Source organism: Prunus dulcis, chromosome 1 (assembly GCF_902201215.1).
Source record: "Prunus dulcis chromosome 1, ALMONDv2, whole genome shotgun sequence".
Lineage (NCBI taxonomy): Eukaryota > Viridiplantae > Streptophyta > Magnoliopsida > Rosales > Rosaceae > Prunus > Prunus dulcis.
The window spans coordinates 19,710,828-19,845,266 of NC_047650.1; the positions used below are offsets into that span (position 1 = coordinate 19,710,828).

The 134,439-nt window shown below is 38.7% G+C and overlaps 16 protein-coding genes and 1 pseudogene across 18 annotated transcripts; 4 read left to right on the top strand and 13 right to left on the bottom strand.

Moving 5' to 3' along the window:
- Window positions 1–8,642: 8,642 nt before the first annotated feature.
- Window positions 8,643–13,921, top strand: LOC117626310 (respiratory burst oxidase homolog protein D). Its single transcript, XM_034357980.1, has 12 exons — window positions 8,643–9,851; window positions 9,962–10,124; window positions 10,250–10,298; window positions 10,423–10,536; window positions 10,649–11,077; window positions 11,164–11,550; window positions 11,668–11,763; window positions 11,864–11,979; window positions 12,087–12,189; window positions 12,286–12,359; window positions 12,445–13,016; window positions 13,301–13,921. Exons 1-12 carry the CDS (start codon window positions 9,149–9,151, stop codon window positions 13,408–13,410), a joined length of 2,916 nt encoding a protein of 971 aa, XP_034213871.1. The 5' UTR covers window positions 8,643–9,148; the 3' UTR covers window positions 13,411–13,921.
- Window positions 13,922–21,821: 7,900 nt separating this feature from the next.
- On the bottom strand, window positions 21,822–23,641 carry LOC117638160. Its single transcript, XM_034373280.1, has 2 exons — window positions 23,276–23,641; window positions 21,822–22,396 (listed from the first exon to the last, which is right to left on the bottom strand). The coding sequence occupies exons 1-2, from the start codon at window positions 23,578–23,580 to the stop codon at window positions 21,928–21,930; spliced, it is 774 nt and encodes a 257-aa protein (XP_034229171.1). The 5' UTR covers window positions 23,581–23,641; the 3' UTR covers window positions 21,822–21,927.
- An 11,131-nt stretch (window positions 23,642–34,772) lies between these two features.
- Window positions 34,773–35,982, top strand: LOC117613871. The gene has a single exon (XM_034342478.1). It carries the CDS (start codon window positions 34,996–34,998, stop codon window positions 35,794–35,796), a length of 801 nt encoding a protein of 266 aa, XP_034198369.1. The 5' UTR covers window positions 34,773–34,995; the 3' UTR covers window positions 35,797–35,982.
- A 2,627-nt stretch (window positions 35,983–38,609) lies between these two features.
- On the top strand, window positions 38,610–40,758 carry LOC117638785 (pentatricopeptide repeat-containing protein DOT4, chloroplastic-like). Its single transcript, XM_034373908.1, has one exon. The coding sequence runs from the start codon at window positions 38,766–38,768 to the stop codon at window positions 40,728–40,730; it is 1,965 nt and encodes a 654-aa protein (XP_034229799.1). The 5' UTR covers window positions 38,610–38,765; the 3' UTR covers window positions 40,731–40,758.
- A 76-nt stretch (window positions 40,759–40,834) lies between these two features.
- LOC117638794 lies at window positions 40,835–43,689 on the bottom strand (annotated as a pseudogene). The gene is made up of 6 exons (XR_004587308.1): window positions 43,446–43,689; window positions 43,261–43,330; window positions 41,827–42,956; window positions 41,657–41,727; window positions 41,369–41,485; window positions 40,835–41,256 (listed from the first exon to the last, which is right to left on the bottom strand). The product of XR_004587308.1 is annotated as a calnexin homolog (transcript).
- Window positions 43,690–44,805: 1,116 nt separating this feature from the next.
- LOC117638777 (DNA replication licensing factor MCM2) lies at window positions 44,806–50,424 on the bottom strand. Its single transcript, XM_034373895.1, is given in 17 exon segments — window positions 44,806–45,066; window positions 45,170–45,331; window positions 45,765–45,947; window positions 46,033–46,158; window positions 46,266–46,412; window positions 46,495–46,579; window positions 46,723–46,839; window positions 46,955–47,143; window positions 47,230–47,402; window positions 47,484–47,675; window positions 47,775–47,909; window positions 48,208–48,415; window positions 48,508–48,727; window positions 48,885–49,068; window positions 49,173–49,342; window positions 49,854–49,981; window positions 49,983–50,424. Coding segments are annotated over 17 exon segments (2,751 nt in total). The 5' UTR covers window positions 50,198–50,424; the 3' UTR covers window positions 44,806–44,949.
- An 820-nt stretch (window positions 50,425–51,244) lies between these two features.
- LOC117638801 lies at window positions 51,245–52,329 on the bottom strand. The gene has a single exon (XM_034373929.1). It carries the CDS (start codon window positions 52,115–52,117, stop codon window positions 51,527–51,529), a length of 591 nt encoding a protein of 196 aa, XP_034229820.1. The 5' UTR covers window positions 52,118–52,329; the 3' UTR covers window positions 51,245–51,526.
- A 4,952-nt stretch (window positions 52,330–57,281) lies between these two features.
- On the bottom strand, window positions 57,282–58,989 carry LOC117638806. The gene has a single exon (XM_034373942.1). It carries the CDS (start codon window positions 58,619–58,621, stop codon window positions 57,473–57,475), a length of 1,149 nt encoding a protein of 382 aa, XP_034229833.1. The 5' UTR covers window positions 58,622–58,989; the 3' UTR covers window positions 57,282–57,472.
- A 114-nt stretch (window positions 58,990–59,103) lies between these two features.
- On the bottom strand, window positions 59,104–60,982 carry LOC117638815 (probable 3-beta-hydroxysteroid-Delta(8),Delta(7)-isomerase). Its single transcript, XM_034373955.1, has 4 exons — window positions 60,734–60,982; window positions 59,932–60,078; window positions 59,719–59,827; window positions 59,104–59,557 (listed from the first exon to the last, which is right to left on the bottom strand). Exons 1-4 carry the CDS (start codon window positions 60,891–60,893, stop codon window positions 59,293–59,295), a joined length of 681 nt encoding a protein of 226 aa, XP_034229846.1. The 5' UTR covers window positions 60,894–60,982; the 3' UTR covers window positions 59,104–59,292.
- A 347-nt stretch (window positions 60,983–61,329) lies between these two features.
- LOC117638822 lies at window positions 61,330–62,592 on the bottom strand. Its single transcript, XM_034373968.1, has 4 exons — window positions 62,359–62,592; window positions 62,187–62,262; window positions 61,988–62,080; window positions 61,330–61,723 (listed from the first exon to the last, which is right to left on the bottom strand). Exons 1-4 carry the CDS (start codon window positions 62,475–62,477, stop codon window positions 61,661–61,663), a joined length of 351 nt encoding a protein of 116 aa, XP_034229859.1. The 5' UTR covers window positions 62,478–62,592; the 3' UTR covers window positions 61,330–61,660.
- Window positions 62,593–64,541: 1,949 nt separating this feature from the next.
- Window positions 64,542–68,253, top strand: LOC117615808 (probable protein S-acyltransferase 6). The gene is made up of 6 exons (XM_034344967.1): window positions 64,542–65,063; window positions 65,169–65,475; window positions 65,708–65,890; window positions 66,333–66,641; window positions 67,056–67,289; window positions 67,374–68,253. The coding sequence occupies exons 2-6, from the start codon at window positions 65,335–65,337 to the stop codon at window positions 67,824–67,826; spliced, it is 1,320 nt and encodes a 439-aa protein (XP_034200858.1). The 5' UTR covers window positions 64,542–65,063; window positions 65,169–65,334; the 3' UTR covers window positions 67,827–68,253.
- An 11,304-nt stretch (window positions 68,254–79,557) lies between these two features.
- LOC117616115 (potassium transporter 5-like) lies at window positions 79,558–83,794 on the bottom strand. Its single transcript, XM_034345329.1, has 9 exons — window positions 83,639–83,794; window positions 83,173–83,395; window positions 82,717–82,965; window positions 82,037–82,075; window positions 81,598–81,858; window positions 81,450–81,502; window positions 81,238–81,352; window positions 80,888–81,142; window positions 79,558–80,801 (listed from the first exon to the last, which is right to left on the bottom strand). The coding sequence occupies exons 1-9, from the start codon at window positions 83,792–83,794 to the stop codon at window positions 79,774–79,776; spliced, it is 2,379 nt and encodes a 792-aa protein (XP_034201220.1). The 3' UTR covers window positions 79,558–79,773.
- A 3,557-nt stretch (window positions 83,795–87,351) lies between these two features.
- Window positions 87,352–90,779, bottom strand: LOC117616116 (potassium transporter 5-like). The gene is made up of 8 exons (XM_034345330.1): window positions 90,596–90,779; window positions 90,246–90,468; window positions 89,826–90,074; window positions 89,706–89,744; window positions 89,317–89,577; window positions 89,186–89,238; window positions 88,875–88,989; window positions 87,352–88,653 (listed from the first exon to the last, which is right to left on the bottom strand). The coding sequence occupies exons 1-8, from the start codon at window positions 90,692–90,694 to the stop codon at window positions 87,524–87,526; spliced, it is 2,169 nt and encodes a 722-aa protein (XP_034201221.1). The 5' UTR covers window positions 90,695–90,779; the 3' UTR covers window positions 87,352–87,523.
- Window positions 90,780–112,276: 21,497 nt separating this feature from the next.
- Window positions 112,277–113,945, bottom strand: LOC117612611. The gene is made up of 4 exons (XM_034341293.1): window positions 113,743–113,945; window positions 113,470–113,603; window positions 112,902–113,189; window positions 112,277–112,678 (listed from the first exon to the last, which is right to left on the bottom strand). Exons 1-4 carry the CDS (start codon window positions 113,758–113,760, stop codon window positions 112,624–112,626), a joined length of 495 nt encoding a protein of 164 aa, XP_034197184.1. The 5' UTR covers window positions 113,761–113,945; the 3' UTR covers window positions 112,277–112,623.
- A 353-nt stretch (window positions 113,946–114,298) lies between these two features.
- On the bottom strand, window positions 114,299–119,104 carry LOC117614951 (U-box domain-containing protein 43-like). 2 transcript variants are annotated; one of them, XM_034343894.1, is made up of 4 exons: window positions 118,887–119,104; window positions 116,575–117,827; window positions 116,188–116,485; window positions 114,299–116,100 (listed from the first exon to the last, which is right to left on the bottom strand). In XM_034343894.1, exons 2-4 carry the CDS (start codon window positions 117,796–117,798, stop codon window positions 114,545–114,547), a joined length of 3,078 nt encoding a protein of 1,025 aa, XP_034199785.1. In that variant the 5' UTR covers window positions 117,799–117,827; window positions 118,887–119,104; the 3' UTR covers window positions 114,299–114,544. The 2 variants fall into 2 exon arrangements, with proteins under 2 accessions (XP_034199785.1, XP_034199784.1); XM_034343893.1 differs by having other exon boundaries at window positions 116,575–117,911.
- Window positions 119,105–127,220: 8,116 nt separating this feature from the next.
- LOC117637372 (ethylene-responsive transcription factor LEP-like) lies at window positions 127,221–128,279 on the bottom strand. Its single transcript, XM_034372251.1, has one exon. The coding sequence runs from the start codon at window positions 128,265–128,267 to the stop codon at window positions 127,221–127,223; it is 1,047 nt and encodes a 348-aa protein (XP_034228142.1). The 5' UTR covers window positions 128,268–128,279.
- A 4,502-nt stretch (window positions 128,280–132,781) lies between these two features.
- On the bottom strand, window positions 132,782–134,433 carry LOC117637381 (nudix hydrolase 12, mitochondrial-like). Its single transcript, XM_034372263.1, has 4 exons — window positions 134,157–134,433; window positions 133,986–134,069; window positions 133,456–133,605; window positions 132,782–133,227 (listed from the first exon to the last, which is right to left on the bottom strand). Exons 1-4 carry the CDS (start codon window positions 134,220–134,222, stop codon window positions 133,015–133,017), a joined length of 513 nt encoding a protein of 170 aa, XP_034228154.1. The 5' UTR covers window positions 134,223–134,433; the 3' UTR covers window positions 132,782–133,014.
- Window positions 134,434–134,439: the final 6 nt, after the last annotated feature.

The window sequence follows — 134,439 nt, forward strand, 5'->3', positions numbered from 1 at the left end:
CTTTGCGTGAAACTGGGAACTGCTTGCCTGTATCCAGGCAAAGAGTCGGCATCATTTTAGCCATAATTCGGTCGATAAAATTGGCCAATTGTGGAATTCAGATGTGGAAGCAACTAATTGTATTGCTTTATTTAAATCTCCCATCAAAGCCACCAATAGAAAGTAAATGGGTGAGGATTTTCATTATCAAAGATAAACTTTAAAAGTAAACGACGGTTTTAAGTCTTATCTCTTTTGATGATTTTGAATTTGAAATTTTAATTAGGATGCATATGTTAGAGTTTTAGAAAAATTAGGTTTTAGACATAATTAACTTTATTAATTAGTTTGTAAGATATTGGATATTTTGGTTTTAGTTTTAATACCTAGGAAAAAACTACTATTTTGGATTAGCACAAAGAGAGGCCCAGATTCGTTGGGCCAGGTAAAAAATAACAACTGATAAGACAATTCTACCCTTCTGATAAGACAATTCTACCCTTCTTGTACAATTCTACAATAACACATGTAGTAATTTTCGGGTTGTTGGATGTCCTTTTGGTAAAATTAGGTGGCTTTGGTTTTATATTAATTAAGCAAAATTAATTATCTTTCTTCCAAATTAGTTAAGTTTTTTATGGGTTAAAACTAAAGAGCCCTAGAGTTTTTTCGATCCTATGTGATCGTTAATAGAGGCCCACTAGATTGTCTGAATTTTTATATTTGATCGTTCTGTTATTGTAATAGCCTTTTATGGTTAGTTTGTATTAGCCCTTCATGATTAGTTTATATTAGTCTTTTGTAACTAATGACTTTTTTTACTGAATTATGAATACAATCTTAAAATTTTTCAACAACCAAAAAAAACATTTATCATTGCATTCAAAATTTTAGATTCAATTTCCTCCTCTATATTAATAAAATAAAATAACAAGTGCATAGGATGAAGCCCATATATTTGTAATGCACGTGCAGACCGCTGCTCAGAGCTTTTCCGTTACGGGATTGTGACACGTACTATACGTAATGCAGAGCCCCTAATCTACGGTGAAAACAGCCTCCCCATCCAGAACAGTTTTCTTGGTTTATTTATTTATTTATTAGTTTAGGATTACTTGGTTCACAAATTAGCAACTCAGCATTGGAAATGGACCCTGCGAGGTGCGTTGGTTAGAGTGAGAAAATTTCATATGGTGTGCTATGCGCATAGATGGATGTGTCACGTTTTAGATTTTGATAAGGGGCCAATTGAAAAGTGATGAATGGACCAACTATCCAAGCTAAAGTTAGATTTTATTTTTCAAAATTTATATGCGCGCGTAAATAATTGCACATAATTTTATAAGCATAAACAACTAATCGTAGCAGTGTTTCATTAATTTTAACCGACGAGGGACAAAACAAGAAGGATGGAAAAATGAGATGAGGGAGGGTAGGGTAGGGTAGGGTAGGATGGGATTGGATTGGATTGGAAGGTGCACATGAGGTCATGAATATGAACAACATCATGTGGATGGTCTAGCAACAGTTGTAACCTGAGCACATGACATGAATCCCCTCAATCTACATAATGTTGTGTTAATATTAAATAATAATGCAGACTTAGACTTGGTTTTGACAGAGAAAGGACGTGTTGCCTAATGCCTATGAGATAATGTCCTGCACTGCATCTTCAGTTGATTCCTGAAACAAAACTAGTATAGCCTTTTTTGGGGGGTCGTGTTCCAGCTCTAACCAATTCGAAACCTGTCCTCTTCCACTCCAGTTGTAATCTGTCAGATTTGGTTGATGCCCATATTGACTCCTCCATTCAAATTTAAACCTGCTTCTGCTTTTTGTGTTTTGTTTTGTCTACATCTTTTGTTGTCTTCTCTTCCAACTAGTGTGTCAAGTAGGCTTCCCCCCCTTCATTAATTTAGCCAACCCAACACCTTCTTGTAGGTAATGCACACCAAAATCTCAAGGCGGTAACCTTTTCAGTTTCTTTTTTCTGACGTTTTAAGTTCTTTTTTTTTTCGAGCATTTTCAATGCAATAGGCAAATCTTATTTATTTTGCCACATCAGTATTTTTCTTGCCTGAATGAAATAGATAAATGGATAAGCAATATATATATAGACTCTTCTCTTCTCAACAAGATAACGTTGCCTACTTCAAAATAAATAGGCATATAGCGCCCCACATATTTTTATTATTATAAAATACAACTTTCTTTCGTTTTTTGTGGTTATAAAATTTCTACCTACCAACTACTCCAAATAAATATAATAATAATATTGCATTGTCTAGTTCGTTGAAGTTTTCAGGTTTTTTTTACAAGAAATGAGTGAATAGGCAACATGCAGCATCAATCTGTAGATGCTCTAAGGATAGACTTAGAGATGAAGAACGGAAGAGAAATGTTAATAGGATGTGGATGGAAGAAATATTTCGAAGCCAAATATAATTTTAAGTTTCCTTTCATTTTCCTTATTTTCTATCTCTAACAAAGAAAGTTACCAAAGAAACCCATATATATTGATAGATGAGTTACATATGAGTTAGGAATATGCTATAGTGTCGGCAGTGTATATATATATATTATGTGAGCATAATGTTGACACAACTTCTTTGAGCTTAATATTATATAATAATCAATTTTGGCCAATGAAGTTTAATTCAGTAAAAAATGATCTTGATTTGTAAATAAGAGATTTCAAGTTCAAAGTCCTAAAGCATTTTAGTTGTGTGTGTATATGAGAAATCTTCCTCTCCTTTAGATTAGATCATTGCTTGTACTAAAAAAATAATAAACTACGAATATTACCATGCATGTTAAATGAAACATTTATGAGTCTCCTTCTTTTGTGCTTCAAAAATCCAATACTTAAAGCTTGAGTGAATCGTAAAGATTTCTCTCATCACAGGAAGGAAAAAGAGAGATATCAGAATCGCCATTCCTGTGTTGCTCCACTTGGGAAATCATACCCCAATATCATTTCCTTATTATGCATTGGACATTGCTCCGTAGTTCTTGCAAATTACCATTTCACACACATATGCAAAAATAATTCATTAAAAATCAAAGAAGAAGAAAGCACACATATCAAATTGTAAATTGACAAAATAATAAAAATTTATACTTTTAGGAAAGAAAACAAGTATTTTCCTTATCAATTTGATTTATATATGCATGTAAAGACTGAAGCTGAATTATACAACTCAAAGTTACAAGTCAGCTCTTAATTTCAAGTGTCAGCGACGCCTTGATAATTAAATCAAATTAATAATAATCTGAAACCCCTCGTAGATTTACAGTTTTTATATATTGAATGGAAGCCTGGGATCAAAAGAAGTTGCCTCGTTTGGAAACCACTGCTCAGCTCAGCATCTCTTCACAGATCCCCATGCATGTCCAAAGCAAATAACACCGGAACCAGATACTTGTTTGTTTTTGTAACACGTGGTCAGAATCAGTTGACTTCGTTAACTTATAATGTGCAAATTAATTAAGGCTTAAAACGTATATTAATTTGGTACCCAAAGGCTGAAAGCTGTATTCGATGATGCATCATCCAATCCAATCCAATCCAATCTATGTAATTATTATTCTGGAAAGTCTTCGCCCTCTCAACTCGATTGAATTTAGGACCCAACTTAGAGCCAAGACATGTGGCATTAATGATTATTTGACGTGTAATCTGGTTCCAGTCTCTCTGATTAGGCTATAAGCAAAATTAAGCATGCACAAACATGAAGATGAATCATATGATACGATTCCCCTAAATCAAAATGGGGTCACAATTACAAACAAATCATTCATTCATTCATTCATTATAAATTATATTAGCTTAGCTGTCCAAAATGGTTGGGAGGGAGGGGAGAGAGAGTCTCAATAATTCGAAAGAGCCAGCTTAATAATTATATTAGACCAACTTACATTACATGCTGCACGCTCCATGTTCACGTTTGGTGCCTGCTGCTCTCACAACATTGCCAACGACGCTTTAAATTCATAGGCGCCACCCGCAATTCCTATATCTTCTTGCCTCACTGCCATATCTTATTTATTATTTTGCTGCATGTAGTTATTTGGGTTTCAATTTCTATCTAAAAATATATATAAATTAACCCAAGTGCAAATTTGTGCATGTATTGTTCAATTGGTGATGATAATAACAAATCTAAAATAGTAACTATAAACGAGCAGCGGACATACAACGGAACTAACGAGGTCAGATACAAACCTAGCTACTAACTTTTTCATATAATCAACTTGGAATCTTCGGCGCAAGTACAATATATTGATGCATGGACTGAATTATTAGTATTAACCCTTTTTTTTTGGCTCATTCAATGTGGTAGTCCTAGTCATTTTTAGCAGTATTATTAGGAGATAACTACTTCTAACTAACTATTTCATGAACCTAAATTTGGTTTTAACTTTTAGCAGCCGTTACCCTATTAAGTAGACACGTGAAGAAGGTTAGCACATTTTTTGGTATTAAATAAATCAATTTGAACATTAAATTTTTTTTTGTTTTTTTGCTCCAAAGTTAAGAAGAAGAGGGGGAAAAACTCACATACACACGGGCACCATGAATTCTTAAACCCATGACCACTTAGGGACATACCAAATACATGTACCAATCCAACTAACACTCTGTTAGTATTGGAAAATACATGTTGAGTAAGCCCAAAATAAATGAATTTGAAAATATTGCAAAAACATAGATGAAACTCACATGGATTATGGGTCATCATTGAGCTGGCCCAGTATTAAAATATTAGGGTCGGATTGGAGATGGGCTGAGCTTGGCATCCAGGCTTGGCTTGGGCAGGGCCACCAAAAGAAAGTTAATAACACTTCGTATTGGGTGAAAATATATGCGATCAAATCCAATGGGCTTAGAACCCTTGGGCGGGCTTGATGCAGGCTTTTCAGACTGCAAAGGAAATGATAATCTCAATGTCAAATTTGTCACACTATATTTTGATTTTCCACGTGGTTAGAGCTTTTTCCTCTATTGTCAAACTCTTCTATATAAAAAAACAAAAAGACGGTCGTAGATTCGAAAATCTTACCCAATTCACCATTTAGATCAGTGACTTCATATTTTCACTTACTTCTTACCTATTTGATCATTTCATTTGAGAGATATTTGTTGAAATGTCACATGAACTTATACATTAGTTTCAATTTGTCACATGAAAAAAAAAAATTAAGTGAATTGTCACTTGAATTTTTCAAAATCCATGATTTGTCACATGAGTTTAACATCATCTAATTTTCCATTTATTTTCAAGGGTATTTTAGTCTTTTAATTTTCAAAGATATTTTTAAAATGGAAAAATTTATTATAAAAAAATAAAGCTTAAATGCAAAAATAGCTGGGGGTTAAATGTGAAAAGATATATAATTTTTATAATTTTCAAGGGTCTTTTCATAATTTTTTTATAATGAATTTTCTATTTTTAAAATACTCTTGAAAATAAAAAGACTAAAATACCCTTGAAAATAGTTGGAAAATTGGATGATGTTAAAGTCAGGTGACAAATCATGAATTTTGAAAAATTCAGGTGACATTTCACTTAATTTTTTTTTTCATGTGACAAATTGAAACTAAGGTATAAGTTCATATGACATTTCAATGAATATCCTTTAATTTAATGACATTCAAATTTATATGTCGTATTTTGTTAAAAGTCATCGTGACACACGAGATTTTTGATTAATAAAATGAATGAAACTTGGTTCTTTTCCAGCATTGGTTGCTGTATTTTCCAATGCACGAGAGTTGTAAAATGTAATTTATGAAATAAAATAAAGCAAATGTTTGATTTCCCATCCTTCACCTACCGATAATTTTCACATTTTCCCTTTCTAGAAAAACGCTCCCCGAACAACAATAGTATGATAGAGTAGAGTTAGGAAAGATACTGACTGAATACTGAGCATCTTCTGGATAATAATATGATTGATTAGATATGAAATTCGGATCTTCTTATGGTTTTGTCTTTTTCCAATCAGCTGACTTCCTTTTCCTTTGTGTTGTTGTGATTAAAGAAAGAGGATTAGATTTCTTCAATCAAATAAAGACAAGGTGAATATCACGCCATTATTGTTTTTTTTGTATAAACATGAACAAAAAAATAATAAGAATCGTGTACGTATGAAATTTAGTCAAAGTAAAAGTCGGTCCTTGTCTCCGTTAATTATTATTATTTTTGGTTGTTTAATTCAAAAATGACATATAATATCAGTGAATCCGCGTTCCACCTTCAAGCCGCGTCGCTCACTCCTGGACTCCTCCGCCCCACCCACTCAACCGATTCTCACTTCGCTCCATCTCATTCCAATGTATGTATGCATAACCCCGTGGTCTTTAATATAGTCCTCCTTAGTCAATTCAACGATCTTGACTGCATCCGCGCATCTCCATTTTTAGTTTTATTTTTTATACAAACGATATTAGAGGAAGGGAATTGAGACACAAAACTTTAGATTCAGGCAGTGACAGAGCCACCCTATTATATTATATATAACATATAGAATTTGTAATAAACAACTTATAATTGAAGTTAAAATTTCTTCTAAAACAAATTAAACATGACTCAATTAGAAATATTTAGCTCTAAATATGTAATTATTAAATACTTATGTGTTTTATATACTTGTATTTTCTACTTCAAACCCCCCTCCCCCAACTTTATAATTCTACCTTCGTCCCTAAATTCAGAGTAGTCATTTTAACCACTTGAGTTACAAGCCTCTTACATACATCTTCAATTTATATACATATGACGTATCCGGTATATATTTGTCAAAGAAGTCGAGTGGTAATTTTGGTATATATATTATTGATTTCGCGCAGTTAGGATAGGAGCAAAGACTCTTTGTGCTAAACATTATTGTTGATTGGTAATCGTATTGTTATTGGCGGCAATTGTCAACAACAAGAACAAAAGTAAACAGAGCACCAATCGATCAGTTGCCGTTTTCTTTATTCAGGTGACACATTGGAGTAACAATAATTAAAATGATGATTAAAGTGTCAAAACCATATAGAATTAAAGATCAATTAAAATTAGGGTTGAGAAATTAGACCGCTCAACAAATTACAAGCATGCCGGAGTAGACTTGGAATGACTTAATCTCCATGGTGTGTACGCAGTATTGAGTTAATTATTGTTGTTCCTAAATCAGCGCAAGCAAACTATGTAGGGTATTTATGGACGTCGACCACTTGGCGTCATATTTATATATGCATGCTTTCCTTGTATGCTACGTACATTTAAGAGAAGAAGGAAGCGACTGAATTTATCATTCAAAGAATAATTACTGTTAGGGTTTCAATAGTCAAAAGTCATTCCTTCCGATGCTTTCTAAGAAATGGTCTAGTAAATGCCGGTGCTGCCGTATGTTCTACTACTTTTTGCCAATGCATTCTTACCTAGTCACATTATTTCTTAGGATGATTCGGGACTCTTTCTTCTTTCTTCTTTCTTTTGTTTTTATTTTTGTTTTTGCGAGGAGCTTTTATTTAAGTCAATTCTTCAAATTACGTATACGTCAACCAATTTCTGGTAGACCCAAAAGATAATCTAACTTTTAACACATTCCTTGGTCGCCAATTTAGAGTTATTTTTTCGCGAGCCCTGGTGCGAAGCTCGGTAGTAGTCTGACTTCGAGAAGAAAACGGTCGGAAAGCACTCAGCTAAAAGCATGACAGCAAAATGATTATCATTAATCATTTGAGTCTTCCTCCATTGACCGACCAAAATTTCATATGAAAGGCGGAACATGTGAAATTGGGTGCAATCACGTAAACAAAATATGGTATCTAGGCACTAGCGTTACTCGGGAAAAAAAAAAACTATAGCAAACGTCATTTGTTATCGAAATTCATATGTACACCTCAAAAAATGTCGACATGAATGATAAGTTTAGACGGCATGTACACAAAGATGTGACATATAGCCGTAGTACCTCGTAATGTCACTCTCCGGCATCCCACTCGATCTATTTTTGTTTGGTTCATCACCATTACCCCACCGGCCAACTCACCTACTCTATATATACGACAAAGCATCTGCACATTGAATCTGACTACCATACATCTGCAAATTATAAAATGAGGTTTATTTATTTATTTATTTTTGGGGTTAAAAGAGGTCGGCAAAAGACAAATTTATAATGTTTAATTTACTTCTCTACTTAGCAGTTTAGGATATCAACTTCTCTTTAACTTTGATATCGTTATTCTACTCCATTCAATCACTTATAATTTTGTTTAGGATAATACTTGGGTCCTCATGGGTCATGATCTTATCACCTTTATCTAAAATAATATCGTTACATGTGTCATATTTAAATGAAATATTTAGTTACTAGGCTAAGTCGAATGTTCAATAATTTTGATCCAATAAATTACACAACAAAAATTAAAGTAAAAATGAATTAAGACAAGAAAATGAAATTTACATCTTTATATTTTTATTCAGTTTATTGGAACAAAAATTACATTTATATTCTCGTAGGTTAAGTCTTAGGTGATTGAGTCAGTTGAGTTACAATTTACACTTTACCACTGAAGTTGCTTTGACTAAGGCTATATAATTTTGGAAGGTAAAAAAAGGGAAAATGAAAAAAAGGAGGCACTCAAATCCTTGGTTGCAGGAATGAGTTGACCGGCATTGGCATTGCTTTCCTACAACTTTATCATTTTTACTGAGTTTTCCTACCACTTTCTGCATCGCGTCTGCAGCTCTACACACAAATACCATTATCGTCATTAAAATAATAATAATAAGAAGAAGAACCCGCATCATCTGTATACGTATATCACACACACTCTCTCTCTCTGTCTTCTGTGTGTGTGAGTTTTGAGAGCCAGCAATCCCCGCCTTGCTGTCGCTAATTTGCTTGCCTGATTTTTCTTCGTTTTTCTCATGCTCTTGACTTTTCTCAGTTCAAAGTCGCCTTCGTATTACTGCATGCTCTCACCACCCACGAGCTCCTCTCTTATTTATACTTCCCAAACACCTTCCATTTTAAACCCAAAACTTCTCGCTTCAGCCAAAAACCAAAACAAAAATAATCTCGAATCCCAATCTCTTTCTCATTTCTGTTACTTTTGTTTGTTGTTAACGGATTTTTTGGATACCGGGGAGAATTGAATCAGATTTCAATGGGGAGTCGGCGTCACGAGGAAGGGCTGATGACCTCCTCGGAGAACAACTCGGACACCGAGTCGACTCAGTTGTCGACAGCCGCGAGAGCAAGCGGCTCAGCTGAAGTTGAAAGACGAGCTTTCAGCGGTCCGCTTGGTGAGCCTCACAATAGCTACGCTCCTTCGTCATTATCTTCCAAATCCACCAGAGCTTGGCGGCGGATTAAGAGCGCCAAGTTCGACAAGTCCGCCGTGGACAGCAACCGGACCCCCGGCACCGACCAAAACGAAGACGATGCTTACGTGGAGATCACTCTCGACATCCGAGACGACACCGTCGCCGTCCACAGCGTCCAGGCAGCTGGCGGAGCCAGCAAAGAAGACCCCGAGCTGGCTCTGCTGGCCAAGAAAACGCTTGAGGGGAAGAAATCGTCGTCGTTTCGGTCCTCGCTGCTTCGCAACACGTCGTCGCACATCAGGCAAGTCTCTCAGGAGCTGAAGCGCCTGGCTTCCTTCTCCAAGAGACCGTCTAACGCGAGGAGATTCGACCGCACCAAGTCCGCCACCGCCTACGCTTTAAAGAGCCTCAAGTTCATCACCGCCAAGACCTGCGGAGGGGCCTCCTCCTCCGCCGGATGGGTTGCCGTCGAAAAGCGCTTCGATGAACTTACTGTCAAATCCAACGGCCTCCTCCCTTCTTCCCTCTTCGGGGAATGCATAGGTCCGTCCATACATCCACAAGTGTTTGATGTTTTTTTTCACTAAAATTAAGTAGGAACGGAAAGCTAAATTAGCTAAAGTTGTTTTTAATCGATTAATGTGTTCGATCAGGGATGAACAAAGAGTCGAAGGAGTTTGCAGGAGAGCTTTTCCGCGCGCTTGCTTGGAGGCGTAACATAAGTGGTGATGCCGTGAACAAGGCTCAGCTCCGGGAGTTCTGGGAGCAAATTTCTGATGAAAGCTTTGATTCGAGGCTCCAAACTTTCTTTGACATGTACTACACTAAATTTATTTTATTTTTATAATTACTTATCTATTTAATTCTCGCTTACTATATTTGTTAATTTTGTTAATTATTCTCATTAAATTAATTGGACTATAATCAATGTATGTGTGCAGGGTGGATAGAGACGCTGACGGTAGAATCACAGAGGAAGAAGTCCGAGAGGTAGGTGAACCGCCGGTTGTTGAGGACTGGCCGGTCAAATTTTTTTAGTTTCTTAATTTTTAAGGTGGCTTGCTAAACATTCATTTAATTAAAATATCTGTTTGAAATTAATTGTTTAATGCAGATCATTAGTCTGAGTGCTTCTGCAAACAAGCTCTCCAACATTCAAAAACAAGCCAAGGAATATACAGCTTTGATTATGGAAGAGCTAGACCCGGATGGTGCTGGCTACATCATGGTATGCTGGTGTTGTTGCAACATGCATGAAACTCGGAAACTCTGTATTTTAAATGTACAAATACTTTGTCCAATTTTCTTTCCTCGCCTTGACTCCATAAGTATTCAAACAGGTTGAAAACTTGGAAACTCTGTTGCTGCAAGCTCCAGTTGGCCAATCTGTCAGCGTAAACGAAAGCCGGGTTCTGAGCCAACTGCTGAGCCAGAAGCTGAAGCCCACACAGGAGAACAACCCAATCACACGATGGTATGAGAAGACCAAATACTTCTTGTTAGATAACTGGCAGAGAGTATGGGTTATGATGCTGTGGCTTGGCATAGTGTCCGGTCTCTTCGTCTACAAGTTTCTGCAGTACAAGAATAAGGCAGCATTTAAAGTGATGGGCTACTGTGTTTGCATTGCTAAAGGAGGAGCAGAGACGCTTAAATTCAACATGGCCTTAATTTTACTACCCGTCTGCCGAAACACCATCACTTGGCTCAGAAACAAAACCAAATTGGGCGTCGTTGTCCCTTTCGACGACAATTTAAACTTCCACAAGGTAACAGAAACGAAATGTCACTCTGATCATACTGAGAATTCAATTTGGTCCACAAAATTGAGTCTGAAAGTTAATTGATCATGCAGGTCATTGCAGCTGGAATTGCTGTCGGGGTTGGACTGCACGCGGGGGCGCATTTAACCTGCGATTTCCCACGACTAATTCATGCAACTGAAGAAGAGTACGAGCCTATGATACAGTACTTTGGTGAAGAGCAGCCTCCAAACTACTGGTGGTTTGTGAAGGGGGTGGAAGGGTGGACAGGCATTTCAATTGTGGTGTTGATGGCCATAGCTTTCACATTGGCCACTCCTTGGTTTAGGAGAAACAAACTGAACCTGCCAAAGCCCCTGAAGAAGCTCACAGGCTTCAATGCCTTCTGGTATTCACACCACCTGTTTGTCATTGTCTATGCTTTGCTCATCGTCCACGGCATTAAACTCTACCTCACCAAGGAATGGTATCATAAAACGGTCAGTTCCTAATTCATTTCCTGAATAATAAAAAAACCCCCAAAAATTTGATTTCTTTCCCATTTGGTATCTAAGCTGCATAATTGTGAGAGTGACTTTGCTTTTGTGTGGTGGCAGACATGGATGTACTTGGCAGTCCCAGTTGTCCTTTACGCTTGTGAAAGGTTGATCAGAGCTTTTCGATCAAGCATCAAGCCAGTCAAGATTCTCAAGGTGGATTAATTAAAACTTGCTTAAGTATAACTATTATCTCAAATTGTATCATCAAATTTCTAATTAGTTGTTTGACACATTGCTAAAATCATCATTGAAGGTTGCTGTTTATCCGGGAAATGTGCTTGCACTGCACATGTCGAAGCCTCAGGGTTTCAAATACAAGAGCGGGCAGTACATGTTTGTCAACTGTGCTGCGGTTTCTCCTTTTGAATGGTAGGCAGGCACATATTTATAATCTGGTTCACACAGTCTTCTTCTAATCATGCCCAATTAGACAAAACAAAACCACTCTAATTATTTCCTAATTATATGATCAACAGGCACCCGTTTTCCATTACCTCAGCACCTGGAGACGACTACCTGAGCGTCCACATTCGAACACTAGGTGATTGGACGCGTCAGCTCAAAACTGTTTTCTCCGAGGTTTGTTGTTCAACAATTCTCATTTCTTAATTAATTACATGAACTTGTTAATTTCAAAATTAATCTCAGTATTGTTTGTTTGCATTGGTTAATTAGGTGTGTCAGCCTCCAACTGGTGGGAAGAGTGGCCTACTCAGAGCTGATAACATGCAAGGAGGAAACAATCCTAGGTATGTTTTAATTAGATACACACGCATCTTTACAAATGTTTTTTTTTTCAAAGGTTGATCTTAATGTGATTAATTGGTGGAACAGCTTTCCCAAGATATTGATAGACGGTGCATACGGGGCACCAGCACAGGACTACAAGAAATACGACGTAGTACTGCTAGTGGGGCTTGGAATCGGGGCCACTCCCATGGTGAGCATTGTGAAGGACATCATCAACAACATGAAAATGAAGGGCAAGGAAGACGACGACTCGATATTAGAGTCTTCCCTAGAAATGGGCAGGGTCAGTGGCAACCCATCAACCCCTAACCATAGCAGCAGCGGCAAGAACAAGAGCAACAAAGGGTTCAAGACCAGAAAGGCCTATTATTATTGGGTGACGCGGGAGCAAGGCTCGTTTGAATGGTTCAAAGGGATCTTGAATGAGGTGGCGGACATGGACGAGAAGGGTGTCATTGAGATCCACAACTACTGCACCAGTGTGTATGAGGAAGGAGATGCCAGGTCAGCCCTCATTGCCATGCTTCAGTCTCTTCACCATGCCAAGAATGGTGTGGATGTGGTGTCCGGGACACGTGTCAAATCCCACTTTGCCAAGCCCAACTGGCGCCAAGTCTATAAGGATATTGCTCGCCACCATCCTGATAGCCGAGTGGGTGAGTACAAACTTCCTTCACCTCACCTCACCTACTTTAGTCCACCTTCTTTTGCCTACCACATTGTACTTTGAAAAATTGAAAAATTCATACATGTTCAGAATGCTAGAGTCGTGCTCGTGCGGGCGCTATTCCTGCGAATTCCACATTCGTGGACGACTGGTTCTAACATTTCACTTAATTAAAACCATAATGATCAAGTCATATTAATTGCATCATTCATCATAATCATGATGGAAATGATGATGGGATATGTGTTTACGTATATATGTGATTTTGTGCAGGCGTGTTTTATTGTGGAGCACCAGCACTAACAAAGGACTTGAAGGAATTGGCTTTGCACTTCTCCCACAAGACCACCACCAAGTTCGAATTTCATAAAGAGAACTTCTAATTATATAATAATTATAAACAAAATAGCATTCCTAATCTATGCAGACCAGCAGTGGTAGAAAGCCTCCTGTATATCCCTAAGTTTAGCTGATCTAATGCATATGTAAGAAGTGTAGATTAGAGAGTAGAGAAATTTTTAATTGGGAAATAAAAATAAGGTCGGTCGGTCTCCAATCCACCACATGGGGTGGTGGGTGTGCAATAATGCAATAATACCTACCACCACAGACAGCAGCAAGCAAGTACCATCTTTTGGTTTGGAGGAAAGTGGAGAAGAAGGGACCCGCCGCAAAAGGTGACCACCAATAATGGATATGGTCTTAATAGTATGGCAGCTGTGAGACATGAGATGATTTGATACATCACCACAGCAACCAATTGCATATACCAAAACTATTCCTTTTTTTTTTCCTTTTCTGGTTTCTTTTTCTTTGACTTTGTCCACATTATTAATTGGATGCCATTCTTTGAATTCTAAAAGAGTTGTTCTATTTGTTTCTGATGATGGAGAAGTTTTAATTAAGGCCATTATTTCTGTTTGAGCATTAATTCAGATTCCAAACATTGTTTACAAGTGGGCCGTATTGTTTCAAATTTTCTGATGATGCACATCAGAGCATCTCCTAATGATGCACATTATAGCATTTCCAACCGATATGTCAAGTTGCAATATGGACATGAACCTTACTATTATTTACTATTTTTTAAAATTTTATGCATCATATGAGCCTTATTTGTTTTTAAAATATAATAAAATAATATGATATTTGGTATTTCGAGTGGAGTTAAAATTTTTTTTTTTTTTCAGAGTCTCAAATTGCCACATAAGCCATCAAGTTCAAATTTAACATTTAACATTTTACATCTCTCTTGGAGATGCTCTTACACAACACGGATGCCACAAACCTTTTTTCTAAAATAGAAGCGGTTGTCTGAATTATTCTAAATTATCTAATTGATATAAAGTGGAATTCAAATTTGAGTGAAAAAGGATGGGTTCATCGTCTTGATCAGCTGGAATATGCTTAACGTCACAAACTTCACAAAATAGAATTTGGTCTCTGATTTGACTTTCTGGTGTTGAAGTTGAACAAATACTTGTCTATTCCATGGTCAATGATTCATGCATGATGCTTTTTCCTTTAGTCTTAAGTCTTAACCTACCCCGCCCAAGGCCCCATAGACAAACACTAACCTTCCTTTTTGACCATTTGTATATGCTTGTGTATGAGTCATGCGTAGAAATTGGTTCAAGAGTAATAATCATTCCTTCTTCAAAGTAAATTACTACCTTAATATGATAATACTTTCACCATTTTTATTTTATTTTGTGCAAAGAATAAGTACACACGTCACATCAACAAAAAGAGCACATTATCCTTTACTTTTATCATCATCTTGCTTCCATTAATTTCCAAATGGACCACAAATATTCAGAAAGGAGCATTTCTGAAAAATAATGTGCAAGTGGCAGAATATATCACGTTAAAAGGGGGCACTCTGGGTTTTGGAGGTATTCAATTCAACGTTGCCTTGGTTGGAAGTGGACAGTGTTGACAAAATCCGAAAGGGTTGTTAAGGTGGCCAAATCTTGAAATGAACAAGTGTGTCAATTTTGTGCAACGCAAATGGATTTTGTTTGAAATCCTTCAAATACCATTTTCAAATGGCAAAAGCTGGCTAGCATTTGGGTTTCCGACATGTGGTTGGTTGGTGGTGTTGTTAAAGATATGTACATTTCAAAAGGAAATATCATTATAATAAGATGTTGTTATGGGATAGATTAGAATTTTAAAATGAACCAGGTTGAATTTACCTTACAAAGAAATGAGACGGCACGAACGAATTTTATTGATAATGAGTCATATACCCCTCAAAAAAATTCAACGACCTTCGGTTCCTAAAGATTCATCCATTAAGGCATTGACCTTGACCCTCGTATAAACTCTGTTCACATTGTGCTTAATGATGATGGGTGTGAATAGAAACAATATTGCTTTGTGTGGAGATTAACAGTTGTAATCAATACCTTAATATGTATCTTATGCCAATCATGAGGTCATAACCTTAAAATAATCATGCATGATCATTTTCATCAACAGCAGCAAAGTCACATCAAGAATCGAGAAAAACAATGATCAATTGCACATTCTGCCCAAAAATAACAATGACCAACTATTCCCTAAATGTAAAGATAATGATGAATGCACATCAATGCATGATGTCATGTAATATATGTAACGGGTATAGTACATATAAAATACATATATATATATATATATATATATATATATATATATATATCACTATCGTTTTGAAGTACTGCTGGCCCTTTCTCTAATCTAAGTTATCCTCCTATCAATAAATCACTATCGTTTCCTCTCAAAAAATAAAAAAATAGATATATATATTTATTATTCAGCAAATCTATTAAAAACATACGGAAAATATTCAGGCATTATACGGGAAAATTAATTAATTAATTTAATTTTTTGTAATTGTAGTCCTTTTTTCAATATACCTCTGGATAGCACTAAAGACACTTCACAATGTGATTATGCTAAGGCTAAGAGCACTTTTACCCCAAAGTAGAGCTGGTCCATGGCAAGTGCGACCGCACAGGACCTCCAAAAATGAGGGGCTTCCAATTTTTTTTTTCTCTTTTTCTGCAAGCATTATATTATATATAAATAATGTTGCGTTACAATCTATATATATAAAGCAACAGACAGAGAATGGTGAAACATTTAAAATACCAAAAAATGTCATTGGTTAATTCAAATATTAAAAATTAAAATTATTAATTAAATGAGGATAATATGGTAAATTCACATTTTTTCATATTAAAAAAATTAAAATTAAGAAACAAAATCAGATAATAGGTCATACTTTTATGAAACATGTGCTTCACAAAGGTATAAGGTGGATTGTTGGTAATTGGCAATCCATTCCTTTCTGGACTGCTAATTAGGTCTTTCCTTTTCCTTTGTTAGATCTAATTCCTGTCTTCCTTAGAAATAATCTTAATTTAAATGCTAAAGTGTCTGACTTTATTCAAAATCAAGCTTGGAATTATGACAAGCTCTCTCAAGTTATTGATGATGATGTGATAGAAAAAATTCTGACCATTCTTTTGCCTTTTTATCCTCTTCAAGATAAGCTTATCTGGGGGCCTGCTCCTAATGGAAATTTTTCTAAAAAGTTTGCTTACAATTTACAACTGCAGGATGAACAGAGTCACCCAAAAGCCCCCCTTTTGAAGAAAATGTGGAGTTTAATCCTCCCCCCTAAAGTCAAACTTTTTTCATGGCTTCTCATTCGGAAAAGACTGCAAGTTAGAAGCCATCTTTACAAATTTTTACCTAATATCAATCGAGAATGCCCTCTGTGTAAGAATCATATGGAGACTATTAACCACTTGTTTTTTGAGTGTCAATTTGCAGTGACTATCTGGAGATGCGCGTATTTTTTCCCTAACTATGCTCATCAGAATTTTGATGGCATTGAGTGGCTGGCTTTGCTACCTCATACCAAGGTTGCCGATGGCCCAAATGTTCTTTCCAAAGCTCTTCTTTTATGCTGGCAGATCTGGGAAGCCAGGAACAACTGCATTTTTAAAGACATCAATCCTCATCCAGTTAGAGTACTAAATGTGGCTGGTCGCATTGGGCTAGATTACTGGAAAATTAACTCTTGCCTGCTCCAGAAATCTACTGGAAAGATTAACATCAAGTGGGAACCACCGCCGCTAGACTGGGTTAAAGTGAATTTTGATGGTTCGGTGCGTGGTAATCTGGCTGCAACTGGTTTTGTGATTCGTGACTGGAATGGTAATGTTCGTTTAGCTGGCACTAAAAACTCTGGTCAAGTTTCTATTACAGTCGCAGAGTGTTTGGCTCTTCGGGATGGCCTGGCTCATGCTATTCATAAGGGTTGGCGAAAGATCCTTGTGAAAGGTGACTCAAAGCTTATCATTGATTGTGTTAATAATCTGGTTTCGGTTCCTTGGAGCATAAGTCTCCTTGTGCAAGACATTCGGTTGCTCAGTTCTTATTGCGAAGAGATTTCTTTTAAGCACATTTCTCGGGAGGCCAACTTTACTGCAGATGCTGTTGCTAGCTTAGGCTACCGTCCCAGTTGTGGGATAGGGGTCTTCCGTTAAGCTGTTCTATTCCTTTCTATTTTGACTTGGTTGGGCCTGCGTGCCCCTGTAATTTTCGGTTGTAATTCTTTTTTCCTATAAAAAAAATAATTAATAAATAACTACTCGTACTATCTTTTTTTAATTCTTAAAAAAAAACCAATTCACACATGCTCCAAGAGGCTAGTTTTACAATTATATATATACAATTATTACTATTATTATAAGATTGCTTTACAATTCTCCAAGCACGTTTTTGTTCCCAACAACCTCTCTCTTTTCTCCTATTCTTTTTTATATTTTGGTTGAATCCATGTTCTCCTCTTTTTGATTAAAAAAACATTTTTCTCCTCTTCTACCTTCTACTAGTTCCAATTTTTTTACATGATCCTCATATCAACATTTTCATTTTCTTTCCATTTTTGCTTGGATTGGTGTGGTATATCTGACCATTTTTCTCCCCATTTTTGTCTGACTTGCTGTTGTTTCTCTGGCCATTTTTTTTCTTTCCATTTTTGCCTGACTTGGTGTGGCTTGGTATAACGTGTATTATGTTACAATATTGGAAAACATCATATGGAATTGAAAATAGATATAGAAGACAATTGAGTGGATGTGAGTATGTGAAATAGTCATTAATGATGGTTTTGGTTTAATTTATAAATTTTGAAATTTGAAAATTTTACGACAATTTTTTTTTAAAATTTAACGTATAGGGTTTCATTAGTTTTCTTTGCACAGGGCCTCCTAATTTATTGGACTGGCGGCAAGGGCAATGCAAGGTCTGTCAATATTCACGTGAATAGTGGTAGCCTTTGCATATTTTGTTTCCACCCTTATAGAGGGCAAGGGCAATTACTATTCACTTTAATTTATTTTCTATTTTTTATATTTAAACGATTAATTTTGATAAGATTTTCGATTGCCACGTGTCACTATTTATTATAAAATTTCAAATAACATTTCGGATAAAATTTTCAGATAAGATTTTTGGTTGCCACGTGTCCATATTTTGTTATAACATTCAGATCTCAAATTTCAAATAAGATTTTCAGTTTCCATGTGCCGATATTTATTATAAAATTCTAATCTCATATTTCAGATAAGATTTTCACCCTCTAAAGTTATGCCACGTGTCATCTCTATCTTCTAAATCCCTCTATAAAACTACATCCTCAACTCAGACCTCTCACACCATTTCCTCTCTATCCTTTCATTTCTCGAATTTTATAAAACATATTCTACTCTCAATGTCTAACCTGAGGAAGGTGTTGGAGAGGCAATAGCGAGAAGATGAAGAAATCAGGCGTAAACGTGTTGAAGAAGATAGTGAGTTGGATGAAGTTGTTTTAGCGGTGCGTATGCTCAATCAATCAAGGAAACACCACCATGGTCGTATCTTGAACGTGGACAGACATAGGTACTCTTGAGGTAAGAATCTCTTGGAAGATTACTTCGTTATATCCTATTTCTTATTTTCGAGAGAGATATAGAATGCAACCTCATTTAATATTAAAAAAAAATCATGCATGATGTTTGCAATTACGACACATACTTTGATCAGAAGTATGATGCTATTGGGGTTTTGGGTTTTCTTCAGGAGCAAAAACTTACAGCTACTTTACAGATGCTTGCGTATGGGGCATCTGCAGGCCAGGTGGATGAGATTGCTAGGATGAGGAAATCAACTATCCTAAAGTGCTTGGTCAGATTGTGTGATGCAATAGAAACTCTCTACACGAGGGATTACCTCCGCAAACGTAAGCTTAGAAACCTCCAAAGGCTTCTACAAAAAGCCGAGGCTCGAGGTTTCCCAGGCATAATTGGAAGCATCGACTGCATGCATTGGTAGTGGAAGAATTGCCCAACTGCTTGGCAAGGAGATTGTGGGAATAGGTAGGGCAAAAAAAGTATAATTCTGGAGGCCGTTGCATCTTTCGATACTTGGGTTTGGCATGCCTTTTTCGGAGTTGCAGGATCTCAAATCGATCTCAACGTGCTTGGTCAATCTCCGGTATTCAACGATGTCTTGAGAGGTCATTCCCCCCAGATCACGTATCAAATCACAATACGGTATACTTGAGTAGGTACTACCTAGCCAACAAAATTTATCCAAGGTAGACGACATTTGTCAAAACAATTCAGAATCCCCAATTGGAGAAGGAAAAAAGCTTTGCTGCCTTTCAAGAGGGTTATAGGAAAGATGTGAAAATGTGTTTTGGTATCCTGCAAGCTCGTTGATAAATTATTAGGGGTGCTGCTATTATGTTTGATGAAGAGGTGCTTCGGAGCATTATGATGACTTGCATCATCCTCCATAACATGATTGTGGAGGATAAGTATAATTATGATGCCTAAAGATGTTCGAACCCGATCCCATGAACAAGACATTGACAAGAATTTATGAATGGCCCGTGGGAGCAAATGAACAACTATTGGAGCACGAACCGTTGATTAGGGGCGGTTGATACAACAACCGTATGATTGACCGTTATATGGAAATGCAATCTTCTTATGTTCACAAGAGACATCAAGTTGACTTAATCGAGCACTTATGGGCGATGAAAGGCAATCATGGTGGATGAAGTCAAGTTTAATACTTTGTTTTTAATAATGGTTTGTTTTAAATTATGGTTTGTTTTGCTTGTGGTTTGTAATGAATTAAGGTTTGTTTTGATGTATGAAATGTTTTTAATAAATAGTTATATTATTTAATGCTTTCTTTATTCAATAAAAGAGAAACAATAGAACAAATTAATACATATGACAACTTTTTCAATACAACCTAATGATGTTGATCATTTAACCAATCTGTGTTGCTAGGTCCATCATTATGGAAAAGCTTTCTTCTCATAACATCCCTTCGTTTTAGCTTCAATAAGACTTTGTTTTAGGAGACATATTGCTCGTATCTATGGCCATGATTTTCATCTCTCTGTCCTCTATGTCTTGTTGTTATGCCTGCTGCCTTTCAATTGTATATGCTTCATATCGTGCCTTGTCAGCTTCTTCTTTTTTCAAGTCTCTTTCAATTCTCGGTGCGCCATTCTTAGCAATTTGCTCCAAATTTTTTGCACATTTAGTGTTTGAAGTGCTCCCCCTCTTGGCATTTGCCCCTTTTCTCCCAATAAGCCTCAGCTCACGTTGGATTGGTGAGTCTTAATCCATTGGGAAGACCAATGGTGAATCAATTGCCAGTGAATCGTTGAGCGGCGTCTCATTCAACATAACCGTCAGACCAGTGGAAATAATTTTGAATCTCGAACAATTCTTCACAATGTCTCAACATTGGTGATTGATGAACTTTTTTTGCCTTAGCCAATGGCACCGAATCACATTTGTGCTTGAACAATCTATTTTAAAAAAATTGAAAATGCAATAAAATATAAAACAAAATGGAAATGCATGAAAATATAAAATAAACAAATGTGACGTTAAATTGAATAAAACTGCATTTAGAAATATTTTATCTCGTCACCAAGATTTTGACCGCTTCGAATGTTCTCCCTTGCTTTTGCCAAAGCATTTCTCTATTTCCCTAACTCTTTATTCAAAATTTTCCACCTACTAGCCAAGGCCATTTCTGTACTAACCGAATCCGATCTTTCACAAAATTCTCCATGAATTTTTCTGCACATATGAGAGGACTTCATCTTATTGCCCGTTATCGGGCAATAACCAACTTTGACCCAACACTCACACAACAAAAAATCTTCCACTGTTATCCACGCGCCTCTGACTTTGATGGAAGAGGCCATTTGTATTTTTACACAAATGGAATTTAGTAGTAGAAAATTTTGTGTGGAAAGTGAAAAATATTAGAAGGAGATGAATTTGTATGAAGATTTGGTGTGGAAAGTGAATAATATTGGTAGGTATTTATAAAAAAAAATTCCATAATTTTTTGATATTTTTTGGCCAAAAAATGGACAGCCGTTGGATTTGATAAGAGTTTTGGATCCAAGGCTCCAGAAGACGCCACGTAGCTTGTAGCCGTTGGTTTCTGGCAGCTGTGCAAGCGCCAACGGTAAAAAAAAAAATTTGAAATTCTTGCACTGACGCCAGCCTGACATCAACAACCTGAAGGCAAGAAGACAGGTTAGATCTCCCCATGGGCTTGCCTAGGCTCATGGGTCCCATGCCTTGTCCGGGCTGGAACTTACACGCTAGAGTCTCCTTCCAGGCCTAGGGCCCCCTCCTGCCTGGGCTAGCCCTTGGCGGTGGACTTGCTCTAAGAAACACCTAAAAGGGAAACAATAAATAGCACATCATTCAACAACAACAAAGATTGTATATAACAAGGAGTCTCAACTGCAAAAATTCCATCAATTGGAGAAGACACCACCATTCTTTGGAGTTTTTGGGTTAACAAATCTATTATTGACCCTTTTTCGGGTCCTCCTTGTTAGAATCGGCAATGTTACTAGAATCATTAATATCCTCACTGGTAGGGGATTCAGTCACTAAATTTTCAGTAGAGTACTTCTTAATTCTCAAGGAAATAAGAATGCTAGAGCCAATTCCTAGTACAGGAAAAAGATATGACCAAATTTGAGATTTCTGAGAGCCAGATGCTGAAGAAACAGCAGCACCAGCCAAACTGCCAATCGATGTGTTCTGTAAAATCATAGGCATGCAGCCAATAACTGTTGGAAGCAGAAAATCCACAACAAACCGAACTCTTGTTGCAGCAAGGGCATAATTTATGATATAGGAGGGCATTGGCGAGAAGCGGGCAAGTAGAACAAATCTCCAACCATCTCGCTCAACTCCTCTGGAGAGGACAGCGAAGTACCTATTCCTCTGGACCCACTCCATTGCTGAACTTGAGCTCTTGAATATTAACCTGCAGAATCCACAACATTAAAGCATTCCTAAAAGCAATTATTGAACACGCACATGAACCGCAACCTAATCAACAGATCATTAATCACAACAAATTGGCACAGGGGCAATTGGAGTTGTCATATGAAGAATGTAAAACGTTGCAAGCAATGCTGCTCATAGGTTACTAGGTTAGTGTATCATATTATTTTGATCATATTATGAATGGTATTTGATACCGGTACTATGCATTCCGCATTACAGGTACCTAGGTTAATTCTTCGGCAGAAGCCCTCATACTCATCTAAATCAGAATTAAAAAAAACTTTTCTTTCACTCAAAAAGTTTAAATCACACTTCTAGTTCTATGCATATGTAGTCAATGACTCAACTAACAAGATAACAATCATAACTCTATCTAATCCTCTGACAGAGTCTTAGATTCACCTCTACTAGTTTCACAAAACCATACATTTCATACTTCATTCTTTCTCATGCTGTAACTCATCCACCCAAACATTCTCATTTCAGAAACAACCTCTATCACAAGGCATTAAACATATACCTGTATCAGTAAACTGTTTTTGACTATAGCTCTTTCATTTCAGGCATGAATTCATTAAAAAGGGAAAAGGGTAATTAAATTTTTTTGTGGTGGGGGTGATTACTGTGTAATTTTTCATTAAATTTCTCACCTTTCACCTGTTATAAAAAAACTTGAAAAAGCACAAAACTTTATCTCACAGTAATTGACAAATGATCCCTGTCCTGTGTCTCTTTGATACAAAATCCAAATTCTAACAGTTATACCTACACGTTTATATTAAAATGATTCTAATGGCCCCCAGATCTTGTCGAACTGTTGATAAGATAAGGGCAAGCATTGAATTTGAAGAAGTACCTGCCAATCCAAAAGGAGAGGGAAGCACCGAGCAGCTTGGCGGCAAAGACGCAGAGGACAGCCGGAAAGAAGCCGAAGAGAAGAGAAGCGGCGGCCTCGAAGAAAATGGCGTAGGGCAAGCAGAGAGCGAGAGTGAGGGTGTGGATCGCCACGTACAACGGGATGGCCCATACTCCCAGCCGATCAGACAATTCACCAAACACCTTCAGCAGAGCGTCCTTGTCCCATCCGTACAGCTTTGTCAATTCCCTTCCAATCCCAATTATCCCCACCACCAATCCTATCGTCCACCATCTCTTCCCCATTTCTCCTTCTTTCTGTGTCTCTTTTCTCTCTGTCTCTCTCACACTTCTGTTACACCATACGGGCTACGGCATTGAATACCCAGATAGATTTTCATGGGCCGGATCCATGTAATGGGCCCTGTATTTTATTCATGTGCCTATTTGTGTCATGAAGGATAATTAGTCATATTTGGCCCACTCACTATTCTTCTTCTTATTTTTGTTTGGTTCGTTCTGGTTGATTTTATAGCATGTTTGTAGCAGGTTAATTCAATTCTCAATTCCTTAATTTCTCCATAATGGGTGCTTTGGGCTCTAGCAATCATGAACAGTGATGAACGGCCCCTATGGCTTTTTTTTTGCCAGCCCAAAATAATATACCCTTCATATTGAAAAATATAAAGTCCCACATAAAAAAAGGGACTAAATAAATTACAACTTATAATAAGTGGTTCCATTTCTAATAATAATGAGGTCTTTTATGATAAAACTTGTCCTTATGGGCTGTAGCCCAGTGAGATTTTTGGTATAAAGCCAAATATGTATTATGCCTTCTTTCAAATATAGCCAAATATTTATTAACCTATTAACGTCCAAAAAAATCCAATTCTTTATGAAATTAGTTGCATGACAACAATAAAAATATATATTAAAATATGTACATTTTCAATTTTGTTGTTGAACATATTTTCATTTTGTTAATATATGATTTTTTGTTGCAATTGATATTGATTTGTTTTAAGTTAAAGCTTATTGGAAATTGTATGGGGTTTGTAGCTCAAATAGTAAAGACCATCTACCCTTGTCTAAGGTTCGATTTTCCCTCCCTCGATATCGCTTGTATCCAAATATATATATATTATTGGAAATTAGTCAATCGAACTATGAACTAGCATGGTTTATTATATAATTTATTGTTTACTTTTATTTCTACAAAGACTATAAAAATTCTAAGTACAAAAAAAAAAAATTGATCATTAGATTTTTAGCTAATAAATGTAGATAGTCCACCCATTGAAAAATTCCTAGCTCGTTCCGCCATTGAACACAACCCCACCCAAAAATCTAAGGGGAAGTGTATTCAATTAGAATTCTAGAGCATTTATATAAATAAATAAAAAATTATGTGCCAAATTTCATGGAACTCTACCCTCCATTTGGATGAGGAAAAATAACTTGGAATTTAGACAAAAGTTGGGAATTTAAAAGGAGAAATTGACAATTCCCTTGTTTAGCAACTTAAGCGTGGAATTTATTAACGCATGGAAAAAATTGTGGAAATTGGGGCATCAAATTCCCAAGTTTAATTTCCACCAAAATAGGTGTCATTTCACAATTTTCATAGTGTCATTTACAAAATTCGACATACATAAATCAAAACACCGAAATTTTCGATTGCCAGGAATTGAAATGATGGAAATCTAAATTCCGTCATTTTAGAGTTATATGTAATTTTCAATTCCTTCATCCAAACAAAGGGTTACATAATTTTTAGATTTTACATAGACTTGAGAAGAGTTCTATATAAAATTTGTATGGCTTTTATTCCAGACTTCTATAATTTTTTAAAATATTTCTTTAGACGAATGCTAACTTTGGCATCCTTACCCAGATGTTGTTTTTATTTCTTTGTTTTTATTTCCTTTCCCAATTTTAGTAAAAGTTCAAGAACTCCATGTGGATGAGATCAACGAGAGAGACAGAGGTAGCCCAGCATAAAAGAAGTCAACTCACTCGGTGACCTTGCCCCATTCAGCAACAAGATCTATTCTAGGGACTTGGAGAAAAGGTTGGGCGTAACAACAGGCCTATGTGTTCTGATCCAAAACTTACCAGAGAAGAAAGGAGATAGGTACAATGAAGGAAAATCATGGAAAAAGAAAACCCAATGAGGTAATGATCAAAGAAAAGATAGGGAGTGTACTTTCATAAATGGAGGAAACTGTTCGTTTTCTGCAAAGAGAAAAGCTAGGGCATATGCATAGAGAAAAACTAACGTATGATGAAATCTTTAGAGGGGATGTTGGATATATTATGATCTTTGTTATTTATACCTCTTATCTTAAAACCTACCAAAATTTATCACTCAATGAAATCCTTCCAAATATATGAAATTTTGAATACACCTAGATTTTATTGAACTTTTTTATTTTTATTTTATTTATTTATTTATTTTTTTTTTGAGAACCTCGACGGAACGAGGGAAACTTTATTCATAAAGTGAGGAATGACAACGGGGGGGACAATGTGCCTGACCCCGACTTAACACATCACACAATAGGGCGTCCTGAATAAGATCAGGGGGCACCTCAAACCAAATAAAGTTGTCCACATTATGCAAACCAAAACGAGCAAGTCGGTGTGCAACACCATTTGCTTCCCTAGGAGTAAATTGAAAAAGAGAGCTAGGAAACTGTTGCTGAAGATGCTTTACATCTTCAACAATGGTACCAATGTTAGAATAATCCTGTCCTGCTCGCTTAACTGCTGAAACCACCACAGCAGAGTCCCCTTCGAATATGGGAGATGCAGTCCCAAGTGAGAGAGCAAGAGCCACCCCTTCACGGGCTGCAAGAATTTCTGCATGTTCAGCCGACAGCACTTCCCCAACTGATTTTGCCCCTGCCGCCACAAAACCTCCATCCGCGTCTCTGGCAACAACCCCAACAGCCCCTCTACCCGAAGTAGGATCAAATGCTCCATCAAAGTTAAATTTGAGGCGGCCTGACGGTGGTGCTGCCCAACGCACTGGATCCCGCACCCGATCAGTTACTTTGGACGGAGTATCATTTGCCGTACTAAATTCATGCACATACTGTTGAGCAAAACCCACGACATCATGTGGAGATCGCTGGACTCCCTGCCACAACAGTGCATTTCGATTTCCCCATATAGCCCATAACAAAGTGATAATATGATCCCGTTGCGCTTTACTTGTACCCTCCAGCATTTCTCTCAGCCAGTCCTTCATTGTATGACAACGTACCTGATGAGCATGCCTTGTCAACAAAGAAATATTCCAAGTAGCCACTGCAAAAGGACACATAGCAAGAACATGCAGAGCACTTTCAGTGATATCACCACAAAACATGCACATGTCTTGCATATCAACCCCCTTCTTAATTAAGTTTGCCTTGGTAGGAAGAATATCATGGGCTACACGCCATGCAAAAATTTTAAGCTTTGTAGGTACATTGGCATTCCAAATATGTCTCCATAGCATACTAGTATCTGAATTGGATGAAGAAGACTCGTCCTCATCACCAGAAGTAACTCGCAAGGCCACTCTGTATGCACTCTTTACCGTGAATAGACCATGTTTATCATAATTCCATACAATCCGGTCTGGTGGTGCCCGAATACTCCAGGGGGATTCGGACAATGTCAACCACATCCACAGGTAAAAAAAGATTATTGAGTTTCTGGAGGTCCCATTGTGGAGAGCCCTCATTACAAATCAACTCACTCACCTTGGTATTCTCCATACCATCTAGGGGGGAAGTGATCACAGCAAAAGTGGCAGGCCTAGGCACCCATTTATCCCCCCAAATTCGTACTGATTTTCCATCACCTATTTGAAATCTTGATCCCATTTCCAACACTTTTCGAGCCGTCCATATACTCTTCCAAACACAAGATGGCCTTGACCCCAGCATAGCTTCCCAAAAGTTGGTCTGTGGAAAATATTTGGCTTTGAGAAGTCTGCTCGCCAATGAGTGGGGATTATGAACCAAACGCCAACCTTGCTTGGCTAGCATTGCCATATTAAAAGCCTGCAAACACCTAAAGCCCATACCACCTTCAGTCTTCGCTTTACATAATCTCTCCCAGCGCATCCAATGAATTTTCCTATTTTCCCCTTGTTGACCCCACCAAAAACGTGCCATCATTTGTTCTATCTCATGACATAACCCCTGAGGCAAAAGGAAACAGCTCATAACATATAAGGGAATAGATTGGGCAACTACCTTCAACAATACCTCTTTTCCTGCAATGCTCAAAGTCTGTTCACGCCAACCTTGTAATTTTTTCCAGACCCTTTCCTTTAGGTATCGAAAACAAAAGGTTTTATTTCTGCCTAACATCATTGGGAGGCCAAGGTACGTTGCATGAGAGTCAACCCGAGGAACCCCTAATACACTAGCCAAGCGGCTTTGGGTATCCATATGAATATTGGTACTAAAAGCCACACAACTTTTTTGACAATTTATCTGTTGCCCAGAAGCACGCTCATACACTTCAAAAATGTGCTTTAACACCCCACAATTATTATCAGTCGCCTTTGCAAACACAAAACTGTCATCTGCAAAAAATAAGTGGCTGACTGTAGGAGCTCCCCTACAAATAACGATCCCTTGCAGCTGCCCTTGGCGTTCTGCCTTTGATAGCAACGTGGTAAAACCTTCCGCACAAAGAAGAAACAAGTAAGGCGATAAAGGGTCACCTTGCCTTAATCCCCGTGTTGGGTATAAAATCCGAGTAGGTTCACCATTCACCAAGAATGAGTAGGATACAGTTGTCACACAATCCATAACCATCCTTACCCATGGAATAGGAAAACCCATAGCCAACATCATTTTCTCCAAGAACTCCCATTCCACACGATCATATGCTTTACTCATGTCCAATTTCAGGGCCAAACTCCCTTTCCGTCCTCGTCTCCATTGTTTCAAAAAATGAGCGATCTCAAAAGCCACTATAGAATTATCTATAATCAACCGTCCAGGGACAAAAGCACTCTGACTTTCTGAAATAACGCTCTGCATAACAAACTTCATACGATTCGCTAAAGTTTTTGCTCCAATACGATACAGAACATTACATAGACTTATGGGGCGCAACTGAGCCATGGTTCGTGGCTCCTTAACTTTTGGTATCAAAGTCACGAAAGTATGGTTTAGTTGTCGTAACATATCATTGGATTGTAAAAAGGCTCTAATAGCAGCCACTACATCATCACCTACAATTCTCCAATATTTTTGATAAAACAAAGGAGGGAGACCATCTGGACCAGGTGCTTTTGAAGGTTGCATTTGAAAAACTGCATCTTTAATCTCCTGATACGAGAAATCTGCTATTAGTACCTGTTGCATATCTGCCGTCACTTTAGGCTCCAAGGCAGAAAGAATTTCCTCCATCATACTTGGCCCACTGGAGCGGAACAAATCTCCAAAATAATCAGTTACAATGGATGTTATTCCTCGTCGAGACGTACGCCAGCAACCGTTGCTATCCTCCAACCCCTTGATAATATTTCTTCTTCGTCTATTAGTTGCCTTTTGGTGGAAATAGCTAGTATTTTTGTCCCCCGCCTTTAACCAATGTTCTCTAGATCTTTGACTCCAGTATAATTCATTCTTTGCCAACAGCTCATCAAGGGATTTTTGCACAACCCTTCGATCCTCTTCCACCCTTTCAGAGTAAGGGGCCTGAAATAAACTAGCCAATTTTGCACGCAGCACTCGAGTTTCCTCCTTGATATGTCCAAAGGTACTTTTACTCCATCTTTGGAGCACCCAAGTCATCTGCTTTATCTTTTTGTCCAAGCCCACCATAGGATCAAGATCACCCACAGACTCCCACACCTGTTTTATTGTTTTTTCACAATCCACATGAGTGGTCCACATTGCTTCAAAGTGAAAACGACGATATCGGCTTTTTTGGCACGTTGCATGCCTTATTCTCACTAAGATGGGGAGATGGTCTGAACGGCTTGGGTGTAAATGCTGAACGGAAAAACCCGGAAAGAGATTTTGCCAAGATGTTGTAGCCAACGCACGATCCAGCCGCACTCTAACGAAACCATCCCCAAAGCGGCGCTTCCAAGTAAACTTGTACCCATTAAAGCCCAAATCTCGGAAACCCAATTTATCCACAATGTTTCTAAAACCTTGCATCTGTCTGTTATTTCTTAAAGGACCACCTTCTTTTTCATCCGTGCTAAGAATTTCATTAAAATCTCCTACACACAACCAGGGCAGTTGATTATGGTGCCCTAATTGATCCAATAATATCCATGACTTCTCCCTATTATGCACCACTGGAAAGCCATAAAAAACAGTCAATCGCCATCGATCTCCACCTCCATTAGAACCAATTTGTACGTCTATAAAATGATCAGAAAAAGCACAAACATGGACATCCACCTCTTCCTTCCATAACAATGCCAAACCTCCCGAATAACCTCTACTACTCACACTTGTCACGCCCCTAAAACCAAGTTGTTTTGATAGTTTCGCCATGTGAGCACTATTACAACGAGTTTCACATAGAAAAACAATCTTGGGAACTTCTTCACGAATGATACTTTTCAACCCATTAACTGTCGAGGGGTTCCCAAGCCCCTGACAGTTCCAGCTTAGTAGATTCATGGCTTCCGGCGGGGCTGAAACGAGTCAGCCATCGCCGATCCCACAGAGCTTGAAGAAAGATCCGAAAAACATCTTCTTTTTTGAGCAGGTAAAACATCTCCAAACACCACTGCCTTGGGGTCCCTCTTCCTACCTCGACCTTCAGGTTGTGTGATCTTACCTCTCACACGGTTCGCACTCCGTCCCCGACCCTTAGCACCATTACTAGTCCTCCCATGCCGTCTTTCATTCCCTGCCTGTCTAGTGGCTTTAGACTGCATGACTTGCCTGATTATAGGACTCAACCCAAAAGGATCAGAATCTTGTTGGGTTCCAACTAAGCCCACATCCTTCCTCCCATCATGAGTTGAAATAAGCCCACTCCCTTCATTGGGCCAACCTTTACTCCCAATACCCCTATCATCAGCAAGTCCAAGGCCCCCATTTAACTCCACGTCATTGATAATTGGAAGCAAATCAGTACAATTCCAATTAGTCCCACAATCATGCTGCTCATTTAAAGCTAACGTTAGTTGCCTATTAGAATCCGCAATACACTCATGATTGGGCTCCCAATCAATCCCCAAATTAAGGCTGAGATTTAAATCCGGTAATACAGGGCGACTCAAATTTTCCATAACGTGCATGTTAGAATTACTAGCCATAATTGGAGCATTTAATGGCTGTAAACCTTCCCCAGTAAGATTCTCTTTGTCCAATCCAACTCCGCCGACATGACCGTCGTGAGCCACCTCTACGAACTCCTCCACCTCCTCTTCCATATCTATTGGTGCCTTCATAGACCATCCAGGAGGGTCAGAGATCCCAAATCGCCTTCCCAGGGGTCTACGATATTCAGGTCCAAGAATGTCTTCCTGAAACCATCGCCCATAGGGTTTTGCCACATCGTCTACTTGTTCTCCCTGAAACTTGTGGCATTGACTTTCAATATGATCAAAGCATCCACACAGGTAGCAAACGTGCGGGAGTTTTTCATATCGAAGGTCAACCCATTCTACCTTACCCTCTTGCAACTGAATCGGCAAACAACGCCTTAGTGGTTTGGTAATATCTAAGACAACTCGGATTCGCAAATAGCTTCCAAAACATTGGCCCCGCTTGCTTTGATCTGTGACCACATACTCCCCGATCTGTTGCCCGATCATCTTACCCATCTCTCGAGTCATGTAGATTAAAGGCAGACCTTTCACTTGAACCCAGAACTCTTGTTGGCATAACGGAATCCTCGTCGAGTGCACCAGGTCATCTGCTTCAGCAAGAACTAGCAGGAAATGATTAAATGTCCATGGACCTCCCCGTAATATTGTCGCCCTAGCCGCATTCGTCTTAAAAGAGAACACAAATAAATCTGCCTCCAAGTCTGCAATGTCCACCTCCGCCTTTGGCCGCCACAGCATATGCATGGTTCGTTTAAAGGCTTCTTTATTGATCGATTGTCTCGAAAGAACTTTACCCACTAGTAGGAATCTTGGTGTTTTCAACGTTCCTGCTTTGTCTGGCTCCACAACCAGTGCCTGTTGCTCCTCCTCAGTGAGAGAAAAGCGAGAAGCAAAGTTTTGCAGCATATTCTCCATGGTCGTGAAAAGGAGAGCCAACAGTGCTCATCCCCTATCCGCACACCACACTGCCTGTTGCAATCCTCGCCAACAGCAGTCTCGTATCATACAGGGGTACTACAATCACCACCGAGAAAGCCAGCCGTCCTCTCGGTCCGCCGCTCCCTGGTGTTTTTAACTCTCCTAAAGAAACCTAGAGACCCTAGGAAACTAGAGAGAGACTAGCAAAAACGAAAATTAATTATGTACAAGAACATTACTTATAATCCTAATTGAATACACCCATATTTGTATGGACTTTTTAAAAGTTAATACAAGTCTGAATTGAATACACTCATACCTGTAGAAACTCTTTTAAAGTTGGTATAAATCTAAATTGAATATACCCGAATTTTTAAAATTTTTTTTAACTCTCTAGAATCCTAATTGAATAAATCCCCCTAAAATATCATGAATTTAACCTTATTCTTCCTCCCCAAACCATGACATGAGTGACTCACACATTCTTGTATTTATTCCTTCTAGATCTGATAGTTATTCAAGGACACAATATACACATACTATAAAAATCAATACCACTGTAGTTGCAGCAAATAATTTTTTTTAATTAATTTGATGTCTACAAGACTTGAAGATGACGGAGATGGCGAAAAGATTGAACCTCATTAGAATTACTATAACTTGCCTAGAAAAGTATAAAGTATAAATTTTTTATAATAAATTATTATAAATATAGAAAAGATTAGAGTGTGTTTTAATACTCATTCTAAAGTTTGATTAACAATTTCTATGCTTTTCTCACAATTTGCGTTATTTTTTTCCTTCACGTACTTATCTTCCTTATTAAATTTGTACGTAAAGTAAACTTAACCAACCTAATTTTGAAATTATGAGTCCATGAATCACATGAAAACACTGTTTGGGGGTTTGGAACCGACAGATGTGGACTTAACCAATCGCCCACCTCCTGACCAGTCATTTTCATTTCAATACCTGAACACGTGCGTTTCTGTCCACGATCTTGGTCAAAGATGGAATGATCAAAATTGATATTTCAACACACGCTTGGTTTTGTTGTACTACGTACGTTCTACTGTTTTCTTTTCCAAATTTTTATTTCTTCTTAAAACATGAAAGAAAAAGAAACTAAGAACACCCCCAGTCAGTTTCTCGTCTCTTATCATTTCTAATGCTTTGTTTTTGTTGGGTACTCATTGTTTGACCAAAACTTGGTGGATATAATTGCTATAAGAAATGGAAGAAAAATGTTTCTTCTGTAGGGTCTGAGGCACTTAGGCTTTGCTGTATAATAATGTATCTGTATCTGTATCTGTATGGGGCATATTCTAGAAATGCAGATGGGCACTTAGGCTTTGCCAACTTTTCTTTGACTTACAAGTTTTTGGAGGTAATGCTGGGTCCAGGAGGCACCATCACAAATGAAAGGTGATCAAAATGACCTAAAAGATATTCAAAATCCGCATTCTGATTGATGATCAGATGTGACAGATAACCCACCAAAAGAAAAGAATCACTAAAAATTGTCCATGGCTTAATTCCACTGGAACTCAAACACTAGCAGTCAAACTCTCTCTATCTCTGCAAGGGCTTTCAGTTTGGAAATTAGTCAGCTATAGCCTAGGGTTGGAGGAAAATAATTACAAACTAACTTGGACGGGTTAGAAGATTCAATACCACTAGAAGAAAAAAAAAAGTCTTTTAACGATGCGCAATGTGCGTTGTTAAAGGGTTTCGAACATGTTTGTTTGTACTATATATGGAAAAACAAATTTTCAGCAGTTGATTGATGAGATAACTTTTTGTCTTTGGACTAGAAATATGCACGACGGGATCAAATTAAACAGAAAAGATTATTTTTATCTTCAAGCTTTCAGAGCTAAGTGCATGCCAAGTACCAACAAAGAGACACAAATCCTTGTCGTACGCAATCTTAATTCTGAGTTCTGATTTGTATATGAAGGGGCAGCTGAAACCGAAGGAATCAATGTGTTGGTTAAAGTGAAGCTTATAGGGAAACTAGTTTGAATACCAAGTTACACAAACACACCCGTGCACATATTTGTACTACCATTTGCTTGTTAATTACTACTGCGGGTACTTTTTTCGATTCATTGTCAGCTTCAGATTTTGTTTCTCATAAATCTGCTAAGAATTAAAAAAAATTACCAAAATAAAATGCTAGCTAGCTGACCTATATCGAAAATGATACCGTAGCGTTACTTCAAGCCATGACACATATAATCTTGTTACATGAAAGTTTTGTTTATGCAAGATGCTTAGCATTGCGATCATATTTAAAATTATGTAGTTTTAAAGTAGTTTATTGGAGTTGGGAATGGTGTGTGCGTCACGTACGGTATGGGTAGTGTTACTGTTACGCATATTGGGAAACGTAAATATGTTGTCACCCTTTCCTTTCCTTAGACCATGCAACACATAAAGGACCAAACGCACGCAAAAAAGAGATTTTCTTTTGTTTCTTTTCTACGCAACCAAATGAATCCCCCTTCAATTAATTACCCTTAATTATATACTCATTTTGTATTTGTATTTGCGTCTAGATAAGATCATAGGATAGATAAAGCCGGATGCCTCTGGACTCGGGACTCTGAACTCTGGACTCTGGACTGGATATGCATATTTGATGCTTTTGCTATCTCTCTCTCTCTCTCTCTCTCTCTCTCTCTCCATTATAATTTATGGTCTTTCTTCTGACCCATCTGTCTGACTGCAAATAAACTTGCTGTTCCCTCATGCATATCGTGTCAAATATATGCATAAAAGAAAAAGAAAAAGAAAAAGAAAAAGAAAAAGAAATAGTATAAAGCACATCCACAATTTGTGCATCTATCTCCAGCCAATTTACTATTACACCAATCTTTTTCTTTGTTTTGTTTTTCAAAGGGCATTTATGGGTTTCCCACAGTGAGTTTAAAAAGGGTTTTGGACCACACATCATAATTCATGAATGAAAGGCGGGATCTGAGATTTAAAATTCCAGCCTAGCTTTGGCCTCAATTGGCGTTCCAGAAGAAATTGCAGTCAAACCAACCCCAAACTGTCAAACTTTCAAAATTAATAAACAAAAAGTGGATGCAAACTACTATGTATGTGATGTGCCACAAAAGAAAGCAAAGCTTTACCCGGGTCTCTCGCCCCTCTCTCTCTCTCTCTCTCCTCTCTTCAGTCTTCAGTCTTCTACTCCTAAAAAATATATATTATTCTTTTACATTCGCCAAATGAGATATATATATATATATATATATATATATATAAACCCTAAGAAACCCACCTCAAATCTTGTTAGCTTGTAATCAATTCTCTCAACCCCACACCACCTGCACAAAAGACACAGCCCTTTTTGCTCTCCCCTCCCTCTCACTCAATAATTTAATCAAACACCTTATCATCAATCATCTTTCTGCCCTTCATATATATGCGGAAAGTTCACAGTCGATTATACCTCTCTTAATCTCACAAATTGACAAATGAGGTTGCGATTTTTCACTCTCCAGATGATCCCATGGTGTTTCCAGTTGATGGGCAACCACCATCTCTCTCGCGTGCAGCTTCGTCACACCGATCAACAGCGCCAGGTTGTGGGTACCATCAAGCTCGTCAAATCCGACGGCCTGGTTTTGATCTACCACAGCCCAATCTACGTCTCCGAGCTCATGATGGAGTTTCCGAAACACCTTGTGTGCCGGTCCGATTCGTTCTATATCGGACAGAAGATCCCGGCTCTCTCTGAAGATGACCAGCTTCAGCTCGGCCACAAGTACTTTCTGCTACCTCAACACTTGTTCCAGTCGGTGCTTTCTTTCGTGACCATTGCTTCGTTCAATACCAAAGACTCGTCAAAAACCGCGTTTCTAAGGAAGGCTGCGAATTGCGAGCCGTTTGATATTCAGAAAACGCCATCTGGGTGCTTGAGGATACGCGTTTCCGACGAGTTTATATCCCAGATGTTGGAGGAAGGGAAGCTCAACGAGGAAGCAGCGAATAACAAAGATGAGGCAAATAATTTTGCCAAAGCCAATAGCAGGGTTTGCACGACGGCACAGTTGCAGAAAGACTACACGCAGCTTGTTGGGTCGCGGCAATGGAAGCCGAGGCTTGAGCCCATCAGAGAGACGAGGGAGAAGAGCAGAAGGCTGTCTTCGTTTGGGATGAGAAGATCTTCCAATAAGAAATCTCAACCCAACTCATTAAAGGCGTCCCAGAACCAAAAGAGTTCTAGTACTGCTACTTCCAAAGCCAAGATCAAGATCAAACCATCAAGGAAATGATGATCCTTGCCGTGGATTGTTAATTAGTTAGGAGTTAAGTAGGAGGGTCCTCTCTTTAGATTTTGATTGATATGAAGTGAATATATGTTCTGCAGTTCATACTGATTTCTCACATCACACAGCTATGTAAATACATGACTGTTTTCTTGCTCTTTTTCAATACAAATTACTCTCTTTCTCATTGCACTTTTTGCCTAATGATCACCATCTTTTTTGCTAAAGCTATCAATATTATATTCTTGGGTTCTTCTGCCATGTTAATTAATTAATTCCCATTATCTATAATCATCCAGATTCCAAGTGCTTGATGCGAATCTGATTGTGTGCATGTAAAAAATTAACCTAACTAACAAGAGACTCGTAACTCAAGTGATTAACAGTGATTTTGTATCGCATGTTTTGTGTTCGAATCCCTCCTCCAATATCACCTGTATGTCGGAGAAATATAGCTGGTTTTCTGCAAATGTCCATAGTGGAATGTGGTGGTGTTATTGGTAGGTAGGGTAGAGAAGCCAGGTGGGTTTGGCATAGTTGGACTGTCTGGCCTAGATAGATGACGAACTGGCAGGGCCACTCATAACTTGCTGTGGATTGAGATTTGAGAGACGATGGGGGGAAATGGACAAAATAACAGTCAAAAGGGTCAGCTAGCTTTCAATCTACACATTTCTGCAAACTCCCATTATCTACAATTGCGTTACGTGAATGAGAATGAATTAATTTGCACACCAATCCTTGACTTGCACGTGTACTCTCATTCTCAGCTGACCCCACGAGTAGGCACCAGCAACAGCAGTTACCAGCTCAGCCCGTGCCAATACCCATCGTCCAATTCCAAGTATTAACAGAGCATGAAATTTTGGTCAAAGTTGGGCTGGTTCTTTCCTTAGATCCATTTCCTGTTGCTTTATATATCAAATCCCCAAGTGGACCCTACAGTCACTTTTGGCCTTTTTCTATCTACTCTTTCAAAATTTTTGACTGGCCGTGAATTTTTGTGTGTCTTTCTTTTCTTTGTTTTTCTAGAGCCCCGTGGGATTCCTGCGGCTATCAATTTAATGCCGGTTTACTTGGAAGACTGTATTGACGTTCAATGTTTTGAAACATGGTATTATATGCAGAGTACCTTGGTTAAAAGATTGTATAGGGTGGTATTGGGTTTTGCTAATTCAACATTTGAATCATGTTTTTAAATTCCATTTCATCTTCTAGTATGCTTGAACATTGGATCACGTTTAGCTAAGAAAATTTTCCCACCTTAGCGGCTAACATAAATGCTTCTAGGCGTTTAATCTACGGTATGAGCAAGTCTTGAGTGTGGCTATCTTATGTGACAACACAATCACACAAAATTAAGACTCTCTAAATTGAGGTTCACTTAGATCCGACCGTGTGTGAGCATTAGGCCAAAAGTCACTTTTGATCCCTGTAGTTTGGCACTTCAACCACTTTTGTCCTTGTAGTTTCAATTTCGTCACTTCTGACAATGTGGTTTCATATTTGGAGCAATTCAAGGACAATATAAATTTTTATGTCAATTTCTTTAACATAGCAACCACGTGCCCTCACATAGAGGGGCAATATTGTCAGACCAAAACCCTACGCTACAAGTTAGGACTAACAATAGACCGTGTCGTGTCGGCTTTAGTTGCTATTGCCTGGTGGTTCTAATTTTGTATTTATGCAGGATCGTTTATTCATGTCTTGCTTCCTCCTTTGGCCTTTCCAAGGCTTTTCTAATGAAGTATCTTTATATAAAATAAAAATAATAAAAAAACCAAGAATTTAGGATCTTTCTATTATGATTGTTAAATCTAATTGTTGTTTCACAATGAACATTTGAGTGTATTTTTTAGTCAAATCTGATTGCATTATACCCAAAACAAGGGTCTTACACTTGCAGCAAAAAAGGCATGTCTGACAACCAAGAAAGAATTCAAGGTCCGTTACAGTTATAGTAAAAGAAGAAAATTCACAAAAGCATTCGGAGTGGTGGTAGGTGTGAGGTAGAGAATGGTGGAGGGAGTTGAGAAAGGAGGAAGAGAAATTGATTATTTGGAAGATTGAATCTGTAGGGAGAGAGAAAGGGATGGTGGAGGTAGAGATTGGTTAGGTAGGTGCTGGGAATTTGGGATAGTGAAGGAGGGAGGATTTTGAGATTTTGATTGCCCATTTGGTGCCCTGAGGAAGAGGTAGAGACCAAGCTTTTAGTGTGGGGTTTTGGTCTAACAATATTGCCTTTTCATGTGAGAGGCACATGGTTGCTCCGTTAAAGAAATTAACATAAATTTCATATTGTCCTTGAATTGCTTCAAATATAAAACTACAAGGTCAAAAGTGAAGAAATTGAAACTACATGGTCAAAAATAGTTGAAGTGCCAAACTATAGGGACCAAAAATAGTTGAAGTGCCAAACTATACGCACCTGAGAGAGGCTTTTAAAAAAAAAATTAAAGTTTATTTTAGAATTAAAAAAGATAATGGGTAATTGTATTCCACAAAAATAGGATCAATTATCTAATTTTTCTTTTAATTTTAATTTTTTTAAATATAAAAAAGTGTGAATTTACCATATTATCCTCATTTGATTAATAATTTTAATTCTTAATATTTATATTAACCAATGACATTTTTTGATATTTCGAATGTTTCACTCTGTTTTTTGTTTTATGTGGGTCCAAGAGATCCGGACTGTATAGATAGATTATTACTTTTGGGTCAAAACTTTTTTTCGTTAATAGGTGAGCGCTTCTACCAAAGGTGTCGTTATTCCATTGAGAGAAGAATCCTGATAACGAGCACGACATGTCGTCGTTCTTCAACTAAACTTCAACTGCGCATCTCCAGAAAAAGAAACTTGTCCCTCGATAACATCGTAGTAATCAGTGTATATTCCCACCACCAACAACACCAGGGCTCTCCAAGTTCCCAACAGGCAATGCGGAATTGGGTTTGATTCAATCATCGCCATGGAAGTCCTTGCATCAGCTCAAATTCAGCGTTTGATCGTCATCGAGAAACCAATCGACACTGCCCAGTACAAGCATCCCCGGAATTCCAAGACCAGCACGAGGGTGGCTGTGACCCGCAAGCTGCTCGAAAAAATGCCCCACTCAGACACCTTTGCATGGAACAAGCTTATCCAAACCCATATCGCCAATGCCCATTTCGACAACGCCCTCTCCACATACCACCAAATGCTGCTCCGCGGTGTTCGTCCCGATAGACACACTCTCCCCCGGATCTTATCCGCCTCCCGCCTTTCCGTTGATCTTCCTCTCGGCAAACAGCTCCATGGCCACGCTCTCAAGCTGGGCTGCTCCGATGACCGTTACGTGGTTGCTGCTCTCATCGAACTGTACGGCCGTCTCCACAGCGTTGACGCCGCAAAAGGGCTCTTCGACAAGTCCCCTGTCAAGGACTCTGTTTCTTGGACTATGCTGGCTAGGTTGTACATCATGGAAGGTAAGCCCGGCATGGCGCTTCACGTTTTTGATGGAATGGTTGAATCTGGAGCTCAGATAGATCCTGTGGCGCTGGCAACAGCTGCTGGTGCCTGTGGCATGTTAAAATCGGTGATTGATGGGAAAAAGGTCCACCGGGTTGCCAAGGAACGTGGATTGGAGTTTGATGTGTTGGTGAGCAATACCCTCTTGAAAATGTACATGGATTGTGGCTGTTTTGATGATGCTCGGTCAGTTTTCGATCAAATGCCTTCGAAAGATGTCATTTCCTGGACAGGAATGATTCATGCCAATTTGAAAAGAGGAGGCTTCAATGAGGGTCTTAAATTGTTTAGGCAGATGATTGCGGATGGAGCGAAGCCGGATTCTCTCTCAGTATCTAGCGTTCTCCCAGCATGTGCAAGAATGTCTGCAAGTAAACAAGGAAAAGAAATTCACGGATACTTGATTCGAAATGGTATCCGTATGAATCTCACTGTCTTGAATGCTCTAATGGACATGTATGTCAAGTCAGGATTTATCGAATCTGCTTCGAAAATTTTTGCCGGGTTGAAGGACAAAGATGTTGTTTCATGGACCGTGATGATATTGGGCTACAGCTTACATGGACAAGGGCAGCTCGGAGTCAATTTATTCCGCCAAATGGAGGACTCAAGTATACAGATAGATGAAATCACGTATGCTGCTGTCCTTCGTGCTTGTGTTGCTGCGCTCATGGTTGAGGAAGGGAAGTTTTACTTCAACTGCATCAAGACGCCTGCAGTTGCACACTCTGTTTTGTTGGTAACTCTTCTATCTCGTTATGGGTTGTTTGATGACGCAAAGAACTTCATTGCTGACAAAAAGATTGAAGGAGATGCCGAGGTGCTGAGAGCATTGCTAGATGGCTGTAGGATTCACGAGCAATCGAAATTGGGCAAGCGGGTCATTGAGCAGCTCTGTGATTTGGAGCCTCTTAATGCTGATAATTATGTTTTGCTCTCCAACTGGTATGCTCACTATGCAAAATGGGACATGGTGGAGGAACTAAGAGGAACGATTATAGATATGGGTTTGAAAACTAAAAAAGCTTATACTTGGATGGAATTGAGAAACAAAGTTCATGTGTTTGGGACGGGGGATGTTTCTCACCCAAGATCACAGGGAATATACGGGGAGTTGCAGGGTTTGATGCTGAAAATGGAAGATGAAGGACATAGACGTGATTCGGATTTTAGCTTCCATGATGTGGATGAAGAGCGTGAGTGCATTCCAATTGGGCACAGTGAAATGTTGGCCATTTCTTTTGGTCTCATCAGCACACAAGCCGGATCGACGATACGCGTAACAAAGAATCTGCGGGTGTGCCGCAACTGCCATGATTCTGCAAAAATTATATCCCAGATGGTAGGACGAGAAATCATACTTAAGGACCCAAATTGTTTCCACCATTTTAAGGATGGCTATTGTTCATGTGGTGATTTTTGGTGATTTAGTTATATATATGTTGCTGTTATCACATGGGCTCTTAAAGGCTATATGGTCCCAAAACACGAATTTCATAATGACAAGTTGACAACCTATAGCAGAAATGAGACATCAGAAACACAAAGCATTCCATAACTTATAACGAAGACTGAGGGGGGGGGGGTAAATCGGGAGTACAACTGTCATATAGTGGAACAACATCTACCTCCAACAGAACACATTAGAAAAAGTAAAATAACGATCAGCACATGCGAGTATAGCGAATCCATACTCATGCAAGTGTTCTGATAAGAAGTAGAAAAGAAAATTCTCTGGAAACGTATTAGTAACAGATCCAGCCATTTAGGTTCTATCTCAAAATTTTGCAAACATAACAAGCACATGCTACTTAAGTTTCCCTTCTGGTAGGCCGCCTGCGGGGAGGAGCAGCAGCATCTTCCTTCTCACTCTCATCTTCCTTCTCCTCACTGCTTCCTTGAGTGTTGGAAGCCTCTGCAGCTGCAGGCCTAACTGTTTCAGGAACAGTGACCTGCAAAGTCCGGGACAAAAGAGTTTACAAGTGCAATCATGTAATTACTGCAATATCAGAAGTCACAACCATTACAGAAAAATGCAAACATATGCAGGGTGTAACAGCATACCTTGGGTTTTTTGCCACCAAAAAGGATTTTAAAGACAACTGTCAAAAGAACAACCACGATGGATACAATGATACCAATTGTAATATTCGGCTGTTTTTCTCCCTTCTCAATTAGGTCCTGCATGAACATCGCATAAACATGCTCAATTAAGCATAATCTACAAGCTCAATTGTAATAGCATACAATGTTAACATCATTTACAACCTCACTAGCAGAGAAATGACAAAAGCTGTTAGATGCGGCAATAGCTCTCAATTAAAAAAAAACGATGACAAGGCAAAGACTTACAATGATCTTGGGTTTGTACGCATCCAAGAAGGAACGTCTGCTATTTTGTAGAGAAGGTCAAATATTTTTTTCTGCAAGTATTAGTTTATAAAGTTTGTTAGTTAGATTACGAAGTACCAAAAGTCAATAGAAATGAAGGAAACTCAAATATAAAGTTAAAAGTTGATTACCTGGAAGCCTGAGAGTCCGTCTGAAAGACCAGCAGCTTCTTCCTCAGCCTTCTGTTTCTCTTTCTCATTTTCAAACTTCGGCTTCCATGTTGTTAGCCTATAAGATTCAGCAACCTTCTCATCATCAGCTATGAGAATATTGTCAAACAATATGCCATCCTGCATTGTCCAGATCTCAATGCCAATAGCAGTGATGGCCTCAAAGTCAGGCTTCTCAGTCTCAAAGTAGCTAGGGTTTGGAATTTCTTGAGGTTTCCAAATACCCTTGTAACTGGGGTTGTCAATAAGAGGAGGGCTCCATTTTCCTTTATAAGCAGGATTTATCTTCATTGGCTTCTTCCATTCTCCACAACCCGGTGCCAACGAACACTTGGGGTTATCCGTTTTTGTTGGTTCCCATACACCATCCTCTTCATCGTCCCAATCTTCTGGCTTTGTAGCTTCAGGGTCATCAATCTCTTCAGGCTCATCATCCAACCACCCTTCAGGTTTTACAGCATCCTCATCTTCGACTTCCATTGGTGCATCCTCATCCCAATCATCTGGCTTCACAGCATGTGGATCTGGAATCTTTGCCCGCTCATCCCAGTCCTCTGGCTTCTTATCATCTGGGTCAGGAATTGTCTTGGCCGGAATTAAGGCAGGCTCGAAATCATTAGCTGAAAGGAAATTTGCCTTCTTCTTCTCCTCCCCATCTATTAAAATTCTAACTTCATTGTTAGGTTTCAGTATTGCAGTGTAGACATGAGAGAGTTTGTCAGAGGGCACAGATGGAGGGTCCTTGAGATGGTGCTCAACATACTCTCCACTCTTGGGGTTCTTGTGCTTAAAGATGAAATGAACCTTGTTTGTGGAGCCACATTTGTCAGGTCCAAACATAATGGAGTAGGGAGAATCGTTGTCAAATTCCTCTGGTTTCCATCCAGCCTCCTGGGGCCGGAGGTATTTCAAGTAAGCACCGCCACACTCAAGCCCATTCTGGAACCTAACCTCAAACTGCAGGACAATGGTTCCATCCTTAAGGCTCACAGCCTTACCCAGGTCTTTCACTACAGCATACTTCCTCGCCTTCTCACTGACCAAAAGACCATAATCATCATGTCCCTCACTCTTGGACAGTTTCCAGACACCTAAATTATATAAACATATCAGTACACAAAATTCACTGCCAAAGCAACACATTCAGAGAGTTCTCAAGTGTGGCCTACATGCATGAGGAAGTTGCCGAAAATATACAGAAATTAATCACAGTAGCATCAATTGATATGAGTTCAAAATGACTTGAATTACAGTATGAACAAGTTTCTTGTTCACATCACAGAAAACCATTTAAACCATAAGAAAAAGTTTTGACTATTTATTTCTTCAACAACGTAAGATAGTTACATAATAAACAAAGCAAAACAAAAGACAGTAAATGGTGAAAGGGAATACCTTTGTACTCATCCTTGGAAGAAACGATCCAGCGACCTTCAAATGACACAGAAAATGGCTCGTAGAAGATCTGTCAATCATCAACTGTTTGTCAAAAGTCTTTAAGGATAAAGAAAAGGAGGTAGTGGATTTTGATAATTTTGATAAATTATGAATAATAATAATAAGGAAAGAGAATATGGTACCGCATCGGGTTCGTTTTCAGAAGAAGCTTGGATCTGAGAAGCAGAGCAACCAATCAGCAGCAGCAGCAGCAGCAGCTCAGTGATCTTACGCCTCCCTTCCATCAGGACCATCGGCTTAACCCTAAACCCGCCTTCGATTTTGCATAAACCACTACAAATGCAACAGTCGATTTGAAAGGGGCTTGTTTTTCTATGAAACAGACAAAAGAATAATATATACTAGAAGTGGAAGATAGGAGAGAGATGGATAGGTGGCTGCACGGTCTCACCGTTAAATCAAGGTCGCCGGTGTATTGTAGTGTTGGGGTCATTTTAGACATTTTAAGGGGTTATAGTTTAGCTGATGGGAGCTTCTTTATACACCCATTAAATTACTAAACAAACCCAGCTTCCAAATTTTTAAGAACAAAGCCCCTCATTTCTTTTTGTTTTCACCTTTCCCTCTCCCTTCTCTGACCATGGTTGACAAGGGGATGAGGAGGAGGAGGAAGAGGAGGAGGAGGAGGGGGTGGGGTGGGACTGAACTTGAATTTTATAGTTGTTGTAATGTTTAGCAAATTCGAAGAGTAAAATGCGCATTATAAGAATTTCATAAAAAGATATTTAGTCATATATTCATTCTTAACACTAAAATTATAAATAAACCCTACACTATTTAATTTTTATAAATAAATCCAAAAAAAAATCCAAAAAATAACATATGGCCCTATTGAACTTAATTTTAATAATTAAATTACTTTGATGCCCTATAAAGTGTTTTGAAATTTTTTATGAGGTTTTGATATTGAGTTTGTTTTAAGAAATCAGTGACAGTTTTGTAATTTAAAAGAAGTTAAAAGCCTTTTTGTTATGTTGTAAATGAACTTCGGGTGTGTTTCTAAAATCCATTTCATATAAAGTTTTTTTTTTATAATTTGAGCTCCTATATTGAGTATAATAGTAAATCCCCTTTTATAAAATTGTTTTGAGCAAAAGAGAAAAAAAAAATGAAAAAGATTATTTGGGAACAAGAAAAAATAGTTGGGACTTAGAAGGGCTGAGTAATTGTTTTGAGTATAAATAAGTCATCCATGAATTCTATTTAAGAGGGGTTATTTTAAAAAGGCTTTTTATTTAAATTATGTTGAAAAAAAGGCTGCTTAAAATGGTTACTCACACTTTCTAACACTGTATTTTATATGCGTATATTAATCAATGCCATACGTTGTATGACATGAAGCAATATATGAAGATTCACCATAAGCTAGGTTATATGTGAGCAAAGTTCTGACAGACGAATTCTACCAAGCAAAGCATGTGCATCTTGGGTAGACAGGAATGCAGTACTAGGCAGAATGTTTGTAAGGAACATGAGACTAGGTAGCAGCATTCAAAGCAAATGGAAATTGTGAGATTTGTCCATAATCTATCTATAATTGCTAAATTATGTGGTTCATAGTTACTAATAGTCTCCGTCTAACATGAAAAACTCTTTCAACCAATTCAAAATCGATACTTTGTTGCATTATCTTGGAAGGTGATGCCTAATCAATCCCTGCTGTTCATCCAACACAAAGCCGGCTGATGAAAAAAGGGCACTCGTAAAGAAGGGTTTTAGATCAAAGATCTCATGCTCCTGTGCCTGCACAAGATAAATCCAATGCAAAAAGCTCGATGGTTAACTGCCTATTTTGTTTATGCAAGTAAAGTAAATTTCCAATATCAGCCGTTCATGATTGCATTACCATTCTCTGCAAATCTCCAACTCTGACATCAATATGGGTGAGCGCTGAACTAGAGCCAGAAACAATTTCTTCAAAGTGAATTGCGTCCTTCACAAGCTGACGCAGTAAATGGAGGAGCACATTGTTGTAATCCTTCTTGAAAGTCATGTACTTTCTGAAGCTCTGCAAATACAAAACAAATTCTTCAGGAATCGACCACTAAAGAGCTTCAAAGATTTTACCAACTAATCTTCTACACATTCTAATTCAAGCATGCATAAGAAAATTATCAGATTATAATGTTAGAGTAGGAACAAGATCAGGTATAGTTTAGTGATGCTTGATCATGAAAACGCACACACATAGTTCTAGTCTTCAAAAATTAAGGGCGTCCATATTCGGCCAAGACCTACAGCTACAGATGATTCTCATGAGAACTTATTTTCTTTAACTATAATGTAGAGTTCTATTGCTATGAGAAATAATAGCAAAAATCAGAACCATTCAATGTGGAAACTAGACTTGCCATTTTGTCACAATATTAGAAGCTTTGGAAGAATATCAGAACACCATAAGTAGGGGGGAAAAGTTAAGGGAAGATGTCACTCTTTGATACCTTTTGCAGAGCTTTCTGCACTCCAAATTTTTGGGTAGAGATAAACGAATCTAGTAATACACGAATTGCCATATCCACATCTTCTTGTATTACATGCTGTCTAAGGTGCATTCTTGCATGTGCTTCAGACATTCGAATCATTGATTCTATGTGCCTTACAGCTATGGGTACTCCTTGTCCATGCTAAACAAAAAATGAAAGAGTAAGTTTCCTATAAGACAACCCAAAACACAAACCTTCAAGTACAAAGACAAGAAGAGAAACTAACTGAAGATTCTCTCCGCAATTCAGCATAAACAAGTGTGAGCTTTTCCAGATCAGCGTCATGCAACCTTGGGAATACATTTAACTTGGCATACGTTAAGTATTTCTTTAGCATATCTTGAGAAAGTATCTGAAAGTTCAGGCAAAAAACTCTATGAGATTCAAAAAGAAAGAAACTCAATTCCAGACAAACCAGGAAGGTACAAGTGGATAAACTGGGTAGATATGAAGTATAACCTCTGGATCCACTGGGCTGTCGGAGGTATCTTCTTCAGAATTGCTTAAGGGCATATTATCCATGTTAGCTCCCTTAGCTTGCGACTTGAAATGGCTATCAACAACAAACTTTGCAAGCATTTCATCAGTGACGGGGTCAACCACATCCTGCATGTCATCAATTTCCTTCCCTGTGAGAATGAACGGAAACAAAATTGTGGAGAAGAAGACGAGTTTGTAGGATTCTAACCTTAACAACACAGAGGATGTCAAAACGAGAGACGATGGGATCTGTTAACTCGACATTTTGTGAAAATGTCTTAGAGGAATCATATCTGGAATACAGACATGCAGGTTAGATTTGTTCCTAGAAATACAAGTGAATGGCTCAATGGAGAATAGAAGATAGTGCCAGCTTTACAAATGCAACAAATTATGTCCAGTTGGCTACTCTTCGTCATTTATCCTCTTATCATACCTTCCACCAACAGGGTTTGCAGCTGCAATGACCGAGCAGCGTGCTTGGAGAGAAGTGACAATCCCAGCTTTTGATATGCTAATACTTTGTTGCTCCATTGCTTCATGAATACTCACCCTAATTGAGATGAAAATGTAAATGCTCAAATACTCAAAATAAGCTGGAAAGGGACGAGCGTGGTTGTCAGTTTTACATAATTGGAAGATTTACATATATACTAGCATTGTCATACCTATCCTGATCATTCATTTTGTCAAATTCATCAATAAGGCATATTCCCTTGTCAGCAAGAACAAGAGCTCCTCCTTCAAGGGTCCACTCCCTTGTAACAGGATCCTTGTGCACAGCAGCTGTGAGTCCCACAGCAGATGCTCCTTTACCAGTAGTATACACAGCTCTCTGCCCAGTCTTTTCAACATACCTTGTGGGGCAGAAATTGATAAAATTAATTAGATCTTTAGAGCCAAGAAATTGATTCACTTTTAAACTGATGGTAGTAGCTCTTACTTAAGAAACTGTGATTTTGCCGTGCCAGGATCACCTAGGAGAAGTACATTTATATCCCCTCGGAGTCGATGTTTTCCCTCAACATTTTTCTCTTGGCCTCCAAACATGGCAAGAGCTATTGCAGTCTTTATGTCCTCGTGGCCATAGATTGATGGTGCAATGGACTTGACAATCTGCGTTCATAGAACATATAGTTATTTCATGATAATACAAGAGATACTTAGTTGAGAAAGATACAAGGGTTTGGTAGCAACCCTTTCTCCTATTCTTGGGTCTTTAGACAACTTTTCGATCTCATCTTTATCTTCCTGGGTAAGTTTGTAAGCAGAAAAGAGGTCTTGCTTCTTTGTGATATAATTTGCTTCAACCACAGTGGCAAATACAGGAAACCCGTTCTTTGTATTCAAAGATAAGTCAAAATTATTTGAATAAATGCCAGTGACCTCCTGAAATAAATCAAACAGAACGGAAAACAGAATATTAGTAAGAATTCACTAAAACAAGTAACAAGAAAAAAATGAGGAAGACCAGGATGAGGATCCTACAATCTCTTCCCCTGGACGAGCACAATCAATTAGATCATTCAACAGTATCACTTCCTTGTATCTTGGAAGCCGACCTGCAGGCACAATTCCTGGGCTCTCTTGGAGTGTAAGCTTTTGATAGTTCCTGTATATGGTCTGAAGCAAGAAATAGATGGACACGTATGAGGTTCAATTTGTGTTTAACTTATATTCTTGTCTGAGAAAATGCATGGAAACCCAAAACAAAAAAAAGTAACTAATTTTACAGGGATACTGGACCCGAAACAAAAAACCTAACCTCTTACAGCTGTTTAGCATAATTGAGGTGCAGTATTAATTATAAGTTCCCATAACAGCCTCCACAACATTCAATGTTAATTCCCTTTCTTCTCTTCAGATTTTTCCAGCCAAAAAGAAAACTGAAGGCAAATGTATGTAAATTTGTAAAACTCACCTGCTCAATATTGACACTGAACGGTCCTTTTGATTGGCATTCAGGGCAAGAACCAACTTTAACTTCTGAATAAGAGTTCTGAAAGAATGGCCCCAAGATTGCCCCACATTTATTGCAATCGTACTTTACTTGTTGCAATTGGGGAAAGACCCCAGAGCGTCGGGTCACAACGCCTCCAATACGAATCATGGTATTCAAATGGATCTGCCTGCACACCATAAGAGCAGGATGACATTTACACCTCAAAGGAAAAAGGTAGCAAAGATGTAGCAAAAAAAGAAAAAAAAATCTCCACAATACCGAATGTTGCGAATCTGATCGTAAACAGGTAAGTTGGTTATCCTAACGTAGATCTTTTGATGGATACGTTTGTAATTGGGATGTAAACTAAACACCACATTCTTGGCAACATCTTCCATGACTTCCAGGACAGACTGGGGAGCATCAGCCAACCAAATGGCAATATTGGGATGAGTACCAATGAATTGCTTGTAATCAATCTCCAGACTACACTTATTGGCTACAAAATGCAACAGTGAGTTGATTCAAAATTCAAATTAAAGATCCAAGGCATTATGTAGCTTGCTGCTTGCACAACACATTGAGATAAAAAGTACAAATGGCCAATGTACAGTTAACAGAGCATAAGAGCCGGTTAAACAAAGCTAAGCCCTTACCTAATACCATCTCATTAATGAGGCGCACATATTCAATGTCAGAAGAACCCTTCTTCACAAAGGTGAGCAGAAATTCTTTGAACTTCTTGGCTATAAATCTTCGCACTTCATCTCTAGTAACCCACTCCCTGAGTGTTCCCTGAACACGATACATCTCAAACTCGGCTTCTTGGTCATCATCATCCTGCACATGAAATTCATTTAAAATGAGAAAAGCTTGAAGAAATTTACTCAAGAAATTCATGTAAAAGGTCATCCAAGTCAGAAGCATGATTTGTATAACTAAACCTCATAGCCATCATCATCAGTCTGGTCAGTCATTGGGACATCCTCTCTGGAGTTTCCACGCTGTGATCTTCCTGGTGAACTCTGCATTCCATCATTATCGTCGTAGCTTCTTGGAGGCCTGAAATCAGCCCTCGCCCTCTTTGAAGGCCTGTAGCTGTCATCATCAGTATCTGCAACCAAAATGCCAACAGAATCAACATTAAACTAACATAATCAACATCATCATCATACAATCTAATACAGCTATCTTTGGTTCCCAATTGTACGGAGACATTAAAGGCCCGTTCGGTAACATTTTAAGGGGTTGTTTTCATTTTCAGAGAACAAAAATGAGGCAGAAACATTCGGTGGCCCAAAAACAGAAAACACTGAGAATGTTTTCATAAAATGTTTATGAAAACAAGTTCATGTGTACTTGTAGAAAACAGAAAAAAGTTGTTTTCATTCTCATGGGAAACGTTTTCATAAACATAACTCACATATTATTATTTCAAATTGTACTACCAGACACTTTTCATTGTTTTTGTTTTCTGAAGATGTTTTCTAATTAATCTACCAGACGCATTTTCAGGTTCGTTTTCTTGTTTTCATTCTCTGAAAATATTCTAAGAAAACATTCTCCGAAAACGTTACCGAAGGGCCCTAAATTTTGACGGAAATAAAGTTTGGATGAGAGCTTACCTTGGTCATGGAGAAGATGAGGGAGCTTGCGAGTTGTTTGTACGCCATCGCGGGTATCGAGCTCAATTTCAGCGGCTCTGCGGTCGGCCATGATCTGATCCAAATCCCTCTCGTCCTCAACCGAGTCATTCGTGGAAGAGATCCTCTCCCTCCTCCTCTTCAAGGAGGACGTCTTCTTCGGGCTCATCCCTGACTATTTCCGGGTCGACGGCGGCCTCGTCGTCGTCGGACGATGATGAGAAGTTCTCGGATGTGCGGCTCGTGTGCGGCAGCTGATCCGTGTTGAACCCCACTGACGTCGGCGAGTCGGGCGTTGACGGCGGGTTCTCGGCATTTCCGGCCATTTCTTGAAATTAAATTTCTTTCGTCCTCTCAACTTCTCTGAACTTGTCCGTTTCTCTTTCTCTCTGCGGCTGAAAAACCGATTTAGGGCTACTCTACTTCAGGCTTCTAACTTTTGGCGGGAAATTTTCCCTCCATTTTGGCTCACGTGGGCTGCCTGCCACGTCCCCTGATCACTCAACTTCTTGGCACGCTGAGATTGTGATGATACCCAATTAAAGCCCACGAATTGTAGCCTCTATTGGGCGGAGTTTCATCTCTCGTCGTCGAGAAATTTGAGATCCACCAATTATAAACCCACGGATGATTAGACGACATGTCGTCTCGTCTATTATTGAGCCACTTTTTTTTTAATAAAAAAATTTATTACCGTTTCTGCTCCACCTCCAAAGATTAAAGGAAGATCCTTATGAGGCTTTCCAACACGTACTTTCAATTTCTTTTTGGACATCTGTAAACCGTCCAATCTCATAAAATTGTGCAAATTGTGCAAATTGTGCAAGTCATGTGCTATAGCGTAGGCCTTTAGAACTCCTCTTGTAAATAATAAAGCAACCCTTTCTAAATTAACCTAATTTAGGAGGAGGGCGGGTAACTGTTTTGATCAATGAAAATATTTTTGTTCACCATTTTAATTACTCTTTTTAATATTTGACATTTGTTCATAAGCATGACTATGATTAACTTTTTATTTTGATTTATGTAGCCATTGTTATACTTATGGACACGTGTTAAGATGTTGAGCATACACTTTGAGTTAAAGTGGTAAGCAAAAATGCTCCCCGTGATTAACTAACCTAACATGTATATACTATAAATATAATTAATTAATATGTAACAATGATCACCTCTTTAACATGCGTGGGTTCCCCTTTATAACACATATATATGATGCAACCCACCACCCTTGGCCATTAGTGCAAGAATCGACTTGTGATTGAGAAAGTAAAAAAAAGTTGTCTTAACAAATCGAACTACTAAGCACCAACTTGACATGCAGAAGGCTATTAGGCTTTGGAAAACAAGACACATATCTGGCTAGCAGATGATTGGAACTTGCAAGGTTACTCCAATATTTTATTCCATTTCGAAAGTATACATTACAAATAGCTTTACAGCCATTTTTGCATGTAAAAATTACAAAAGCCCTAAAGTTCTTTTCAGCCATGCTCAATATTCTCTGAAAAAGCCGGGCCAATAATGGATGCATGAGGCAACAAAACACACCACATACATACCTATTTATATAGGGGGTTTGATTCGATCCATCGATCCATTGATCCCTTCCCTAATGTAATTAACTAATGTAAACAAATCCACTTAAAAATTAATTAGAGGCTTCTCTCTAGCATTTCTTGATATCTCTTGAAGGAGAGAAGCTTTTGCAAGCGTATCTGTTTATGAAACCTGTTAATGAACAAATCCGCAACCTGATCAATCTCATCTTCCAGCTTGAAATCCTCCCCTTCCTCCTTGGAATTCCTCACGATATCAATCACCGACCCGCCATCCTTCACGTCGTCAAAGTTCTCGTCTTCGTCGAACATCGAGTGCCTCAGATCCGGGTACTTATTGTCTTCGTCCTCGTCCTCCTCGGCCATGGCATTGTAGCTCGAACAAGCACCAGCCGAACGCGAGTACTCGTTGGCGATGGTGTTGTAGAGAACGAGGGCCTTGCTTCTGTCCGATCCCTCGTCGTCCTCTTCATCGCTTTGTTTGTGGCGGTGGTCGTGGCCGAGGAGGCTGTGGATCTTGTGAGACACCGTGTCCATCAAAACCTTCTTGTTCTTCATCAAAGAGAACATTATGAGGCGGGCTTTCACCGCGCTGGTTTTGCTCTTGATGGCCAAGGACTTGGATTTGGCTATGGTGCTCAACAAGGTCATTATCTGTTTCAAGAAAACAGAAGCCTTGTTCTTCATGATTTTCTAGCTCGATTGAGTACGTACACTCACAAAACACAAAAACAAACCTTTGAATATTAATTAGAAGGAAATTAAGAAAGATATAGTATGACTAGTGGTTTTGTATGAGATTGAAGCTCAATTTGCATGAAGGAATTCAAGAGGCCTTGGTGGGTTTATATAGAAAGCAAAAGGCTTCTGCTTTCTGGTCATGGGGTGGGGCGAAAGTGAGTGAAAGCAAAGAAGAAAGTGGAAACAAATTAGAAACACAAGTTCATTATTATTCTTATGGAACCATCCTCGCCGTACATGACTAGTAGACAAACAGTGGGTACGATTGTCTTTGGAAACAAAAGCTTGGTGACGAGGGCTATTTATATTACTTTATATTAATTCATTAATGTTCGAAGACGATTATACCCCTGAGCTTAGCCCTGCTGGTGGGATAAAGTGACTGCGAGATCTCTCAAGTTGGGGGTAAATATTTCACTTTATTATGGTGCTAAGGAATTAAAGGTGTTGAAAAGGGCTTTGGACGGCGAAAGTTAAATTAAAGCCAGTGAAAAAAATGATATTTAATAGGCAAGAAAAAAGCAAACTATTCGTTGCCTCAAGCACTAAGTTTTGGAGTTCCTGCAGCAAAATGCAATGCTGAATGTGAATCATATTAATCATATAAATATGCATAGAATAGAAGAAAATATGTGCCTTTTACTGCTATGTACCCTGTTTGGAAATTTGCAAGCGATCCTAGGGAGATCGCATTTTATATACCAATTTGTTTACGATAAATTTTTGTATGGTGTACCATTTAATTACACGAGACATATAAAAATATTTTATTTTTATATTATATGTGTATTGGATAATATTTTTACATGTTTCATGTGTATTGGGTATTATATCAGCTAGTTGGAACATATAAAAATTACTTTATATGTACCACTTCTCTAATAGAGGTGGAACCCACAAATACAATGGGTCTCACTTCTATTAGAGCAGAAAATTTTTTATGAAACAGGAATAACATTGTTTTATTATCTCTGACCAATCACAGATTGCTACGTGAAAAAATTATCACACATAACATACTGTAATTGACTTAAAGTTAAAAAATAATATTATCTATATTTCATATAGGTGTAATAGAAGATGCCGTGTATAAGGTGGTATAAAATGTGGTCTCCTAACTTTTTCCATTTGCAAAATATGTCGTATATAAGATGCGTCATTTGCTTTTACAGATACGTACCATACTGTACGTCAGTGCATATGCATGCTTGTTTATTCTATATATTTTTGTTTGTTTTTGTTGTTCTAAATTGATACGCAATATATAATTTTAATTTATGCCTACAGTATTTGATGCTTAAGTGGATTCTTTTGTAGAGTCACTGTCGTCGTGCTGGTTTTCTTATTTGTAAACAAATACTTGACCAAAAAAAAAAAAACAAATAAATAAGTTTTGATAACTTGAGATATAATTTAACAAGAATTGATAGATTTGACAGCAGAACCAGTTTTGTCGCAGATTCTGACCTGTGGGGTTCTGGCGTGCTTGCATTATCCCTCTAAATTCTTCACCGTACGAAGTATATGTGGTCAAAATGGAAGTGGGAGATTTGTTAATGCCTATATAAATAAATCATTTTGTTATAGCCTTTGTTGACTGTCAAATTAGTGATTATGATATGAGTGATGGCGTTTTGAAAGTGAAGTCAATATTATTTAGACAACATGCAAACGCTATCTATTTTTTATTATCGTTTTTTAATTTTCTTCCTGTAAAATATACGAATAATATATATAACAAATATGGTCAGATTATTATATCTAGGCTTTTGGTTATATTGAAATCAATAACGAGAGTCTTTCGCATTGGATGACTTTCATGGGTAAGTTAAACATCATAGTCTCTCCTTTCACACACTCAAGTTATCTCATTATGCCCCCTTTGGTTCATGGGAAAGGAGGCTTGGAAATGAGAATTCAATTACTTTTTCATGTTTGGTAAGTCTAATTACGGGAAATGGTTGTCTGGCATATGAGAAAGTAGGGGGGAAAGTGAAACCCTCCTCTTAACTTGGGTTTTGTTTTTCCTCCTCATGGGAAAGTTTGGAAAAATGAGTCAACATTCAATGCACAATTTTCATGAATTTATAATTACAACGTATCATTAAATGCATTCTTTTTTTATTTGATTTAATATGGGTATAATTAGAAAATTATAAAAACTTTGTTTTCCATTCCTACTCAAAACAAACATGGGAAAGGAAACAAAGTGAAATTTTCGGTTACTTTCCTGACGTTACCAAACATGGGAAAGGAATCTTTCATTCTCATTCCTTGGGAAATGACATGGGAAATGATTTCCCATCAAATCCATTCCGTGAACCAAACGGAGCCTTAGTGTGTGTGAGAAAACAAGAAATTGAAATATTTTTATAGAGAAGGGAATTTGAAGGTGGAATATATACTTATGATCTTCTTGTAAATTGATGGCGTATATCACGTATATGGTTTGAACTCCTTTCTTTAGACTTGAAACTTGATTTGTATATATGGGTTATGTAAGTTGACCATGATAATGAGTTTGACTTTGTGTGTTGAAGTTTGAGTCATCTTCTCTATAAATTAAATTAATTTTAGAATAATTTAGACTATCACTTGTATCGAAAAAACAATAACAATTGAGATCTGACTAGTCATGCACATGAAATTTTATTTAAAATTTTCTATATTGAAAAGCATTGAGTAATGGCATTCTTGTGAATTTCTCTGGAGCTATCATTGTTTGTCTAAGAAATTATTGTGTGCCCTTTTGAGTCCTTTTCGGAAAGAACACTATTTGCCTCTTTACCTATAAGGAGATACTCCTCCTTTACGAGAATCAGTTTGACACATATGTAAAATAATTCATAAAAAACACACAAAGAAAATTCTTTTGCACACATATCATACTGCTATTTGATAAGAATGTAAAAATTCCAACTTACCTAATAAGGAGGGAATATTGTAAAAATATGGTAGAGGTAATATCCAACCCAGAGACAGCTTTCTTTCTATTATATGCCAAGGAATGGAAAACACCGAACCATGGAAGCTTTATAGTTGTCTTTGACAAAAGCAAACACCTTACTTTAATTCTTCTTTAAAATAACACACGTTGAAATTATTTGCTAACCCTAGATATTTCATAACTTTATGTTTAGGCACATGATGATGCATATAATTGAGATTAATTCTTGATAAATCTTTCTCCACAATCACTAACATATAGAACCCATCCTAATAGAAAAATAATGCAAAAGTGGGTTAGGCCAGCTAGTTGGCCAGTGAGCCAAACCCCTTACATCCCCTTACACCAAGTTTCAAATTCTTTGGTAATTTAGACAGGAGTGCTGCTATTTCCACATACCTGTCTTATTTCTCCACCCACCTTATTTTCAAAATTTTAAAGACAAATTTACCCATGTGTAAAATGACTTCTAAAGTCACGCAAGCCACTTGGACACTAATTTACTCTAAGTTAACATTGTTAATTCAAAATAAAAGTTTTAAAAAATTTAGAAAGAAAAAAAAAAAAAAAACTCAACAAACAACCACAAGACTGCCAACTCGACCCCACGACAACCAACCTCCCCTCCTCACCTCCAGCCATCTCTCTCCCAACTGGGCAACTTGAGAAGGAAATGGCGAGCAGACTACCCACGCGACCAATTGTGTATTAGATGACTATATTTCTAACAGATAAGCCATGCCATTCTTTTACCATTTGATGCACGCAGGTTGTGTTCTTCTAGCCTTGTGTGTCTAGTCAGTACATAGGCAGCCATCACACTAGGAGGTTGATTTATCATTGAGGCTTAGGCAAAATGTTGAACTACTAAAACAGAAACTCAAAGAGAACCCCAGGTACAAACCTTTTAAATCCTTGTTTATTTATTCGTGGGTTGATTGAAATAAAGAAAGGAGAAGAACGTTAGAATGGGATTTAGGTGGACTTAGTGGGTCATAACAAAGGTTTGACAGAGGGTTTGAAGCAGTTTCGAAGCTTTTGTTTAATACAACTGAGGAGGAGGCGGTGGCAGCTTGGCTGGCGGTGGAAGGTACGTGGTTCTTGTTAGGTTTGGTGGACTGTGTGGCGGGTGGCTGCCAAAACTTTTCATTTTCTAATTTTCTGTTTTCATTTATTTTTTAATTATTTGGACTCAACGGTGTTAAGTTAGGGTTAAAAGTGTTAAGTGAATGTCCAGGTGTCAAGGGTATTTTAGGAATAATAGTGAGTGGAAAGATAAGATTGTATTTTTTTAAATTTAAATAGTGAGTGTGAAGATAAGGTGGGTGGGAACATAAAACAGGAAGGTGGAAATAGCAACACTCTTTATACTATCACTTGTAAATTAAATTATATATATATAAAATTAACGCCATGAAAATTAGAGCGTGAAAATACCTTCCTATTGTTGGTAGGTGGTAAAGTTCATTAGCTGAGAATCTTTTCAAAAATAAACTGAATGGGGAGGCATGGTCAAAAGTCATAGGAGTTGATCAAACTTATAAGTTAATTGCCTTGCCTCTTGGTGACTTGGTCCAACAGCAATGACCGAAGAAATAAATAACAGCCAAGTCCTTCGTCGTGCATGCTCCATCAACTTCTTCTAGTCCACCCTGTGCAAGAAGAGTGAGAATTCGGACGCGTCTTGACTTTGCACTAATTTTGATTAATTTCTTTAAATTAATGTTAGTCTAGAAGGTTTAAGTAAAACCCAACTTTTTTTTTAAAAGTGAATTAATGTTAGTCTAGAAGGTTTAACTAAAACCCAACTTTTTAAAAAAAAAATGCACAAGTAAGCTAGATTCATAAATTAATAAAGCCATATACAAACTACGATGAAGGAACACAATACCATGAGTAAGATTGTCTAGGCGTGACTTGTGCGCGCATGGTGCAAGCTCAATGCACATACACGTCGAGAATGACACCCTTAAAACCGGTGATGCGCATGAAAAGCTAAATTCACTTTTCTTGAAGCTATGGTTTTGGTTATTTCCCTAAATTAAGTATGCTTAGCAACTAATTTAAACATATTAATTGAAAGGCTTCTTTTTGTTTTGCGGAAACCTCAAGGGACACTTGGGGAAGGCGGCTCTCTCAGTAGCCTTAGAAAGAAGAAGACGCTAAAATTACAGCCTGACAATACACTATTTAGAAAAAGGTACTTCAAATGATCCAAAAGGAGAGGCTGTCCAGTGCCTTCACAAGCTCAAAATAATTGAACAAGGAAATAAAGTGCTTGGATAAAAATAAATTAGCATTAGAAACTAGGTCTATGCTAAGCTAGCACCAAATCTCAGCTGCAGCTGCCATTGCTAGTCCCCAAGTCTGGAACTCGAAGGGCCACTTTTAGTCCCTGGACTATTAATCCTCCATCCATCATGGCCTTTGTTCTCCACCATCCCTAATTGTCCAAACCCAGCTGGGTTCCCACAGAAACTGTAATTACCATAATTTGCCAACTCTGCCGGATGCCAATATGACCCTGGAGACTGTAGAAACGGCAAGAGCTGGCATGGATGGCAATGCACATTTGGTGCAGGCACAGCTGCAGCAGGAAGAGTAAATGGCAGGGTTGATGGTAGACTCATAGGGTAAGATTCTGGTCTCCAATTGAAATTGAACTCTGGAGAAGGAACTGAGATTCTTGGCAGAGGAGAGGTAACTTCAGCTAGTGAAGGATAGGATATATCCCGGGACTGGTTTTGTGCTTGAACTTCTAAGGTGGGATAAAGAGATTGGACTGTATTATCAGCAGGATCAGGAACACTGGTAACTGATTCAGAAGAAGAACCAGTCTCCTGAGAATCATGAACTCCAATGTTGCTTTTGTTCTTCTTCTTCCTAATCACTTTGGAAGAAAAATTCAAGACCCCATTAGGCTTACCATCCCAAGTCCGAACCTGATAGCTCAGAAACCTGACTGCCTCATTGACCTCATCAAGCAAATCCGTGAAGGGCACCAGGACTTTTCCCAGGCTTTTCTTGCCAAAAAGGATGCCTTCACAGCGCATGTCGAATTTGACGTAAAGATGATCCAATTTGTCAACCAGAGACATGTCTTTGGTGTCGAAGTGCACCGTGTGGTTCCATTCTGGGTTGCCTTCGCCTTCTCTGTCAACCGGTGTTTTCTGCCGCTGCAGATGTTGTTGCTGTTCATCTTTCTTCATTTCGTCGTTGAAGATGGAGACCACGGCGTAGACCGACAGCTTCTTTAAGAAGTTGAAGGCTTTGAGATCCTTACAGGAGATGAGCTTCAGCTCTATAGAGCTGCAATCTGTCAGGTTCTTGATTTTCTCAGCTGTGGCCATCCTGAAAACATAAGACAGAGGAAAGAGAGACTCTGTTTTGGGTTTACAGCCACCAGGAATAATAATTTGTACGGAGCAAGAGCATTTGGAAGGTCGCAACAAATCGCATAAATAATTCAGAAACGTAAACTCCAAAAATGGGACAGGCGGCATACAGAAATTAGGTGTGAGTTTGCATCATTGACCATTTACCGTTGATTATACGATAACGACCACCAGCTTTGTATGTGAACACAAGGCTTTTTAGTGACACTAGTCTCTCGACTCTTTGCCCATTTCGACAACAAGAACACAAAGCTTTTAGTGACACTAGTTACAAAGCTTTTACCGTTGATTCGTAATGTCCATGAATAAAAAAAATGGTAAGGGTTGTTTACGGTCGGGTCCAATATTGACAAACAAGGAACGACCAACAACCAATGATATGAAGCTCCCAAAACAAGGTCACTTGCTAATGTCATTAGTAGTACGTGAAGATTTTAGAATGTATGGTCACACAGTCAAAATAAAACATGTGACTTTCAACCTTCCAAGTACCAATCAATCCCATGAACATTGGACAAGAAAACTTATAAATAGAAGGAATCTTCCCTTTCCAAATATACAAGAAACAGCAGAGAATCCATTCCATAAAATTAATCTCAGTGCAAGAAACCATTCATTGATAAGCATATTTGTCTTTACAGATTGAAATGCTTAGATGACTGTTTCATGATCCCATGAGTAAACAAACTAATCAGATTATATTACTATTATTGAAGAAATTATAACTAACAAAACTTGAAACTACAAGAATCTCAAAGCATAGGAATCTGAAGTCAACCTCAGCGGGTTTTGTTCTTTTTGTGGCCTTGAACTTGCACTGCTGCACAAATCTTTTTCCAACAGCGGATGGATATAAGCGTCGGTATTACAACCCAGGAGGCATTAGCAGCAACGTAGTATGCATAGTAGTAGAATGAACTTGCAGCAAAGTTGTCACCTTCCAAGTAGGATGTTATGAAGTATACTGCAGTTCCATAGAGCTGCCCCAACGAAATGGCAAACTGAAGTATGTAGCTATATGACTTGCCTTTAGCTATTGCATATCTGCCAAATCATCATAAAGATCATATTTAGGCACTGCAAAGGACAAGAGGACTGCACATACGGTCTGAACTCTGGTGAACCAGAGATTGGAATTCGAAAATCAAAACTTTACATTATGAATGCAAGCATAAACTTCATGATAACAAAATTCAAAGCCTTACACTGCAAGAAGGCAAGCTGGACCTTCTAAAACTGCAGTTAGTCCTTCAACAGCAACAACGCCTGCATCCCGAGCTGCATATCTTGAATCACCTTTGCTGTACTCTTTCCCTGCCAATTTTCATCTATGAGTATAATAACTATATACAGCCCACCCAATTTGCAACAAATGCTAATTGTATAGAGATGGAGGGAAAATGAGAAACAGAACTTACAAACTTCAGCAAGGTAACAAGCAGTCTTATCCTTGTAAAACTCGGGCGAGAAGGCAAAATAGCCTTCTAGTATCATGTGGGTGAGGCCCGTGAAGGCCCACCAACACATTAGCCATCTATCAATTTTTGATTTTTTTGGAGACCGCCCTGTTATATACATGGCAGGAAGTAAAAAATAAAACATTAGATTGTTAATTAGACCATTAGATTGATTTGAACAAAAACAAAACATCTGTAGCTACAGAGCATTAGATTGCCAATAACAAATACACGGCAACCATCAAAATAACTGATACAGAGCATTAGATTGTCAATAACAAATAAGAGTGTGGGTTTGTTTGTGCAGGCAAGGGACTTCAAAAATGAACCCATGAATCCAAAATGTGATTAGCAATGATATTGGGTCTTCCTAATGAGAGAATTGTATGTTTGGATGCTGAGAAAGTTAGAAAAGTAAATCTGGAATTTTACCCTGATTTCATTCCCTTGAATAATGATAATTGCAGTAGTTTATTTTTTATACAAGATAGAAACTTAGCTATGAATAACAAACTGTAACTAACATCTAACAATCAGCAATTACCACATTCGAAAACCAAGATGATGAATTCGCACGCAGACACAAAAATTGTATAAAGTTCGAAACTTTTTGGATCTCCGACTCTCTAGAGTCTCATCTGATGCTCTGCCTATGAGTCTATCGATGACCCACTTCAAGCATCAATTGCTTCAGTGAACTAAGAAATTCACAAAAGTAACTTGAAAAAATTGGATCTGATAAGAAAAGAAGTGAAGAGAGTACCGGAGAAGAGCCACGTAAGCAAAACGACGAGGACGGAAGAGAGGCCATAGACCCCAAGAATGGTGGACTGTGAGAGAAACCCAGGTACGAATCCAGGTAGCTTTAGATCTCTGGGTACGTATGGATGATTCTCATAAATCCCAGAGCCAGACCCCTCCATTTTCGCTCGCTCGTTCGTACACTCCGAAACAAGTCAAATCAAAGACTCCCAAAAACAGATACGATACGACGACTCCTCCCTTTCTTTCCATTTTAAACTTCTTTTGGATTGGATCTCAGATATTGTAATGGGCCAATTTGGAATAAGCCCATTATCACTCTATCTGAGTAGAGAATTCAACTCGAATATATTGTCTTGATCGACTGGTCTAACCCACATCTGCAATAACGATTTAGTTTAGTGATATTTAGTCTTCACTTTTTTCTGTCCAAGTTAACATGGTTGAGTTCTGTTGCACTCCCATTTTGCAAACATTCCCATTTTCATTGATTCAATTACCAAACTATCAAAATATGGGAAAAATGCAAATATCCAAACTAAAGAGTGTGAAAATTGTGACAGAGAAAAAACTAGTTTTCGCCTGAAAACACATGGATACATGTTACATGATGTGTATTATTCAACCACAGAATAATGCAAAGGGTTATCCAAAACAGATTACGATACATATACAACATTAGGAAGCTTATTTTGTGGTTTGTAGAGTTGGGGTTATATTTAATACTTAACCCTTCCTCCTAATTCCCAACTCAGAGGCAGACCTTGAGGCTTTGTCAAGAACATCAGAGAAGCGAGCAGCTCCGGTTGAAATGTAGTTACTGTTCATAATGGCAGTGCCCATGCGCCCGGCTGCCTGTTCGACAACATAAATTGCTGATCTTGTTTGTCCCATGAGCACTCTGCTTTCTCCGACAGCTTCAACTTCTCTAGATCTTCCTTGTTTTTTTTCTTAGCATATTAGCTTCTGGGATGACCCCTTGGCTTTTGGCCTGAATAGCACACACACAGATACTCATTATGCCATAATGCCATTGCTTTTAGGGCCAAAACAGTTGAAGCTTAAATATTTTGTCATGCAGTTGAAGCTTGGTTATTGCAATTCAAACAGATTTTGATGCCTTTGGGAGTGAAGTAATGCTATTTAGAGTGAAACTTTTTCCTTCAAATGTGAACAAAATGTTTCAATTTGATAGAGCTGCGTGCTCAATCATTGGAACTAATCATAGAATTACTTAATAGAGAGAGAGATGAACCTGGGTGTGATCAATGTCTCCATCTGAAACTATAGGAATTTTTGTAGCACATGCAGGTAATATGCAAATTGGTTGGCCTTCAAAGATAGCATTCTGCAAAGTGATCATTCCTTCCTTTCAGACACACTACTAAAGTAAAAGGCAATAAAAAAAAACAAACCACACATACATAGTTTGTTTTGTTTTTTTCTCGGCTTACATTAAGGAGAAGAGCAGTTTGAAAAGCATAAGGCTGGCCAAAAGTCACCAAAGCATATGGTAATTGATCTTCAACTCTGCGATCCAAAAAAAGAAAAAAGAAAAACATGAAATTAATCAATAGAAAATATGAAGATATAGTAAATATATGTAATAAGAGGTTGTTTAATTACCTCAAGAGCTGGATTTGACGAACAGTTCCACAATAAGAGAAGAAGGTGTTCAACTCTGCAAGAGTTGTTCTTGGAGAAAGGTTGAGAACCTGAACAGTCATCGAATCCCCTGCTCCCATTATTATTATGTTCACACTTCTAATTCATTGCGTTAAGTGACTGGCTGCTATTGCTATACAAACCCAGTGCCTACTATTTCATGAGCATCCAATCCAAACCTGATCATGAGTTTTGAAAAATCATACAACTTGGGAATAAAGTAAGGGAGAATCGAAGAAAGGGGTCCAAAAAATCTATATGGTATTAAATTTAGGGAGATTCATTATTATACCCAATATGAGGCCCAAATTATAATAATACTCCATATAAAATGGACATTAGAAACACACTCAAAGCCCATTTACAACATAACAAAAAAGTTTTTAACTTCTTATAAATACAAAACTGCCATCAATTTCTTAAAACAAGCTCAACCCCAAAATCTCATAAAAATACCCAAAACACTTAATACGGCATCAAAGTAATTTAATGATTAATATTAAATTCAATAAGGCCAGCTGTCATTTCTTGAATTTTTTTTGGATTTATTTATAAAAATTCAATTGTGTAGGGTTTATTTATAATATTAGTGCTACAAATGAGTATATCACTAAATATCTCAAAGGCAATCATTAATGGAAGTGGGATTGAGAACAAACATATCTTTTTTTTTTTTTTTTGGGACAAGTGATAGCTAAATTACAAGGGAGGAGATTTTTCACACACACAACTATGATGCCGTGAGAATTCGAACATGAGATCACTAGTCTGCAAGTCAAGCTCAAGACTCTTTTTTTATTGTTAGTTATTTTTATTTTTATTTTTATTTTTTATAATACTAATGATATTGAATGAGGAAGAATCGAATTTGAAACTTCGAATACAAAGATAAATGCTCATAACTACTTAAATTAAAAGCCCTTGCAATATAATAGGGTTAAGACAAGGAACTGTTAATAAACATTTTGCTTCTTGTTGTGGTCTCTAATTAAGGTCTTGCGTGAGCTTTGAGACCAAATAGAAAAAGGTGTTTCGGAGGCAAATATTCTTGAAGGCACGTCGGAAATTGCAAATGCGTCGCAGTCATGGAATTGCTTTTGACTATTTGTTTTCTTCTTTCTGTTTTCAGGCCTTGAGCCACATGCCTTACTCCTTTCTTTCGCTTTTCCCTTTCACATCATCCAAAGTTACATATTAGTCGATAAATTTATTAAATATATAAGCACTATTAAGGTAAATTAGATTAGACTTATCCAAAATTAGTATTCATCAGGCTATTCCCACACCCCAGACACGTGCGAAAATTTTCGGGCAATTGACAAAATAGAAAATGTTTTCCCATTTTTTTGTCACTTACATTTTTTTTGTTGAAAATTGTTTTCCCATTCATATTTTGCCCACTTACTCTCCATTGTATGTTATAGTAAAAAATATTAAAAAAATAAAAAAAATGTAAGTGGACAAAAGAGAAATAGGAAAATCAACATCCTTTCGTTTTTTGTAACTAATTTAATTTTGTGGTTTTTCTTTTTAGTTATTGAATCCAAATGGACCTTTAATATCGGAATGAAACGAGCACATCACATGAGTTTTCTTTCAGCTGGCAAATGGCTCAACTGGGTTCTTGTTGGAACACCCTAGACCCTAGCATTGAGTTAAGCATTCAACCATTTTTGTTTTCATGGTCAAGAGTTAAACCATTTCTCATTGGAACCGGCTCCAAAACATAATGAAAAGAAAAAGGTCACATTATTGACCCCCCCAAAAAAAAGGTCACATGACCCAAAAAAAGACCAAGAAACATTGATAGCTTTAGGAAAGTGGCTGCCGGCTTGCCGCTGCAATTTATAGGCTCAAAATGGATCCATTGGGCAGCCTTTTCTCTTTCAATTCAATACGTGAAATCAAATCATGGAATTAAAGAAAAAGATAAAGACAAAAACAAAGCAAAAACTAAAGGGAAATGCGGGGCCAAAATTTCAATGCATGGGGAGGCAGGCCAGCCAGGTCCCAACTAAAACACTTTAATTAGCGAGTTAATTGCAAATTAAATTTAATGAAACTTGGGGTTATTTGTTTCATGTTAGTTGGTGCCTGCCTCGTGGCAAAGCAGCAAAACAAAGCCAAAGCAAATCCTCCTAAACTAAGCTCATCTCTCTCTCTCTCTCTCTCTCACATATCAGCAGTCAGCTACAGCGTACAGCAAGAGAAAGCTCCGGCGAAGACCACGTTCCCCTTTGTTTCTCTCCTCCTCCTGTCCTCAGTCTAAGTGATATTATTAAAAAAAGAAACAAAATTTAATGTAAAAGGGTGCAAAAAATAAAATATTTGTATATTCGGAAAAATCGGCGATCCGAGTCGTTGGGAGGGAAATCGCCACGGGAGCAGAGCATTGTCCCTCTCGGACTTGCAATCACTACCCGCCTCTTCAAAGACCTCTTGGGTTTGGAGACACCGGAATTCCAAGTCTCGTGCCCCGATCCGTTTCAGTTTCGAAGAGAGCTTTAATGGCGTTTCAAATGCATTGAAGGGAAAATATATGAACGCCTTAAAAAACTGAACCCGAACCCTTCGTTCCCCCTTTTACGGCGACAGAGCTCCGGATTCGGTTCTCTTCTCCCCATTTCAACAAAACCCAGAAAACGAAAAACACACATGATTAAAAGGTGCGTTAAAGGTTTGATTTTTTATTCACCTCCTTCTTAAATTGGTATGAATTTGAGAATTTATTTGATTTATCTCTGCCATCATGTCATGTCTTCATTTTATAGATTGTAAATGTTGAGCTGAGTGTTCTTGATCCTGGTTGATGCCACGAGCATTGTCTTTACCGAGTTGGGACGTCGTTGAAGGTTGGGGTTGTGTGCGTTGCAGATCCTGCAGATGGTGGTGGCTCAGAATCAAATGTGTTGAGCTTCAGGAATTGTAGGGGGGGCCATGAGAAAAAACGACATGGTCAGAACGCAGGAAAGAATGTACACAACTGCTCTGCCTCCTCAGCATTCTGACTCCGACAGTCGAATTATCGACACCCCTGGCCCGTCCCTGCATCTCTATCAAGTTTGGAAAGGAAACAATGTAGGTCATGACGTCAATTGCTACTTACATTACATGTAAAAACAACAGAGAATGAATGCAAATCTGTATATTTATCAGTTGATTATGTTAAATGTCATATGTTGTAGATTGGGCTTTCTTTGGATTGAATTTTGTGCATATGGTTTTAGAATCCCACTTGGTGGAATTTTAAAAAAAGGTGTATGTGTCTCATGGCCTTAAAATGAACTCAGTTTTGCTTGATGTTTTGCAGAGATTTTGCTTCAATGGCAGAATTATATTGGGTCCAGATTCGAGGTCATTATTCCTTACCGTGTCCCTAATCGTTGTTCCAGTGATCCTGTTCTGCGCTTTTGTTTCTCAAAGACTAGTTGAGCAATTCCCACGCCATATTGGCAATCTTATTGTGGTTCTCTGTCCTCTGTTTGCAGTATATGTGAGTTCTTCCTCTTTATATGACTGGTTTTTCAATTTCCCTTTAACTCACCTACTAGGTGAAAATTGCCAAAGTTATATGTAATCACCTTACGCTTGGGGGAAAAATTGAGAGAAGGAGAAGAAACTTCTACTGATATACTAAGAACATGAAATTCTCTGTATCACTCTGCCAAGTAATTGCATAAGTTAACTATTATTTTAATGTTCGGAATCCAGAATGTCGCAATATAAGGTTTGAAACTCAGATGGAGCATAAGGACTTAAGAATTTTATTTCTGCTTTAAGGCAGAGAGAGACAAATGGTAGTTTTATTGGGTTGTAGCCCCAATATGGGATTTTCTGAAATAATAATATGTTGGACACATGTTGTTGATGTTTGCCGCACTGAACTTCTGTATACATTTGATAACTGAAGGTTTTTGGCTTATTGACTAGTGCAGGTTGTTATTCTTCTCTTGATTACATCTGCAAGAGATCCTGGCATTATTCCTCGTAGCCTGCATCCTCCAGAACCAGAAGATGACGGCTATGTCTCTAGTATCTCTTCTGATTGGCCAGGAAGTCAGAATGGACCTCCCGGTGTACCACCCACAAAAGATACTATGGTTAATGGCGTGATAGTCAAGATCAAATATTGTCAAACATGCATGCTATATCGTCCACCCAGATGCTCTCATTGCTCTATATGCAACAACTGTGTTGAGCGTTTTGATCACCATTGCCCATGGGTGGGGCAATGCATTGGGAAAGTATGCTTCATATCATTAAACCCGCATTTTAGCTTGAATTTACATAGTTTTTTCATATTTCTTTTGTAATGTGGTGTAAGGTAACCTTATAGCAGAAGAAGTTTCTCACAGAAATTTAATACATATATTTACATATTAAAATTTGAATTGTGATACATTGATCCACAAGAATGATGACAATGTTATCTCATTGCGCTATTATTCTATCAGACAAACTCTTAGTTCTGACATGTTGAGTTGAGTGTCTGTGTATCACTTCCTACTTGCACGCTGCATGCATCTAGGATTGTGGATTTTCAACCCTCACTTCATCCCTACAATCTATGGTTCTCTCCTCGTTTGAGTTGAAGGAGATAAGTTATATTAATTATAATCTTTTCATAATCTTTACACGGTTGAAATTATTTTTCACAGAGGAATTACAGATTCTTTTTCATGTTTGTGTCCTCCACGACCATGCTGTGCCTCTATGTCTTTGCCTTCTGCTGGGTAAACATAATGAAGATAATGGATGCTTACCATTGCAATCTCTGGAGAGCTTTATCAAGGTCACCTGTTTCAGGATTTCTAATTCTCTATACATTTGGAGCTGCTTGGTTTGTTGGAGGTCTCACTGGATTCCATCTCTATTTAATTTTCACCAATCAGGTTCCTTGCTCTTTACCTTTTGTTGCTTCTTGCTGTTCGCTCTCTATATATCTCTCTTAGAGTAAAATTTCATCTTGTGTGCAGACAACCTATGAGAATTTTCGGTATCGGTACAATGTGAAGATGAACCCGTACAATCGTGGGTGTTTTCGCAATGTTGGGGAAGTCTTCTTCTCTAAAATTCCGAGATCTAAACATAACTTCAGGGAAATGGTTAAGGGTGATTCGTCTTCTGTCTTTGCCAGTTCAATGTCATTACGCCATCCCATGAGCCCAGAGATTCCCAAAACAAGTTCTGACATAGAGATGGGAAAACGACAAGCTGTTGCTGCTGAAGATCTGGAGGATATACAGAGTCAGATTGATAGTGTTGGTGGATTGGAGAGGTGTGGAACCCAGCCAAGACATACGAACTGGGATCACAAAACCAACTGGGAGAGCTCACCTGATATACAAATGTTGGCTGCTGAGTTTGGAATGGAGCATGGTTCAACAGGTAGACAGAAAATTGAAGGGGCTAATGACCTTAAGACCTAAATTGTTGGTGAGCAATTGTATGTTCTGATCTTACAGCCAAGATGATAGCTGCTAACCTGGATAATTGAAATTGGTTATTGACATAGTGCTGAACTCCCCCACTGGCAAGATGTTGTCACACTCCAGTTCTTTGTGGATACTTGGGGCCAAGTGTAGTGCTAAAAAGCCCTCAGCAAACCAAGGTCCGCATCTGATTTAGTCCTTATTCTTGATCGAATCACGGAAGAGCCTGCTCATTGCTGTAAGAGTTCCGGTGGTGGCTTTGATTCATGTGAGCATTTGAGATCAATAGACGTATATGTGAGTTGTTGTACCTTTTAAGTTGAAAAAACTGAACAGACAACTAATTTTCGGTCCAGAAATTAGACTTGTATAAACAATGTCCTATGAAAATTTGTGTAATATATAGACAGTTTATTTCTTAACACACCGAGACACTGACTCTAGGGAGCAGAGAGGTAATAGAAGAACAAACTTGTAAACTAGTTTAAAATAGCTAAAAGGCCGCAAGTGGCAATGATGTAGGACGAAATATGGGTCAATTATGGTGTGAAAAATTAATTAAAATAAAGTGGCTCAAAGTTGGAAGGAAATTGTGTAAGAGGAAAATTTCAATTAAATGTCAATTATGGCGTTAGGAAAAGAAGTAAGGCTGGGATTTTCAGATCGATTAAGGAAGTTTGAAGCAAATATGATTATGTCAAGATTTGTATTTAATTTAATGTTTAATTTTATATTTTTAACAATAAGTTATCTATTAGGATATTATTTTCCTAATATGATTTTAGCTAGGATTTTTATTATTTTCTTGTGGGCTACGTTTATGGATATTCTATAACCTAGGGTTTCCTACGACATTAGGGTTTCTTTGTTTTCTATTTAAGCCAACTCATGACGTTGTATTTGTTAGTTTATTCATCTTATTTTCAATCAATATATTTGATGTTTACTCATTTTTTCTGGTAGATTCTAGTTTGTTGGTGGATTTTGATATTGTTACTTATAGGGTTATCATTCAATCTCCCTATCCCTTAAATCTCGCTACATCAGGCAAGCTGAAGGTGAATGCTGGTGGGGCCTTTCCCCTTGTTTGTTCTGCTGAAAATGCCAAAAGGTTTGTTGCTAGAGAGGGAGTTACGTGGGTGCTGGAGATGGCTTTTTGCAACCCATTTTTGAAGCCCCTGGTACCCTACAACTTCAAGTGATCCATGCAATTAATAGTGACAGTATTTTATGTCCCAAGTTTTCCACACGTTCATAATGGAGGCAAGGCTTGTTATGCTTTGTGCACTGTTGCCTCTTCTGTTTTTTGCAATCTATGAGAAGATTTCTGTAAATAAATTCCAACTTGTTAATGAAATACGTTTCCCCAAAAAAGAAAATTAAAAAGGAGGCCCCAACTTTATGAATCAACTACACTTAGAGGCCCATGCAGTTCAACTTAAACTCAGGTGTGAGGTTTTTTTTTTTTTAATGTTCCTTCCTCTGTCTCTACGAATTCATTCTTGGTCTTGCTAACCACTTTCTTTGCATGAACCCTTATGCTTTCTTGTTCTTGATCTTCATTAAAAGCTCATTGCCTTGGTAGGTGGGTTGAACCTATAAAACAACCCAACTACCAAAGCAATGAGCAAGCAAATTTAGATTGAAAGCACGCAAATCTAGAATGAAGTTCAAGAATAAAAAAAAAGGAATTCTGCAAAGAACCTGGTGGTGAGCAAGCAAATCTAGATTGAAAGCACGTAACACACAGTGACGCCATGTGTGATTAAGTTGTAGACACCAATGCCACTGATGAAGGTGAACCACAACAAGATGATCGGAGCAAAGGCAAAGCCCACTTTATCAGTCCCAAATTGTTGAACATCAAACAGAATCTCCAAGATTTGGAACGTGATAACGGGGTCTTCAGCTCTGTTCTTGTTATTTTTTTAGCAAATTTTATCAAGAGGAATATTCGCACGTAGATTCTTCGACCCTCAAACGTCTTTCTCTTTCTTCTCCCTTGGTTCCTGTAAAACAAATCTAGGTCAATGGACCACACCTAGGGGTCTTGGCCAAAAGCCTTCCAATGCCTAAGTTCGATTGGATCTTGAGAAAGATATGACAATAACTAAAGTGGACGGAGTTTTCTCTCACAGGGAGAGCCAGGTGGCCGGAGCCGTGTGGGAGAGAGGAGAGAGATAGAGAGAGTGGTAGAGAGAGAGAGAGTCTTGTGTAGGGTTTCAGAATTAGAGAAGAATTACCTTGAGTGTCTTATGTAGCCATGTATTTATAGTGCTCCTTGTATACTAGGGTTTGGGAGAATAATCCTTATTTGGTTATGATTACCCAAAAAAGATGATAGGAATTAATAAGAGAGATTTGCTGGAAATTGGTTCCTCGATTTAGGGAGATATTCACATCTTAAATCAAAGATAATTACCTAATTAAATAGGATTTAATTAGGGTAATTAGTTGACCTAAGGAATATTCTTTTTCTATGTGTCGTTTTCTTATTGGCTGGTGAAATATGTGTTCTCACAAATTCCCCTTAGCTTCTACATGGCTCTTGTGAGGCATGGAAGAGATGAGAAATATCCATCGGGCTTTCCAATTGCATCTGGGCTCCCTTCTTGGAGTTGGGCTCCTAATTGACCTAGGATGCCCAACCTTTATAAATACAAGGCTTCTCTTCGTTCCTCTTCACATTGCAAACTTGTTTCCTCTACTTTCTAGCTTGTGAGAGAGATATTGGAGGATTGTACTGCTTGTTGAGGAGAGGTGTTGTTGTGCACACCAAGGTATGTCAAACTTTTTTTTTTCTTTGATTTTTTTTAGCGGCAAGGACAGGCTGGCTTGACTAGCCAATTGTCGTCATGATGCAGCGGCTGGAGCTACGGCGGCAGTTATTGGCAATGGCTGCTACCGTGGCTTTTTTTTCCCCCCCTTCTACATTGCTGTAGCTGGAACAGAGAAGTGGCGAGGAACGTTGGCGCTGGTCTGGGCTGTTCTGCGGCTTGGGTTGGTGCTGGCAATTTTGGCCGTGCACATGTCTACTGCTGTCGGCAGCTGCCGATTGTGGTTGGTTGCTGACATTCCCTATTGAAGTTTGAGTCATCTGCACCAGTCAAGGGATGAAGGTCGAACTAAGAGGATTGCTCATCCATTTAGCCATCGAATCTATCTGTTGAGCCACAAGCAGTCAAGCGTGGGACTAATTCAGCCTTGTTGACTCCTTTGGAGGCGAGGATGGCTGCGGCTAAGAAGGTCAAAGAGTCATTTGCTCAGGCAAAAGGTCTTTCGGATGCGTGAACATCTCGTCCAAAGGTTGACAAGCCTAGCTCCCAATAGGATGCTCGTTAGGGAGCTTTGACCAACATGTCATCTACGTGAACCTCCATAGTCTTACCGATCTGCTCTTTGAAAATCTTGTTCACGAGCCTCTGGTATGTTGTTTGGTGCTCTTCAGCTCAAAGAGCTTGACTTTGTAGTAGTATGTGCCTTTTTCGATTATGAAAGAAGTCTTCGCTTTGTCATCTTCATGCATCATGATTTGATTATAGCCAAAGTATGCGTCCATGAAGCTAAGTCGCTGATTACCGGAAGTTGAATCTACAAGCTGATCAATTTTGGGTAATGAAAAGTTGTCCTTCGGGCATGCCTTGTTGTGGTCGGTATAATCGACGCAAACTCTCCACTTGCTTTGGTATTTCTTTGCCACCAAAATAACCTTGGCTAGCCACTATGAGTAGGCTCGCTCGGGAGAGAAGTTGCGTCTCTTCTGCTCTACTGGTCTACTTGTTGGGTTGACATGGAGCCTGTGACAGATGATCTGGGGGTCGATTCCTAGCATGTCAGATGGTGACCATGTGAACACGTCTTTGTTGTTTTGGAGGAATGTGGTAAGCTCCACATTTTCTTCTGGGTTTCGGTGTGAGCCGATCCGTGCTTTTCTCTCTAGCTTGTTAGGATTATGGGGTACTAACTTAACGTCCTCATCGGGCTTTCATCATTCTTTAGGAGAGACCTCCGAACAGATTCCCTTGTCTTGGTCCTAGTTCTTTAATTGCTATTAGGGAATGAGCATTGTAATACCTCGACTCCAAATTTAATCCCTTATTTAAATTATTTAAGGGAAATTACAAATTTACCCTTGGGATAGGGGTATTTTGGTCATTTTCTTACCTGAAAGGAGTTTGGGGCAGTGACTAGTATTTTTGGGAAGGTCGTACTGAGATGAGTCCGTAGACACGTAGTGGGCTCGATTTGGAGTTGAAACGAAGAAGTTACGAGCAAAACAAGTTCAGTGGCAAAATCGTAAATATTTTGAAATTGGATTTTTTTTATAAAAATCAGATTTTCTCTCTCTCTCTCTCTCTCTCTCTCTCTCTCTCTCTCTCTCTCTCCCTGCGCACAGAAAACAGCCCCCTGTTACTGTTCATCGCAGTGGTTTTTGGGCCACCACCGTCGCATCCGGCCATCGCTTGGGGTGGCACGGGTCCCAAAATAACCAGGCAACCTCCCTCTTCCCATCCCGACCAATCTCAGCCGCTGGAACCACCTGTTATCGCCAGAAAATGCAAAAATTCGGCCGGTTTTAACCTAAAATTCAAGGAGCTTGATCTCTCTCCTCCGGCCACCAATTCAGACGAGTAAGGTATAGATTTCTACATATTTTTCATGCTCTAGCTGATGGTTGGGTAGGATTGCATCTATTTTGGATGTAGGTAACTCGATTTTCGAATTGGATTTAGGTTGATTTTGGGATCGCGATTTCGGCTACTTTCGGTCAGTTTTTGGGGTTGTTGAGCCTATCCTTAACAACTAAAATGAGTTATTAAAAACAGCAACTTTAATTCTCGCAAGTGCACGAACCATTTATAGTATAGCTTATGTAAATACGAGGTCGATCCCACGGAGAATGGTAACTTGGTTCCAAGTCAAATTACTTAGAATGCTAGAAAAACATAAAACAAAGAAACTGACTAACTAGCTAAAGGCAAGGTCGAATTCAACAATGCCTCTTGCTAATTACTCAAGGTCTAGGACAGAATCCTAGCACCACACACGCACTCGAAATGGGGGGTTTTGTTGTTAAAATGAAAAGAAGAAAGTGAACTGAAAGTGCTCGAAATTAAACACTGGGCAGCAATCAACAAATTGTGAAACAATGATTGAGAGGTGTTAGAGCATTGGAATCCACCACTAGTTTTCCTATCCAAGTTATGAATGCATAGAAATTGACTCAAGCTTCATCAACAATAGATTATCGCATACAAGCCTATGGTATCTAGGTGCAGGATGCATGATTCTCCTAAGGCATGTGATTATGCATGGTATCTACACAACACGTGATCTCTAATATGCAACCTAAGCATGGTATCTACTTAGAATAAAGCATACAAGAGTCATTAAGCTCCTTGAGAATATGATAATCACACAAGTCCTAGAACATGGTATCTGTCCTAGTCAACCTATGGTTATTAACCCCTTGAATGATTCTTAGGTCATTCATATGTTGCTTGTGAAAGGAGAGTAGAATTGGTGAATCTAAACCCCTTCCCAACCTGTGCTAGATGCATAAAATCCTAGTTAGCTACTCCAAGAAAACACATCAAGCACATAACAAACTGGAGATTAACAACTTGATAATAAAAGCAAGGAAATCAATTAACTATAAAATCATCCATAACATTGAATATTCATGACTAGGGCTTCATCCTAAGCCCCAACTAAATGGATTAGCTAGACATAACTATGAATACAGAAAATAAGAAATACATAGATAGGGTAAAGAGAGGAGAAGAACTAGATGATGGCAGCAAGGAAGTTCCCAGGACAGCTCCAAGCTCCCTTGACAGCCCCAAGCTCTCTTCTCTCTTTGTGGTGAATCTGAATGTGTGTATGAGAGTAAATGATGATGTTCATGTGTGTGTCTGACCCTTCTCTTTTATAGAGTGAAATTTCGTCCTCCCCTCTACCTGATGAAACACACCTCTCTTAGCTGCTCCTAATTGCCTAAGCTGCCCAATAAATGCCAACTGCTCCAGCTGCCAAAAAAGTCAATTGCTCCAGCTGCCCAATAAATGCTTTGGTGAATTATTCTTGGTCTCTTTATGGCAATCTTGACTTTTGTTCATCTTTCTGACTTCCCAAACTGATTTGTCTCCCATGTGTGGCTGCTTTTATGTGTAGCACATGGCTCTAGGGATGTAGCCACATTAAATGTGATGGCAGCCAACTATGACTTTTCTGTGAACTTGGTTGAGACTTTGATGTTCTGAAGGCTCCAGCTTTATCCAATTGGGCTGAACTTTGGATATGTTATAATAGACACCCATTGAAACAACTTCTGTCAAGGATGTCTCCTCATCCGACCTGTGTACGTTGCTGAAATGAGGCCTGCAAGATGACCTACGAAACTGGACTGACAAGGAGTGTGGCTCAAATTGGTTTTGTCTTTAAGCTCATATTCCTCTTGTGCCACTCAGCCATTAACATGCATGAAGTGTATCAAATGTCATCCCCTTGTTGTCTTAACCTACAAAACACACAAACATAGGTAAGAGACTCAAAATAAAGAGAAGCTAAACAAAATTACTAAGCAAAGAAGGCATGCGAATGTGTGAAATTATGACCTTATCAGGGGTAAGTCCAAGAACAAAAGTGGCTCCAAATAGGGTGTTATACCTAGGGTAGGAGTTTGGAGCTATGGTTTTGAGATTTTCCGGCGATGCGTAATCGCTTTGGGCACCCAACGTTGCCGGCGTGTGGGGCGGCGCGTGGGCTAGGGTAGTGAAGTTGCACTTTACCTCAATGAGATCCTTAGGTTGTCACGAGTGCGTAGGATTTTGCGGATCTCAATTCGGACGTCGTTTGACTATTGAACGGACTTTCGCATATTGCGCGTTATCCTGGTTCGATAGGTTGGGACCGTTGGATGGTCTCGAATATAATATATGTTAATCTAGGTATTTATAGGATCGTGTAGGATTTCACGGATCGTGAATCGGAGCCACGAATGTTCCGATTTATTAATTTAAAGTTTATGTTTTATAATAACCGTCAGATCGTGCGATCGTGAGCGATCCGACCGTCCGATCTGGACCAAACTTGCAGGACGAGTGTCCTATACCTTGTAGAACCCATAGGAACTTTCGGATCAGAATTTGGAGGTCGTGGGCCCCGTGGGCCCATTTGACCAAGGTTAGGGTAGTTTGACCCTTGGTTGACCGTGAGTCTTCCGGAGTAGTCTCACCTTCTCAGGGGGATTATCGGGTGCTAGACTATTGTTGAGGTTTACACAATATTAGAATTAATATATATATATTTATATATGCTTGTAAAGGTGTAAAAAGAGTCTAGAATGTCAGTTTGAAGTGCTATACGCACTACCTTAGGCACCTCCCCGGATTTTGGTTACACTACAAGTACCACCCTGTGAAAGTTAGATCCCACGTGGCGTAAGTTATCTGGCGTGCGGACTGGCCCCATACGTGGCGTCGGTAGTACCGGCGTATGGGGAGAATACGGTGAGGTCGCACGTGGTGTAAGTTATCCGGCATGTCGACAGACCCCATATGTGGCGTTGGTTGTACCGGCATATGGGGAGATATTGTGATAGTATGTTGAGGTCGCACGTGGCGTAGGTTATTCTGCGTGTCGACAAACCCCATATGTGGCGTTGGTTATACTGGCGTATGGGGAGATATTATTGTATGATGTTGAGGTCTCGCGTGGCGTAGGTTATCCGGTGTTGAGAGAGACCCCATACGTGGCGTTGGTTGTACCGGGTATAGGGAGATATTGTGATAGTATGTTGAGGTCGCCTGTGGCGTAGGTTATCCGGCATGTCGGCAGACCCCATACGTGGCGTTGGTTGTACCGGCGTATGGGGAGATATTATTATATGATGTTGAGGTCTCGCGTAGCATAGGTTATCCGGCGTTGAGACAAACCCCATACGTGGCGTTGGTTGTACCGGCATATGGGGAGATATTGTGATAGTATGTTGAGGTCGCAAGTGGCGTAGGTTACCGGAGTGTCGACAGACCCCATACGTGGCGTTGGTTGTACAAGCTTATGAGGAGATATTATTATATGATGTTGAGGTCTCGCGTGGCGTAGGTTATCCGGCGTTGAGACAGACCCCATACGTGGCGTTGGTTGTACCAGCGTATGGGGAGATTATGTGATAATATGGTGAGGTCACACGTGGAGTAGGTTATCCGGCGTGTTGACAAACCCCATACATGACGTTGGTAGTACCGGCGTATGTGGAGATTATGTGAAATACAGAGAAATGAATAAAGGTATTGCCTATGTGTGGAATTGGGTTTTAAGGAAGAACTACGTGTGGCTTGATCCCTCAGTGAGGGTACGTAGGCAGCCTAAGGTTATTAAGTGCAGCCGCGGACATAGATGTGATTGTGTTAGGAGGTTAAAAGCTCGTATATTGGGATTGGAAAAGTTAAATGATGCATGTTGAAATTTAGTAGTCATAATTCATATTTGAATTTATCATTTGCCTTGTTTAAGGCATGAATTGATTTGTTAGCATGCTTGGTAGATGAGAATTATTGGAAGGCCGAAGACCGTTTATGTGAATTGCATGAAATTATATTGTGCATGCTGCAAGTTGTGGATATTAAATGTGTTTTTATGCAGGTTGAAATTTTGGGCAATGTCCAATTTATAGGGGAGACTCTGCCGAAATTTCGGCAGAAAGTCTCGGTCTTTAGTAAGTGGGCCCGGCATCGGGGTGATGTCTGGAATTCCACAGGATTCGTCTCGAGTTTCAGGAAATTCGGGGCGGGTCCTTTCAACCATTCCTTTTCCCTTCTGGTCTGCTCGACTGTCAGGAATAAGACATGATTCCTCCATTGCCTGTTCTGTCCAGCTTACCGGTATGAACTATACTTGCTTACTCTTCTTGAGCCCTTGAATTGAGCATCTTCTCGTCATTGCCTGATCGCTGTTGATATGCCAGACACCGCCCCCCGGGATTAAGTAGTAGATTTTCTGGTATATGATGGAAGTGATGTCGTTTATCTTGCCAAGCCATGGTCAGTTTAGGATGCCATTGTAAGGGAGACTTCATCAATGATCATGAAAGTTTGCGAGCTAATCATTGGGGAGAGTAGACGTCGAGGTCTATACGTCGAGGTCTATCGTGCTCCGGTAACTGAGGTCACATAATTGAAGCTAGATAACTATTGGCTGATTTGTTGATCTTGGTCTCCATGCCCATCTACTGGACAACCGATAGCTACAAGATGTTGGCAGCGCTACCCTCGTCTACATGTTGTCAGTCGATCATAGCCTACGCAATATGGATGCAGATGAAGAGGGCATCATTGTGTAGCAGATCAAGCCCTATAGGTCTTTCTTCTGGAAGCTGATCACATGATCGTCTTCTATTGCTGAGTAGCTGGTTAAGACTTGGGAGATCATAGTTGCCTGCCTAATCTTCCTTTTCTTTTCCTTGTTGGTCAGCCCGGACCTCTCCAAGTTAGCTAGGATTGTGTTAATTCTTATGACATTCTGGGGAGGCCCCTTGGCAGCATCGCAGTCCTTGATCTACTGGATAGCCTTCTTCACCACGAATTTTGTGCAATGGCCTTCTCTGACCAGCTCCTTGAGGTGCATTTTCCAAGCATAACACTCATTTGTATAATGCTTGTGTGCCCCATGGAAGGCGGAGTACTTTTTGGTATTCCACTTATTGGGATCTCCATTCATGGGTGACAGTCTCTTTAGCCTTGGCTTGTCATTTACTTGAGCCAGGATCTGATGTGGATCATGAGGCTGATCTCCCTAGGGGCCTAGCCACTCATGAATGCTTCTTTGCGGGCCTAGGCTCACATGGACATTGGATCGCAATCCCAAATTTTCGTGTACGTTGGTCCTTGCACCTAATCTTGCATGAAGGCTTTATCTACCTTGGATGGAGCTCGCAGATGCTTGTGACATGCTTTCTTGCTAGGCAAGACGCTCTTGTCCTTCTCCTCGCCTGCTGGTTCTTGCTCGACTTGTTTGTGTCCTCTCGAGCCGCCTGCCGTTGTGTTCGTCATTCCTTCTCTCTACATCTTGATATCCAGGGCCAAGGTCTCGAACTAAGTTGATCTGTCTAAGGGCAAAGAATTATGTGGAGCCTAATTGCACGCGAGCTAGGGTTTCATTGTAGGAATATGCAGGTGCATACGTCAAGTGCGGAGGCAAATGAGGGAATAAATGTAATTGTTCCACGACGGAGCCAAAGTTCGTGGTGACATCAAGTTGGCCGCGACTGGTGACTGGGCCATGCATCGCGGCGGCACTATGAAGGTGTATATTGGATTTTGTCGCGAAGTTGCGAGGGAGGTGGCTACTGGAGACGATTGCTAACCCTTGCGACAGCAAGGTGGTGCTGGCCGTAGGGCCGCGAGAAGGCCCGGTGGAAGATGGTGGCGTAGCACTCTCGACCACGAGGTCGAGAGGAGGAGTAGCGCTGGCTGGAATCGTGATGGAAGCCACGGTTGTGGTGTGTGGATCTATAACTTTGGTGGTGGATTGTGGCGGTTGGTTTGATGCAGCCCCGACGTGATGTCTTGGACCCGTCTTGTGCACTTGCTTCAAACCATAGTTGTTTGGAAGGCTTCGTTTGAGGGATGAATATGAGAAAATAGATTCCTTTGAGTCAAGAACACGCATCGAGTATAACTCGTGCTATCAATAAAAGCACCAAATATGTTTGAGCAAATTTTTGCACGGGGAATAGTCACACGTAGATTCTTCGATCCTCGAATGTCCTTCTCTTTCTTCTCCCTTGGTTCCTACAAAACAAATCTAGGTCAATGGACCACACCTGGGGGAATATTGGCTAAAGACCCTATGATGCCTAAATTAGTTCGATTGGATCTTGAGAAAGATACGACAATAGCTAAAGTGGACGGAGTTTTCTCTCACGGGGAGAGCCGGGTGGCCGGAGCTATGTTTGGTGGCTGGAGCTGTGTGGGAGAGAGGAGAGAGAGAGAGTGACGGCAAGAGAGAGAGAGAGAGAGAGAGAGAGGAGTTTGTGTAGGGTTTCAGAATTACATTATGAATTTGTGAAGGGTTTCAGGATTAGAGAAGAATTACCTTGAGTGTCTTGTTTAGCCATGTATTTATAGTGCTCATTGTATACTAGGGTTTGAGAGTATAATCCTTATTTGGTTAGGATTATTCCTTCCCAAAAAGATGATAGGAATTAATAAGAGGGATTTACTGGAAATTGGTTCCTTGATTTAGGGAGATATTCCCATATTAAATTAAAGATAATTTCCCTAATTAAATTAGGTAATTAGTTGGCCTAAAGAATATCCTTTTTTCACGTGTCGTCTTTTTATTGGCCGGTAAAATATGTGTTCCCACAATTATCATCTTGTGGTTCTTGTTCATCAGTGGCATTAGTCTTACAACTTAATCACACATGAAGTTCCTGTACACTGCTTTCAATCCAATATCGTTTGTACGTCTTTCATTACTTCTGTGCATTGCTGGAGTGTACTGTATATCTAATTTATCCAGTTTATATTTTTAACCATGTCTCTCTCTCCTTATGAATGTTCATCTAACTAGTCACACAAGCATCATGCTCAACTGCAAAACAGAAATTTACTTAGCATGATTCTACTTGGATATGGTGGCATTCAACAGGGTCTCTATACTGTAATTTGTTTGCAGTGCTGGACTTCTTTATACAATTTCATACTGAAGGCAAAGGCTCATCTTCATCAAGTGGAACAATTCACACGAAAGTATATACGTATATAAAATCAAATTGCTCACAACCACTTCCTAGCTAAGTTACAATGGCAGGCCTCTGCCTTGTATGAGATGAACACACATATATATTGCTTGTCAACTGGTGTTGGAGCCGCACACAAATTAGCACATTGAGAAGCACATTACACAAACCACTCCTTTTCTCACAAACACTGTCATCTCATATCTCGTACGTCATTCCAACTTTGAGAAGCCTAGTCCTTGGGATTGCCATGACTTGTTCCCCTTGCCTGAAGTTTTTCCTCAAGAAATCGTAGGCATAGTTGACAACAAACTTCTTGAACAATGACGAGTTCTGTGCGGCCAACACTTCTGTCTCTCCCAGCAGATAAACTATGCCGTCCTTCATAGCTCCTTGCACAAACTGAATTTCCTCCTCAGCTCCTTTGATGGGTGCAGAGACAATTCTGCTGGATGAGTTCACCGACCTCGCAGCATTGAACGACTGAATGGACCCCTTTGAGACACGAGGCGGGTTAACTTGTTGTGCTGATTCTTCACCATTGAATGACTCCCCATCTTTCCCTGCCTCCTCTGTTTTCTCTGTTGCTCCTCCATCAAGTACGAAGTGTTCGTGAACTTCGTGGCGGATGAATTCTTTCAAGTTCTCAACCAGTTGGCGCTCGAACTCTTCAGGTTCCTCAACTCTGTCATTGTAACCATACCTTGCTACACAGCGGAACATTCTGTACTCTCTTGGCTCCAACTGTCGAAACAGAAACCTCTCCTCCAATGCAACTTTGCTGAATGGGATAGGCTTGACGGAGACAATCACTATAACAGAGTGGATGGAGGGTACATTGTTGACGAAGTGAGAAAATATAGGGGGAATTCCCTGCACAAGCTCAGAATATAGAAGTCCAATGCCTGGCACCCTATTTATGTTGGGGTTACAGGCCAACTGTTTCATGTATTCTGTGGAAACCTTGTTGTTGAGCTCAAACATGTATTTTTGTTTGTGCACATAATGCCAAATCCCCATGATTGCCATAAGGACAGAAGCAAAGACCAGAGGAAGGAAACCACCTTGCGCGAATTTGTACAGCACGGCGGACGAATAAACCACCTCGATGGAGATGAACACCACAAAGAACAGACCAATCAACCATATGCTCGTCTTCCATATCACCAACATAATGAGAGTAAGCAAACATGTTGTGATGACCATAACACTGACCACAGCAATTCCTGCATCACAAACAGGTACACGTCATTTTGGAAATCTACAAATTTGTGCTGTAAAAATTCAAAATGCATTGTTTGTGCTTAATTACCATATGCATTGCCAATCTTTCCGGTGGTCTTGAATGCTGCAGTGACTATAACACAAGCAACCATAAGCAGGTAGTTGATCTCAGGTATGTACACCTGACCCTCATACTTGGCAGAGGTATGAACAACCTTAACTCTCGGGAAACAACCCAAACTTAGGGACTGGGAGATGATTGAAAATGCCCCAGATATCATAGCCTGACTGGCAATAATAGCAGCAGCTACGGCGATGACGAAAGTTGGCCAATACAAAGGGTCTGCACATTGCTTACCAATGAAGATAGTTATTAACTTAGTAAAATTGTTCAAGCAAAGTGGTAAAGTGCAATTACATTGAGAAGTGAAAACTCACCTGGTATTGAGTCATAGAATGTGTCCTCCACCTTCCCTGGGAACTTTCTGAGGAATGCTGCTTGCCCACTATATGCAGTTATTAATGCCGGAAATGTGATGCAAGAGAAACTGATCTGCAACACATTATGGTGCAACTTTTAAGAACCTTTTTTTTTGAGGAGACAACCAAAAACACAAAAAATATGCACAGGGTATTTGCTCTGCTCTTACTTGGATTGCTTTGACATTGAAGTGACCCAAATCAGCAAACATGGCCTCAGTCCCTGGTTAATTTAAGCCACTAGTTAAATCAACGTTCACAAGGATTAAAGGACATCAGATATGTTAAAACTACATATAACCGCGCGCCGTCACATACCAGTAATGCAGAGGAAAACTCCCCCAAGGGAAACCCATCCTTTTTTTCCTTTTCTTTTGAAGAAATCTATGATGTATTTTGGGTTGAAAGCACGCAATACACCAACGTCATGTTTGAACAAGTTGTAGAGACCAATGCCGCTGATGAGCAAGAACCACAGCAGAATAATAGGTGCAAAGGTGTAGCCCACTTTATCAGTCCCAAATCGTTGAGCAGCAAAGAGAACGATCAAGATTACTATGGAAATCCCCACAACAGCATCTGTATCAATTCTTAGGATCAGCCAATGTTAGAAAACCGCTAAAATGAATGTCTTTCTGATTTGCACATCCAAGTCTTCTCTGTTTTCTTCCCCTTTTGTTTTGGTCACAATATTTGGGGCAATACAAAACAAATTTTTTTTAAAAAAAAAAAAAAAAACATGTATATGTTACCTTACCTGTGCCTAAAGACTTAATCCCGCTCACTGCAGAAAGGACTGCACGCAATATGTATGTAGAATTTGTGTTAATATTCAACTCTTGCATGAAAATATATATTAGTATACAGAATATTTAAATAACAAGTTTTCAAATACACACCATGTGTGACACAAACCACCTTTTAAGTCCACCCACAATGTTCCAATAAAAATAAAAAGTCCACTCAGTCACCATGTTGTATTTTTTTTGTCAGACCTACAATGTAGTTTTATGATCTGAATCATTGTCAATTTTTTAGGCGGTTATCAAGATCATCCATAATCAAAATGAGTCAAATTGAAAATGAAGTATCATCTAATTGCAATCGAATAAATAAATGATACTTCATTTTCAATTTGACTAAAATGATTATGATGATAGACAAAAATGACCAATCAACTTCTGATTTTTATAATTATTTGCAAGGATGATCTTTTTACGAGAATTAAAAAATAGAAGTCTAGATTATGAAATCACATACTGGGGTGTGTTTGAAAATTCATCATAGGTAAATTACTTACTTTTTTGGTTGTTGGAGAAGATATTTTATTAGAACACCATAAAATTATACAGCGGAAAGATGCAAACATCCAAAACCAAACATGAAAGCCAGAATTGTGTGCCTTATTTTATTTGCCAATTGAAGTGTACTAATTACCTGAAATGCATGGAGTAAGAACCCCATCTCCAATGACCATGGAAGTTCCCATAATGGTCACAAGGAAAAGAACGTATTGGGCCATCTTACTATTCTCCAACTTCTTCTTGATGGTTTGGGCTCGTTTTAACTCGTTGGATGGTGTTTCCAGTTTGTAGTTGGATAGCTCCCTATCTTCTGGCTGGTTATTCGGAATTAAGCTCACCTTCGCATACCGACACATCAATGAATACAGTGCAAAAGTTCCCCCTACAAATTAATGTACACTTAATTAGTTTTTCGGGGTAATTAATGACAAATTAATTCATAAAGTTATTGGTTTATTTATAACAAGTAGTACTATGACGAGTCGGCCTCGACACATGTTAGTATATTTTTTGTTTAGTTGAACCTGAAAAAAAATGAAACATTAATTGTTACGTGAGTTGAGATCGAACATATGTTTATCGATCTTACCATCGCCGTTATCGTTGGCCCAGAGGACGATGAAGACATACTTGAGCATGGGCACGAGAGCTATGGTATAGATGATGAGAGACAATACCCCTAGAATGTCATCGACGTTGTCAATACCATCTGTGAAAGTGCTCGAAAACACATAGAGTGGAGACGTCCCTATGTCCCCATACACAATCCCTATGCTCTGAAAGGCCAAACTCAACGTTCTTTGCCAACTTACCTGAAACAAAAGTATTATTAGTTGCTGCTATATTTGTACCATCTTACCTGATCAAATACAGTGTCTTTAATAAATAATAGAAATTAAGCGAGATTAAATCTCGTGTTAATGAAATAATAGGTCATGGAAATGATTTTTTTCTTTTGACAATGAAATAATAGGTCATGGAAATGATTTTTTTCTTTTGACAGTGCGATATTCTAAACTACTCTAATGGACTATGAAATTGATAGTAGAACAGACCTGTGAGCCATGGCTCCGGGTCGTGGAAACTCTTCCAGCCTCTAAACTGAGAGAGTCCACGCGGCGCAACTTAGCCCATGACGCCTTTCTCTCCTTCAGGTGCTGGTTCGTTAACTCTGCCTCCCCTTCTCTCAGGCTCACCACTTTCTCTGCCATTTCTTCTTCTGGTACTTGTCTTAAAATTCAACACCATGCCTCATGTTTTTATAGGCGAAATCAAACACGCATTAGACTCTGAACAATTGTGACCTGTTAGTTTATTAATTTATTTTTCCATATCCATCTGCAAAAGAATATTCGTGTAGACGTGTCAGTTACTCGTATTGTTTATAAATGAACAATAATATTTAGAAATTTGACAGCCTTCCACGGTAGGGGGTTTGTCGTTGGGGTCACAAAGTCGCATGTTCTCTCGTATTCCTTCTGACATTAGTACATATTTATCTGCAATTTTCAAATATGAACCTTCGTGCGCTTTGTTTTAGTAAATTATGGATTAGATTTTTCGTCTTTTAGTGGAAATCAGTTTATGGTATGCCGTCAATGACTTAATCATAGGATTAAGATAATCAGACGAAGATTTATGGATAAACAATTTTGGTAAAAGACAAAGAAGTTTATGGATATATGCAATTTTGGTAAACATGCTGATTATATATAAGGACTATGAGACGGTACGGATCTAAAATTACCATAAAAATTCAAGACCCAATTGTTGTAGATGACAATTTGGGATCTAAAATGATCTTGAAAGCGAACTTCAAAAGTAAGAAATATTATTTTATCAAACATTATTGCAATGATTACCAATATTAAAACCCATATAATAATGGGTGAAAATGTAAACCAATAGCGTCTTGAAGTAAGACATCCACATGTTGACGAAAAAAAAGAAGTCAAAAGTCACTTTTGATCGTTATAGTTTGATACTTCAATTATTTTTGATCATATAGTTTCAATTCTGTCAATTTTGCTAGTGTGGTTTTGTATTTGTAGCAATTCAAGGATATATTAGTATTCTTGTCAATTTCTTTAACGATATAAGGGGTAATTTCGTCAACCCAAAATCCTTGAGCGTAAAAGCTTGTCTGAAATTCTTCCCATTTCATATTAGGGCTCGAAATTCAACCACTAATCCAAATTTTTGAAGAACCTTAAACCCAAATGACCAATTTCAAGCCCTAATATGAAATTATGGGAGTTTCAGATGAGCTTTTATACTCAAGGATTTTGAGTTGGCGAAATTTCCCCTTGCACCATCAAAGAAATTGACAGGAATACTAATTTTGTCATTGAATTGCTATAAATATAAAACTACATGGTCAAAATTGAAGGAATTGAAACTACAAACTCAAAAGTGGTTGAAATGCCAAGCTACAGGGACCAAAAGTGACTTTTAGCCTAAAAAAAAATACGGTTAATTTCAATTTAGTACTATGAATTTTTACCTTTAAGGCACGTTTATTCTTCAACTCTCAATTTTAATGATTATATATCCTAAACTTTTCAATTTTGTGCAATATGGTTCCCTCATTAACTTCATTGTCAAAATTTTAGTTAATTGCTTGCTTGATAAGTCTGGGTCCCATCAATTCACTTACTTTAATGTGAATTGAAAGGTATTTTGTTAAAAAATGATTTGGTATTAATGCATGTAATGTGTTCTTCATGGGTAGGAAGACACTAATTACCCAAAAATACTCTTCAACTAACATCGAAATAAGCGAATAGGTGAGACCCATGTCTGCTATGCAAGCAATTAATGGAAATTTTGATGTCAAAGTTAACACCGGAACCAAATTGTAAAAAAATAAAAAGCTTAAGGTATGTAATCGTTAAAATTGAGAATGTAAGAGCATACGTACTTTAAGGGTAAGAGTTCAGAGTAATAAATTAGAACTAACCCTAAAAAATATTGCGAACCAACAAAAAACCAGAGTTGAAAGAAATTTCAGTTCAGACCATGGAAGGCAACATTGTCCAAAGATTAAAAAACAAAAGAAAGAAGAAACTTATGGGACACAACGCCTTAAGCTTTGTTTGACCTAATTACATGTACAAGTAATTTTACATAGGGAGAGGGCGGTGCCACCCTGGCGAGGTTTTGCAATAATTGCCAATATTAAATACTTTATTAAAGGCGTCCCACAAATTCCAAAGAATGTGATTTGTTATCAAGTCAATTATGTTGTTTTAATTTTTATTAAATTTTTTAATTTTAATTTTAATACAAATAATATTAGAGGAGGAATATGAACCGACCTCGACCTCGACCTCGATCTCGACCTCCAGTACAAGAGTACACCCTGCAAGGTTGAAACTCTGGTTGTGAGGTATCAAAGTGATGGTAACATATATAAACATGACACTTCTTTTTTAAGTTATAAAAGAACAATCGCGGAATAAAAATAATAATTATTAACACAGCAGAAAAAAGAAAGGGAAATGAGCAAATAAATTTGGTTTTCAAATAGCAGCAGCCCAATCTAAAACAAAGGGTCAACTGGTGTAAAAACTCTCTGTCTTACGTTTACAAGCTTAGCTAGTTAGCTTTGCCGGGAAGCAAGCAACGAGCGTGCTAGTTAGCTTTATGAGTGCTTAATATATATATATATATATTTTATGCGGCAAAATTTTATTAGTTGGCCTTCAGGCTTGAATAAAAACAAATACATTTGACTTTGCTTCATGATTTTATGCTATTTTATGGTCATTATATTTGGCATCAATTTCAATCATAGCTATTCTTTTCTGCCCATAGGGGTCCAATAATTTAGTTGACTTCCAGAATTATATATAAATTTTTTGATATTTTAAACCAACAGCTCCGACTCACACTTATTTAAACGATGTCATTGCTTAATTTAATATACCATTAGATACTAGATTGTCCCTTTGATTTTGAATTATATATGAACTATATGTAGCTAACACATCCTGATGATGACTTATGTTCTTAAGTTTGATAAAGAACTAATTTTAATTATTACTTCAACTTTTGCTGCTTCAAATGTCAAATGACGGATAAATCAATACCATGTACTCATAAAAATCTTAGTTATCAGATCATGATGAGAAATTTAGCCTCAAATGTGAGCTCATCAGTTAGTTTTGCAAAGTAATCTGCTTCATATGCATGAAACTTTTGGCATACATTACAAAATTTTCATGATAATGTCAAATTTCAGTGAGACAGGTCAGCAACTTACTACTAGCAGTACATATATTGTCCCCAATTTAAGCACCTACAAAACTCAGTAGTTGTGGGGTTTTTATCACTCATCATGTATTATATTTATTTTGTCAAGTTTTCGATATGAGACTTTATATTCTTCAACAAAGAAGTGTGCAATTAATCAAACGTTTTAGTTCCAAATGTCAAAGTAGAACCTAGTAACTTTTTGTTTTTGTTTTGATAAAAGAGATATGGGGAAGAGGGCGAATCGAACCTAGGACCTCAAGTACATTGATAAATTCTCTTAACCACTTAAGCTAGAAGCCCCTTGCGAAGTGCCTAGTAATTTATTTGTGCCCTAAGGGCCTTCAGAAAGAGCACGTCACAATAAATTCGGTTTCAAAAAGGAAAAATCTAGTAGTTGTAGTCAATAAAACAACAAAATAAAAGTAAATAAAATGCTACTGCAAGCAAATACTGGAGAACTTGACATATGAATTTGAATAAATTTCATGGGTGAAGCAAAAAATGAGAGAACTGAAACATTTATTCCTTTTGAAAGAATAGGCTGCATCTATTAAGCTCAACTACATTAAAAAAAAAAAAAACAAAATCTATGGTTGAAAAACCCTAAATGCTTAATTTTATTGGGGCGAAAAGTAAAATATGGAGCTTAGTTCTAAGTATACTAAGTCGCCTGAGGACCTTCATTATATATCGTAGGTCATTCCAACCCTAACAAGCCTGGTCCTTGGGATCGCCATCACACTCTCAGACTGCCTAAAGTTTTTCCTCAGGAAATCGTAGATATAGTTGACAATAATCTTCTTGAACCAGGAAGATTTCTCTTCTGCCACCACCTGAGTCTCTCCCAGCAGATAAACAACACTTTTTTCCATTGCCTCTTGCACAAACTGAGTTTCCTCTTCGGCTTTCTGACGACCGCTTACACCTTGATCTTCAGAGGGCATCAAGTGTTGGTGGCAAATAAACTCTTTCAAATTCTCAACCAACTGTCTCTCGAACTCCGCAGGCTCCTCAACCCTGTCGTTGTAGCCGTACCGCGCCACGCAACGGAACATTCTGTAATCTTTTGGCTCCAGTTGCCGGAAAAGAAACCTCTCCTCCAGCAACACTTTGCTCACCGGAAGGGGCTTGATCGTCACGACAACCACAACGGAGTGGACGGAAGGTATGTTGGAAACAAAGTGAGAAAATATGGGAGGAATTCCTTGAACCAGCTCCGAGTACAAAAGCCCAATTCCTGGCACCCGGTTTATGTTAGGGTTAGAGGACAACTGCTTCATGTACTCGCTAGACACCTTGTTGTTGGCCTCGTAAGTGTAGCATTGTTTGTGCACGTAATGCCAAATCGCCATAATCATCATGAGCACAGCGGCAAAGCACAGAGGAAGGTAGCCACCTTCACTGAATTTGAATAAGACCGCAGATAAATAAACCCCTTCGATCGCAATGAAGATGATAAAGAAGATAGCAATCAAGATTATGCTTATCTTCCATATGACCAACATGATTAGGGTTAGCATGCAGGTTGTGATCACCATCACACTGACCACCGCAATTCCATAAGCGTTGCCAATTTTTTCTGTGGTCTTGAAGGCCGCAGTGATGATGACGCAGAAAATCATGAGGATGTAGTTGATCTCGGGGATGTAGACCTGGCCCTCGTTTTTAGCTGAGGTGTGAACAATCTTGACTCGAGGGAAACAACCCATGCTTAGGGACTGGGAGATGATTGAGAACGTCCCAGTTATCAAAGCTTGGCTGGCAATAATGGCGGCAAATACAGCCACCACAAACGTTGGCCAGTACATAGGGCCTGCATGCATGCATACGTACCGTTGAAGATCGATACTTAAGTACTAATTAATTAGTTTTCAACTACTTCATCTCAAGATAAAGTTATTTGTTCTGCATTTACTAATCACCTTGTTCACTTTCTTCCTAACTAATGTATGTGGATTTCATCTATATTAGCTAGAGAGGTGATCATTAAAAATAGTGTTGATCATATCATATAGAGAAGTCATGAGAACTCACTTGGTATTGACGCGTAAAAAGTGTCCGTCACCTTCTCTGGGTACTTGGTGAGATATGCTGCTTGCCCAAAGTATGCAAAGAGTATTGTGGGAAATGTGAAGCAAGTGAAACTGATCTGCGTGAAGACGTTAATTGTGGTGTTAACTGTTGATTAGGACTAGCATATAAATGCGTACGTTTTAGTTCTAGTTCTTGAAAGATCGAGTATGGCTGGTTAAAAAATTGAACGAATTAATGCACAAAACAAAAGAGTAAAGTTTGAAGAACATAAATTAATGCATGCCAGCATAATGAATTTACAATTTACTTACTTGGATTGCTCGAACACTGAAGTGACCCAGATCAGCAAACATGGCCTCGGTCCCTGGTTAATTTATGTCACTAGTTAATTAACGCAACCGGATAACACGTTAATTACATAATTAAAGAGTTAATTAGTTACCAGTAATGCAAAGAACTACTCCCCCAAGGGAAATCCATGCTTCTTTTCCATTTCTATGGAAGTAATGATAGATGTAGGCCGGATTGAAAGCACGTAACACCGTCACGTCATATGTGATTAAGTTGTACAGACCAATGCAACTGATGAAGACGAACCACAACAAGATGATAGGACCAAAGGTGAATCCCACTTTATCAGTCCCAAATTGTTGAACAGCGAACAGAAGCACCAAGATTACCACGGAAATCCCCACAACAGCATCTGAGATTAATAAACAAAAGTTAAGTAAACCAAGTAATTAAGATGATCTTATCTCTTTAATTGAGAAATAATTAACTTAAGTGTGGTGTATGTGACAAATTAAAACATGCATATATAAATATATGTACCTGTGCCTAATGACTTGATCCCGCTCACTGCAGAAAGGACTGCATGCAGCAAAAAGAACACACTTTTGTTAAATCCTGCAAGAAATTAGATTATTAATTACCTACTTACTAATTATTTACCTGAAATGCATGGAGTAAGAATCCCATCTCCAATCACCATGGAAGTTCCCATAATGGTGATAACGAAGAGGGCATATTTGGCAGATTTAGTACGCTCAAGCTTCTTCTTGATCGCTTGGGCCCTTTTCAACTCGTTGGATGGTAATTCAAGTTTGTAGTTGGATAGCTCTCTGTCTTCTGGCTGGGTATTTGGAATTAAGCTCACCTTCGCATACCGGCATATCAACGAATACAATGCAAATGTTCCCCCTACAAATTAATATACTTAGTAATTAGTTCGTCATCAGAGTACTTAATAATCATAATTTTCTTAAGAAAGTTAATAGACGATTTCGATCATTGAAACACACAACGCATGAATAATTGCCTAAAAGGATGGAGGAAATAATTGAATTAACTTAATTGAAAAATCTTACACACCTTCACCATTATCATTAGCCCACAAGACTACGAGTACGTACTTAACCAGGGGTACGAGCAATATGGTATAGATGATGAGAGAGAGCACCCCCAGAATGTCATCCTTGTGGTTAATACCCTTGGGGAAGGTGCTTGAGAAGACGTAGAGTGGAGACGTCCCAATATCCCCATACACCACTCCTACGCTTTGAATTGCTAAACTCATTGTTCTCTTCCAACTTAACTGAAAAACAAAAAAGAGAAAGAAAGAAAAAAAGGTGGATAAATTAAGCACAAGCGTACTATGAATTAATTTCAAGTCTCTATCAAAAGAAAAAAAAAAAAAGGTGATATATAGTTGGAATGAAGACCTTTGAGCCATGATCATGAGCCGTGGAAACTTTTCCAGCCTCCAAATTGAGTGAGTCCGTCCGACGCATCTTATCGCCGGTCTCCGCTTTCTCTCCCATTTCTTGTTTTTCTTTTCTCTTTAAGTTCTCTTGTTTTTCTTCTTCCGATCAACTCTAAGATGATCGTGTAAATCAGAAAAGAAAAGAAAAGAAAAGGCTCTAAGATGACTATCTTTTACATGTTGCAGTGAGTTTTATATGCAAAGACGTACATAAAACTCTGACTAGTTACGCGTGTAGTCTGTGTATGTACGTTTTTGTAGGCTCCCATTTCTTAGGATATGTTTCTTTTTCTCTTTCTTTTCGAGATAAATCAAAATTAAAATGACTGTAACTAATTAGTGACAAGCTTTTGTCATGGGGTGTAGTTGACTAACTTGGTAATTAGCTCCAACACTTGTCTAGCTTCAAATATTTGTGTTGTCAATAGAATGAATGACCCTTAATTTGTTAGAGCTGACGAAACTGTCTCCGGCCCCTCGTTTCCTGTCAACGTACCTAAGCTAGCCTAGGGAAAGCCATATATTTCGCGCGAGGTAATGACTTCCCCATAAGCCATTTGGTGATCACAGGTTTCAGTCGTAAAAATAGCCTATCTTAAAATAGCAGTATTCATGTACAACGAGGAGCGCTAACTACACTCGCTTCGTATGACACTTTCCATTGCTCCTTTGCTTTCCACGTGTAGGAGAAAATGTTTTTATTTTTTATTTTTAAATATATTTTTTGATAGGATGTGTAGGATGAAGTTGTGGAAAAAAAGAAGTTTAGGCTTAAATATAGCAGTGGTGCTAATTTTCTTACTTAGCATTTAACATAGTACTAGTCTTTTGTGGCCAGCTATTGACTTTTTTGGCTGAATTATGAATGCAATTTTAAATTTTCTAAAAAAACAATATTGATTCATTGTGTATTTGTGGTCGTGATTCTATTTAACAAGAAAGGACATTGCTTGCCCATGATCTTGAAGTTGATTAGAAGGATTTGAGCAATTTAGTTTGTTCACAGATCTAATCTCGTTGTCTCTACTGAGCAGATCTCCTCGGCTGTCCTGTCTGTGCAGCGTGTTAGTGGACTGAGCTTGCGAGGGATCCTTTGTGGCTTGTCGCCATGAGTTGACTCTTCCGGACCGAGCATGTGAGCGTTGCTGATCTCCTCAGGAGCCTAATCTCTCATGAATGCCTCGATCTACTTTGAGCAAGGCTCGCTGATGCATGTGACATACCAACTTGCTGAGCAGCACGCTCTAGTCCTTCTCGTTGCCTACTTGCTCTGGCTTGACTTGCTTGGGACCTCTTGAACTGCCTGCATGCGCTATTCCATCCTTTTCTCTTTACCATGGGATCCAGGGCTAAGGTCTTGGACCAAATTGATCTGCCTAATAAGCTATCCAATCAAGTTGTTTTGGTCGTCTACTATTTGAGTGAGTTGGTCCACTTGATTGCTTGGATCTAGATGAGAGAATTGGGTGGAGCCCAGTTGCACGCGGGCTAAGGTTTCGTTGGAGGTGTAGGGAGCAATCATCAAGCGCAGTGGCAAAGGAGGGAACATATGGAGTTGTTCTAAGATCGGGTTGTAATTGGAGGCGGCGCCAAGATGGCCACGAGTGGTGGCTGCATCGTGTACTGCAGCTTCGTCGTGGTGATTAGCCTCGGATCTGGCCGCACGGCCATGTGGCGACAAGGATGCGAAGGCCACGATCTCGATCATGGGACCTCGAGAAGTATGGTATGGCTCGTTGCGGATTGCATCGTCGCGACAACCTTGCTTTGAGTGCGCATGCTTCCAACCATAGTTGTTTGGAAGGCTCTGGTTGACTGATGAATAGAAGGAAACAGATTCCTTTGATTCAGGAGCACGCGTTGAGTATAACTTGTGCTCTCAATGAAAGCACCAAAATGTTTGAGCTAAATTCCACACGGGGAATATTCGCACGTTGTTAAGGCCCAAAAAAGTCCATGGTTGGGCCCAAATAAGTTTTCGGTCCAATACGATACTGTATTAAGAAAAGTCACATATCAGAGTACACGAAGGCTCGTCATATACAAGTCATAGTCCACGTGCCATGCTAGATAAATAATTTGTCATGCCAAGGACTAAAATAATATTATAAAATACAAGCCCATGCTAAACTAAGCACCGTGTCCCCCTTCAAAGACAATAAAATTGAAGCACGCCAACCGACATGCCAGGCCAAACAAGGAATTATTATTCTACACCCAATCATGACACAAGCTTAAGTGGGCCCCAAGCCACTCAAATACCCGGGGCTTGCTTGAGTGGGTTGTGTTATAGATGGTAATAAATTGTCATGAGGCCCATTGATGGGCCGAGAAATGGAAGTCCCGGGTTGCTTGGGAGCCTCGGGACTCAAGCCCATTTCATAGGCCTAAACACGTGGGTGAGCACAAGAGAGAAAAGAATAGCCCATCACTCCAAACAAAAATAGCCCAACCAAAATAGCCCAACACTTGATAAAGTTAACCCATTTATTTGATAGATTAACATTTTGTCTTAGAAGGCCCATACAATTAGGACAAAGAGGCAGCAAAACCCTAACATTTGGATAGAAAACAAAGCCACGGGTGAAGATTGAAAGGCCATGTATGTAGAGCTGCTGGGAGGGAAGGATCAAGTTTTCAAGCAAAACATCCAAGGGACCAAAAGATATTAGCACGCAGGGAGCCACCCTTCGAACCAGCATGTATACCAATTTCTTTCCTTCATCATATCTGACCATGAAATAGGGAAGGAAAGAGAGGAAATGGGATGGCTGACAATAGGAATTCTTCACTAGGGCAGCTGCAGGAAAGGGACCTTGAGCTCCCAAAATCCCTGATTTTGTGCAAAGGAGCATAGTAGATTTCACCAAAATATGATGATTGAAGGGATGATGGGAGAAAGGAAGGGAAAGACTTGGCAAAATGGGATAGAAGCCATTAGGGTTTCTTGGAAAAAGAATGGCTTCCAGCGGCTATAAATAGGGCCTCTTCTACCCAACAAGCATCAACCACATAAGAGAGCAAGCTTCCTTTCTTACTCCCAAAACTCAGCAATTTCGTGCTCAACCCATTCTTTTCCATTAGTTTTCCCTCTTGGCAAGCTATTCTAACACTTGACAGAGTCTCTGTCAAGCTGCCAGAAAAACACTCAAGCCACCATTTTCTCTCTTTTTCGTCCTCTCAGCAAAACCTCTGATAATCCTTTCCTTCTCTTCCTTAGAACCCCTATTTTTCATGGAAACTCACAGCTCTTTTCCTTTAAGGCTAAACTCATGACAATTTTGCTTCCATGCCACAAGCCTCTCATGCCAAGCTAAGATTCTACCTGTAAGCACTAAGAATTCATCTGTAAGCAGCGATTATTTTTTGTTGGTGAAGGTAACCAAGGTGTTTCCTAAGGCTTTACTATCCTTTCGAACCATTTTGGGGTCTGATCTTTGAACTCAGACACAGGGGATATTTTCTTCAGTTTGCTCATTATGGCAGCCCAGCCCATTTGTAGTTGCCAGAAGAAAAATGCCCCTACATACGTAGATTCTTTGACCCTTGAACTTCCTTTTCTTTCTTCTCCCTCGATCCTGAGAAAGAGACCGGGGTAAATAGACCACACTTGGGGAGTGTTGGCCAAAGGCCATCCGATGCCTAAGTTAGTTCGATTGGATGTTGAAAAATATTCGACAATAGCCTAAGTGGTAGGAATTTTCTCTACGGTACGAAAGAACTGGGTGGCTTGTCCTGTGTGTGGTGGTGGCTACATAGTTGACAAAGAGCACCATAAATACATGGCTACATCACATATGAGGAATTCTAATCTCAATCCTAAATCCTTATCTTTCTCTTTCTCTTTGTTTCTCTCTCTCTCTCTCTCTCTCTCTCTCTCTCTTCCTTTCTCCCTCCGTCTCTTTCGCTCCTTTGTTACAAGATGGGTGTTCCAATAATTCAAGAATTCTACAAGCTTCCTCCCTTCATAATCCAATCGGCAGAGAAGAGACAAGGCTCCTTCTCCAAAATAACCTCATTATAGCCCTGAATGTCTTGGAGCGAAATAGACTTCTCGTTAGGTTCAGAATCGGAATCCAAATGGGAGCCCATAAGCACTTCTACTGAACCACTTTTGCCTTCGGTGGTGATGTGAACTTGTTGGTGGTGTTGCGGTTGGTTTCTCGGAGGAGGAGGGGCTTGGGTTTTGTGACGATTGACTCGATTAGGAATTGATTGCTGGGTTGAAGATTAAGAATAGATTTTAAGAACAGAGAGTTTGCTTGGGCATTTTTTTAATTATATATTTTTTTGTTTGATTGACTGATTATTTATTTTACTTGAAATTACAAGTTTATGCTTACATCAACACTCCCTTCTAAATGGTTTACTGATTTCACACCTAGTAACTCTCTAAGAAGCAAAACCTTTCCCTTGGCAATGCCTTCGTGAAGATATCTGCAACTTGATCTTGACCTCTGCATTAGATCTACCACTCCTTCTTGAATTGCATCTCTGATGAAATGGAACTTTCTTCCTATGTGCATTGATCTTTGATGGAACACTAGATTCTTAGACATAGCTATAGCAAAAGTATTGTCACACATAATTGGCGTAGCTTCTAGTTGCTCCTCTCCAAAATCACCCAGCACAAATCTTAGCACTTACATATTCAGCCTCTGTAGTTGACAAAGTAACTGCTTTGTTTCACTGAGGCCCAAGAAAATACACCACTGCCAAATGAAAAAGCATGCTTAGATGTGCTTTTCATATCCTCCTCTGAACCACTCTAATCACTATCGCAAAATCCAATTAAGATAGCAGATTTTCCAAACACATATTCAATGCCAAAATCCAGAGTTCCTTTTACATACCTCAATACTCTTCTTGCAACGCCAAAATGCTTCTTTGAGGGACCATGCATAAAGCGGGCAAGCAAACTAGCTGAATACATGATGTCAGGCCTAGTTGCTGTTAGATACAATAAACTCCCAACTAGTTTCCTATAGGTCTCCTCATCTACAAGTTCACATTCATCTTCTCTTTTAAGTTTCTTAGTTGGAACCAGTGATGTGCTCACTAGTTTGTAGTCCTTCAAACCAAATCTGTCAAGCAAAGTCTTGGCATATTTCTATTGATGAATAAAGATTCTCCCTTCTTTCAAGATCACTCTCATTCCAAGAAAGTGATGCAACAAGCCAAGATCAATCATCTCATACTTGTTCATCATATCCTCATTGAACTCTTCTAGCATCTCACTGCTGCTTCCAGTGTACACAATGTCATCCACATATATTGACACAATGATTGTACCAATACTTTCTTTGGTCTTCACATATAGTGTAGCTTCACTTAAGCTTCTCTGAATTCCACACTTGAGTAGATAAGTATCAATTTCACCATAACAGGCCCTTGGTCCCTACTTCAAGCCATAGAGAGCTTTCTTTAACTTATAAACTTTTTCTTCTGCTCCCTTAACTTCAAATTCTTCAGGTTGCTCGATGTAGACTTCCTCCTTCAACACTTCATTTAGAAATGTTGATTTTACATCTAATTGGAAAAGTTTCCAATTTCTTTGAGCTACCACTGGAGCAAAGGTTTCGTTGAAATCTACTCTCGGCTTCTGTGTGTATCCCTTAGCTACAAGCCTTGCCTTGTGCTTTTGGATAGAACCATCAAGATTCAGCTTTGTCTTGAAGATCCATCTCACACCTATAACCGGTTTGTTACCAGGTCTTTCAACCATCTCCCATGTAGAATTCTTTTCGATCATTGTGATCTCTTTTTTCATAGCATGATTCCATGCCTCATCTCGAGTAGCTTCAGCAAAGTTTTTAGGTTCCACGATACCCACTTTGCATTGTGCAAAGATTTCATTTAAGCTCTTCCATTTCAAGGTTGTGTGATCATAAAGCTAAGATGTTTTAGCTTCACATGGATTTGGGCTTGGTGAAGCATATCTTCTTTCTTGGGTTGATGATCGGGCACTTGGTGATTCCAAAGTTTGATTAGGAGATTCAAACTCCTCCCCGCCAGTTTTTCCTGCCAAAAAACTCGAGAATCGCTGACGGATCGACTGGTTCAAACCGGAGATTTCTCATCGTCTAGCTGCCGTCTCCGCCGCCCAAACCCGGTGAATCAGGTGAGGTTTCTCATACATTTTCTGAGTTCTAGCTGACTATTGCATAGGTTTGGATCAATTTGTTGTCTAGGAATTGATTAGAAAACCTAGGTTTTTGGCCGAATTTCAAAGTAAAATTCCAGCCAGTTGCCGTCCGAATTGGACCTCCCCGTAGTTGAATGATGTGATCCTGATCTCGAGTAGAAGCTAGGGTAGGAAGGATGAGCTCGGGTGTGGAGTTTTTCCGTCACCGGAATTTACTCTACACACCCAGGCGCTGCTGGGGCGTGTGGCGGCGCTTGGGCAACGGTGGTGAAGTTGAACTTTGTCCCGATGAGATCCTCAGGTTGTCACGAGTGCATAGGATTTCGCTGATCTCAATTCGGACGTCATTTGACTATCGAACGGATTTTCGCATATTGTGCGTTATCCTGATTCGATAGGTTCCGACCGTTGGATCGTTTCCCAATTAAAATATGTTGTTCTAGGCACTCTTAGAAACGTGTAGGAGTCCACATATTGTGAATCGGAGCCCCGGATGTTCCGATTCCATAATTCAAAGTTTGGTGATTAGCGATAACCGTCCAATCGTGAGTGATTCCTAAACCTGTAACCGGACCTTAGGATACCTCGTTCAACGTACACATACTGGGAACTTGGAGATTTAAGTAATTAATTTGTGATTTCCGTTTCGAAGTAATTTTATATTAATTAAGGGTTCGTATCTCGAAATAGGTGCTCCGACTATACGTACTCAGTAGGCAGGACCCTCTCGTGGTCAGGTAGCGTGGGAATACTTGTGAGTGGACTTTGTTTTGGATCATACGCATGGTTTTATTGATGAAAGATTTATGCATAATGTTTTAAATGGTATATTGAATATATTATATTCATGTGTTGAATTTGATGGTTGTATAGCGCTTTGGCAATATATTGTGGGTTTGACATATTTGAGTATGGAGAGTATGTTTGTATGGATTTTGGGGAAGTTCTATCTATATATTGTTTTTAGGTGGGGTTCTTGGGTTGTTGAGGTGAGTTTGTGGAAGAACTTGAGTATGAGGGGTTGTTGAGAGAAGTTGTATGATTACACTATGTAAGTACCTTCCCCAGTTATTAGGCTTCCCACACGTGGCGTTGGATGTTCCGGCGTGTGAGACACTTTCCATACGCGGCGTTGGATGTTCCGGCGTGTGGGAAGAATAGGTTATTATCAGTCTGCGCGCGTAGGACTTAGTATTGGAGCTACACATGGCGTTGGATGTTTCGATGTGTGAGCTATGGAGTTTCGTCCCCTGGTTGGGCCGCTCATCCCTAGACACAGGATAGCACCTGAAAATCCTGTGGACTAGTCAAATGATCCCCCGGTTGGATTGTTTCCCCGGTACCTGGGTAGTGTGATGAGTATATTGTATAGTTATATATATATATATATAATTGTGAGAATGAAGAAATTAGAGTCTATACAGTGGGTTCGCAGTAGTAGCAAAATTGTGGGCATGAGGTTTATGGATGGAGTGATTTGTGGTTTTAAAGAATTTTAAACGAAATTTTTTTTTGAATATTTAATTATGAATTGTGAACCTGCATGTCTTGGGCATTACTTTTACTCGGTGGGGGTTACTATGTTGTTTTAAATGAAAATCTTGTTTTTGTCCACTCACATGTTTTCTGTTTTGCGCCCCCCAGCCAGTAGTCGCTCCAGGAAGGTTGCAAGCAGTGTTCGAAGACCGAATCATTTACATCAGTAGATTAGGCTTCGAGTAATTTCCTTTTACTCAACTGTTCTTGTAAACTAAATTCAGTAGATGCTCTATTATTGCCCATGGTAGATTTTACTTGTGAGGCCGGAGGCCATATAGTATGTTTTGTTGTATGATGAAAACATGTTACTGGTTGGGATTATTTTTTTTTTATGTATGTTACAGGTTGAAATTTTTGTTGGGTTTGCTCAATTTACAGGGGAGACTCTGCCAAAAATTTTGGTAAAGAGTCTCAGTTTTTAGTAAGTAGGCCCGGCATTGGGGTAATGTCAAAATAAAGATTGGGTCCGCTCTGGTTTCCGGGAAATTCCGGGGTGGGTCCTGTCAATTTGATACAAGTTCATGAATACGTAATACCTCGAAATATTTAAACTCAATTGTTTCAATAACATTTGGAAGAAGAAGAAAATTGTATTTCATACTGGAAGAACTTACCTTGATATTGGATGACAAACTGAAATTAGAAAGATAGAACCAAGTAGCAGTTGTTGTGAACATAAAAAGTGTATACAAAACTGTTCCTGTTATTTCCCAAAGGATGGGCAAGAGGAAGGGCTACCTTGCTTCGTTGTTTTGGTGGAGAGGAGGAGAACAACCTTAAAAGCCAGAGAAAAGAAAACACCAAGGGGTATCATGTTATCAGATATTTTATCACCGTGATAACGATTGATTTTTTTTTAACAAAAAAAAAAACACCAAAGGTTATTATGGCATGGTAATATTTGATAATCGTTAAACTCACATTGTTTTATTTGATAAAAAAAAAAAAATATTGAACACAAATCGTTATCACCGTGCCATAAAGTTACTTGAGAGATTGATTTTTTTTCAAACTTATTTGGACAAAATTTTTTTTTGGTCAAACATGTAATAACCCAAAACAAAATATCCTAAAATTAGTATTAATTTATTCTAGGAGAAAGACGATTTTGCTATCGCATTATTTAATAAGAAAAAAGTTGACTTTTTGATCGAGAAGGAATTTGGCAATTCCGCTTACGCCGTTGCGCAGAGCACGACGAAACTAGTCCGTAGACACGGAATATACTCGAATCGGAGTTGTAACGAAGAAAATACGGTCAAAATACCGCGAAGGGTAAAACGGTAATTTGAAAAAAAGTCAGATTTTTATCCCTTCCTTCTCTCTCCTCCCCTCAGTTTTCTCTCTCTTCCCTCTCTCTCCTCCCGTCGCGCCAGCCGTGCGCCCCTCCTCCTTCTGATCGAACTTGCCGCCACCACAGGCCACGGCGACCTTCGGCACCGGTTCCGTCGGCTTCGTCTCGCCGCCGCCGTCCTTTCCCGACCGGTCTCAGCCCCTGCACCGACCGGAGCTCACCGGAATCAAGCGCAAACCGACCGATTTTCACCCGATTTTCAAGCCTTCCGTTCTCCTTCGTTTCTCAACCAAATTGTTCGAGTAAGGTATGGATTCTCACCTATTTTTCGTGCTCTAGCTGATGTTTGGATGGGTTTTGATCGATTTTAGCTGTAGAACACTCGATTTTCGAATTGAAAATCGGCCGAACTTCGACCTCTGTGATCGGCCGTTTTCGGTCACGTTTTGGGGTATTTCCAAGAACAAAAGTGGCTCCAAATTGGGTGTTTTACCTAGGATAGGAGTTTGGAGTCTCGGTTTTGAATCTTTCTGGCGAGCCGTTATTGCTTTGGACACCCAAACTGCCGGCGCGTGTGGTGGCACGTGGGTGAGGGTAGTGAAGTGACTCTGTGTATTTTTTCTATCCTCGTGTTGTCACGAGCGCGTAGGATTTTGCGGATCTCAATTCGGAGTCCGTTTGAGGCCCGAACGGATTTTTCATAATATGCGATCCCCGGGTACAGTGTCGTCGAGCTGTTGGATCGCACTCAATTTCTGATATGTCGTTCTACGTGGTTTCAGGATCGTGTAGGATTCAACGGATTGCGAATCGGAGTCCCGGATACTCCGAAATCGCGAACCCTGGGGCTAGGGTTTGGATTTTAAGCGATAACGCGATTTTGGCTAATCCGACCGTCCAATTCGGGCCAAACTCGCAGGATGTGGGTCTTTCTCTGTGAGGAACCTCTAGAGAATCCCAGATTGGCCATCGGAGATCGTGGACCCCACGGGGTTCCAGATCGGCCGGTCTGGCAGTTTATCGCTTAGTAAAGCTTCGGGTCTTTTAAGGCCGTTCTAATTGTCTGAAAGCTAAAGTGGGCATAGGAGTGACTTGAAAATGAGTGCACGCATTTCTAGGAGCCGGGGGTCAGGGTGTTTAATTTAATTCTTTTATTGAGCAGTTTTATTAATTTAATCTTCATGGTTAATCAGGCACCAGAGGCCAGACTGAGCCACAGGAGGGACCTTCAAAAGGTCCAGCTAGCTCGGACCAGCAGTGAGTGGACTTTTCTTTTCTAAACGATTTTTATAATTAAATTTCATATTTGATCTTGAATAAGTATTATTGCATGTTTTCCGAGCATGAATTGTATCGTAAAATATCTTTATTTCTACGCTGCTTAGTTAAACATGCTAAAAAGTGATAAACAGCAGACTTTGAGATTTATATTACAGAAATAGCAGCTTAGCTCAGATTTATCAAATTACGGATAATTATCAGATGTTTTTAAAGTAGTTATTTTAAGACCACCATGTACCCGATTTCGGTGATTACCCTCAGTTGGACCGATGTCCGATGTCTACGGACATCCAGTCTATTTGCAGTTTCGTCAGTGCACTTGATGTTGCCTCCCGAGTTTCGGGGACGCTCGGACCGTGAGTGCCAGGATTTGCGGCTCGGCAGACTTGGTGTCCCGAGACCTGCCAGGATTTGCGGCTCGGCTGATTTTGTGTCCCCAAGACCTGCCAGGATTGCGGATCAGGCTGACTATGGTCCCCTGAATCCTGCCAGAGCGGCTCGAGTCGACTTTGTGTCATCGAGACCTGCCAGCGGATCAGGCTGACTATAGTCCTCTGAATCCTGCTAGTTTGCGGCTCGGATAGACTGTGTGTTGCCGAGACCTGCCAGGGGAGTTGACGGATTTACAGGGATACACCTAGGTGGTAGTTTTAAAAGAGTTTCAGTGTTTTTATGTAATTATTGCTTTCAGTCATTTTATACCAGTTTTCTCGATATTCGTGCATATGCTATATCTGCATAGATACGTAGACATATCTATGTTTTATATAAATGCCTTGTCTTTGAATACAGTCGAATTTTAGATTTACTTACCTAGTTATTTTTTTTATAACGGGGGTTATTATGTTTATAAATTGTTTCAAGAACGTTATTTTTGTCCACTCACACTTTCAAATTGTTTTTCGCCCCCAGGCAGTAGAAGTGCACAGGAATCCACCACGGGCCACTCCTAGCTCCCGCGCCACCCATCAAATGTAGGATTATTGTTGTAAATTACTTAAAGTCTTGTAAATTATTAGTAACTGCTCTGATATCTAGTTCTAGTGGGAAACCCGAACTATTGGTTGCGTTGTTAACTATTCTGGTAGTTGGTGTGAAGTTTATTTGCTTGTTTAACAGGTGGAAATTTTTGGGTTTGGACAAATTACAGGGGTTCGGCAGGAGTCTAAGGAAAGTTTTAATCGTAGTTGTAACAGGAAGGGTAAAAAGGTCATTTGTGCCCGACATTCGCCAGGTGTCGAACACGCACAGGATTCGGCTCGAATTCCAAAGTGGAATTGGGATCGGGTCCTGTCAAAACATGTTTTTGCAAAAACTACTTCACGAAAACTAAATCCACAAAAGGCATGAAAATGAGGAATTGTGCGCCCTTTCAGTCACACAAAAAACTTTTTCTTTTTCTTTTTGTCAGATACACAAAAAGCTTAATGCATCTTTTAGCTATGTTTTTTCATTTTGGGTTTAATTTTTGTGCTCAATTATTCTCATATAAAAGTGAATAACATGAATTAAATTATTTTCAACTACGAAATAAATTATATGAAATTTCAGTTTTCATGTTACTAACAGCATGATATGGCACGGGTAAATTTTATACTAATTAACCTATAAATTTTGCTACACAATTGAAAGAGAAATGAAACAACCGTAATATCAAACTCAATAAAAGTTACATTAATGTACAATATTGTACATGAACAAAATGCTACATCAAGGAAAATATAACTTCCATAAGCATGAAATTGAACAATAAATAAAAATACATCTTTCATAAGCATGAAACAATAAGAAACATAGAGCTGCATGGTCAAGAGTACGAGAAAGTGACTTAATTTTGTCTAAACCTTGTCGTCCAAGCTACTTAAAATTTCCACAATAATAGATCGATTCTTATTCAAAATTGAATGAGGTTTGTTGTGTGGCCCATTACTTATGTTGTAAGTGTGAGCATATGCATCATCAAAACAAACAATGGAGCTATTGCCGGGTTGTGCTTCATAAGTATGGTCAGCATCTTCTGAGACCAAATTGACTAGGTATGTACTAGTCCTCCCTGGATAAAACCAACTAGGCAACATCCGCTAATGAGTTTCAAGTGCCATATCTTGAATTGGTGGTAGAGCATTTGTACGACGTCTATCTGTAGGGGCTTTTTTCTTCCGGCTGGGCTGCCGTAAAGGGCAGATTGATGAAATTGTCCCCTTTGTCTGAGTTTGAAAATCAATCCCCAAAAGCGCTTCGAAAGGGCAATAGAGCCTTAGGAAGCATTCTGGTTACCTTCACCAACTAAAACAACAGCAACTTACAGATGATTTCTTGATGCTTATAGATAAATTTTCTAGCTTGGCATGAGAGACTTGTGGCATGGAAGCAAAATCAGCATGAGTTTAGCACCAAAGACGAAAATATGGCTTTCTAGGGAGAAATGGGAGTGTTAAGGTGAGGAAGAAGAGGTTTGCAAGCAGATTTGGCTGAGAAGAGAGAAAGAAAGAACCACGTTCTTCCGGCAGCTTGACAGAAATTCTGTCAGATGTGAAAATGGTCTGCCAAAAGAAGAAAATGGAGAAGAAGGGTGAATAGTGCATGAGATTGCTGGGTTTTTGCAGGCAAGAGAGGAAGCTTGCTCTCTAGGTGTGGGTTGTCTTTGGTTGGGTAGAAGATGTCCTTTTTATTGCGGCTGGAAGACATCTTTTTCCAAGAAACCCTAATGGTTTATATCTAATTTGGCCAAGCTTTTTCCTTCCTTTCTCCTCCCCTTCTTTGACTTATCTTATTCTAGCAAAATCTTCTCTGTTTATTTGCACAAAATCAGGAATTTTGGGAGCTCAAGGCCCCCTTTCCCGCAGCTGTTCCAATGGGAGACTTCCATTCCCAGCCATCTCCTTCCTTTCTTTCTTTCCTTTTTCCATGGCCAGGTCTGATGGGGGAAGGAATTGGGGTATGTATGCTAGTTCGAAGGGCGCTTATCTTCCTGGCAGCTTGCACGTTAATATCCCTTGGTTCTTCGGGTGTTTTGTGCTTTGAAATTGTTCTTTTCCATTTGCTGGAGCCTTCCATATGTGGACATCTTGCTCCCTACGTGGCTTCTGTTTTTTCAGCAAGGAGATGATGCTTTGGCTTCTTCTCTTTTCTAATTGTATGGGCCTTCTAAGATAATGGGTTGGTTTGTCAAAATAAGTGGGCTAACCTCAACAAGTGTTGGCCTATTTTTGTTGAGGTGTTGGGCTAATTTGGTTAAGCTAATAGGCTATTTCCTCCTTTGTGCTCATCCACATGTTGGGGCCTAAGAAATGGGCTTGAGTCTTAAGGCTCCCATCCATACCACAACCCACCCAAGCAAGCCCTGGGCATTTGAGTGGCTTGGGCCCACTTAAGCTTGTAGCGTGGCACGTGTGCAAGCGCATATGATGAACTTTCGCGTGCACAATCGAGTTTCTTCTTGGTAAGGTATATCATTGGGCTGAGAATTTATTTGGATAGAAACGTGGACTTTTTGGGCCTCAACACTATCATTACCGGTCGTTAGCCATTCATGTGTACGTATGTTTCCATCGGATGACCCCAAAATATTAACACGAGGGCTCATAGGTCGAGCACGATGGTTTGTTGAAGAAATCTGTGTTGAAATAGTTGAAGTGGTTGAGTTATGTGATGAGTCACTAGCAGCTGGGGATTGAGTTCCTATTCTAACAGGACGGGTATGACGATCTCCCATTTTGTGTGAAGGATAGAAAACTATGCCAGAACATAAACAGATTTATTTGAAATGGTAATGGTGTGCATGTGAACATTTTATATAGACAATATAAAAGCACAAATTTGGATTCATGCTTGTAATACAAATTGTTTAGGCACAAATGATACAAACGTGGCCTATATATTTTTACTTCTTGATCCTATGTGACATCTTATATCAGACATATGAGGGATGATTTATGGAAATATGAGTCAAAAAGACACAATGTTTCCCTATTCGTGCTCTATAGGCAACCTAAAAACACGGTTTCAGTATGTGTGCTCTATTAGGCAAGATAAACAGACACACTCACAAGAATCCAGTTCCGTGCTCTTTATAGGCCACAAAAATGTCAAATGTATCCAATACATAGATTGTTCCATGATGAAGCACCCTATTTTATATGGATAATGGCAAAGAACATTGTGGTTTAAAAAAATAAAATGGTAAACAATGGTTTGAAGTAGAATTTGATGTAATAGGGATGCTATATAAAAAAAAAATCTTCAAATATCTGACCACATAGTTACTATGTACTGGTTATGTGGTATACTTAGCCATATTTGAATTGGGCTGCAGGAACCAGTCTGGCTGCAAAAAAATTTACGGGCAAATGGAATTACACTTTTCAAGGTTCGTGAAGAAACGATCAAGTTACTTGGGAAAGCTGACATGTGGTTCTTCAGTCTTGAGCATCCCACATCGACAGAGGAAGCTCAAAGAGTGCTTGATTAGGCTGTTGACAAAAAGCTAAAATCTGGTGTGTTTCTGGGATGTTTGATTCATATATAAATTTTTCTATTTTGGAAATTCTTTTGATTGCCCTTTCAAATATTTTTGTGAATTCAAATTGTTTCTTACATGTCTCTTGAGCTTAAGTCTACTGCTGTCTTTGGAATTGCATGGATGCTGTTTCTAGTAGCATCTTAACATGTAGACAAATACAAATATACTGATGGGTAACGTAAGATGGCTGAGATGATATCAATGTGGATATAGGCTAGTAACTTCTATTTGAATAACATAAGATATGATTTTGTAATTTTTGTAATCTTCTCTTCTTTTTTCTGTGTGGAGAGCATTAATTAGGTTGCATTGCCAAGATCTGATTGTTTGGAGGTTTTCAATGCTTGGCATTGACATCTTTGTACATGCAATACTATCATTTTAGTATATGTATGTGGTTCTGCACACCCACGCTTTGAACTTTTCTTATGTTCTTCTTAGTTCTCCTATCTTTAACTAGGAATAACCAATTTCAATGTGGATTCTCAATTATTTACAAATCTAAGTTTTTAGAGTTTCTTACCGCTTCTTGCAGTATTCATGTTTTGATGTGAAACTCAATTTTGTTGTTGTTGAGGTATGTTTTTTGAAGTTAATGACAATTATGCAATTGTTTCATTAGTGGATATTCCTTTGTAACTGTCATTCAATGTTTGTTTTCATGAAGTTTTTGGTTTGTTGTTTTGTTAGTGCTATAGTAGATTGATCAGAAACTGTAGTGCAGTTTTCTGTTTCATAATTCAATTTTAGAATAATTATTCCAAGCCTATGGGAATGCTACAACTGCTCATCTACTTATATGTGTTTTGAACTTAGTTTTAGTACTTTGATCATTGCTTTGGCTTTTGGTTTTTTTTTTTTCACATTTGAGCATTTTTTTTTTCATAAACTGCACTGCAGTTTCAGTTTGTTGCAATTTTTTATCAGAAATTGCAATGTAGTTTCCTGTTACATATTTCCATTTTAGAATAATTTTTCCAAGTCTATGGGAATGTTACAATTGCTCATCTACTTGTATGTGTTTTGAACTTAGTTTTAGTACTTTGATCATGGCTTTGCCTTTTGGTTTCTTTTCACATTTGAGCATATTTTTTTTCTTTTCATAAATTGCACTGCAGTTTCCGTTTATTGCAGTTTTTTATTAGAAACTGCAATGCAGTTTCCTGTTCCATATTTCGATTTTAGAATAATTTTTTTTTCAAATCTATGAGAATGCTACAACTGCTCATCGACTTAAATGTGTTTTGAACTTAGTTTTAGTACTTTGATATGGCTTTGCCTTTTGGTTTCTTTGCAAATTTGAACAGATGTTTTTGATCATAAATTGCAAGGCAGTTTCCTGTTCCTTTTCCGTTTGTTGCATCCTGTTATAAGATTATATGAGAGAATAGATATATAACAAATCTTTTCTCAAATTAGGCTGACCACATCCTTGTTGTAATCAACAACCTCATCTTCTTCTCCAGCTTCTTTTTTTGCTTTTCCTTTGTTCGTTTTCTTCTTTTGTTTTGTGTTGGCCTTTTCTTTCTTTGGTTTGTTTGCCACAACAATTTTCTTGTGTAATTCTTCTTTTACCCTTTGATGGTTTTGTTACTGTTTTTGTTTTTGTGTTTGTTTGTAGTTTTTGTTATTGTTATTGTTTTACATTTTTTTTTGTTTTTGTTTATGTTATTAATATCTACATTATTTTTATTTTAAAATCTCATTTAAATATGAGAACTTTTGGTTTTTCTTGAAACTGCAGTGTATTATTCGATCTTCTTCTTCTATTGCAATATTCATGTTTTGATGTGAAACTCAGTTTTTTTATGTTGATCTATGTATATTCTTTCAAATTGTTATTTGAATTTTCTACTTAATTTTCAGTTTTTATAAGTTGATTTTTCAACTCTTTGATGTAGTTTCTATTTTCTACTTCGGCCCTTTTTTTATATCAGATTTGAGTTTGAGGTGCTGTTTGGTTAGAGATTTTTGTAGAATTTTCTAGTACTTTCATCATGGTTTTGCCTTTTAGTTCCTCACTTATTAGTAGGTGCATTTTTGCCCAGACTCTGCATTGCAGTTTCCGTTTTCGCTTTGTAGTTTTTGTTTCCGTTTCCGTTTCCGTTTGAGTACTTTCATTATGGTTTTGCATTTTGGTTCCTCACTCATTAATATGTTTATTTTTCCCCATACTCTGCAATGTAGTTTTTGTTTTTGTTTTTGTTTTTGTTACATTTGTAATTTTATTACATTTTTAGTTAGCAGTTTTTGCATGAATCTGTTGAAATAAAAAAAAAAAATTTAACCGATGATTGTTTATATAAATATTGTGTAATTGAATAAATATCACAAAACCAAGTTTGGTGTAGTGGTTTGTGAGTGAGGCTTCCTCCTTTGAGGGTCAACGTTCGAGTCCCTTTAATGACACAATATCTTCTACTTTTTTAGGGTGAATAAAGGACGATGGAGTTGGTCCCCAGTTGGCCGGAGATGGGTGGCTGTAGGTGGTGGTGGTTGGCCGGTGATGGGTGGCGGCGACTGTCGGCGTTCTTGGAAATTGGCCAGAAAGGGGTTGACAGGTGGTGGTTGGCAGGTGGTGGCTGTAGGTGGCGGTGGTTGGCCGGTGATGGGTGGCGGCAGTTGTTGGCGTTCGTGGCAGCTGGCCAGAAAGGGGTTGGCATGTGGTGGTTGGCTGGCGGAGGCGGTGGTGGCAGTTGGCCGGTGGTGGTGGCAACTAATCAAAAGGGAGATTGTCGAGGTGGACATGTGGCATAGTGTGCTTGCCTTTAAAGGAGTGGCATTGTGTGTAATTTTGATGTTTTAATTACATTATTGGAAAATTAGGTACTACTTTTTGGTTTTTGGCCTTATGCTAATTAGGTGAAATTGTATTCATATCTTCCAAATTAGTAAACTATATAGTGTCTTAAAATGAAAGCTCCCTTTTTTTTTTTTTATATATAACTTTTTTGCCATTTGGACAAAAAAAAATTTGGTCAAACATGTTTTCGCAAAAAACTACTTTACGAAAACTAAATCCACAAAGGCACAAAAATGAGGAATTGTGCCCTTTTAGTCACACAAAAAACTTCTTTTTTTGGTCAGAGACACAAAAAGCTTAAGGCATCCCTTTTTTTTTCTTTTTTTTTTTTGATGAAAAGGAATTTCATTCAATAACCAGATAACATAATACACGTAGAAGAAAACAAAAGGATGTGCAAGTTTGGGCCTCTGTAAAAAACCTTTAGCATAAAAAAACCCCCAAAAAAGGAGGAAAATCCGCCAAAGGAAAAAGAGCACCTCCCACTTGCCATCAAACATAAAGATCAGCCATTAGCTTCTAGATCTGCAGAAAGAAAAGGAGTTAGCCATAATGGCTCCTCCTCAATCCATGTGAAAAAATCAGCGTTCCGAGTGCCATATTGAGCTAGCTCATGGGCAACCTTGTTACCTTCTCGTCGTTGCCAATTACAGGAGAAAGATCTAAACCATCCCTGCATCTCCTTGATATCTTCCACTAGATTCCCTTCACCTTCAAAACACTCTTCATTAGAGTTGATTCTATCTACCACCCCCTACGCATCCATTTCTAGCACTATGTCACGAAAGTCAAGATCATATGCGAACTGAAGACCTTCCTTTGCAGCAATTAGTTCCATAGCTTGTGCACCTACCACTTGTCGAGAACAGGCAGCCATAAACTCTTTATTTCCATTGCGAATCATTGCTCCAACTCCCCGCATTAACCTAGCAAGTTTGGCTGCCCCATCAACATTAATTTTGTACTGACCATCCAATGGGGCATGCCAATTAACAGAACTCTGACTAGGCCCTTGCCTATTATGGGAGAATATAGGGGCAAGATTTACAGAGTAAAACTCCGTATGATAAGCCAAAGCTTTGTTAAACACTGATACACTCTCAAGACTTCGTCCTTGAAACAACAGATTGTTTCTGTCATTCCAAATATCCCAGCATAGAAAAGCAAAAAGATTCACCTCCTTTTTACTTGAGACCACAATCACAGCTTGCCAAAGTTCCTTGAAAGATGTAATTCTCCACTCATGTCGATTTGCACTCCAAGGTGATAAAGACCATATTGCTTTCACTTCACTACAAGCCCATATTGCATGAATAACTGACTCCACTTTCTTCCCACAACGTGGACATATTGGAGAATTCAAGATCTTCTTATGGTACAAATTTTGTCTGGTAGGCAAAAACCCCCATATACATCTCCATAGAAAGAATTTGATTTTATTAGGCACCTGCAAACTCCACAGTTTTTTCCATAACAATGTACCATCTTGTGTCGAGCACCCTTGCATGCCATTTTCCCTTTGCTTCTTCATGCATGCAACCATGCATATAACCACTTCTGACTGAGTATTTGCCGCTTTGATCATAATGCCAAATTAATTTATCCTCTCTATGATTTGAAGCTAGTGGAATTTGGAGGATAGCCTTCACTTCCTGTTCCCAAAAATTAGCTTTTAATAGCTCTTCATCCCATTGTCCAGCTGCATTAAACAACTCACATACTTTCATAGAAACATCAAATTAGCTTTAGCCATTCATGTGTACGTATCTTGAATGTGTACGTAGCTTTAATCATTTGTTGAAGAAATCTGTGTTGAAATAGTTGAAGTGGTTGAGTTATGTGATGAGTCACTAGCAGCTGGGGATTGAGTTCATATTCTAACAGGACATGTATGATGATCCCATTTTGTGTGAAGGATAGAAAACTATGCCAAAACATAAACAGATTTATTTGAAATATGGTAATGGTGTGCGTGTGAACATTTTATATAGACAATATAAAAGGCACAAATTTGGATTCATGCCTATAATACAAATTGTTTAGGCACGAATGATACAAACGTGGCATATATATTTTTACTTCTTGATCCTATGTGACGTCTTATATCAGACATATGAGGGATGATTTGGGAAAATATAAGTCAAAGAGACACAATGTTTCCCTATTCGTGCTCTATAGGCAACCTAAAAACACGATTTCAGTATGTGTGTTCTATTAGGCAAGATATACAGACACACTCACAAGATTCCAGTTTCGTGCTCTTTATAGGCCACAAAAATTTCAAATGTATCCAATACATTGATTGTTCCATGATGAAGCACCCTATTTTATATGGATAATGGCAAAGAACATTGTGGTTTAAAAAAACAAAATGGTAAACAATGGTTTGAGGTAGAATTTGATGTAATAAAAAAAACTAATTGCTTATATATTTTTTTAATAAAGTACTTCGTCATACGTGATTTATTTAAAACCAAAGACGAAGTACATGAAAATATCAATACATGAAGAGTTAAACATTACATAAATGCAATTCCATCTTAGCTAGAGGGACTTCCTGGTTATATATGGTGAAGTCTGCTTTTGTACTCCTCATACCAATTGTTAAAATCATCTTTATTCCATGCACCAAATTTGTTGGATTGTCCAGCACCATGATCATTACCAAAATAACGAGCTGTGCTAATATCTGACTCTGTTGCATCTGAGATTGCCAGAAGAACTTCAGTATCACTTGACAAGCATATGATATTTGGTATTGATATTTGCCTTCCATATTCGTCTTGCTTCCCTTGCAAAGTTGGTGGTACCGGCCCTGAAGATTGGTGTTTGGCTTTTCTAGGTGGTGAGTCTTCAATGATGATAACTTCAGTTTTTTATGGAGAATAATTAATTGGACTCGAACCAATACAAGAACTTTGCTTGGGACCCTTGTTACCAAACAAATTTTTTGAAACTTTCTTTTAGAATCCATTGCAATTCCTCAATGTACATGTAAGATAACAAGAGGAGATGATTTTATTACTAACTAGAAGGCACAAATAATGTTTTGTGGGTATAATTTTTTTATTAATATTTAAGCAAAATGGCACAAAAATATCTATATGATAGCTGAAAAGACTTTTTTTTCTTTTTCCAGAAATGTCAGTAGGTTAGCCACAATTATCTGTGCCTTATTAAATCACATGATCAAAGTGTACTAACGACAAAGCGACAAGTATGGCAATTGGGCACGAAAGTTATGTCTAAATTCACTTAAGCACAACTCTTTCCTCTCTTTTTTGGTTCAAATTTGACACAAAATTATTGTGGCTTTTCTGCATATGACACAAATATGTGATTCAAAAGGGCGCAACCCTCTTTTTTGTGGCCTTTGGATCGTGCTTTTTGCCCACTTCTCTAGTAGTGAACCAAAGACAAATTGAACAAAATTCTAAAATTAATTCCAATATTAATTCCTAATTAATGCCTAAAGAAACTCCTCATCAGCTCGGAGTAGTCTCCTTTAATTTTGGGAAATATCGAGTTTGGGCTTCATGATCATCAATAGCCTGGGCTTCTTCGAAAGGTGAGGGTTCTCTACTTCGTCAATTGCAGTACTCTTAAAATTTGGGTTCATCTAAATTATTTCTCAGATTTTTGAGTTTATACTATTAGGATGAGGGGGTTGACGAAGACAGGGGAGAGAGAAGAAGAGAAGGAGAGGAGAGAGTGGGTCGGGGAGGGGTTGATATGTGGGGGTTGGGTTGAGGTCAGGGCAGGTCTGTGGGGTGGGTAGGGGTTGCGATGGTTGGGGGGTTTAGATTTAGGGCGGTCTGGTGCGACAGATTAAGGAAGAGAGTGGAAGAGCGAGACACAGAGAGAGGGAGACAGGGAGAGAGCGGGTCGGGGAGTCGGGGCTGGGGCGTGGGTTGAGGGGTCTGATGGGTGGATGTGGCTAGGGAAGGGAGTGGAGATGGGGTGGCTGGGGTTGAGGATGGGGTTTGGAAGCCACAAGGGATCTGCATTTTATTTATATATTTTTGTAAAACACCATGCTATGCTAGAGCTCTCAAATACAATAGCAAATGCCAATATAATGATTTAGGGTATGGTGTCTCTGTTTTATTAGAACAAACAAACCAAGAAAACAAACTAAAATGGGAGCCTCTCACACCTCTGATTAATGTACTAGAGAGGGAGGGCCACATAACCCATACGACATATTTTGTGCATTAAAACAAAAAGCTATGAACATAAAATAAAAAGAAAAAAGGAAAAAAAGGAAAACAGATGGCGAAAATTCTATTTACAATGTCACACCACCATGGTGACCATATATTCTAACGGGACCAAGCATAGAAATAGATGCTTTTGGATCTTAATTAGAGACACAATCCGATTGTTGAGATGGAAACTTCTTCTTAGCGACGGCTTGGGTCCACTCCAGCAGTCTTGAGCGTCTCCGCAGTGCGAGGCCTGCAAGTTGCAACCAAGCAACCTTCATTAATATTGCATATACGAAAATGTACGATCTGCCAAAACATTTTCATGTCGGACAATTTGACTACATAAGATGTTTAAGTCGGACGATGAATCTAAACTCTTAGTTAGGTTAATTTTTATATGAATGTGTAGTTTAAATTCACAAACAGCTAAAGACGTGACATATATTAATATACGTATGCATGTATGTATATACCTAGTGAAAGCGTCACGCTGGACTGGATCAGGCATGGTGGGGTTGCCAGGATCCTGGATACGACCCACCTTCCTGAGGAAAGATTTGTTGATAAACCTGTCGGATGAGCTCACGGCAACATCTGGTTGCTCGACCTCGAACAGGGATTCCCTCTTCTTCTTATCGAAGACGACGCTCGGGGCATGCATCAGCTGCTGTTTGAGGCTGTGCAACCCAATAATAATAGGCACCGTAATAAACCCTAGCACTATGGCAACCGGTGCATTCTCTGGCTTCGTAAGAAATTTCCTGCTTGGATTGAATATTGCATATATTAAATACTTCCACATTTCTTAATTATACAATGCTTCACAATCTTTGCTATTCCCCTCTTAAGATTAAATTGAAATACCAATTTAAATTATCCAAAATATAAAAAATTTCATAACCACCTGATAACCACTTCGTGTGTCGATTGACCTACATGTATTTGTGTGCCGGTCGACCGACATGCACTGAGCCGGTTACCCGGATGTATAGTTAACCTTATATTAGAAAATTTGTACAAATGAATGATTAATGTTTAAACCTGATACGGCGGAAGGTAGACCCAGTAGGTTCACTTGCATGAAGGTTTTGTGTAATGGGTTTCATCTTGGGAGCGGTTGAGGTTGCAAAAGCTCGGTTCTCTCCCAACCGAACCAGCATAGATCTCCAATTGTTCTAGACAAATCCATATTAAATCATCATTTCACCATGATTAGCATCATATTAATAAGATATAAAACGTAATTAAGGCAATCAAATCAAATCAAAGAGATGATAATACAAAACAATAGAAAAGAGTTTGGGTTAGACTTACGGTTGCCCTCAAAGCCATTCTTCTTCTTCTTCTTCTTTTTTTTCCGAACGAACTCAACAGCAACAAGATTCTGAGTTTATAATTTTGATGACACTGTTTAGATAGTTATAAAGGGATTAGGGAGGCCGTGGATTTTGCTCATCCAATAATAGGCAATGGCCAATAAAATAAAGGTCCTATGGTCCACTCCTAAGCTTATCTATTTGAGCGTTTCATCATGCACTTGCCAAGATTGAAACGGCACTCACGGAGAATCTGACTCCCTTGCTCCCATTATTATCTATACTTGGTTTTAGCGTGGCCATGGCTCCTGATGAGTCACAAGCTCTGAATCTAACTCAGACGAATATGGGCCTTGTAATAGGATACTGGAAGGCAAAATGGGCCTTATAGTTGTAAGGCCAGCACCCATTAGTCTAAAACCCAATGTCGGGTTTGATACAAGTGATATTGGGAAAAGTAAAATTTAACACGGGACTTCCGGCGGAGGGTAAATGCTGCTGCATGATCCTTGCCATAATAGTTCTGTTTTCATCTTCATGTACAAGAGAGAGCAAAGATCAAAAGTGTGACAGTATATAAAAAATTACGAGAATTTGTACACTATCTAGTAACTTGAACAAAGTAATTCACAGCTGTTTCTTTCACCAACTTATTGCTAAAGCCCACCTATATCTCTAGAGTATGGTATGCGCTTTGAGAATTGTATGCTATCATCTTCAAAACTTGATCTAATGTGGTGCAGTTTCTGCACAATGCAAAAATGGCAAATGGATCACATATACAATATTATTATACATCTTTAGAAGTATGAGGACTGCTCCGGGATGATTTCCATCTGCCTAAGCACCAAAGCTGCTTTTTTCTTAAGCTCATCATCATGGAGGAGTTGGATAAGGATCCTCTCGAACCTCTGCTTTAATGTATCACTGATCGTTGTATGAACCAGGATCTTCTGAAAGAGGTCTAAGGCTTTGGTTTTGGCAGATAAAGATCCTCTGTCCAAGACTTGCAGAATGGCCACCACACCCTGGTTGTCCACAATGGCAGCAGTTGCATGTGAAAGTGTGCTGTGGTCTGTCAGCAATGTTTCAAGTGCCATCAGAGCAGCCTCTGCCACACCAGATTCTGTGTTACTCAAAGTCCGCACCAATGGCCTCACCGCGTCTGCCTTGACCAGGCAGAAGGTATCTCTTGGTGAACAAGCAGCACCATGAACAGAACATATACTTCCATTCTCTGATGATGCTGAAAAGCACCAGAAAAGCTTCATCAGATCAAAGAGGGGCATCGAGGGCTTGGTTTGCCTGATGGTTTCTTCGGAGACTGACAGACTAGTAGACTGGGATAGTTGGGCAAGTGCAATGGCTGTTCTCTGCTTAGCTAGTGAGCTACCCCTGGTTAAGACACGAACTAATGATGGGTACACTTCAAGCTTGCCCAATTGTCTCTGAAGTTCAGGCTTGGTGGGTTCTGTGTAGCGCAGAAGGGCTGCTAGAGCATTCTCCAGTAGAGATGTGCCTTGGATGGAAGGTGCTATGTTCCCCCAATTTTCCTCATCCATGCTGCAAATTACCTCATGAATGGCTTTTAGTACTTCTGATTTGCGGAGTATCTCATCAATACTACTATCATCCCTCGGAAGCTGGCTGATAATTCCTGCAACAGTGGACCTTTCTTCAATGTCTGGTGAATTAATTAGGATGGTTGCCAGGGTGTTAATAGCAGTTTCTTTTGCAGGGGAAGGTGGTAGTGGAACCCCAGCAGTATGACCTTCTGATATGCAATATATGAGCTTCATTGCCCATCTTTTCACCACACGATGATCGCTGTGAAGGGAAGAGAAGAGGTGAGCAATTGCATCCTGTTCAGATCGTATTATATCTCGAGCTATCTCTGATTTATAGCTCAGTGCAACCAGTAGGTGCAAGAATTGAATCTTGGTTTGATCTTCAGCACTGGTTACAAGCTGCAACAGTAGACAGACATTGTGCTTTGATTGGAGCTCTTGCAAGCCCTGATACTTTTGTTGTTCAAAGTGTTTACTGGCTCCAATCATGTTAGCAAGAATCTCAGCAGCTTCTTGTTTCAAGTGTGGATCAGACATGTTAAATGAGATGAGGCCAAGCAAATGTGGTACAGTGGCAGGGTCTTTCAGAAGTCGCTTTACAATCTTGTGGTGTGCTACAAGTTTCTTCATACATTTTAGGCAAGCAGATTTGCATGCGGGTGAGCTCGAAGAGAGCATCTGAAGTAAACTCTGTATAAATTGCCGGTCCTTTAATTCTTCAACGCTATTCTCCTTGAGTTGCATCTTTATCAAGGCTGCAGCCATCAATGTTCTGGTCTCCTGAGGTGCTGCAAAAACAGACCACGGGAATGATTATCTTGTGCAACAGTAGAAAGGTAAATCAGTTACCTTCATTTTCAGGCATATCAATTTACCTTCATTGAAGCGAGCAACAAAAGGTTGGAAGTGTCCTGCTTCAGCCATCTTGACAACAAAATGTGTGTTTGACGAGAGGTTCTGCAACACCTTACAAGCTTCCTGTGACACATCAGGGTTATTCTTATGGAGTAAAGAAACCAGAAGAGGAATACAATCTTTTGTATCTCCTATTTTCTGCCCAAGGGTTTCCTTTGCTGACAACTCCAACAAGACTGCAATGGCATCCCTTTTACTTCCTCCTTTGTAGATATACTTCACAATTCTTCGAATGGCCCCTGCTCTGACAATGGCTTCCTGAAACAAACAACAAGACCACTTAAATTACATCTATATTACAAAGTGAAATGGAATTGGGATAAGCAACACCATTTGTTTTCTTTTACCTTTTGATCCTCATTAAGTTTAGCTAGGTAGTAGAGACATTTTAATACTGCCACAGAATTTACTGTATCATCTTTTAAGATCACTACCAACTTTGTTGCAAGTCCTTCCTCTGCAGCTTTGGTTGCATATCTAGGCATTTCCAAAAGAAACTGCATGTCCTCTAAAGCCTTGTCCATTTTAGAGCGGTCACTGGATTTGACTCCATGGACTGCAGCTTGGAATTTTAAATCCTTGTCTCTCTGATTCCATTCTTCAATAGAGTTTCGCAGCACAACATTAGGCGTGAGCTCTAGTGATGAAAGCTCCTGTCTGCAGATGGGGCAGCTCCTCTCTCCACGCCCAAAGTGTTCCTGAATTGCTTTCCTCTCAAAGCTGTGGCCACATGTAACTGCTACTGGGTCTTCCATCATCTTTTTGCAAAGTTCACACATGAATGAATCAATTGGATACTGCTGGTGGTATGTAGAGGTTTCCTCATCATTTGGTCTGGTAACAATTTCTGTACTGTAGAGGAAGTCAATCAGTTGATATAGCTGAAGTGCCTCCGCCTGCTTCTTTTGAGCTTCCATGTCTTCTTTCTCTTGCTTCAAGAGTGCCAACTCACTTTGTACCAAGGATGCATTCGCTCGAGCACCAACGGCTTCTGCAACCTTCTCCAGAAGCTTTTGAGAATTCTCCCTATTCCTAGCATTTTGAGAAATTGAATTCTCCATCTCTGAAGCAATTGATTCCGTTGCACATGCTGACCTGAATTCCATTGATCCTAGATTGTTGATGATCTGTTTGGTCATAGTATTCAAGCTCAGGGAGATATCAAGATTGATCAGCTGAAAAGAGGAGACAGTCTTGGCAATATCTTTAGCTACATCCTCCATCTGCAAGAGCATTGAGTGTGATTTAAGCAAGAGGCGGAGGCGGCTTCCACATTTGTAATCCTTGATGATCTTGCTTGCTTTCTTCAACTGTATGCTCAATGTTGTCAGTGCAGCCTTTGTGGACTCTAATCCCAGTGCATTTTCAACTTTTCGGGCATTCAAGCTACTGAGGAGGATATTGAGCTCAGAAATACTCCTGGAGAACTCCAGAAAGCTTTCCTTTTCAAACAATAGATCCTTCGTTTTGCCCACGAGCCCCGTGGCCTGAAATCCCACCTTATTCCATAATTCCTGTAGTACTGCCACTCCTACATCCTCAATTCCGATATTGAAGTCCATTGTGGCCATTTTTAGTTGCAGATGAAATCTTAAGATATCTGTTCCAATCCAAGTTTCATTAGTTTCCTATGATCTCAGTCAATTTCATTCATAATCCCATTCAATTCCATTGCCATCCAGACCTGCAATCCTCCAAACAGTAAAAAAAAAAAAAAATGATATTAAGGACCCGTTTGATAACCATTTCAATTTTAGTTTTTAGTTTTCCTTTTTTGTGCTACAATATAGAGGAAAATGAGAGTGAGAATGGGAGGATGAGAGGGAGGAGTAACAAAAGTGAAAACAAAATCTTGAAAGTGAAAACAATTTGAAATAGATTTCAGTTTTTAGTTTTTGTTTTCACTTTTGTTCCTCCTCCCTCCCATCCTCTCCTCTCATCTTCCCTCTCAATCCCATCTCCACTCTCATTCTCACTTCCATTCTCCCTCTTTTTCCTCTATACTCTAGCACCAAAAAAAATGAAAACTAAAAACTAAAATTGAAATGGTTATCAAACAGGCCCTAAGATTAACTCTGTATACCACTTCATTTCTATTATATCTTTTCTTCCTCGTCTATTCTCTATTTCATCTACGGGAATTATTGTTGGCCAAAAATAAAAGAATTTGTCTTTACCAATCTGCCCAACTATGTAGTTAAACACGTAATCCTGTGCAATGTAAAGCAATTATAATGAGAATATGATTAGTAATGGCTGTTGGGCAACACCCAAAGTCTGCCTAAAATCAGTTCCAAACCAGACTCCAATTATCTCTTTTTCTGTTTGTTCTGTCAGCTTCTTCTTTTTTTCTCTTTTTTTCGTTGGGATAAATTATTTAAAAGAGAGATTGTTTTGTGTAATCTGTTCAGATACTTCTTCCTTCACTTTCATTACAAATTACAAGCAAAGATGAAAATCACAAATCATATATCTTGCATATATATTAGAATTCAGAATGTATTTGATGCAAACTGGAAACCTTTAGGAGGAGAGAGATACACTCACAGGGCAAAGCCCAGAACACAAGGGAACTAAATTACGAGAGAGAGAGAGAGAGAGAGAGAGAGAGAGAGAGAGAGAGAGAGAGAGAGAGAGTTAGACGAAGTGAATTCCTGACCTCATTGGTTGACCAAATTCATGACCGCAGAAAATATTTCAGGTTCACTCTTATTTGTAGCCTTGAAGTCTCTGTTTGAGGTACTGGCACTCTGGAAAGGGACTTGGAAGATGACTAATCTGAACTCTAAGTTCCACCATCCATGGAGGAATTGTGTAAAAAAGAGCAGAGGTTTTTGCACAAGGTAAGAAGACTTGAAGAAAATGAAGAAACTCAAATGTTGGTGGAAAGGTCAAACTGAAAGACAGAGAAAGTCCTCATGTCCTAATATGCGTTGGGGTCAAAGTTGAATTTTTCTCACGCTGTTGGTCACTGGCTGAGAAAGCATTTGCTGCTGTTGTCAAAGTTGTAAATTTGATTTTAGTTTTACTGATACATGAATAATTCAACACACAAGTTACACACCAAAAAAGAAAAAGGTAAAAACAAACCTAAAAAGCTCATCACAATGAAAACGCCAAAAAGAAAATTTAACGTTAAGAGTGACAGATTCATCAATTTTTATTCGAATAAAAATTAATCACAATTCATCAGATCGTGTTTCTTTTAAGTAGGGACAAATTCGTACTAACAATGCATCATGCAATTTGCTAGAATTGAATTGATCCACAGCTAAAGACAAAAAGATACCAATATTAGAATTAAAAGCGCGTGTAAAATTATTTATCTAATAAATACTGACCTAGTCATTAATTTACTTAGAAGTTTCATTGCCTAAAAAAGCAAAGACCAATTCCAAATTCCACGTGACGTAGAAATTGATGGTTCAAAACAATTTCAGTATTTAAACTGTGGCCGATGACTGCCCCAGTCTTTCTTCCAAGCCGTGTTTGCGTCTCTCCAGTGCCAACAACAGCTAACAAGACAACAATGACAAAGACTGATGTGACATCTTCCTCTAAGCTGCCTTTGCGTGACAAATTGGCCGGCCATTATTATAAAAAAAATACAAAAGATGTGGTACATAATGTGGTATAAAAATATGATAAATCTAGCATTACATTTATTAAAACTAACTGAATTCTACTTTGGGCTCAGCAAATTACCAGTTAGCTCCTACTACTTTGTTCCCTCAATGAAACGACATTGTTTAGCTCCTAATGGTGGGCTTAAAAGGGTAATTTGCTGGGTGCAAGAGAGTGACCTAGAACTTTATAGGCAAATGTAACTTACACCCAAATTTGTATAACCATCTTTGTTTTTCAAGTGGTCTCTAAATTTGCCAGTAAGTAGTTCTTATCGGTATCGCGCGGAGAAAAGTGGGGAGGAAATTTAAAACAATTGCAGAGAAAGTGAGTAGGGGATGAGAAAAGATATCAAAAAATGACCGTGTGCATTATATAGTGGATGACACTTTTATATGCAATTGAGTGGTTATGTCTATGAAGGCATCAATTGCAGAAGAAATACAGAGCAATTTCGTTCTCCATGAATGCCATTGCACCAATGAATCTCCCTCAGACTGACTGTGCTAACATGACTTATTACTTACCTAGCAGAAGCTCATTTGGATACAGAAGCAAAGCTAATTTATTTAACTAGATCACTCTTTTGGGAGAAGAGCTGAAGCCAGATGTTGAATTAGGTTTGCTTCTCCACAATTTGACTCTTAAGCAACTCCATCACTGAAAGCCGCTGCATTTAAAACAAAATGTTAAGTCAAACTGATCAGAATCCAAACCACTTATTTAATGAAGTCAAGACCAGTATTAAATCTTTCATTTGCATCACAATTAAGCAGTGTTAAGTAAGGGCTATTTTCTTGTAGTGTTCCAGTAATCAAAATGAAATAAAGAAAATTCAGGAGGATTTCAAAAACTGAAATTATTTTCTCACCAGTGTAATCACAACGACATCGATTCTCATTCGCATCACACAACTCCAAGGGACCAATGACACCATACTGCCAACCTAAAATGCATTAAGTTTCAAACTATTGCTGTATTTGCGTACAAAGTGAAGGAAATTTAGAAGGAAAGGAAAAAAAAAAAAAAAAAAAAGGTATTGGCACATATTATATTAAAATAGAGAATTGAACCAGATCTGAAACCTAATTGTGGAATTTATGCTTTTCTAGTATCATATTATCAGAAATTTTCTTCAATGACAACACTTGGTTTTGAACTCTTCATGGATATGTAATCTAAAAGGTACAATGAAACTGAAAATTAATGAGTACCATTAACATAAGTATAAGTTTCCATTCGACTTCACACATGAACTAAACTTCAAATTTCCTCTCCATCCAGCTTGTGCTGCTCCTAATTAATCTATAATATTTTCTTCCAACCAACTGTCAATGAGAGAAGACAACCCATTGTCATGGTAAAAGGTAAATACTATTCATTTTAATTTTAATTTTTTTTACTTAAACGATTAATTTGAAGAAGATTTTCAGTTGCCACATGTCAATATTTATTATAAAATTCACATCTCATAATTCGGATGAATTTTTCGGATAAAATTTTTGGTTGCCACATGTCCATATTTATTATAAAATTCACCTATCAAATTTCAGATAAGATTTTCGATTGTCACGTGTCGATATTTATTATTAAATATAAATCTCATATTTCAGATAAAATTTTCACCCTATAAAATCACACCACATGTCATCTCTATCTTCTAAATCCCTCTATAAAACCAGAGGCTCAATTCAGACCTCTCACACCATGTCCTCTCTATCCTTTCATTTCTTAGATTTTAGATTTCATAGTCCACTCTCAATGTCGAACATGAGGAGATGCTTAGAGAGGCAAGAGTAAGAAATTAAAGAAAGAAGGCGCAAACGAGCTAAAGAAGAAAGGGCGGAGGAAGAATATGATGAACAAGTTTCCATGCCAGTGGGTATGCTCAATCTATCAAGGCAAGGCTGCCACCGTGGTTCAAAAACGTGGACAGATGTAGGTATTCTCAAGGTAAGAATCTTTTGGAAGATTATTTTATCCCAAATTCGTTGTACTATACTGTTGATTTTCGGGGGCTATATAGAATGCAGCCCTGTTTGTTCAATAAAGTCATGCATAATGTTTGCAAATACGACGCATACTACATTCAGAAGTATGATGCTACTGGGGTTTAGGGGCTTCTTCAAGAGCAAAAGCTTACTGCTTTTTTATGGATGCTGGCGTTTAGCGCATCTACAAACCAGGTGGATAAGATTGCTAGGATGGGGAAATCCATTATCCTAGAAAGCTTGGTCAGATTCTGTGATGCAATCGAAACTCTCTACATGATGGATTACCTCAGCAAACCTACACTTAGGGACCTCCAAAGGTTTTTACAAAAAAACCGAAGCTCGAGGTTTCCCAAGTATGATTGGAATCATCGACTATATGTACTGGCAATAGAAGAATTGTTCAACTGTCTGACAATGAGATTATGGGAATAGGAAAGAGCAAAAACGTATCATTCTGAAACTTGTTGCATCATTCGATAAATGAATTTGGCATATAATAATTTCAAGACTCCTTCGGCAACAATAATTTCAAATCAAATTGATAAACATTTATAGCTGATTACGTCATCATCAGAATTCAATTTAGCTACAAGTTGACAGGACGGCCTGGTGGTGAGCAAGGATGACAGCCTTCCAACAAGAATCTACTCCCTAGACTCCTTTTGCCACATCATCAGCCTAGTTTCTGAACTCTTATCCAACACATAGAGGGTCCTATCTACGACAACTGCTGGATCCCGCCAGCCAGCAACCATGTCGGCATCTGCATGCTGCCATGTGCCACTTGATGGTTCATAAACAACAGCGTACAAATGAGAAGTTACAACAGAAGTCCCGAAGCGAATGTAGATCTTCCCATTCATGTAGTGGCGGATGAACGTTGGGACAAGAGGGGTCGCACGACCCCTTAGGATACTGGAAATACAGTTGTTGACACCATGAGCAACCCCTTGGACAGCAGCAAAGTGACCCTTTGTGTGCACACAAGGTGCTCGGTGAAAGTCCCCTATGGGTAATGCAGAGAAAGAAAGTGATGGGGAGGGAGAGAAGAGAAGAAAAAATGAGAAAGAAGAAGAAAGAAAGAAAGGGAAAAAAAGAAAAAAGGGTGAAGATAGATGGCGATGGAGTGTCGGGGGAGGCTAGGAAGAAAGAACCAGAGAGGAAGAAGAAGGAAAAGACGGAGAAGGAGGAAAATAATAAAGAGAGAGAGAGAGAGAGAGAGAGAGAGAGAGAGAGAGAGAAGGAGGAAAATAATAAAGAAAGAAAGAATAATAAAAAGAAGGGGAAATATTAAATAAAAAGAAAGAAAGAGAGAATATGAAAAATAAAATAATAAAATAAAGAAAATGGATACTATATAAAACGGGATGAGAAATATGGAACTGATGTCGTGTCAAATAGAAATAGTATGATATATCATACTATTTATTATGCAACACGAACAACATGGTAAGAGATTGGCACGATTTGGGTTTGATATCGGTTTTCTGGTTTTGATGCACAACACATTACATGGCCAAACGACATCGTTTGGTATATAGCTCATTCCATTTTTTTTAATTGACCTAGCCTAAAAATTATGTTATTTTGAGCCCGGCTTTAAAAAAAATAATGATAATAAATTAGTTGTGAGATCCCACATCGACCAAACGGAGAAGAGGTGATGTGCCTTATATGGCACACCTCGCATCCATCTAGTAGGAGGCCTTCTGGGAGCTCACTGGCTTCGGGTTCGTAGGAACTCCGAAGTTGAAGAGCTGGAGCAATCCCAGGATGGGTGACCACCCTGGGAAGTTGCTTCGTGAGCTCCCAGGAACAAAACCGTGCGGGCTGGTGAGAATGTAGCCAGGCCCAAAGCGGACAATATCCTGCTACGGCGGAGCCGGTCCGGGGTGTGACATTAGTCATCCTCCTCCCCTTTCATGTATCCTACTCCACAGCACATGCCAAAACAATTTCATTCCTAAATTAATATCTCGCAACCCTAGGAGCGCCAACCTCCCAACCTCACTACTACCTCTCTGTAGCGTCGACCACCACCGCCTTGAGCCGAACAAAACCGTGCGGGCTGGTGAGAATGTAGCCAGGCCCAAAGCGGACAATATCCTGCTACGGCGGAGCCGGTCCGGGGTGTGACATTAGTCATCCTCCTCCCCTTTCATGTATCCTACTCCACAGCACATGCCAAAACAATTTCATTCCTAAATTAATATCTCGCAACCCTAGGAGCGCCAACCTCCCAACCTCACTACTACCTCTCTGTAGCGTCGACCACCACCGCCTTGAGCGCCGCCATCTTTCTATTTTTGTAGTGTTATTTTCTTTGTAGGAAAAATTTCGATACTTTTACACTAAGACCCCTTGGCCCGAGAATCCTGAATCCACCACTGCATCCATGACCACAGAATCTTGAGTGAAATTTCCAACTATTAGTGCAAGGGTCATAGATGTCCCAAGAATGTGGATCACTTGAATTTGAACATAAACCACCAATGGAATATATTTTTCCGTCCAATACTTCACAAGCGAAATAGAACCTGCATGCACAAATAAAATAAAGCAAAGGCTCTTTACAATTATAAAAATAACATGAAATTTAAAAACAACATTGTATTAAGAATTACATCCAGTCTTTCAAAAAATCTTTGAGAACTCTTTCAGGCTTCCACGTCCATCAATCCTTCCATTTTAATGAGCATGCAATCATCCACATCAATTTTCATTCAACGTAAGTTTTGATGTAGGACCCAAAATTTCTACAAAGAATAATAAAATCTGTAATTTAAAACATGAGACTTATCTTCAAAATGTTTAAGAATAGGGAAACTATTTTCCCATGGCAACAAGAAAATAATAAGAATGAGTAACCAAAATTCCAACAAAAGCGCCTTTTTCTAAGAAAGAAACTACACAAATTACTTATTTTTAAATAAGAAAATAATATTTTTCCATCCATTTTAATATTCCGTATTTCTCAATTTTATGTTTTATAGAATATGATTCTACTACGTGAAAAACCTACAAGATTGTGTGCCACTGAACAGAGAAAAGAAAGAAAATGTCAATTCTAGAATCCGAACGAACCTACGTGAAAAACATAAGCATTGACACAGTTAGAGGGAGATGTGATAATTATAAGGTGTAAAGGGGGAGTTTTTGTATAATACAATTTGAAATTACTTGTAGGATGACTAAGAATGTCTAGAGGGGGCTGAATAGGCCAATTTAAAATGATAATCAATAAATAAAAATAAACTTCGGTAGGAAGATTGATACGATTTATCAATCCTAAAACGTGCTGAGTATAAAATAAGGGACCACGCGGAGAATTATTTTACATGGTAAAACCCCACCTCTTGGTTAAATCCACGGGACTCCTCAGTCCAAAACAAATCTACTATATAACGATGATTACAAAAAGTACTCACACACTTATCCTAAACACATTCTAGATAATGTTTACGACTTTTTCGTAACTCAACTTCTGTCACGGAATATTCTTTCGACACTCCTTATATTGAACGCAATACTGGTCACGATTGCTTCAAGCTCGTCTGAGTTCTTCTAACTCTCCTTATGTTGAATTCGATACTGGTCATGATTGATTCAAGCTCACCGAAGAAAAACCGCCACCACGATCTTGGCGCCCTCAACTGTCTAAGTTACCGAACATGCAAATGAATGCAATATGAATTATAAAAATGTTTGATAAATCACCAAGTAAACATGGAACACTTGATGATTTATCTCAAATAAAAACTTAGCTTTCCAAAGTTTATGGACTGAAATTATGATCGTGAAAGCTCTACAAACAAAGAAGACAAATGTCTAATTTTATAGACTTTTTCTTTACAAGAAAGAAAACACGTTGAAAACCAAATTACTTGATTTGCACGATTTGAATAAAATCAAAAGGATATTTTCCTATTCTAATGATGATCACACGTTGGAAGCTTAATGATAATGTTGGGTAATGAAGCCATTCAATTTGCCTATAAATAGACTTGCTCATTCAATTGCAGAACACACCAAAGGAGAAGGGAGAAAATAAATGAAGAGAAGAAATGAAGAGTGAGAGGAAACAAAAAAGAGTGAGTTTCTATCTGAGAGGAAATTCTGTCAGTGTAAATATCACAAGAGCAAATACAATTCTACTCCCAATATTCAGTGGTACTTTTCATACTCTATTATTTTATTTTTATAACAAATTTATGATAATCCCACCATTAAAGGAGTCTTAATATTCTTAGGTCAACTACCAAGAATATCTCAACACCTTTAATAATGTGATCTGATTAAAACTTGATTTTCAAGTAAATTACTTGAAAAGATAAGTAACAAATCATGGATAAGAGAAAGAAGGAACAAGTGAAAAGATATTGCAAAATATGCCTAAATGAGATGCACTCCTAAATGAATTCTAATTGATTAAAATCAAGGAAGATCAAGGAAATAAAATCATATTAGATTCCAAAAAAGTTCCTATTATGAGTGCATGAAAAATGACATGTCTTACCCTTCAGATCAAATGTCTCATAGGTGTTGGACTCACAATTCTGGAATTTGGGGATTACTGAGCTGTTTCAATCTTGCAGTTTCTGGAAACCAGATAGAGTAATTTTACTTCAACCCTACAGCTAAATGACACTTCCAAACCAATACTAAGTTCTAGGAAATGCCAACACAATTTCATACTAAAACAATTATATTGATGTGTACTAATTAAAATTCGTCAGATTAATAAGTGTTTAATATTCTTTTAAATGTGTATAAATGCATCGATGATAAATGCAGAAAGAGCTCAGAAGCACATCTATCAATTCATGTGGATTATTTATTTAATTTTTTTTTTGTGGTCAAACTATGTGGATTATTTGTTTGTTGTTCAATTAATATCTTCTAGTGTCGATCTGCCTTCGGGGACTCACAAGCATTAATAAAGAAAAGAAAAGGGTAATATCACTTATGGCATTGATTTTCTTTTAATATTGGGCGTGTTAATCCACCGCTATATCGTTCTTTAGTTATTGACGCTTGAGAACAGTTGATCCGTTCCCCTAATCTCATTCTTACTTTTATTTGCTCGACTAACTTATTCCTTATTGGTTTTCCTTTTTCATTTTTTGGGTCAATGTGCGTGTGAACTAATGTACCATGCACGAGAACATAGTTTACCAACCAAACCATTCAACATTTACACTCTCTGAGAAGCTCAAATTTCTTGCAATATAAAGAGCATACCCGTTACAATATCATCAAGGCAAACGTTATCTTTTGCCCATCACAAAACAAAAACAACTTGATCCCCAAAAAAAAAAAAGTAGAAACAAAGAAAATAGCACACTTGAAGATTAGATGGGTTTTCTAAAAACAAGTCAATAGAAATAGGCAGATGATGAACCCAAATCAAACCCATCAATACCCGCATCCGAAACCGGTGGCATGCTCCCAAACAGTGGACTGTGCTGCACAAACTCGTTCGAGTCAAAGCCCATGTAGGATCCACTCATCATTGGATCAAGCCCATTATTTGTTGTGGGCTCCGAAAACCCGAAATAACCCATATCCATATCAGAGCCCATAACGCCTTCAGGCCCATAACAAGTAGAAGAAACACATGGAGGCAAAGGTGGTAGCTCAGTGTGAGACTGAGACTGAGACTGAGACTGAGACCCAGACCCAGACCCGGGTTCATCACCACCCGAAACTGGCCCGTAAGACCCGCTTCCGAATCCGCCCGACGACCCGCCAGAATACGGGTATGCGTCAAATGGGTCCTGAGTAAAGAACGACTGCTGCTGATTGGTCGTTTGGGGCTGGGGCTGGAGTGGGGTAGCGAAGAAGGCTGACATGTCATGCTGTGATTCGTCGGGTGAGATAATGGAGGTGACAGACGAGCCATGCGGCATGTCCGAGTAGACAAAGTTGGTTCGAGCCTTGGAGCCGCGCATGGAGCGAGCAGCTCGGTCGTAGGCCAAGGCGGCCTCCTCGGCGGTGTCGAATGTTCCGAGCCAATGCCTCTCTTTGGTCGAAGGGTCTCTTATCTCCGCCGCATATCTGCCCCACGGCCTTCTTCTCACTCCCAGAAACCTCGTCTCCTGCTGCTGCTGCTGCTGCTGAGGTTGTTGGGTTTGCTGGTTTTGTTGCTTTCTTTTGGTCTTTGATGAAGAAGAAGGGGAGGTGTTTGCTTTTGACGAGTTGTTGAAGAAGTCCATGGCTGGTTTCAGTTTCTGTATAATTGGAACTGAAAAAAGAAAGGAAGGTGTTTGCTTTAATGCCTCTGAGAGGGAGAGGGAGAGAAAGAGACACTCAAAATGCTTGGGGAAAGAGATTGCCAGTGACTTCTCAGTCAGAGAAGTGGAATTTTTGAGAAGGGAATGATTGTAGGCTTGTTGGGTTGGTTTGGTTTTCGTCCGTTGCATGTTGGGTGTTTAAATAAGGGAGATTAATAGTGTAATTAATAATTAATAATTAAGATTAATGTTTTTGTAATTGACAGAGTTGCCCCTAAACCAAATAAAATTGGCAAATGATGAGCAATCTCATATAGTCACGCATGCTAATCATCTGAAATTGGGTCCATCTTTCTGTGACTGACATCATACACTCTTGCCGCAAGCGAATCATCCATGGCTGAGGCACCCTGGACTGTCGTTTCTCTGCTGCTGACAGCAACTTCATAAATTCCTTAATCATTTAATAATTTACACACACACAAAAACTAATTAATTAAATTAAACCACCGCAGAACCTCTTGTCAATATTGCCTTAGATTTTCCGGTTGATTGAATAAATCCCAACACAATTTTTTAAACATCTTTTTGTTTATTTGGCATGCATGAATGATTAGCAACTCATGCCCATTATTATTATTGCTGTTCGCTGATTCATGTAACTTTGTTGCAAGTTTATGTTCTTAATAATTAGCAGGTTTATTCAATTGGATTAAATATTGTATAGTACTTTTAAAGTTCTGATTATCATATCTAACCTAAAGTTTGCTCGCATGTGCTTTGGGAAGAGGAGAGAGAGAGAGAGAGAGGTCTGACTTGAAGTGAATTGAATTGAATGTATGATCAGCTACTAATCATGGACTACTTGTACTAATTATCAAATCAGTCTTGTATTATGAGCATGCACGCCTTGGAAGAACTTTATCCAAAACCCCAAAAGCTTTGTAAAAAGGACTTAACCTGCACCATATGATTGCTCAATATATATAACACATCACAAATCTAATTATGATCATTCAATTGTCAGTACCCATCATTGATCATCCCAATGCAATTATTTCACCATTTTAATACCTCCTTTCTCTTTTCAAGCATACTAGATCATCTCTCCAAGATTTTTCTTGATTCATTTCAATCAAAAATGACATGTTATTACACATATGCATGCATAAGTATATATATAGGGTTAACATTGTATTGCTCTACTCATGTTTTTAATCCATATGTGTCGTTAACATATATCAGATGTGTGGTCGAAATTGACAATATGAAATCTATATGAAGGAACAAATAAGAGAATATTATTGTATTTACATAGATATGTATAAATATTGAGAAAGGATTGCAAAATGGTCATGTTACCCTATACACTGCATATGGAGACTTTTACGTACATGCAACAACATAGGGAATATAATTATCTCAGCCACGTGCATCCAATTTGAGCTTAATATAATGATATGATGCTCCACACCTCCTTTCCCAACTTTTCAACCCAAAGGGTTTCGTTTTATAATTTGTTTAATTCCATGGAAATGGCTTTTCCTCTTTTATTTTTATTTCTGGGTTTGGAGCTTCCTCGGTTGCTCATGAATATGAACACGCATATTGACAGAGGCCTCCAAATGAGGGAAAGCCATGTTGGGTTGCATGTGAGAGGACACAAAGGGCATTGCTTTTTGAACAAAACAATCACTAGGAAAGAAAAGACCTACGGAATTATTAAAAAAAAAACCATCAAGAGAGACTTGACCCAAATGGACCCCATTTACTTGGCCTTTCGGTACACAGTTGATGTAATTTTGCTTTAGATATATATATTTTACTATTTTTAGTGCTTGTTTATTTTAACAGAAATCCAATTTAAGACCATGTTATTGGCTTGTGGATAACGAAAACTAGAAAGAAAAGTACTAAGATGTCATACCTTAATGAAGACATCAGTCAGCTTAGTCTAAATTATTGATGGTGGTAGTTCAGATCCACATCTTAGTCTTCTGTCTTATCTCCTTTCCAAATATATTTATCTTTAACAAGTTCTTGTAACCTGTGCTAATTGTAAATTTGTTATCAACTTAACCCTAAAAACGCCATTAATCCCCAATGTGTTGATAGATTTGGTTAATGACAACCCGTTAGCTTAACGGGTGACTAATGGGTCCACCCGTTTTCAATACGACTAAATAACCCGTACCCAAATACTGAATTTTTTGTATAAATTTATGTCATGTTAACATGTCGTGTACAATATTATCAGGTTTAAATGTTTTTGGTCACAATTATAGGTCAAAATTTTGCATCTACTTGAAATGAGAGACAAATAATTTTTAATATATATTTACTTAGGACAACAAGCATGCAAGTTGATATAAAAGGTGGGTTAACACGTTGGCTTTTAATCTCTACTTTATATGCTAATTATTATTATCATTGTAACTTTGTCTTCCCAGTTTATCATTCGGGTTACATGTAAATATGATCAATGGCCTAATTAGTCTAAAGGCACCCAAAATGGCCTTTCGAGTGAGCTTATAATCTAACATGATGAATCTTTTTTCAGGTATATTATATATGGCTAGCTACTACGATCTCTAGCATATATAAGCCAATCTTGCTTTTTCTAATCCATATGGAAGCAAAGCAAATGAGGTGGAGTGTAGAAATTTAAAAATATTATTAATTAATATTGCAAATGAGATTATAACTAATTAACTACCATAAAGAAAGTGGAAGGGGAAAAAGCTAGCAGCACCAATTAGCTAGAGAAATTGGCCCTTCGTGATTCCTGGACAGAAAATCTGATGAATTTTGGTAGGTGGGTCTATGAGAAAATTGGCCAAACAAGGCTTTATTGCGGATTCACTAATATTATTCAATGATATATAGAGATAGAGCATCAAAATGGTATTCTTTTTAGACAATTTGGTATTATTTTTTATGCTGCATTTTGACTGAGATTATGAGATATGCTCTCTCTCTTTGACTCATCACTGACAGAAGAAGAGAACTATCTTTTCAATTTTTATTAAACAATTCAGACAAACAAAACACTGAGAGAGAGATTTTGCAGAGAGCAAGCAATCCTCTCATTTCGAAATCAATGGTTTTGTGATGGCAAATTATACAGTCTAGTGAGTATCTGCAATCATATGCTAAATAGTTTGAAATTAATAAAATAGGCCATCGTTTTCTTAACCATAGATTGGGGAAAAGGAAAAAGAAAAAAGTTTGGAGCATTTTAGTGGCATGGCCAACCCATGTGCCTCCTCTATACAACTGTTCAGACATCATGCTATTTTGTGCTCTACTACTAACAGTACTCTTCGACCAAAAAAAAACTATACTAACACTTCTTTTTTTATTCGGATGTCTACATCTTACTATTGACGTAAATAAAATAATAATAAAAAATAATAAAAAATACATGATATCTGCACAATAATAATATTTGAACATTCGCATATTGTACTATTTTGTGAACACAAAATCTGAAATTTCAGGCATCATGCATGTGTAAATTGTATATACTTTCAAGTGAGAAAAGAAAAAAAAAAAAAAAAAACCAACTAGATTTTAGTGTCAGTAGTGTTATAATAATGGTTAGAAAGCTATTATATATTGATTTCTTAGACAGAAAAATAAAATAAACAAAAAATTAATGAAGAATGAGAAGAAGAAAAAAAGAACGCGGTTTGATTTTTCTCGACATGATGAATGACGATAAGAACTAAGTAGGTGAACAGTGGTTTGGTGGGAGAAGAAAAAGCGTCAAAAGTCAAAAAAACTCAAATAAAGGCAAGAGGGTTTTGTGAATCCCATGAATCTCCAATTTCAAGGCACAAATAAAACAAATTAAGTGAGTGAAAAGATGTGTTGGAAAGAAAGGCATAGAGTCAAAGGAACCCTCCCCGTGTTACGTGGAACAAAAGTGTGTAATCAAAGGGTTAATTTGAAAAAGGTGGCAGTTCAAAGATTTCTACACAAACTTCATTTAGGCGCGCACACGGCCTCCTTGATCCTTTCCCATTTGTTCATATATATTCTGCTCCTCTATCTATATCTCATTTGGTGACTCGACTTATTTCAGTTAAATTGGATTAATGTTTTGATCGCTATTTTATGAACTTAATGTTAGGATATTGTGTTTATAAGTTCCATTTATATAGGTGCGACGCATAAGAATTAACTTGAACTCAGTTTTAATCCAGTTCAGGCCGAGCCACCAATTGATGCTTTAATATCTCACCCTAGTTTTAATGCAGCTGCTTGCTCTCTAAGCTAAACCACCCATGGTGAAGCAAAAAGATCTTTGTCAATGCGCAAGTTCACATAGTCAATCATCTCAGAATATTGAGATACGGAAAGGGCAAAAGTACAAAGTTCAAAACCCCACAGCCTTTGGAATTAAAAGTTAAACTAAGCCAGAAGATTAAACAAAGCATTCTCTCTCAAGGGTTGAATGGTTTTTGTGCTGTAATTCATTTTGCAAGGTTTTTAAGTTTTCGAGGGAGCGTGTGGAGGTTTGAATTTTTCTTGTCGTGTTTGAAGATCATTCCCGGACTTTGAGATTTTTTTTGCTCTTTTCTGCTTTGGTATTTTTCTTCTTGCTGATGACAACAAAACTGTCTTTGTGCAAGCATTAGCAGCATCTCTTGTAATTGATTGTTTCAGCAAAATTGAAACAGATGTTAACATCATGAACAAGGGCTATAATGAACAGTTGATTGCATCAAATCTTGATTTGATTTTGATTACAGGGTTTGTACAAATGATGAAGAGCTAAACAGACTCACTAAAAAAAATAAACAGAATTACTAAATAATACTGCAATTTAAGACCAGAGAGAATTGCTAAACTGGCAACTTTCAGTACACGAAGTTTCTACATGACTCTTTCGCAACCCTGTGCAATGCATTTGCATTTGCTACATGGATTTTCAAGCTGCAAGCTGCTGGATGCTAGGATGACTGCCAAAGCAGCCTTGTGATGGCATTTGATGCTCAACTTCTGAGATTGGCCTCAAAGGAAGTTCTTCCAGTTCTTTTATTGTGTCATTTTCCCTGCTCTCTGGGAGAGCTGTCACAAATTTTTTAAGCGCTTCCCGCATCCAGTCATACCGACAGACTCTGAATGCTTCTTCTGTGGTAAGCTGAAAATGGTACACAGCTAACTCTTTATTTCAAGTCCTCACTTATAAATGGTGTCAAGAACACAGTTTGTAAGCTGAACTGACAGGTTTTTAGTGCTTGTTTCTAACACAGTATAAAAAAGAAAGAGAAGATGCTATTTTTCAACTTGTTTAAAGTTTTAAAGATGGTTATGATGGTTCCCAGAATTTCATCTGGTGGCCTAAAATCTGCATCAATATAGGACTCACCCATTTCCTTCCATAGTTAGCCTGCTCAGGCCAGGAGTCGAGCTCTTCAGTCACCTCCATTGCAAACATGAAACCTCTACAACCTCCTTGCAGGCTGCAGCTATTCTGTTTGCTCTTGCTTCTGAACTCCCAATCTCCCAGTGGAGTTTCCTGAAGCAAATATGAAATAGTATTTGTTTATTTGAATTAAGGTAATCATCTTTTATGTAGAGAAGCATACTTCTGTCTCAGTATTATGCATGAGACATTGCGATCATATTGAAAATGTACACATGAGAATGGGATAAAACCACGAAAACAGATTCCAAAACTATTGAAACCGCATATGAACTTAAGAGACTTTCCAAGGAAATGCAACCAACCCCGCTTGCTCATGAAGTGAGAATCCATTGCAACGATATGTCACATGTGAGAATATTTGTGGTTGAAAATTCCTACATCTAGAGGTCCAGTTACACATTTCTATTGCAATTAAACATTACAGTGCAAAGGTGTTCATGCCTGTTACCAAGCAGGGCAGAGAAACCTACACCAAGAACTCCCTTCACTCCTGCTTCCTCCCAGGCCTCACGACAGGCAGCTTCACTCATCGTTTCATCATCCTCCCATCCGCCCTGATCACAAAAGAAGGTGTTTCTAGGCTCACTATTTGATCTTAGTAGAGCTTTAAGTACATTACAAATAAACAAGAAGATTGATACCTTTGGAAACACAAGATCATCCCGACTTGGTGAAGAAATCATGAGAACAAGCAATTCTTTCTCCATACTGCGATTGCAACCCCCAACACTCTTTTCAAACTTATAAGGAATACACCTATTTTTACACCAAATGAGTAAGTCAAAGCCAAAAGTCCCTCAATACATTCCAGCTAATGTGAGCGAATATAGCTGGTTGAAAAGGAAATACAGAGTTGTAAGAAAGTCCCCACGAAACCCTCACACAGAGAGAGAGAGAGAGAGAGAGAGAGAGAGAGAGAGAGAG

Excerpts from the sequence above, each read along its gene's own strand:
- LOC117626310 (XM_034357980.1), top strand. The coding sequence starts at position 9,149 with ATGGGGAGTCGGCGTCACGAGGAAGGGCTGATGACCTCCTCGGAGAAC. Across the intron at positions 9,852-9,961 it reads CCTCTTCGGGGAATGCATAG|GGATGAACAAAGAGTCGAAG; the intron begins GTCCGTCCATAC and ends GTGTTCGATCAG. Across the intron at positions 13,017-13,300 it reads CCATCCTGATAGCCGAGTGG|GCGTGTTTTATTGTGGAGCA; the intron begins GTGAGTACAAAC and ends GATTTTGTGCAG.
- LOC117638160 (XM_034373280.1), bottom strand. The coding sequence starts at position 23,580 with ATGGGGAAGAGATGGTGGACGATAGGATTGGTGGTGGGGATAATTGGG. Across the intron at positions 22,397-23,275 it reads CTCTCCTTTTGGATTGGCAG|GTTAATATTCAAGAGCTCAA; the intron begins GTACTTCTTCAA and ends TGGATTCTGCAG.
- LOC117613871 (XM_034342478.1), top strand. The coding sequence starts at position 34,996 with ATGAGGTTGCGATTTTTCACTCTCCAGATGATCCCATGGTGTTTCCAG.
- LOC117638785 (XM_034373908.1), top strand. The coding sequence starts at position 38,766 with ATGGAAGTCCTTGCATCAGCTCAAATTCAGCGTTTGATCGTCATCGAG.
- LOC117638801 (XM_034373929.1), bottom strand. The coding sequence starts at position 52,117 with ATGAAGAACAAGGCTTCTGTTTTCTTGAAACAGATAATGACCTTGTTG.
- LOC117638806 (XM_034373942.1), bottom strand. The coding sequence starts at position 58,621 with ATGCCGCCTGTCCCATTTTTGGAGTTTACGTTTCTGAATTATTTATGC.
- LOC117638815 (XM_034373955.1), bottom strand. The coding sequence starts at position 60,893 with ATGGAGGGGTCTGGCTCTGGGATTTATGAGAATCATCCATACGTACCC. Across the intron at positions 60,079-60,733 it reads GCTTACGTGGCTCTTCTCCG|GGCGGTCTCCAAAAAAATCA; the intron begins GTACTCTCTTCA and ends TGTATATAACAG. Across the intron at positions 59,828-59,931 it reads TTGTTACCTTGCTGAAGTTT|GGAAAGAGTACAGCAAAGGT; the intron begins GTAAGTTCTGTT and ends GAAAATTGGCAG.
- LOC117638822 (XM_034373968.1), bottom strand. The coding sequence starts at position 62,477 with ATGGGAGCAGGGGATTCGATGACTGTTCAGGTTCTCAACCTTTCTCCA. Across the intron at positions 62,263-62,358 it reads CGTCAAATCCAGCTCTTGAG|AGTTGAAGATCAATTACCAT; the intron begins GTAATTAAACAA and ends TTTGGATCGCAG. Across the intron at positions 61,724-61,987 it reads GAGACATTGATCACACCCAG|GCCAAAAGCCAAGGGGTCAT; the intron begins GTTCATCTCTCT and ends TGTGCTATTCAG.
- LOC117615808 (XM_034344967.1), top strand. The coding sequence starts at position 65,335 with ATGAGAAAAAACGACATGGTCAGAACGCAGGAAAGAATGTACACAACT. Across the intron at positions 65,891-66,332 it reads GTCCTCTGTTTGCAGTATAT|GTTGTTATTCTTCTCTTGAT; the intron begins GTGAGTTCTTCC and ends TGACTAGTGCAG. Across the intron at positions 66,642-67,055 it reads TGGGGCAATGCATTGGGAAA|AGGAATTACAGATTCTTTTT; the intron begins GTATGCTTCATA and ends TATTTTTCACAG.
- LOC117616115 (XM_034345329.1), bottom strand. The coding sequence starts at position 83,794 with ATGGCAGAGAAAGTGGTGAGCCTGAGAGAAGGGGAGGCAGAGTTAACG. Across the intron at positions 81,503-81,597 it reads AGTTTTCCTCTGCATTACTG|GGACTGAGGCCATGTTTGCT; the intron begins GTATGTGACGGC and ends TAAATTAACCAG. Across the intron at positions 81,353-81,449 it reads TCAATGTCAAAGCAATCCAA|ATCAGTTTCTCTTGCATCAC; the intron begins GTAAGAGCAGAG and ends AATGTGTTGCAG.
- LOC117616116 (XM_034345330.1), bottom strand. The coding sequence starts at position 90,694 with ATGGGAGAGAAAGCGGAGACCGGCGATAAGATGCGTCGGACGGACTCA. Across the intron at positions 90,075-90,245 it reads GGCTAATGATAATGGTGAAG|GGGGAACATTTGCATTGTAT; the intron begins GTGTGTAAGATT and ends ATTAATTTGTAG. Across the intron at positions 88,654-88,874 it reads TTTTTACGCGTCAATACCAA|GCCCTATGTACTGGCCAACG; the intron begins GTGAGTTCTCAT and ends GCATGCATGCAG.
- LOC117612611 (XM_034341293.1), bottom strand. Across the intron at positions 113,190-113,469 it reads TCTACCTTCCGCCGTATCAG|GAAATTTCTTACGAAGCCAG; the intron begins GTTTAAACATTA and ends CAATCCAAGCAG. Across the intron at positions 112,679-112,901 it reads CAGCGTGACGCTTTCACTAG|GCCTCGCACTGCGGAGACGC; the intron begins GTATATACATAC and ends TGCAACTTGCAG.
- LOC117614951 (XM_034343894.1), bottom strand. The coding sequence starts at position 117,798 with ATGGCCACAATGGACTTCAATATCGGAATTGAGGATGTAGGAGTGGCA. Across the intron at positions 116,486-116,574 it reads AACTTAATGAGGATCAAAAG|GAAGCCATTGTCAGAGCAGG; the intron begins GTAAAAGAAAAC and ends TGTTTGTTTCAG. Across the intron at positions 116,101-116,187 it reads TGTTGCTCGCTTCAATGAAG|CACCTCAGGAGACCAGAACA; the intron begins GTAAATTGATAT and ends CTGTTTTTGCAG.
- LOC117637372 (XM_034372251.1), bottom strand. The coding sequence starts at position 128,267 with ATGCAACGGACGAAAACCAAACCAACCCAACAAGCCTACAATCATTCC.
- LOC117637381 (XM_034372263.1), bottom strand. The coding sequence starts at position 134,222 with ATGGAGAAAGAATTGCTTGTTCTCATGATTTCTTCACCAAGTCGGGAT. Across the intron at positions 134,070-134,156 it reads ATGATCTTGTGTTTCCAAAG|GGCGGATGGGAGGATGATGA; the intron begins GTATCAATCTTC and ends TTTTGTGATCAG. Across the intron at positions 133,228-133,455 it reads CTAACTATGGAAGGAAATGG|CTTACCACAGAAGAAGCATT; the intron begins GTGAGTCCTATA and ends TACCATTTTCAG.